Source organism: Pagrus major, chromosome 18 (assembly GCF_040436345.1).
Source record: "Pagrus major chromosome 18, Pma_NU_1.0".
In the NCBI taxonomy this organism is placed as follows: domain Eukaryota; kingdom Metazoa; phylum Chordata; class Actinopteri; order Spariformes; family Sparidae; genus Pagrus; species Pagrus major.
This window is the reverse complement of record NC_133232.1, coordinates 7,402,775-7,546,953: the sequence shown is the minus strand read 5'-3', so window position 1 is coordinate 7,546,953 and position 144,179 is coordinate 7,402,775.

The window sequence follows — 144,179 nt, the reverse complement described above, 5'->3', positions numbered from 1 at the left end:
GTCTTGTAATCTTGGGTGTATTCAGATTGGCTGACAGTGTTTCCATCTTTCAGCAAATCAGTCTGAAAGTGAAATTATTCATCACTGTCATCATTGTTTGATGACTCCACCATCTACTTAAAATAAAAAAGATTTGAAAACAATTATAGTTGTTGTTATAGTTACTGTTCTTTGTGTGGATGGCCCTTTACCCTGACTTTTTATCTAGCGCCACCAGCTGGTCAAAGTTTTCACTTTCACAGATACAGATTCATGATTCCCAGATGATTTTCATTTTTGGGTGAACTATTCCTTTAATCTATTTTCAGACACTTTCAAACCTGTTTGTGTGCTCAGAGATGCTTGTCCTCACCACTTTGGGCCTCTGTATGTGGAACTCCTGTGTTTTCTTCCGTCTCGGCAGAGTTGAGAATCAGAAGTCTCTCCTCTAATTACTCAGCTCTGAAACTTTTCTTTGTGACAAAACAGAAAACTCCCAAACATACAAATCATTTTCCCCTCTCATTTCTGCATCTTTCACCTCCGTTCCTGCCAGGCAGCCCGAACTCTATCAAGCTGTTTGTTGTGACTGTATTATGGGAGGAACCCATCTCACCTCAGCATTCGGCGGGGCTGCATGGTGTATGCCATGGCGACCCGCCGGGCAACATGTGATTGATCGCGCCGTCGCGAGGAGGATTACTATGCCATGATGCAGACGCAAATTAATCATTCTGACGCCGAGGCTGACATGTAATTTCTCCGCTGCACGTTAGCAGGGTGAAACCTCCAGCAGGTGGAAGGCACAAATATGAGCAATGTTTACCCCGTGGAGGTGGAGTTGTATTCAGGCCTTTGTTATTTACATACAGTATTAACATTATTAAATTAACTTCTTGTAGTGGGCATACCACTGTGCTTCACAGCTGCCATGAGACCGAGTGTTATCAGGAACTCAGTTAACTTGGCTCACTTGCTTTGAAAAGGCTGAGAGGAACGTAAAGAAATGTGAGAGAATAACTTGATTTTAGAGAGTGCTCTATAGAGAAACAGATATGCAGCTTCAAGCTGATTCTATTAGCATCTCAGCTGCACTCAGCCTTCTTCAGTAGAGCGTCCAGTACATAATAGCTGGAGACAAATCTTTAATATTAAATACTGTATGTCTTGTTGTGTTAGAAAAACTGCAGTTTTTTTTTTTTTTTAATTCAGTTCTGTGGATCTTCTGCTGGGACATTTTCATGGAAGGTTTTAAAGGTATTATTTGTTGGAAATGGACAGAATTCCAAGTTAGCTCCAAAACTATAGTGGGCAGCATAAAATAGCTATCTTTGGTTGTAGCAACTAGCTGCCGTTAGCAAGTAGCTCACTTGGCCATGGAGCTAAGTGGCCCTATTACCTGATGGGAGTCCGATGGGATCACAGGGGAAATCGCCTCCATCAGCAGCATGTGAAAGTGGCGTGCAGAGCTGGAATGTTTTAACATCTTACTCTGTGACTTGAGGATTTATTTGGACCAAAGCAGAAGTGACTGTGCAAAGACAAAGCAAGACTATTTTGGTGAGTTTTATTTCATGTAAGGTGAGTATGAATCAAGTGTTTTTTACGATGAGTTAACGAGGTGATTAAACTCATCTTGTTCAGCTGGTGTATGGTTGTATGTTTCTGTTTAGTAAGAGTTGGCGAGGGAAAATAAAGAGAAAAAGACATGGTAACCAAGTGAGAGGCGAAAGACGAGTAAATCTCAGACTGACTTTTATTCGTTAGTGACAGCTTTGCTAAATAAAAGGCTGCAGACAGACACCGAGCTGGACTTGTTGCTGTTGAATAGTAAGTATTAGCTGCTTGCTAAGTCATATGTCTTGTATTGTTGCACTTGCTTGATGTTTGGCAGTGTTATGTTGTAGCCAGGTGTTATTGCCTCAGATTCAAGTCACGTTAGGTTGGCGGCTGTTGCTGTGCTAGGTTGTGTGCAGCACTTGTGCAAACTGCCATGTGGCAGAAAAAAAAAAAAAGGTTTGAGCATGCATGTTTACTCAGGACATAAGTTTGCAAAACGTGCGGTTGTTATGACCTGCTGAGATTTGTTTGGAGTTAGCACAAAAAAATTGGATTAGATTGAGATTATTAGGTTAATTGTAGCCATCTCCATCTCTAGTATGTTACTTTTGATATTGTGACTTTAACCCAATCAAGGACATTACATAAAATACAATCTAGTTCATGTTTATAAGGGAAAAAAACAAGGGAAAAACATGTCATGTTCACTGCTGATAGATGCTGGCAGGACCAAAGGGCATTTTTGTACCGATCAAAAATATTTTTTTCTTGTGTCTGTCATAAACTCCAGTGGACCAGTTGTACTGGCTGCACTCCATGAATTTCTCTTTGTCCTCTGACTTTGGCAAAATTGGCAGTGATGCTGGTTGCATCATGGTTTCTCATCACCGTTTTGAGAAATTGTCCTATTAGTTTTCACCTGATGTGGAGATGACGTCCATCTCTGTGTCAATAAAGCTTATTGTCACATGAATAACATGTAATTATGTAGAGCAACTTCAAATGGACATTAGTGAAATCACTAAAATCCCAAAGGACAAAATAAAAATAATACACCTGCAGTTTCGTATGGCTCCCAGTATCATTGGAGAAATCTGCAGTGTCTACTGTCCGTTATCAAACTGTCCCTGGTACTCAGCTACAGTATGATGAAGTGTCCCCTGCTTTCACCAGCCTGTCACAGAGTTCCTGATACAGACCAACAAGGCCAAAGGCCACGTTCAGACAAATCATAACCTATTTTGCTTCTTGTCTGTTAGACTGGAGACTGCTTCAGTTGGTTAGTATTGTGCCTTGGTGCGGCTGGTCCGTTCTCTAGTGAAAAAAAACTGTCATTTTCACTAAGATCTGTTGCCTGAAGCCTTCGGCGGCACTTGTTCTTTAGTTTGTCTTCTTGTGGAATAAAGACAGGACAGGCAGAGTTGATCCTGAGAGACAGCAGAAGACAGTGAAGACAAGAGAAGGTGCAAAAACAGAGAGTGGCATTGAAGCCTTTCAGTGGGTTTCAAGAGCCTGAGGTGACACAGCATCTTGGAAACCGTCAGGTGAAATATAGTATACACAACTGTAAATCACCGACATTTTGGTTACACTGTTCGGATGTTCGTAGCATGGCAGCTTCCATGGTCGTTGGTGAATAGAGGCTTTTGTGTGAAACCAACAAAGAAGAAGCCAAGAAACTAATCAAAGTGCCACATAGAACCAACCAAAGAGTTAATAACCCTTTCACCGCACAGCTGAACAAGCACCAAACCAATCAGCCTGCCAGAAAACCCAACCAACCGACTGGCAAACAAACCAGCTTGTACCAATCGGCATGCCAATCAAGGAATGTGGAATGCTGGAAAGATTTTAATTAACAACACAACCAAACCAGCAACCCACCTTGAAACCAGCCACCCAGTTGGAAGAAGAAGAATATATTTAAGGTTTTAAGTGAGAACCGTCTGTGAAACACCTTATCCTGGTGTGAAGGGCAAAACTGGGAGCATCAGATCAACACTTCTAGAGTAGTTAGTTCACTACAGTAGCTCATTCTCTCATCTGTTTCCTCATTGTACTTATGTATCCCTCCCATCTCCCATTCTCTGTTTTCACTTTTTTATCTCAAAAGATTTTCTCAACACAAACACTCAGATTATCTTTCTCTTACCGTCTCTCTCAGTCTGTGTGATACATCAGCATCCCTGAGAGAGGCAGCAGAGCCCCCAAAGTAATTTATAGATGCATAGAGTCCTTCCTGCAAGCGCTGAATACATATTTGCCTCATACACAGACCGCCATTTGCATACCATTACAATATTTCTTATTTTTCTTTTTATTCAAATCTTACTTTGGTTGCATGGACAAAAGCTGAATTGCAAATGAATTTGCATGCGCACACACATATTCATGCGATCCTGCAAACATAAACAACACACATGAATGCGTGGAACATAAATGTGTACGTGCACGCAGACGTAAAAGGGTTCATTTAATCAGGAATACTTAAAGACACGTCCAAACACCCATCAATAAGTAATTACGTTGCAAGGAGATTTTCTTTTTTGCATGAGACCATAATTCAATCTTTCCTTCCTAATATGCTACATGGTTTGTGTACAAATGCGAAGTCTCATAAAAATGGATGGTTCGGCGAGAGACAACCAGAATGGACAAACTGACTGCTTCTCCCCAGAGATGGGTCGGGGTTAAAGGGGGTGGTGAATAAACATCACAAAGAAATGAGCAACACGCCCGCAGTCTGTTGGTCTCAATCAGATTCGCAACTAAGATCCAATCCCCATTTTTCAAAAGGGCCTTTGTCCCCTAAATGTCTCTGGGTCATTTGGGATTCTGTCATCATTCTGGGCTTGATAAACAATCAGAGACTGCAGTAAATGTTCAGAATGACAAATACTGGTCTTGAAAATGTGTGTGTGCAAGTGAAGCTCCAGTTTGCTGGCTGCAGGTTGGTTGGTTAGCTGCTTCTACATGTAAATGGTCACTGGTTAGTTAGTTGAGTTGCTAGTTGGTCAGCTAAACTTGTTTTTGCTGGTGGGTTTCATTGGTTAATTTTTTTTATGGTTAACCGATTGGTTGGGGTCAGGGTCATTCCTTGTCCTTGCTCTATAATTGGAAAATCGATTGTTAGGGATTACGTTTAGAGTTATTTAAAGGTTACTGGTTACTTTATGTTTGTTTGGACTGAACTTTCTATTTCCATCTTGTCACAACACTGTGTTTATGCTCAAGTTAGGTTAAGGCACAAAAAACACTTGGTTAGGGTCAGGAAAAAAATAATAACAATGATTTGGCTTAAAATAGCTGTTTTGGTCACCACGATCATGGATGGAGATTAAAAGACTTCCCAAAAAAATTGCCGATTTTTGATGGCTGGCTGGCTGGTCTCCTTACAAACATCTAGTGGTGTGTGGTCGGCCGTTTGGCAGCCTTTTTGGCACGTCAGTCCAGCGCAACAACAACAGAGCTAACTGCTTGAAGGTGTGTCTAACTGATGACACGCTTACGTTGAGTAGTGCTCAGAAGAGCAGCTGTATACTCTTCTTCCCTGCGGTATTATCCAAGAACCACCAGCAACAAAGCTCCTCTAACTCAGTGATACACGTTGAATTTCCTCTAAATTCTTCTAAATTAAAGTCCCCTGTTATTTAGTTTATTTAAAAGCTTTAATTATGAAGCCACATAATCAAGAAATGTTGGGTTTTTACCAGCAGTCACTTAACACAACTCACGCAGGTCCCAGGAGAGAAAACAAACTTCAAAACAAAGATTCAGTTAAAAGCTACAAAATTACTGAAAGGTGAGCACACAGAGACGTCTTATTCTCTGGTATCCAGCACTGTGGTCACAAGACATCACCGCAACCTGCTTGGAGACAGGGGAAGGCGCGCTTTGGCCCAACTCCAGAGATGGTCTATCTCAGGTGTGGCTCAGCAAACTCAGCGTGCTTAAACTGGTAATGGAAAAGCGAATCAGTGCAGCATGGTTTGACTCGGTACAGCAAAAAGTACCATTTTTTTCACTGGATTTTGTAAGAGTCCTGAGAAGGACCCACCCAACCACCTCATGATGTGGATTTGCTCACCCTCTATACTACCAGTTTGCTAGAGGGCGCCTTCAGACATGATGCTAGAGGCATGCCTGCAGCATCAGACCACTGACCAAGCTGCTGTATCTGTTGCGTTGGGAGTGAGAATCGTCTGTTCCTGGCTGGTTAATTGTCTCTCTTAATGATTGATTTGCTGTGGTTGGGTTTTGACTAAATATATGCACACATATACCATATATGATATGATATGCTGAGGTTTGCTGAGGTTTGTTGGGTGGCTGGTTCCACATTGTCTTATTGATTGAGAGGCTAGTTTCAGATTTGGTTTTGTAGTTGTGAACTTAGGCCACAGTTGGATTACTATTACTACTAAATACTAGCAATATAGTGGGCTAGATGTCAACATTAACCCAACTACTACATGTTGTAGCCTGTTTGGGTTCATGTACAATGATAAAACTTTTAGTGATGTGGAACCTCTGTGCATCCAGTGTGTTTAAAGAATAACTTAAACCCTGTTGAATTTTAAAAGTCGTGCTTTTGCTGAACTCAAGCCGTAAATTCCAAACTCGGTTGCAACTTTGTTTGTTTTCCCCATACTCTACATGTGTCTGACTTAAAATAAGTGGAAAATGAAAGTGAAATGTGAGTGCCCTAAACCAAGCTCTGACTGAATGGCAGACTAATTGGCTGGCTGCTGAGCTTCCTGCCTGGCTGCGGGCTGGTTGGTTGTCTGGTTCCTTTTCTAGTCAGTAATGATGAACAGAGTTTCTAGGAAAGAGTCTGGCAGCTCTCTGAGTACAGCACAGTGTAATTTTTGACAAACCTCACGAAGGAAACTGGTGTATGTACCCATGCCCATCATTTCACTGTTTCGGTCTAATTCTGCAATGGCAATGCTATTTGATCCGTTTCTGTATTTATTCTGGTGACTCAGAATCACTCCGAGCCAGAAGTTTGATTGTGACTCAAAATATATTTGTCATAAAACTTCCACTTCTATTTTGTGTAGGATCATTATTTTATATCTAACTATATTTGGGTTTAAAGTTTTAATAAGAGTGTTGTTTGATCCAGGCATCACTATGTCCTCCACAATTCTTACATTTCAGTCATGCAACACCCAATGCAGAAAAGTTTTGTACAATCAAAACTACTCTGACTTTAGTAAAAGGTGGAGGTTGAGTTCAGCTGGAGCTTTATGAAGTTATGAAGGAGCAGAGGTCTGCGTGACCAGACGATGCTTCATGGCATCAGGCAGGTCTGCGGGGAAAGGTGACGTAAAATGGTCGTCATATCTTGTTAACTTCCAACAACCTGCCTGTCTGCCTCTATGGGGGCCCAAGGCCTCATCTGCAGCCAACCTGGGGCCTCTGTTACATTTCACAACATGTGTGGGTGTCAGCACTTTGCTCAGTTAGTGCCCTTCAGGATGTGACCCGGATACACACCTAATCCGTCATGGGCCCACGAGGTTAAAGCATGCAAATGGGGAAATAATGTTTGTGGTTGAAGGCAGAAATGAGGCTGAAATGTTCCGAGGCAGCAAGTGCAAACTAGGCTGCAATAGTTTCAAAGTAGACACAAGATTTATCATTTGAGATGAAATAAGCAGAACTGAGTAATTAAAATTCAAGGTTATATGAAACGCATTTTCAAGTATCAAACAAGATTTTCACTATTTTGTCAAGATTATATTTTAAGTCTAGGCTTCAAGGTTAAAGTAACATATTCAGGATGTAATAAAGAATCATTGCTTGTCACTGTACTTAATTTTTCACATTTATATTTTGGCACTTTCCTCTGTGAGCGTTGAAACTTTTAATGTTTGCGATCTCGGAGCTGAAACTCTTAAATGAAATCACTCTTCTGTCAGACCGGTGACAAAAAAAAAGGAAATAAAACCTGAACATTTGAGGTTGAGCGCAGATGTAATGTTTTAACTTTTGAGGTTAAAGTTGTAAATGAGGTTTGAACAAAAGTTTTGATTTGCTGTGGTGTTTCAGCTGAATGAATGACATGAAGTGGTGAAGGATAAGTGTTGTGCTGTGATATTCTCTGATGACTCCTGCACTTTTACCATGAACCAAAGTCAGAAACATACTCAGTGAGTTCAAGTGTAGGAACAATCACGATGTTTGCTTCCAGTAAGAAACTTGTGTTTCATGTAACCAGGCTGTACTCATTAGAAATAATACGCTGCTTTCGACTGTGAAAGCAGCGTATTACGACCCATATTTATGTTTATTGTTAAGCGTTGGGCTCTAGTGGCTGTAGTAATTATTAGGGCAGTAATGGAGGAAGTCAGGTGAAGTAGTATAAAGAGTGATAAAGTCTGCACAAGCAGGAGGTTAGGAAGACAGTCGTGTGAAACAGGCCTGCTGTTTGTGTCCTGTGTGAAACCAAAAGTCAAAACTCTGATGTTCAGTTGTTTCCCAAGTAGTACACTGTACTTCACTCCAGTACTGGAAAGGAAAACATCTGCATCATAAAATCTACCTTCAAAACCTGAGTCTCATGACATCACCACAGTTTGTTGTGACTGACTGTGAATCCCCAGAGCTGACACAGCCTCAGGTGATTGACTTTGAGCTTGAGTTTTGGTGCTTGGAAGTCCTCGGTGCTTGTGGCGTTGATATGAAGACTAAAAGTAAATAACACGATGGCAAAGTGTCTCTGTGATCATTTACTCTGTGGCAGTCAGATATACTGAAGAACAAACGCTGTAAAGTGTTTGTCAGAGTAAACAGACCTGATGGAGACATTGACACATGCGGGCGGACATACAGTAACAGCACTCGTTCATTCATTCAGTAACTTGTTTGTGTTATCGTGTGGTGGCAGCAGATTATCACTAGCACATGCACACGCTCCTTCATTCATAATTTCATTCATTGATGAATCACTTTAATCATCTATTGACTCGCACAGTCATTCACTCAGTTTATTCACTTATGCATTCATTCCTCGAATCAGACATGTCAGTGAGCTAACACAGTACCATCTCTGCCTTGTTTACTTAATTACAGACACATTACTGTACTAACCCATGCATTCATTTATTTATTCACTCGTTTTGTAGCTCATTAAGTGGCAAAACACCCCTCCACTCCTTCCTTTTAATCAATCACACCTCGTTCATTCAGTCATACATCCTCTGTCACTTTTTTTTATTCATCTTCGACAGTCATTCAATTATTTATTAAAAACAATATTTATTCATTCACAAATTCATTCATCCTTTCATCGGTGCAGTAGAGAGTTGTGAGAGAGAGAGTCCGTGCATGTTTTCTGCTCCGTTTACACGCTCCGACAGCTAAACAGACTGCAGCGCAAAGCCCCATCAGTTACCATGAATCCATGTGTGCTAAATAAACCAAGTGTGTGTGTGTGTGTGTGTGTGTGTGTGTGTGTGTGTGTGTGTGTGTGTGTGTGTGTGTGTGTGTGTTGTTTAGCCGCAGAGAGAGAGGGCAGTGTGAGCAGTGTACCAACAACAGCTTGCCTTGTCTTTCGTCCATGATGAGCTAATGAAGAAAATGGAGCGAACCAACACTTGCTCCTGGAAGTTTACACAGACCGACAGGATCATTCTGCAAACTGAAGCTCTCACGGAGCCTCACTTTAGGCATTTAAAGACAGTTTTATTGCTACTTAAAGACAAAATTAATATTCTGAATTTAACCACCAAAATAAGGCAACACAAATAAAAAAACAGCCTGTTTCTAATGAAGCCATAACTTGATGTCCAACTGTAAGTTTGGAATATTGTGTCAACCGTGCCTTGTATTAATTTCAGAGGGTGTTCATGTAATTTAAATCTGATGTCAAACTTAAAAACAAAGTTATCTGTCAGAAGAAAATGCAACCAAAAAAGTGTGTTGTCTCATCAAATAAAATACATATATGTCTATGTAGCAGTCCCACTGTGTGGTACTAGCTATCTTTTTATTTTAGCTGAGTTTCAAGGTCCCTGTGGACTGATCGCAGTGGATTCAGATCACCTGCTGCAGGTGTGGAGACTGACTACTAATTAATGAGTGAGAGCAGCTTGGGTCATTCCCCTCACAGCCAATCAGGGTGTGATGACGCCCTTGGGTGAAGGCTAAAGAGAGGTGGGGAATGACACCTGGGTCTGATTGATTCTGATTCTGTCCTTGACTCACTGCAGACCTCATCCAAACACTTGTTCTTTCTAGTTGAGGGAAATTGTGACCGTCAAAAGTCACCATTCAACTCTGCTACCTGCGTCAGGGCCGTGCTTATTTGTAAGTATATTTTTATTTATATTTTAATGGGGTTTGGAGCTGGTTTTCCCCCTGGATGTGATATGTGGTATAAAGTTTGCCTTTTATCTACTTTCAACATGCATCACATTTTCTGAAAAAAATTCATAAATGTTTTGTATATATTTGTACAGAAATGCTCATCTGTACTGAATACAATGGAAATGGACACATTACATTTATACTGTCAAATTCTTCATGTACAATATGCAACAGGATACAGAACACTGATCTAAATCTCACTCTTTATGTATATATCTTCCTTTTGGTGCCTGATGTGATGGTGATCATTCTTTTTACTTATAGTGGACAGTAGCAGGCGTCCCTGTGGCCTCGTGGTCACAACATCCTCCTTGATTTTCCTTGCTTGCTCTCCTCCTTGCTTTCTCATAACATCTCTAGTCTGTCTCCACCTTCAGCTGGTGAATAAAGGCTAAAAAAAAGTCCTGAATAAAATAGACCCCTTTTATTAATTCCAGTGGGAAACTGTGTTGTGCAGCCAAGTCACGCAAAACACAGAGCCAACATAAGGACACAGAGAGGAGGAATACAAAACAGAACATGAACAGAATGAAACTAAATTTAGAAACCAAACTTTAAGTATACAAGTATAGTGTCTCATGATATGTTGTACATTGGCACAGTAGCACAACATACTGTATGCTGATTTCATGTATTCTTATTTTAAGGTGCTTTTATTGTATTCCAGACTATAATTACAGTAAAGTCACCATCCTGTCTTCCGTCAAATATACACTGTATGAATTTAGCCCGTTTTTGACCCAATTTTTGAGCTGCAGGACTCATTTTAGAGTCAGGCCGAATTTCAGATTCGTCAGGCATCGTTTGGCGTGCAAAGGGGGGGAGCGAGGACCGATCATCTGCTCCTGAATGTCCGTCAGACGGTTGGATGAATTTCTGACATGTCAGAAATTTTGGCTTTCTGATGCAGGCTCTTGCACAGTTGAAGCAGAGCCACGAGTCCATTCCCCAACATCCGTGTCTTTTTTTTTTCTCTCTCCCTGCGTCTGCGCAAAGTGGCACACAGAGCATCTGAAAACGCCATGGAAACAGGACGATGGACAGAAAATATGGAGGCCAGGTTGGTCGAGCTGTAGCAACAACATGCGTGCCTTGTTGATGATTCCCCCTCTTTCTATCACGACCGAAACGTTGGCAGGAGATAGCCACACAGATTATCAAGGCAACGCGCTTCTGCCTTGTTAGCACTGTTGCTAATACCAGCTGCAGAGCTTTCAAACTAATCTTTATTGACAATTGTCAATAGCCAGGACGGTCCGCAGGGGCTGATGGGCCGTTTGTTACACGTACAGTGTGAGCTCTCAGGTCTTGGCTTGATGATCAGACCATACAGTGTGAGCACATTAATCGTGAGCTTTGGCTTTACATTGCAGATGATTTTCTTGTACAGTATGAGTTGGAATTAACAACAGGAGCCCTAAAATCGTACAGTGTACGCTCAGCTTTACTCTTTCCTCTCCCTTTTTTATACCTTCATTCTTTCCTCTTCTCTGTGCCCCCTCCCCTTTCCTTTCCTAGCTGTTGCTCTTTGCTGTTTTATCTCTGATTTCTCTTTCTTCCTTTTCTCCCGTTGTTTTGTCCTCCGTCCCTATGACACATCTTTTTGTCCCTCCTCGATGATGACCCCATTTGCCTCTCCTTTTATTCACTCCTTTCTTTCTATCTATCTTGACCTTCTCTTTTCCCTCTTCTATTCTTCCTTCTCCCCAGTTGACTTCTCCCTTCTTCATTCTCTCTCTCTTTCTCAATGACAGACCATCTGGCCTCAGCCAGGCATCTTTAATGGCTTCATCACGGACTGCAGGATGCTGCTAAACCGAAAGCAATGATTGGCTGAGAGGCCCGGCCGCTCCCTGACCCCCAGAATTTAGGCGGTCCTACTGAACATCTACAATACAGCAGGTTCATATGAACTCAGACACAGTGTGTAGCGTCTCCACAGCTCTCTGCTGAACGACATTCACATATTTCTGTTTTGATTTCAGGTAAACGGCTACAACACACTTTTCACTCTGAGGAGAAGCGTTCGGGTTTCAGGCAGTATCATTCTGGAGGGATGAAGTGGTGTATTCAGAGGGTGCCACATACAAAATAAATAATAAATACACATATTAACAAGACAGAGTAAAGTGAGAAATAGATTTGAAGCTCACATCAATAGTTTATGCACACAGGTGATCTGACATCTGCTCTGGTTTCAGACCTCTGAGGACAGGCCAGACTGTCACTCTTCACATTTCCAGGTTTTAGGGATTCACAGATCTGATGCCTTATTTATTAAAACATTTTAGAATTACACTTGAACTAATTTCTGACAATGTACTTTGGTTTGTAAAAGCAGGTTCAGCAGCTTCAGCAGGTTCTAAGAATCCCGTGTGTAACTTGCACCTGTGATCTATAAATCTCAGATTAATTTAAACTGACAGCACCTGTCTTCTGACTTCCCCTTGAAAATACAGCACAAATGAGAGTTTAGTCAGGAAGCAAAAGAGAAAATCAAACTATTTGTAGGACGAGATCAGTTGCATCGAGGCGAGAAGGCTGCCAAGCCAGAGACCACTGTTCAAGACTGCATTTCAAAATTTTAAGCGTGAATCCACTGGATTCTTTTAATGAGACATTGGGACATTTTCCAGTCATGTTTGTGAAGACAGAACCAGGTATTTTAAGTGAAAACATGACCTTTTCACAACCCTAACCAAGTTGTTTTTGCGCCTGACCCTAACCGGAGGATAACAACAGTGTTGTCACAACATAAAATTCAAAAACTGGACCTACAGAAATGTAACTTTTTAACATATCTGTACATTCACAACATTTATTCTGCAGATTTGTTGGTCTGAACAAAATTGAAGTGACTTTGTCATTGCAAACCAATCCACTGATCACCAGCTATTAAAGAAAGCCTTTACTCATGGTACATAGTCTGGTGAACTCGTACTACCCAGTGCAGCAACAACTTCAACCTGAGCAAAGGTTTCATCAGCCAGAATAACTGAAAACACCTGTGTGGGTGTGCACAGCTTGTAATGGTCACATACAGAGTGATCAGAGCATTTGGTCTGTGACAAAGGTTTAACTGTGTTGTCTCTGTCCTCTGGATATGAAATGAAGCAAAAACACTGAGGTTAAATGTGTTGAAAATTGTAGGAATTCTTTCCTTTTTCTGTGTAGATCCCCAAATCTGGAGGAAAATGTCTTTAAAATATTCAGTTAAACACTATAAAAATATCGGCCCTAATACTGAACTGAGCTCTACAGGATATTTTCATGACAATGAACAGGGAGTGTTCCCATATTTGTCTGCCTGCCCAAGATAATTCACTCTGTGCTTTTCTTGCCATCACATCTCTGCAGCCACACAGCAGTTTGCTATCACGTTATTAGCTACCTGGGGTTTTTCTGCCACCAACAAATCTGCAGGTGCACTAAAAGAGTTTTTTCTGCACCTTCAGCTGAGCGGAGTGAACTGAAAGTGACCCGCAGCCTCCACGAGAAGCCGTGGAGCCGGTAATGATGAAGGGCAGAACCAAGGAGATAACCACACTTCTAATTAAGGACAATGGCCCTCTGGAGATGGGCACTGATATCTTACACTGTACTTTGTACTGAAGCATGTACTGAATCAGGGACAGAAATTAACAGTGTCTTCGGGCAGAAATCTCCTTGAAAGTTCAGGGGATGTCTGTGAAACTAACAAATGAGGGACGATTAATTTTTTTATGAATAATTTCTGTAGGATCATATATATGTTCTTCAGAGCTTGCTGTGCAGTTCCAGCAGTAGGAAAGCAGTGAAGATAAGTGACCATGTGCTGTGTTTCTCCTACATGTTGACTGTTTTCTACCTCATGTTGAAAACCTCTCAAACGTGTCTCTTCCTCTTGGGAACATTTCTCTACAGTGGAGCTGGTTGTCTTTATTTTGTCTCAGCATAATAGAAATGAGTGTGAGGCCTGCATGACACGGATGCAAAAATAACACCTGGGCTAAGAATAGTTTCCAGACCTGAGGCTGAAGTTCACTTTTAAATGGCAGAGTTGGCTTCTACAGACGTCAGCAGTTATTTGTAGCAGGGGCCAAAATAACAGCATGAAAACTCTCATCTTCTTCATGTTCACAAAAATAATGTGATTTAGTTGATGTGACAGAGATGCCAAATTGTGTTGTCATGGATGGGTGGTATTAAACTTAAAGATTCTTGTGCACAAAGCTTTCGTCGATCAATATCTGTATCCTACAATGATAAATAAGTGACATCAGTTCTTCTGCTCACCTGTGTGTGATCCACTGATCGGCCTCTGTGATCTACCAGCTGCAGCCTCAGCTGCATTTTAATTACCCTGTGAGGAGACGGTGGTCTGATGATGCAGTCAGACCAAAATTTCATATATTCATTTCTAAAAACTTGGACATCTAAAGTAGTGATGTTCCTCAACGTCCAGCCAGTTTTTTTGTGTTTTTTTAAAACCGTGCAGAAAAATAACAGAAGCAGCAGAGAAGAAAGGACGTCTGGCTCCATGACGTGCAGAGACGATGGCAGTAGGACAACGGCATCAAGTGTTTGATAAAATACTCTTTAATGCTGTTAGCCCATTGCGCATGCTAGCTCCTGCAGTTTATGTTTACCACCCTACTATTTCCTGACTCGACTTCAGAAAGTAAATTCTGTAGAATTTTATTCTGAGTGCATGTTTAGGCTCGATCCCATTTCCCTTTCTTTACCCCTCCTCCTCATTTTCGAGTGCTCCCTTGCCCCTCAAAACAGAGTTACTGTTGTGGTAACTATGCTGTGGTAGTGAGCTGCTGTCGCTGATTCAGCAGTTACAAACTGAGCAGCTCCTCCTGGATGTTCTCAGGCGCCAGCCTCCAGCTGCTTGATGACTGTTTGACAACCCCCATGCAGCCTGTAAATGAACACACACATGATTTCCTTACCTGTTGCACTCCACCTCAGGACTGTGAACGACAAACAAACCACGCAACCTGACCTGAGCTCCTCCCGAACACCTCGTGACGGGACATGAATTTGTGAACTCGCTGTAAAGAGACCAAATGATTATTGCAGACATCCTTCACGTCAGGACTGACTTCCAGATACACCGCACAGATATTTTACTTTTGACAAACACATTAAATTCTCATTCAAGCTGCAATCAATCTGCTTTTGAGTCTGAACATGTCGAGACACGAGAGAAAAACAATATTAGATGAAATGATCAATGAGTGAGAGGCGCAAAAAACCTGCATGAGCTGGGTTATAATTCTGGTTTATAAATAAACCATTCACTATAGTGCTACTACACTACACATATTCATAGTAATGAGTGAAGGGTTTTCCCTGGGAGTTTCAGTACAGCTGTATCTCACGTCAGCTGCACATTTTTAGGAAGTGCAGGATCCGTGTGAGTCATCTCAGTGCGTCATTAAAACCATCCACAAGGGACTAACATGTTATATCATCAATTTGGCATGGCTAACGTTCCCTCTCTCTCTCCTTAACCTTCATCTCATTGCCTCTCTCCCGCCAATATTTCTCTTTCCCATCCTGCTGTTTTTTTCATCCCCTCTTCTCCACCTTCCTGTCATTTCTCATCTCTCTCATTTTCTTGGTTTCCTTTCACTTCATTGACCTTCCTTCTCTCCCTCTCGCTCTCTGGAGACACTTTTTTTTAGAAATATGCCAAAGAAATTCATTCAGATATCTACAAATAGACCTGAGCTAGAGCACACACATTAAGATGGTTATGTAGCTGCTGGCAGGACTGCAATGGAATTTATAAAATCTTGAAAGGTAATTCCTCAAAAGTACCTCAAATTTTACTTGACGGCACCGTATACTATGCAGGAGTTTATGAAAATAAAACAAGGCAGAAGTTTTGATTCCGTGGTTGTATATTTAAGTTGCTACGTGCATGATTTTATATATTCTTTAATAACTTATAAACACAACAATAAAGAAAGGATGAAACCATCATTACTGTGTTGGTTTTATTGCAGGCTTTCAGGTATATGTCCTGTCGTTCTCTGTGACTTCCTGCCTTTTGGGATTTCGACAGATTAACCCCAAATTATCTGCACCTGTCGAGCTCTGCTTTTTTTCCATAGATGCTGCAGCTAGTCAATCAGAGACAAACTGTAGCTGCAGTAATCCAATCAGCGGCTAAGCTGAAGGTCTACAGAGCCAAATATACGGGTCAAAAGACACTGTGGATGCGTGGAAAGAGAGATGAGGAGAGGGAAAACGGACAGTGAAGAGGAAATGACACACTGGAGCTCTCTTTCTCACCCCCCTTCTTACAGAAATACACGTTTCACCAATGAAACCCTCTGTTTCAGCTGGTGTCCGGGTCAAAATGGGAGAAAAACTCATCAATTTGGTCTCACAACATCCAATTCTGTGTGACAAACACCACAATGACTACTACCTATCACTGACTCACAGTATGAAGTGTGTGGTGCTGTCTGAGTCTGCAGAGACTCTGCATGTATTGTCTTATTATTTTGCTGTGTTCAGGAAGTTTCTTGGCATCAGGAATTCTGGAGACAGATATCTTGTTGAGTCTCATGCCCAGGTTGTCAGATCCCGGCGCTGCAGCTCGCCAACAAACTAATCATGCATAGTCTGCCTTTAAGTTAAATGCTTCAGTAGCTACTTTCCAAAATGGCACTTTTCCTACATGTCGTATCAGCCAAATATTACACACCTGTGTTCGCTGGACTGCAGCAGGTTTTCGACTCCATTTCAACGTTGGCACACAGAACAGCACACGCTGCCTATATCACCCTTCATCAACAGCAAGTAAGCAAAACACCACATGTAGTAAACAGAATCTGAAATAATGCACACAGATTTCAGATGAGTCTGCCAACAAGCAACAAAAACATGACATTCAAGTTGATCGGAGCATCTTGACCTCCTGCTGCTGTTTGATGATCAGCTGATACACATCTCAACGTCATACCTGCAAACTAAAGCCAGACAGAGGATTGCAAAAAAAGTATACTTTTCTGTATTTTTCCAACAATACCCACTACCCACTATCCACCAGCTTTATTTGAAGAACATTTTACAGAAGATACAATATTTCCTATAAAATGATAAAAATGCATGCTGGGACTGACTGGTCCTACAGCAGGAGTCCCTTCAGCTCCACCCAGGGGAGCTCAGGTCTCTTTTAGGGATGACCGGCTCCCCCTGGCTTCTCTGTGGTCCGAGTGCAGAGACAAACAGCAGCTGTCATTGACTCTGCGCAGGGTCATCTCCAGTCTTTTCCATAATGTGATTGTGGTGGTGAGACTTGTCCTCACAGGTCTATCATGTGTTTGTAATGTTCTTTGGATGACAGTGGAGCAGCCCAGGTGGTAAAGAGTTAAGTCAAATCAGTGTTGATTTTAATCTTGACAAGGAATCTGTTGAAAGACGCAAACATTTTAGCCTTTAATGTTTGGCAAATCATTTGGTGAATGTTTGATGAGTTACATTTTTTTTAGCGGGTTGTTATTTATGTTTAAAACAAGTCCCCAGCTGCTTCAGTAGCTCCAGAAATATTTTGTGGACTACAAAACTTCACCTGACTTTCCATCAGCATGGAGGGAGGAGATGATGACTGAATTTCATTTCTGGGTGAACTGTTCCTTTAAGATCATGGATAAATAAATATTGTAATATTGCCACCCTCTGTGCACAAAGCACCTTATTTACATTTTACCTCACTGAGCTCATTTCACAAAACTTCCAGGCTACCTCTCTTTATTCCCTCCATCCTCTTCTCTTTCCTCATTTTCTTTCTCTTTTCTACAGAACCACAAGAGAGAGAGAGAGCGAAGGAGGAGGAGAGAAAGGGAGGAAGAAAGTGGAGCAGAGGGAAGAGATAAATCATCCTCCACCTTCTCAGTTTGGGTTTTGTTGTTGCTCTCCTCCATCGTGATGAATCGCCTTCCTCCAAGAAAAAAAACGTATAAAAACAAGAAAATGAAAGTAATAAAATAAAAAAATGAAACAGAAGGCCATTTCACTCTCTCTCTCTTTTTCTTTATCCATAAAAATAGCAAAAAAAAACACAGTTTCGGGCAGGACGGCAGTCTATCTGGGGATGATGGGATGGAGGGAGTGAGAGAACGGAGAGACGCTTTCTGTTCTTCCCAGGAGTTTATGAGCCGTGAAGAGTTTTCAGGGAAGCAGAGAATATTGCTGCAGTCGTTCATCACACACTTTCAAGGATCCTCCAGTCTCCCCTCTTTCATTTTCATCTCTTCTATCGGCCTCTTTTTATATTCTCCTCCTCTACACCCTCTGTTACTGTAGTGCTGAAGCTAGATGAACATGTTTGTACTCTCTCATTTCTTTTATTCAGCTACACCACTGTGTTATCACCAAGTGTTTGTCCTTCGTAACAGTTTGAAGTTATGATGGGACTTTTAAAATGGACCATTTCTGATCAATATGAAATAAAAATATACAAAAACAGTCCATCTTATTAAAAACTCTGCCCTAAGCCCTATTAATGTAATGTCTTTGTATTGTCTAAACATGAAGTTATGCTCATGTTCTTATTTCGTGATTTTCATATTTATGAGTGGAAACAACTCCACAGCTATGCTAGTGCTAGCTGCTTAGGGATAACAGTGCTTTGAGGTAAAGGCTAAAGTTGCAATGCTAACATGCTCACAGTGACAATGCTAACATGCTGATGTCCAGCAGTTATCTTTTTTCACGTTAACCATCATAGTTAAAGAGCAAGAAAAGTCCAAGTCGGGTGTTTGGATGGGTCATAGAGAGGACTTTTTCCCCCAGAGACCGGAGTTTGTGTCATCAAGAATCAAGACTGTTTTGAAATTATGTTACGCAAATAAATTAATTAAAAAAGTAATGACTAAACGTGGTTATTTTAACCCAAAGTAATGATCTTTTCCTAAAACTTAACAATTAATGTTATGTGTCATATGTGAAATGTTTGTCAGCAACCTTGTATTTTTTTGAAAGTCTGACTTTCTGAGAGTCTGGTTGTTGTATATTACATATTATTGCTAACTTTAGCGTGGAGCCCTTCACATGCATAACTGACAGGAAAAACTGAAGACCGCTCAGATAACAGACATCAGCAGGACCAGTGAAATGCTGACGAATTTAAAAACTGTGAGCTGAGACAGTCAATGGAAAAAATAAAACATCTCCCAAGTAACTGGGACTTTCTTTAGGGTGTTGCTAAAATAAAGCTGCCAATGCTTCAAATCCACAGCCTGCAGTCTGTACTCGGCTTCAATTAGCACCACTAATTATCACCTCAAGAGCATTTGAGTTTTAAATCCTCCATTTCTATGATTGGATTAACACTGTGAACTAGGATTGAACTTGCTTTGCCCCTTAAGTTTCCCCTTACGTAGGAACCAAGTTGAATAAAAAGAACATGTGTATCCCCAGTCAGCAGCACAGACGCTTCCTTCATCTGTCAGCTGTGCTGTCAGAATTGAGCAGCAGCATTTCTCTGCTCGGTGACATTTTTACACCTGAAGCACTGTTTTGTTCCCACACTGCTATTACATTACCATTCAAAATTGGGATGCCTTAAGCCTTCTATTATCCCCATTATCCTGTTAGCGAGCGTGGCACATTTGATGTCATCGAAAGGCTTGTAATCTCGGGTTTCATTTAAAGCCGAGTGCTCTGAATGAGAGCAGGGCCTCGCCGATCTAATCACATTACAGAGCCTCTTCCTGTTTGAGATAATGACTGGGCCTTAAGGGCTTAAACCTGTTCAATAACATCCCTGATATTTTCCTTAGGGGGAGGAAATATTTACCCTCTGGAGATTTGTTTGAGTTCAATTTTCTTTCAACTGCAAAAGAGAACAAAGATGTTCAGTACGCTGTAACTTCTGTTAACTACCGCTCCAGGGGTGGCAACATCGGTCTGTCCACCACTCTGGTCCAACAACTCGACGGACTGCCATCAGAACCACTGACATCGATGATCTTTTGACTTTAACTTACTCACAATATTAATGAGTAATACAAACTCAAAAATGTATTTTTTCCATAAGTGAATTAACAAGCTGTTCTCAGAGGAAAATAAGGTCCCAGAACACTGTCTGAAGCTAGAAAGGTGGCAGGGTCCGCCACATATAAACAAAGTAAAACAATATGAAATGTGTTGTCCTTTAAGGTCAGTTTGTTTATTCAGTTCATTCAGTCATGGAAACAAAGAGTTTATTTATTTAGTTTGTTCAATCTTTCTCTTCTGATTTAAATTCCTTCCCCAAAACTACAGACTGCACCTTTAAGAGCTGCTGGCAAGACAACATTTTTGTCTTTTAGTAACAACAGTTGAATGGATTGCCATGAAGTTAGTAGACAGATATTTATTTTGCCCAATTGATCATTTTAACGACTTTGGAGATTCGCTGACTTTTCCTCCAGTGCCATGAATAAAGGGACAGTTAACCCCAAAATCAAACATTCATAATTTCCCTCTTACCTTTTAGTGCTGTTAATGCAGACTGTTCACTCTGGATTGATACCATGCACTACAGGTACGAGGAAAAATGTACATTTGGTTTTGGGGTGAACTGTCCCTTTATTCTTCTGTGCTAGACGGAATTTAAAAAGTGACGTCTTTAAGTACTGGGTCACACTGTAGAGTATGAGCCAATGTAATTTGATGCACTGGGACAAACTGGCCATTTTTCTGTGAAAGACCAAGATTATTGTCAAGCATTCATGTGCATCTCAAGACTTGAAAATGTGTCCTTACATGTCATTTAGATTTTGGAGTTCAGGCATGTTTCATATATTTTTCGAGGCTGTGTTGCCTCTTCCATCCTGTTTTTGTCCCTACAGTAACGGCCTATTTTCTGCTGAATATTTTGATGTCAAAGAATGAAAAATAAGAAAAAACAAAACAAAGGAAAACAACATAATGGAAAAAGCATCTCTCTGTGGAGGAACAATGTTGTGTTTCTGTAGAGGTCAGAGAGAGTGAAGCGTTGTTTAGCAGCTTCACACCGTCACTGCTTTAATGCAGGGAGGCTGCAAAACAGCAGCCGCCGGTGGGCTCAGGTGAACGCTCGCCACGAGGGAAATAACGCTCGTCTAAATCATTGGAAAGAGAGGGATGACAGGAAGAGGTAGATGAGGAGTGGATGGAGACAGAGAAAACGGTAGAGGAAAGGCAATGTGAGAGAGATTAAAAGGTAGGCAGAAGAATCCACAAGAGAGGAGGGAAAACAAATGAAATGCTGAATTACAGAGAGATGTAAGAAAGGCAGGCATGGAGGGAAGTTGAAAAAGTATGACAACAAGAACATATGAGACAAAAACAGAGAGAATAATGCAGAGGGTCTGCAGAAGAAGATAATAACAAAGAAAAAACTGAGGAAAACAAAGACTGAGACACAAAGATACAAAGGGGTGAAGAGCGAAAATGAATGAGAATGAAATAAAGAGAGAAAGGTCGAAACACAGAGGAATGAAACGGTAGAAAACCTGGAGAGAAATAATGAGAACAAACTCAAGAAACGTGGTAGAAAAATGACCACAGTGATGCAAAGTTAAAGCAGGTGAAATAACGGAATGGAAAAAGTCTGAAGAAATTTAAATCGGGCAGCAGAAAGTGCAGGCTGACAGAAATAGAGATGGACAGGGAAAAGCAGCAAGCGGTGGAAGAAAATCAGATAAATGCAGAAGAAAGCAAAGACGGAAATAAAAGTTTGTGTGGTGACAGAAATGAAGAGGAAGATGTAGAGATGGAAACAGCGATGACAGAAATAAAGACAAAAGAACATGGAGGCTGCAGACACACAAAATGAGGAGGAATCCTGCAGCAGAAGGAAGAAAATGACAAAAAAAGAGAGTGAATTCATGAAATTTGAAGGAAGCAGAGAGGAAGACAGAGAGGAAGGTGGGCAGAGGGGGAAACTGAGGGTAACCTCCCACAGGTGAGCACTGCAGGGAGCAGAAGCCTTCGTTAATGATGGTGTTAATTAACGGTGTGTGTGATGTGCTGATGTGGCACCTGTCATGGCCGTTTATCATCTCCTTATTCTCACGTTGCTGCTCATTTTTTGTCTTGTTTAATGCAGTTGTGCCTCTTGTAAGATGCTGAGCCAATGGATTTTAATTCATCATAATTATTTTCAAGCAGGGAATCCAGCAGAGAAAATGTGCCCATTTCAAATACGAAGCCTCCAATATTCACTTTCAGACATTCACTTCCCTTCTTGACCTTTTTTTATTACAAAAAATCGTTACTAATAATCAGCCTGCGTGTGTGTGCCAGTCTGTACATGTGACCCTCTTCATGTCGTGAACACTGTACATCCTGAGGATTCGTGTCTGTATAATCTGAGCAGTCAATAGACTCCAGCTGTGGGTGATTCAGCTTTTTTCTGCGTAACATGGCCTCAGGTCATCACTATATTGTCCTCTTTTGTGTGATATGGAAGAATCTGTGGACAGAGAGGCTGGAGGTCGACTGAAAGCGCTGAGTGGCTGCTTGAGACAACGCTGAGGGCCACGCACGTACTCACTGTGGTCAGAAGGACACACGTGAAACATACATGAGTGGCTTTCAACTGATTCAGCTTCATAACATTCTCATCCTCAGCATATATGCTCTTTCATACAAAAAAATGACGTCTCTCTTACGACCTTGGTTTCTGATGATAACCTGCTTACAGAGGAACTCGTTTGAGATCCGATCACTCACATGTAGAGGTCTTGGCTGCATGTGACCGATGTTTTAGCAGTGTGTACGCACATGTGTCCTGGGACACCTCTGTGAAACAAGAAGAAGAAGAAAAAGACACAACAGGCAGAATGCATTATGATTTCCACATAATTCATATCACCAGACTCCTTTAACAAATCGCACAATTTTGAGAATTTTGGAAGAGAGATCTAACAAACTTTATGAAACAGCTACAACAAATTCTAAATCATTGTCTCCTTCTTGTAAATTCAGCATTAAATCAAAACATGAAGTTGTTTGTTTCCTTGTAAAAAGTGTCAGTTTGTGGCAGCGTGGCTGTACTGATTTCACCATTGACACTCAATTTATGAAAGAACATTATATTGATGGTAAACATGTTAAATATTACAAATACTGTAAACAGTAACCAATTTAGGCTACTTCTAAATTGAAAGTCCCCAGACTCCCTTAAAAAAAATCACTCAATTTTGTGAGTTGTTGAGCTAAAAGAAACTTTATAAATTCTGTCAAATGCTGTCTCTGACAAATTCTTACTTTTCTGTGCCTTTTTGTAAATTCGGTATGTTCTACATTAAGTTTAATCTTTCTTTGTGTTAAAATGTGTCCCAGTGATGCACTATGTTTGTTTATAGAACTGGGAAGTGAGATCACCAGTGGTCACTCTAGATGCATGTTGATGCCAGGTGTGAGCTGACGGACTGTGAGCCATAGTATTTCCCAGTATGAACATGCTTACCTGACATTGGTGAATGCTAACAACAGCCATGTTAGCAGTCAAACTTTCAGAATCCATCTTGCTGTTGCTGTATCTCCAATCTCACACCAGCTGAAATCTGAGAAGCATTGGCAGTGAGGCAAAGAAAAGCATGACAGCTTGAATACGCTGCCTTAATGTAAAGGGAGTGTTTGACATGTCAAGTGGAAAAGGCTTCATTCAATATGGAGAGCTGTTCACTGAGATGCTGAATTAGCATACAAGATCGGTGTGGTCAGGGATCAAGTGTTCTTGTCTCCTCCTCCCAAACACCTTATCTCACTTCTCTCAGTCACCAAGATGCATCACAATCATCTCAACTCACGGTGACACATCTCTCATTGGTAAGAGCTAATAATGATTAATCTCACTGCTGGCAGAAACAACAAGGCTGGACTCGTTGTTGTGTGATTGTACCGCTGCCAGTTTATTGTAAAGCTGCCAGTCCCAGCGGAAGCCTTTCTGTCTTTTGTTCAGATGTGGTCTGTTTCTTCATTACGTGCCAGACAGAAAGCCCTGCCAGACTGATGGCTGTCTGCAGGAGATAATTATTATGAGATGTCTATCGCAAGAAATGGCTCAGGTTTAATACAAACTGCGGGATTGGATTTATAGATAGACGGGGAAGCGGCACACATCAAATATGTCAAGTTTGAGATGACGAAAAACAGTCGCAGTGTAAATCCAAGTTCTGTTTCACCGTGATATACGGCGTGTCTGAAAGCTTTTCTGTACTAAAATAACTCATGCCCTGATCATCGAAGTACTCTATATGTCAATAAATTTATGGGTAACAAAATGTTGCCAAATACTGAAAATGAATAACCAAACCTACTTGGTTGCACAGAGGAGAACATTATAACACCAGCCGGATTTACAGAGTTGTAACAACAAAGCAGATGCCAAAATGTTAAACATTATAACTTTTAATGCACCGGTTAGCAGCAGATACTAAATGGCAGGGCTCTTACCGATGTGTCTCTTTATGGAGATTGATATTGGCCGTTTTGCAGCAGCTGCAGAAGGCATGACCTGCACTGCATCTGCATAACGCTTATCCATGTCGAGCCACACAGGTCACTGCGACTAATGAAGCTATCAAGGCAGATTCTTACAGCAGAACACCAGAAAGACCGAGGAGGAGCCGCGCTGTTCGTCCTTCAGTGTCCTCTGCTGCTTTTAATCAGAACAATGGAGCTAAATGTAAAACTGTGTTACCTCACTTGACTCCCTGCGTGTCTACATGCCCTCTGGTGTGAATACACTTTTGGACATTTCTACCTGTCAGACGAGAAGCACAGGTGTTATAACAATATTAAGACTGGCACTGTGCTATTCAAATGAGCCACGAAAGTGACTGTGAATCGGTATGCACAATAGCTCTGAAACTGATGCAGCTAAATTGAATCAAAACGTTATTTCCATATCTCCGCAATCAACCGCTAGCTGTCTGTCTGGAAGTGACTGTTCTTAGGGTTATGTCACAGTGATTCTGTAGAACTAAGGGCAATAAAGTGCTGGTTTCGTGCTCGCGAGCGCTGGGATGAAGTGCTTCTGCACATGGGTCTTGTCTATGACATCAATATCTTGACACATGCCACTGTATGACCTACACTGACCCTTTGCTTTTCTCTATCTGTTAGTTCTCGACATTGTTGTATTTGGATTGTTTTTTTTCTTACCATGAGCACCAAACAGAAGTTTCTTGCCCTCATGTTGCCCTCATGCCTTGCATGGACGGTGAGCTTAAATGGCGCTGTCCCCGCTGTCACGGCTCCAGCTATCAACCGCAGAGCAAGGAGGATGTGGTCGCATGACATGATCTGTAGGAGACAAAAAATATGGTGAATATCATCGCCTCTTCCAAGAAAAAGCAAAAGAGCAATGGTGACGTCATCAGCATGTTGAGAGATTTTCAACTTGCGCTGTATCTCCAGGTGGCCACATGCTGCCGCAGACACTCTCTCCTCACTGGGAACAATTGAAGAAAGATGCTGGTGCTCCACTTTGGACATGGGCCCTTAGGCAGTCTGTTTTTAGTCAATATAAACAATGCGTTGTGTGATTATGTACAGATTTTTAAGAGAGACAATTATGACGTTTCCCTTCTATCTCAAGATTGGCTGACAGAACAGATATACTTCTTTTAAATCAGTCCAGCTGTCTGCACAAGCTATGAATCAGCTCACGTTCAGTTGGGACATGAAGCGCATCTTTACGCACATAATTACAGGGATTGTGTGTTGAGCTCTTAGTGCTGGCAAAACATGGATCACCTACATTAACTGCTGTTCCCGAACACATTCTGTGCAGATGCAGAGGGAGCACTGAAGCTGCTGCCGCCACTGTATTCTCGCAAAGCCAGACCTATGTTCACATCACTGTGTCAGCGCTGGAGAACGGTCTGCCTGCATTTCTCATTTTGGTTTAGGGGGGAAAAAAGCTTTGGCTTGTTTGCATTCCCTTAAACCAATCACAATCATCTTGGGTGACGCTAAACCCAGGATGCAACGATGGTGCCCCTGCAAAATGTTGTTGAGTGGTTTGCACATGGAGAGGCAAGCCCATTAAAATTGCTAAATCAAAAGAAAAGGTAACAGCTGCTAACTTGTTTGTGTTGTTAGTGCTGTTAGCGACCAGGTTATTTTAGAGTGTATTGCTTTGCTAGCTTGGAGGTTGCGGGTAGTTTCACCTATAGGGATGGGGATCTCGAAAACAGTACACACAGAAAGGGGGGAAATGCGCTTCCAATGACAGGCTTTATACCAATAGTCTACGTCCAGTTAGTCAGACTACTGCCGCTGTATAAACATGCTACTTTGGCTAATAACTCCTGTGTAGACGAGATCGGGAAAAAAATCATCAGACAGCAGTAACTTGGACACTATTTGGAAATTTTAAAAAAGGATCAGTTTAATCCACAATAACATCTGTAACACAGAAACCGATTCAGATGCATCTCCAATCATTCAGTGATGTACAGGTAGGTGAGTGGAAACACACACACACACACACGCTGAAGACGGTTTCCAGTGAGGCAGTTTCTCTCATGAATAATTCAGAGCAGATAAATTGAATTAAGACTCTGCTTGTGGAGCCATGTTGTACTAAGTGTGAGTGGGCCAGGTCAATGGGTCTAACTATTTATTCAGCAAGACTCCTCAAACAGACAGAAGAGGGAGGAAGAGGAGACGGCGAGCAGCGATGAAGATCTGACGGCTGAATTCTATCACCAAAATATTTCTCAAAATATTTTACAAACCTTGACGGAGAATTCGCAACTACATAATTCACCTACTTAGAAATTGTACAGCTATGACGTGAAACCAACCAACCAAACTGTCTCCATCTTCAGACAGTGAGAGTACAGACGAGTTAATGTCTTCATTTAAAGTCTTCTGCTTTGGTTTAAGCCAAAAGAAACATATTGGGATACCAGATTGAAGCCTTGTTGTATTTAGTGTAATGCAGTGTGTGTGTTTGTGTGTGTGTGTGTGTGTGTGTGTGTCTTCTTTTTAAACCCACTTGGTAAAATAAAGAGTACTGTGCACCAGAGACTCGTCAGCAGATGCTTTGATCAAAGTTAAGAGACGACTGTTCTCCGTTTTATTGACTGCAGTTTCTCCAAATACTTAATTATACCCAAGGAGGCAGTGGTGTGTGTGTGTGTGTGTGTGTGTGTGTGTGTGTGTGTGTGTGTATGTGTGTGTGTGTGTGCAGTCGGGGGGGTTATGAAGGAGCGAGTAGAGACTCAGAGCCAAATGGGAGCTTCCTCTGTGCCTCGAGGCAACTGTTGACTGTGGCGGAAAATATTGGACTCTCGGAAATAGCTGACGTTTCAGTGTATCTTCAGCATGCACGCACACACTCGCTCACACACACGCACACACACAGACAAACACACACACATTCTGCCTCTCTCTTTGCCCTCATATGGTTGCGGGCAAAAGAAGATTGCTCTTATGTCATATGGCAAAGAATCTTTTTTGCACAAAAATGCAGCATCACAGAGATGAACACAAATATAAACATGCACAAACACACACAAACACACACTTGTGCTATCTCCATGACAATTGAGCACTCCATCTGCTGATGATGGTTGTGTGGTACGGTGCAGATAAAAGCCTCCTAAAGCCACTGCACGACTGTTTCGTCTGGGTCACGGTTAAATGTGTTGTAACTTTGAGCACACTGGTGTCAGGTGTGTGACAGCTGGGGTCAACAACTGCTGCTGAGTGTGTTGAGTGCCTTCACTAAATGATTAATACATAAATGAATAAATAAATTGTATTGTTTGTCCTTTTTTTTTTTTTTACCCATGGCATGACAAATAGACGTAAACACACACTCAGTAGAGCTTCTAAAGCTAAAGACTCTAGCTAGGCTCCACTAGGGGGCTCGAACAACCATATTACATAAACTCTGAAAAGTTTAACAGCGCTGTGCTGTGCTGTGCTGAGTCCAACAACCGAAGAAACAACTCAAAAATGAAAAGGCTCACTCTTATTTTGCCTGAACGAGCACCATCCTGCTGCACATCAGCTCTGCCAATGGGCCGCATGTTTTACGTGTTTGATGAAGCCAGAGCGTAGGTTTCAAACAGACTCAACAGAATGCTAAGAAACAACAGTGTTGACTTTATGTATTGTGTTGCAGAGATGTCTACTGAAGTGATTATTCATTATGGATATATCAAGGAAAATCTGGATACAGCTTCCGAGGCTGAGCGCCATTCACCCCTATGAGCTGCTCAGCGGCACATTAAGCCAAAAAAGCTTGAATTCCCAGGTATTTTTCGCGTAACAGGGCCCATAGAGCGTGTGCATTAGAGACTTCCACTGGTTGAACCGAGTGACTTCCGGTTTAGCGCCCGGCTAACTTGAATAGGAATAATATAATTTAATTATGAGGCTCTTCAAGACTTTCCAAATGTTATCGGACTGAATGGCTCAAATTATGACAGTGAAATGAGTCATTTCGCAGAGGCTGTGATGCTCAACAGAAGTTTTACAGCTGCTTCTTTCACAATGTAAGCTTATGCAGAAAGTCTTTTTGGGCCACAATCACATGACGGTTTAATTACACTGTTTGACCGCTACAAAAACTGGATTCAAAACTGCTAACCAGCCATCCCGTCTTGTAATACCACTTTGTACCTCCAGAGGCGATAATGCTTTAGTTCCAGCTGGGAGATGTAAGTGGTAAGTTCACTACGCTTGACAAGCTGTTAGCTTTCAGTGTGATAAATAAACAAAATAAAAATAAAGAAATTGTTACACCTTTTTTCTGTACTAAACAGGAAATACAACTGTACACCGTCTGAATTCAAGTTTCTCTCTTTTACAGATTTGTTAACTCATCGGTGGAGGCCATATCTTACAAGTTATATAATAAAATGTTAATAATCCTCTTCATTATTCAATTCCCACTATGCATAGCAGTATTATGTACAAGGCTCCTGTATAAAACACACATTCTCACATATCACTTCTATCACCCTGCACCTTTTTGCTTACTTCACACACATTTTTGGCCGGGGGTAAAACTGTGTTAGTGTGGGGAAATCGGTCTGATCCAGAATCATTCCTCCACACTGCAACACATACATTTTGCATGCACACATCATTCTCCCAACACACATCACATACACAAAAGCTACAAAGAGATTTCGATCATCACAGACATACATCACATGCATAATGGACTACTTACCCACATCCACGCTCAAACAGCCTGAAACCTAATATAAAACATAGATCACAATCTGTCTTCTCCCTCCTATACACACACCAACACAAGCCGGGGCATCAGGTGTATGGGATGTGGGTTATCCATCTGTGCTTGTGTATGTAGGTTGCCAGGCTGAGGAAACAAACGAACACGGTGACTAATCCTGACAGCAACCACATGTTATGCAAGAAACTGCTTCCTGTCTCTTTTCTGCTCCTCTAATTAGGGATGTCCGAGTCTATCGCCTCCACTCCTTCCTCCTTCTCATGTGTTCTCCTCTACCTCTACCTCCTGTTGGTGCTGATTTGATTTTACCCAGAAAAGCAACATTTCTGCGTACTTTCACTAACAAGGAGCAAGCAAAATTCTTGTTTGTGGAAGATCTGCTTGCACAAATCTTCCTAATATAATTCTGATCATACGTTTGCTTGTCAGAATTATGAGCCCGTCTCAGCTAACATGAGAGCAATTCCACTGGATAAATATTGGTTGGTTAATCCGAGTTATTACCTAAATATCACAAGGAAAGATTTGATATCGTTGATCAATCGGTTTTATTCAACAGCTACTGGGAGAAATCCAGTTGTTGTGGTCAGTGGTGTGAAAATCTTTATATATATATTTATATATATATATATATATATATATATATATATATATATATATATATATATATATATATATATATATATGTATACGCTGTTTTTTAACAGCCAGTTGACAGTTTTACTGTGTAACAATGTAATGGCCGAGATTTGTGGACGTGGCAACATTAGAACTTGCTAGATCTCAAACAGAGCAAGGATTGATGGCCAGAACAACAAATATAGGACCCAGGATGGTGCCAACAACCCTTTACTCTGGAAGAACAAAATATTGTCATAGTTAGGGTGTGAATCTGTTGGACAATACTGTTGATCAATGTAAATGGTTTGTCTCATCACATAGTCTACTGTCATATAGAAAGGCAGACATTTAAATCAGGATACATTTAATAATACAAACACAATATAAAGAAAAAAGAAGCTACAACTATTTTTTTCTACTATTTTCCCCTTGAATTATCTTCTCAAATAGATTATTTGTGAATGAGGAGGTACCACAAGGATCTTTTCTTGTTCCACTGTTACTTACATTATATAAATAAGCAATGTCATACCTTCCAAACCTTCCCCTCATTTTTGATCATTTAACTCTATAGCACATTTCATACAACATGCGTAAACTCAAGTCGTGTCACCATTTCCTCCCCAGCTACCTTCAGAAATAATAACTGCAATTCAGTCATAGAGTGTTTCAGCAAAACTCTGGCCAAAATTCACAGCCTATCCTCACCAGAAACAAACAGTTGTAAAGGTCATCTGTGAAAGCAGTTTATTATGACCCATATGTATATTTATTTATTGGTGGTTGTAGTGATTATGACAGGAGCAAAGGAGAAAGTCATGTGACGTAGTATAAAAAGTGACAAAGTCTGCAGAAGGAGTGGGTGGGGTGGATGGGTGGAGATCGCTGTTCGTTTCCTGTGTAAACCAAAAGTCAATTGTGAGTTATTCAAACTTAAATAACGTACTTATCTTACATCAAACGTAACTTTTACTTACTAACGTACCTACCTTAAGCCAAACCATATATTTTCTAAACCCTAACAGTGACGTTTTTGTGCCTGATCATAACCAAAGAGTGACAAAGTTAACGACGATGAAGTGTCGGGTACGCCACCTGTCACTGGTACTCTGCGACACTCATATGGCGCTTTGGGAGTCATTTGCAATTAGCTTATACAGTCGTTTAGGTATGACGCCATAAAAAAATCTGACTGTTTAAACCGTGATAATTTCATAAGAAGTTGTTTATTTGTATATCCAATTTATTTTTATCACCTGGCCACAAGATCAGACCTAAATTAGGCCAGATGTCCTTCATATACCCATTCCATATGTAAATGTCTGTAACATCCCAAAATAATCAGCATAAAGAGGGGAGAAGGAAACAACAACGAGCTACAGTGTCTGTCTTAAGTGAATACCACAACACCTTACATCATAATAAGACTTGGTTATTCATAGATGATAGAGCTGTGGTATTTCTGTACGCTTACAGGAAATCATCCGCATAAAAACAATTTGAACACACTGTGTCCTGAGAGTCAGAGAGCAGCTTCATACAGATAGAAATCTATCCATTTCTACACCCACAGGAGCCGAACAGAGACCAGTTCTGGATGAGGACTCACACCTCCAACCTGAACCCTTGGCCTGTAGTTTTTACTAGAAGTCAGCTCTACACCTACACCTGCAGCGGCTACAATTCAATTTCAGATAGTGTAAAATCATGTAAAAACAGATGGTTGCACACAAGTGAATCACTGAACAACACTGCAGAGGATTTCTGATGATTGTCAAGAAAATCAAAGTGACTAAATTGCACTTTAAATTATTCGAATGTGTTGTGAGACAGACATTTTAATTTAAAACAGATCTGACGATCTGATCTGATGATGGGGGAAATGTATCTCCCATATTTCTGACTTTATAATAAAAGTGCATAAACTGAATATAAAAAGCCTTAAGTGCGCCTTTCAGACAGAAGTGTACCATTAAGATGTCTGCATTTAGGCTTGAATTATTCAAATCAATTTTGCATAATTGCAGCAAGGAATATATTTTGGTTTCATGCATAATTAATGAATTCTGTGTTTAACTAAAGTTCCTAATCATGTTATGTACAAACAGCAGATGGGAGCAGCGCAGCAGGAGCTGCATTTACACAGACAGAGCCGTCAAAGTCAACTTTTAATTGGTTTCCGTCCTGTTCCTCTACTCAAACAAGTCAATTTTAAACGTATAAAATTTTCAGAAGTTTCTGTTTTGACTATCAAATGCTCCTCTGAAGGCTGTACAGAAGTTGTTCATGGGCAGTGACAGCTGTAGATAGCTTGGATTCACAACAGGTACAATAGATTCCAGTATGGAGACAAAATCCATTCAAACAGCTCAATCTACCGCTTTCTAAATACAAAGTCAAGGTCCATATTTCTCCCAAAATGTGGCTAAATACACAGCTTCAATTTGTCGCTAGCACATGGATGCAGGCAAGAAAAGCTAACTGCAAATTAGCATTAGTATTTCATACATTTTAAATAAATTTGGATATTATAGGCCCACTGACATTTAGCTTCTTTAATCAAAACCAAGTCACCATTGTACTCATGAACTGTTGTGAATGAATCCATCCTCTCTGTTTTCTGTGGAGTATTTCTTTAAATAATAAACCATGGCGCTCATAGAAGTGTCTCCTTTGCTGCCACTGTTTGTGTTTTAGCGTTTTGTTAGGATATGCTAAAACACACAAACAGCGACTATGACTTACAGGAAAAAGAAAGGTTGCTCAAGCAGCAGAAATGACAATTAGCAGTGTTAGCAGATAAAGGAAAAAACTAAAAAGAAATGACTCGATATGATGCATTAGCATGAGCTTGCTCAAACTTTACTTCATGTTCATTTCTTTTGTTTTATTTTTCAAATGAGCGGCTCCAAGGTATTACAGTAATTCATTAAAAGCCATATTTACGTACTGTAAATCTAAATCCATTTGTAATAGGAAAGCAGAATTATTCATCCCTTCATTACATCACTGATACAGTGTTGTTCAAGCCGTTAGGAAATGCGGCTGTTGGCTCGTGGTCTTACCCTTTGATTTCCTGTGATCATCATTCACTCACAGATATTTACCAAGACGGATGGTCGGATCCTTCAACTGTGTCGTTTCAGGTTCTTTGCAGATGTACCTGACTGTTTTCAACCCTGCAGGCACAATTTGAATTAAGTTTTGTGATTTTATTTTCAGCTGGAATCGGTACTGATTTGTCCAAAAAACTCCTTCAAATATCCATTTGAACTGTGTAAGTAGCTGCATCTGAGTTGCCAGTTGCACGAGCCAATGGGATACGCTCAGTTCACCAAAACCATGAGCCAGTTTAATGAACAGGCTTTCATGCACATAACTGGCAATATCCGCCCCGATGGCCACCAGACAAACAGAAAAAACGAAGAGGAAATAAAATGTTAGCATTAGCATTGTTAGCCCCCACCTAACCTGCTTTGATTGACAGGTGGAGGAGGATGGATAGGAGTGAAATAAAGTGAGCAAGAATCTCTGATATTACTTACGATATACAACGCACACAAACCCATCAGGCTCAGCAGTTAGTATTCAAGAAAAGACACAGTAGCAGTATCAGTGCAGCGTGACAGAAGCAGGAGGAATAATTGAAAGGAAGTTTTACACCAGCCTCCACTACGCAATTAACCCAGACAGCTGGGAAAAGAGCATAATCTGCCATGAATTACCTCTGTGGAGGTCACAGAATGACAGACGATAAAGATATTATCGGTGGTGTGTCAGGTGAGCCGGCTGGTGGATGAATGCAGATGAAAGGGAATGTGTTAAGAGGCTGATCCAAGGTGAGCATTTACATTTTTTTAAATGGCTCCATCTGTCTCAGGTGTTTAATGATACTCTGAATCACGATGAGTGCAACAGTAAAACATGTTGAACTTTCTGGATTAGCAACATTACAAGCCGCCAGGTGTGTGGAGGTCAGAGGTCAAAGCCGTGGCACCGCACGTTACCCATGTGACATCGGGCCGGTCCTGTATATGCTGGGTTACAGGAGCCGAACACAGAGAGGCTTTTCTTGCTTCTTGGTCTGTTTGAGGAGAACGTGATTCAGCAAAAATGTTCTGAGTTTTAAGGTCACAGGAGATAAAAAAAAAAATGGGACTGAACGAGTAGTTTGCCAGGGTCCTCCAGAACTATCCACTCCAACAATGACTCATATAGGCATTTTCTAATCTTCCACCTGCCTGCACTTCTGTTGAGGCAAGTAAAACTACTTGGTAAGTTTAGGAAAAGTTGTTGTCATGGTTGAAAGTAAGTTTAAACATTTGTAACTGATAATCAATGCTGTTATGTCCTTTTGTCTTTCTTGTTTCACCATTTAGAAAGTGGAGGATGGTGGGGAGCTCTTTTATCCAGAATACACTAGCTGTGTTTTCATTTGCTTGAGGTAAAAACATATTTGCAGTGTTGACGATACTTCTAAGCTCTTGATTCCACTGGGCCTTTCAGGAGCAGAGCATCATGCCTGCCTGATGTTGTTGACTAGCTCAGATTGTCTATTTCGTCATTTTCTCCTTGATTTTTGTGCTCCTACTATGGTTCAGTAGGCTACATTGTTAAATGGTTTCATTATTTGTCTGTTTTAAGTGTGTTTATCATAAATATGTCCGACTTTGTTGTGCTGTACATCCTGAATCACACAGGGCACTTTATTTTGTAAACTGACTGGGATGCACTTTGCCATTCCGCTGTCTGACTTGCTGGTGGAAACACAAGCATTGTTAGAATGGGTTAGGGTTAGGGTTAGGGTTAGCGATCAGCTCCGGCGACCATATCGCTGCCAGAAGACGGGTACGGTGGCAGAGCTGCCTTGCCAACCAGCTAGCCTAACCCTAACCCTGGCCCTGTCTTTTGTCATGATAACACTTTATACTGCAAGGGCTTTAGTAATTTCAACTGGGAGATCTATACCAGCTTTTAGTGAAGTAATCTCACAAAATGTCAAGAAAAGAAATATTTTTTATATTTATTTTCCTTACGAGACAGAACCATTCAATCATACGCTGTCTGAATTCAAGTTTTTCTTGTTTACCAAACTAACGTGAGCTTAATTGCCTCATTAACTCATCGTAAAAAAACAACAATCACACAATCCACAATCAGCTCTGGTTTGGTTCACAAAGTAACGTGGAAATATTCCAGCTCTACACGATGCCTGACTCTCGCTCTCTCTCTCTGTTAACTTGTTTTTATGTCTGCATTTGAGAACTACTATATATGCACGTGCTGAATGTCTATTCGTGTTGTGTATGCGGTTCGTGTGTTTCTGTGTGTGTGTGTGTGTGTGTGGATGTGTGTGTCTGTGTGTGTATGCGCTCTCATCTTGGACCGCAGCCCAGGGTCACAACGCTTGGATGAAGCGAAAGAAAAGGCCATGAAAAAGGTGAAACACACGGGGTATTTCATTGTCAACACTCGCTCTCCCACTCACACACACAAACACTGTTTCACACACACACTCACACTCACCACATCTCATATTGACAAATCTACACACACACACAAACACACTCTCGCTGATGTAAAGCACAGACTTCCCTCGTCTCTCTGAATGGCAGCAACACTGGCAACTTGGCAAGTCTGTGAAATTATATTTAGAGATGTCTCGACACACACACACGCTCAAACAGACGCACACAAACAGGCAGATACATGGCTGACAGCCGCTGTTCCCCTTAAAAAAACAGCAGTATCAATGGAAGCACGGCTCGTCTGCTGAATTGTGTTTTGATGTCTGCTGGCACGCAGAGAATACATTTAAACGTCTGTCCCACTGCAGATACAGAGCAAACACACACACGCACACACACACCGGTATTGTCAAATAATGGTCCAATGAATGCAAATTACAGGCATTTTTCTATTCAAAGCCACGCTTATCAGAGCTGCTCATATATTTATACTGCGGGATCAGAATAATGTTTATTCAACATGAGAGTCCAGCCAACAAACCACCGCCTTCATTATTGTCAGGATTATTTTCAGACGTTTAGGCAGCTTGAAGTCATGAGCAGTGAAGACGGCCGAGATGTTGGCAAGTCGTTTTTATACAATGATATTGGTTAATTACATAAAAGACAAAGCAGCACACTGATATTTGAAATCATACGTTTTTTCACATTTGAGCCTGCTATGCTTTTGTTATGTTATTGTTTCGACAGATCATATCTAATTTTTAATATATAGCTAGCATTGGAAGGTTGCTCAAAGACATTGAGGGCAGCATATCTGCAGAGTATGCTGCTCTTTGCTAGCTATCCTTGGCTGTAGCGAGCTACTGTTAGCTAATCAGCTAATGGCTCAGTTAGCCGTGCAGTGAGTGGCCCTGGAGTTTGTTTGGACCAGTTTGTACTTTCCCATCTTCAAACTTTACAGTGGCTCTGATCAGCTGGGCATGGCAGAGGAGAGAGGGACCATATTTTCACATCTTGCTCTGCGAATTGTGGATTTGTTTCGACCAAACCAGAGGTGATTGTGGAAAGACAAACCAAGGCTGTTTTGGTAAAATAATTTTTTTTTAATTCAGAAATGCACGGTTGTATTTTTCTGTTTAGTAAGGAAAATAGGTGTAAAATATGTGTGTGAGTTCTTTTGTTTAATACACTAAAAGCTAAGAGAGCTTGCCACTTGCATACATCCCCCTGTTTAAACCAACTCTTCCAAAGTGGTATTATGAGACAGGATGGGCAGCAGCTAGCATGCTAATGTCAGTATCATCTCTGCAACACAGTGCATAGATGACTTAGACCAACACATCGCTTCTTGGTTAGTTTGAGGCAAGAATACCACTAGGGCAGGTTTCAGAAACGTTATTCATGTGATTTAAGTTAAGAACGTACAGACATTATGTACGTCGCTTAGGTGACTTAACTTTTCTAGATTAGTCGGTTAAAATAATTCACTGTTGACTTTGCTTTCACGCTGGACATAAACAGCGGTCTCCTGGGTGCTTGTTTGACCTGACCATCCATCCCCAACATCCCACCTATGTGGACTTTGTCCCCACTTTTACTACTTCACCTGACTTCCTCCTTTGCTGCCGTAATAATAACTACGGCCACTCGAGGTTGAATATAAATATGGGTTGTAATTAGCTTTTTTTCGAGGACAGCCTGTCTTTAACATAACGTCAACACTTGTTTCTTCACATTCAGTTGAAGATGTTTTAAACCAAAATTCTGGCCATATGTTACAAATCTGCCCTTTAAACACAAATACATATACAAACCTTGGTTCCAAGATGCACATGAACAAATGCAAGCTTACACAGACCAAACACACATGCATAAACACGTGCTGACACTCAAAGACACATAAAAATGTACTGCTCACACACCACGCACAGCTTAGAACGGTCTGTAATGTTCATGTGTGTGTTTAAACACATGTACACCAAGCGAGACAGGGATGCTGGCTGTGCTGATGTGTGGACAGATCTCTCCTCCACGTCGAGCCGGGGATGCTGCAGCAGTCTGAGGCTGACGGCTCGGAGATTTAAGGCTCGCTGCTGCACTCAGCTGCCTGCACAGGATTTTCTAATTAGAGTTGGCGACTTGGCTTCAGCTTCGCCTCGCAATAAATCACCGAGCCTCTCAGGTGCATTCCCTGCAGCCCTGCTCAGTGGCATTTCACTATCAGCACACTGATTGAGTTCCCCTGATATTTTCGTCCAGGAGAGGAAGAAAATGGAAACGGTGTGTGGGAGGATGAGCATCATCACAACACCAAGGTGTAAGAGGCTGGAAACAGGTTAAAAATGTGCACCATAGGTTCCATTTATTATCGGTAACGTGTTTTCTTCATCACCAAAATTAGGACTTGCCGTAAGATACCAGCAATATAGTAATTACAATGAAGTGAGCAACAGTGTCAGGTTTATTTTGCTTGAGTCAGGCTTCTGCTAATTTAATTCCCTTAACACCTTTATTGCGGAGATTTGGAGGCCAACGTTTATCCTGTTTTCCCTGTTTTTTTCCCTGAGTTTGGTCATGCAGACAAAGCCAATTTAATTTCTTAACCAAAACTTTAGCAGCCTCAATACTTTCTAAAGAGAATGGAGACTGGGATGGAACATTACTTAAAGCCATGGAAGGAAAGTTAGAAAAGAGGTTCAGAGTTTTTAGTTTATTGAATATTTATGTTTTGGATAATTGTTGGTAATTTCATTTCTCTCCATTTTGTGACAACTTTTGAAGAATAGGGCAGAAAATCCAGTCTTGGCAATAGACAACTTTTTTTGCTTGAACTTAAATACTGTCAAAGCGTGATGGCTGTAGAAAAATGACGCCATCCTCGTACAGATTGGTTCCCTATAAGTCTTGCTTTCACTATGATATTCTGTCACTGGGCTGAATTTCTCCCACAAAAATAGAGGTTGAATTAGCGTACAAAGGAAGCGGGTCTGCCATTGTGCAACCAAAACAGGAAGAGGCATCGATTTCCCTGGTCACTATCCCCAGGTAAGGGTGGAACAACTGGAATAACTGTGGAAACTCTACATTGCGAAAGAAAAAGATGCAGAGGAGGTGAAGAGGGAGAGTGATAGAAACTGAGGTAAAACGAGAGTGAACAGACGGACATTCTGAAATAATCTGAAATCACTCTCAAGGAGTTCTTTTGCATATCTTGCCTGAAAATGTTGAAACATAATCCTGTAGTTATTTAAATTTTACAGACAGAATTGTGTATGAAATATTGTTTGAATGCTAGTTTTTTGTTTTTTATTTGGTCATGTAAAGTTACTTATATGTTTTTATTGTGATGTTGACGTTAACTATTTCAGTATTCGTGTCCTGATCGATTTGTTTGTAACTCACCTCTCCTCTCGTTTCAGATCTCTGTTTCCGGCCGTTGTGATTATCAGACCCGCCCTAATTTGTTCCACCTGCGTCCAATTATCCCCATCTGACTTGTATATTTAATCTTTGTGCTCCCTGTTCCAGTTCGTCTTTATCCTTTGTGTCAAGCATTCCAGCCTTTTTCAATCATGTTACTGTTCCTTGTGTTTTGATCTTAGCTCGTGTTTTTGACCCAGCCTTTTTCCATTAAACTACATTTTTTACTGCACTCATTCTGAGTCGTGCATTTGAGTCCAACATCTTGTGAACAGTTCTTGTCACTTACTAGAAAGGTAGAAGTAAGGTTGAGGAGTTTGGTGTGTGTGGTACCATGTCAGACTTTGCTGAAGGACACTGATACAGTCCTGCAATTACAGAATTAAAGTGTTTAGTAACTGTAACCTTCATCTGTCCCTAACTTTAACTGTATCATAGTTGCCATGTCATGAAGCATCTTCTTTGGTTTTGCGGGATCGTTCAATAGCAACATTTATCTTTGGTGATTGTTTTTAGTTAGAATCTTCATCTTTGCAGTCGTGTGTTAGTTTATTGTCAACTGGTTTTTGTCTTGGTAAAAAAAAACTACGTGCACCAACCAAGACATATTCCCCCACTACAGCACAGCAACAAAACACTATATAGGGAAACACAAAGACTTTTACACTAAAAACACTCACATTAAAAACTGGAAGGAAAAGTTCATCATGCCTGCTGGCAATTTATTTTCTTATTTTTTGTGTAACACAGCCCAAATTAGTATAAAGGATAAACCCCAGGCCATGCCTCATATAGAGAGGAGGAACATGACCATGAACAGACCAAAAGAAAACAATTCTTGTTGGAAAAATCTGTAGGTACAAACTGGAGAACAGTCAACCTGAGACAACCTGAGTTTAATTCAACGCAGGTCTGTAATCTCATCTCAAGCCCGATTAGCCTCCCTCCTGAATACAAAGCCACAGGAAATGATTTAAACGTTGTGTGACTTTGTGTGAGCACGCTGCAGCAGAAATGCAGAGCTGCACTGCAGACGAGGCCAAAATGCAGAGTGACCAGAGAGCTGTGACTGCTGCCAAATATCCCCGCAACTGAAAAATGACCACTTTCAGAAGTAATTTACTCTGCCTGATGGTGACACGATTGCATTGCACTTACAATGTCTTTGTAAAGATAAGTAAAGTGTGGTTGGAGAGAGAGGGGGAGGGGGGGCTTTTATTGGCCTTCACACACACACACACACACACACACACACACACACACACACACACACACACACTCTGTGATGTACTCTACTGATGACTCAAACACTTCTGTAATGACATGAATGCTAAATGGATGTGTAGTGCTGATTGTCACACGGCAGTGAGTTCACTCTACATCTCTGCCTTTGAATCTTCCGTTCAGCTCACTGAACTCGAACTTCACCTCTGATCACAGCACTGATTAAAGGCTGAATTCACTTCGGAGCTGTTTAATAACGATATTGGATTTGCATTATCTTTGTTGATTCGTTATTAACTGAATTTACCAAAAACAAACATTTCTCAGTGCGTTATCTCTTATCTATGAAGCATTTCTCAGTCGAGCTCCTAGAAAATGACTATTCAATGATATATTAAAGGAGACTTATGATGCTTTTTCTGTCTTTTCCTTCAGTGTGTTATATATTAAATATTCTTCTGCATGCAAAAGGTCTTGAAAGTTAAAAAACCCAAAGTCTGCACCATCGGGTGCTCCTCTCTCCTACAGGAAACGCTTCTTCAGTAGTCCTGCCTTTAATTCTGTGACATTGTGACATCACACTTCATCTCCATGTCACACATTTTTGCCTATATTCATGGTAGAAGTAAAGCTAACTGGAAGCTGAAAATATGACAGAATCGACCAAAGACTATAGGAGTTGTGCTGGCTCAGGTGTGTGTGAGCTGACCAATCAGAGCAGACTGGGCATTCGGGAGGGAAAGGAGCTAAAACAGAGTAAGATTACATTGCTGCTGCACTGGACAGTAAGAGACTGATGCGTTTTTGAGTATTAAAGCCTGTAAATCTATTGTTGTAGTAACCCAAAATAAAATGATGAACCTGAAAATGAGCCTAATATGTCTCCTCTCATCAATTTTGTGGTGTACAATTAAACATGGTTGCTGTTTAAAGAAAACAATGCACCTCCAAAAGAGAAGACACGGTCCTGCTTTCAGCTAAGCGACAATGTGTTTTTCAGCTAATCCAACTGATTTTAAATGGTTTATTTAGCTCAGTGGTTCCCAAAGTGGGGGGCATGCCCCCTAGAGGGGGGGTGCTGGAGTTATAACAGGTGAGGTCCAGTTAGGCTAAATGAATGAGGCATTGTTCTGCACCGCGAGCACAGCATGGACAACACAAGCCCACACCAGTCACTGAAGAGATGGAGGGACTAGAGGTGTAATTCCTGCAGAGAAAAATGTTCAGCTGGCAAAATTGCCATTTTTGTGCCAAGAGGCCATTTGAAAGCAATGGATGTTGTTACACTATAAAAAATTTAGAGAAGATGCTAGCTGTACTTTTAATGCTTCAAATATAAAGGGGACTTTGGGAACCACTTATTTAGCTGACGAAAATGGATCATTTCCTTAATCCATAAAGGAAAGCTTCATCGTTCACTTCACTTAAAAAATTCAAAGTGGCCAAATTCAGAGATACATGTTTGGGTTTTTTTTCGTGGGGTTTCTTTTGCATCCAGCAGTACATGATATTCAACATTATCAGTGTATTACCTACCCTCTGTTGAACGGGTAGGCAAGTATGTGATGGCAATAAGAAATTAAAATAATTTACTAGAAGTGCAAAATAGTTGTAGAAAATTAATTTGAAAATACTTGCATCGAGCTCGTGCACCCACTTCAAACAGGGTGTGAGCTAACACTTAAAAAAGGGTGCAAATAACGTCTTTTCAAATCAGTTTGGGATCTCGGGGCCTCATGAGACTTGGACAACAGCAGACGAGCTGTATAGAGCCATTTTACGTTTTCTTTTTGAATGTTTTTTTCTGTCCCCAGCTACTTCAGTTGTTTAGGAGACTGCTGCAACGTTGTTTTGCTGTGACGCTCCAGAAATGTTTTGAGGACTCAAAACTTCACCTGACTTTCCATCATCATACAGTAGCGTAGATAATGACTGGATTTTCATTTTGGGGGAACTGTCCCTTTTGAACCAACACTTTTGGAGGTGAAACCTCTGATTTATACATTCCTCGCCATCACCTCCCCCACTGATGACAAGTAAGATCAACTTCAGTATTCATTTTTAATATTCTGAGACAACTATAATCCTCCCTGTCTGTTGGACATATAGGAACTTTTTATTCAAAAGCAAATTAAAAGTTTAAATGATAAATTGCAGCACTTTTACAACAGGGTTTAACAAGTTTTTGAGACAAATATAAAACCGGTTTAGCTGAAGAAGACTGTAGAGTAGTGTGTAGTTAAAATAACAAATTAAACCAATCATACAGTAAAACACAGAGAGATAAAAGACTTGACATGGAAGTTAAGTCTATAAACTGAGATTAACAGATGACAGTGATTCACCGATGCTTTAAACTCCTCCTGCAGGTCGTTTCTAAAACCAAATTAATGACCGTCAGGAATATTACACCTTATAAATTAGACACCACACTGCATCCACTCATAGGTTTCTCCAACATGTATAAATCAGAGCTGTTGTTGTAACGTGTTCCCGACCCCCTGTATTAGGATGGAGGTCGCAATGATCCGTACTCCAGCATATAACTGCACTCAGATGATAAACACTAATGTCTTAAAAAGCTCTTTCCAGCGTTGCCCCATCACAAAAAGCAGTTACAGGCCAAATGTGCTTTTTGTCCAAGCCTTTCACTTTGTTAACCCAAAATCTGAATGCAAGATGCAGCTTAAGTGACTGATATTCCTTAAACAGAGGGCTTAATAGCTCAGTCGAACACTAAAAGCTCTGCAAATTGTTTAAAAGCAACAACAGATGAGGGATGTTGATGGAGGTCTAAAGGACACAAAGATTTAACCCTAGATTGGCTTGTGAGATGTTGCACAGCCTTTTTCTTCTTTATTTCCTTCAGTTCCAACTTCTCTCTGTTATTAATTTTTTCACTTTACTTTTCTAATCCATTTTGTTTCACTCTTCTTCTTTCTTCTATAGACGAATATGGTGAAAATTATTTCTGACAAACTCACTGAAACCAACAGTGAATTGATTGTATTTTCTTTGTATCCAATCAACCCAATCGGCAGAATAAATGTTGGCAATGTACAGTTCTGCAAACCACAAATATGTTGCAAGGCAACATTTTTTCTACGTTCATTTCAACTTTATGTAGCAACAACGCTGTGCTCATAGTCTGGTTAGGTTTAGGCACAAAAATCACTTGGTTAGGGTTTGGAAAAGATCAAGTTTTGGCTTAGCTGGAAAATGTCACCCTTTTCATTTAAAATATCCAGTGGTTTCACACTTACAAATGTTGAAATGCAGTCTCGCACAGAGGTCTCTGGCTTGGCAGGTGTCTTGCCCAGCTGGCACACCACCACCATTACCTCCACCACCTAGCTCATGTACATGTAATGTGAACATGATATGACATGTATCGTCAAAATGTTGATACGCTTAATGTGCCTCGTACAAACTCCAACATAGCCATGGTTTACAGAAACAAACAGCGACTGGGCTGATCTGAAGTCTGATATATCTTCCTCCTCTGTGCCATAGAGTTCTATTATTAACTCAAACTATTTCAAACACATCAATGTGCCGACCAACACATCCTCATTCTTAAAAGACTGAAATTCCTGTGCTTGTTTACCCCAACCGTCCACCCTGACATCCTTCCTATGAAGACATTTTTGCTCTTTGAACTTCTTCACCTGACTTCCTCCTTTGCTACTGTAATATTTACTACCACAATTAGAGTTCGCTGTCAAACCAAAGCCATAAATTTGTACCAAGCTGCTTTCACTGTCGACCTATATGGTAATTTTTCCTGTCCAAAATACTTACTAGTTTATAAATTGGTATCAAGGTTTTTATAACCTTTGGAAAACCTTTAACCACTTTCTACCTTCAGCTTTTATCTGAAACAGGAAGTGATGCATTTCTAAATTCCTATTTTTTGTAGAAAGCTGCAAAGAAGAACCTGGTTATTTCGAAAGGCAAGAACATTGTGCCAACTGTAGGAACTCAAGTATAAGAAAGAAACCCGACACATCCTTGTACCTAAATGACTGAATAGACCGATTGCCACTGACTCCCAAAATAACACCAGGACAGTGAGGGCAGAGCGACAAAAATGGAAACTAAATATGAAACAAAAAGTAAAATAACACATCTTCACTTGGCTTCTCACACCAGAGAAAATTCAGTGGAGCCTTTCGCTATTTCCTTGATATCACCATGAAGCGTGTCACAACTCAATCCCATCCTGCTTTTCACCTCCAACTGGTACCAACTTCATCCTGTCCTCGGGTAACTGAAAACCCCAATTTCATCCAAACTTCCTTAAAAGTGCCGTGACAGCATACAGTTTTTATTATTGGAGACCTGGGAGTGAAACCTGAGCAGAATTCAAATTTAATCCTGCTGAAGTTGGTGTGAATTTACAGCCTTTCAAGCCCGAAAGTCAGTTTCTTCTTTTTTTTCTTTTTAGATTAAAAGCTGCTTAAATAATCACCTGACTGAGAAATTAATCAATGACAAAACAGAAGAAATGGCCTTTCTTTCAGACTCGTTCTGGCACCGCAGTGGAGATGAGGCTCGACGGTGCTCGACAGCGCTTCATTGAGTCAGCAGTTCTGGACATGAAGGACGCTAACTCAAAAGCTTTGACTCCTGGTTAATTGTATGGATCTGCCCTGATCAATCCAATGTAATACTGCAACAGGAGCAGGAGGGCGGAGGTGGGGTGTGTGTGTGTGTGGGGGGGGGGGATCCCAGGGGCATTACGAGGAACATCTTATCAAGGGGGGGAGGGGAAATATGGTCCATTTGCAGAACAGAGAGTTGGGAGGGAGAGAGATGCTGCTGGTAAAAATGGTGGATTTGTTATCTGAGACTGCAGAGGAGAATTACATGATGTACCATCACTAATCTGTTATTTCAAGGATTTGAGGATGTTTCTCACTCATGACGTTTACATATTTACTCTTGTTTACAACATTGACAGTAGATCCAAGCGAAAAATTGAACTCTATTAAAGTATCACATTTAAATTGAACAAGGTGGTCCAGACACACGTGCTCAAAAGATATATGTTTATATTTACATTTGGATTCTACTTGTCCTTTTTGCTGCTGAATTCTGATGATTTTCCTGCAGCAACATCTCCCAGTGCTGGTGATTAAACTCATTTCCCAGTGGGGTTCAGTAAACTGAAGCCCTCCACCTCTCCAGGTCCCCTCCGCCGTTCACCTTCAATGATAGTAAGACTTTTTCACAGCAGACATTTTGAATTGTCACGGGTGGAACTAATGCCATCGATGAAGTCCATTCAGTTGTTCAAGAGAGTCATACCAGCGAATCACAATGCAATATACCAAGAATGACAAAATGTCTTCTGTGAGAGAGGTCTATGAAAAATGATTGCAACATAGAACGTTTCAAAAGGAAATGGTGACCCTGTGGAAGAATCACAACATCAAGGGAGGCTCAAATAAGAAATACCAAAACTGGGAAATTATGTTTTTATATTGTTACAGCAACTCCAAAGGTTAGTGACACGCTGGTTAAGAAAGAAGAACATGAACACAAGTAGTCATATTTTGTTTTAAGTTACACAGCACTGATCAGGTGGTCATTCCTCACTTTGCGTAGGCTACGACACCGGTACATCTTAATGTACATGATTATTTTTGGCATGTTTTCTACTTACTGAACATACAAAACAGTCACATAAATAACTTCAGTTCACGGTGCCTTCTGTCAGATCGGAGACTGGCAACTACAGTCCTGGAATGATCTGCAGGCCAAGCTTAAACTTCACACCCTTCATGACCCTATAGATTAATTTAATTAGTGGTCACTGCCAGCTGCACCTGCTTCACACATGCTTAAATATTGTCGCCTTGTCTATGCACTGCATTATGACATGTGTTTTTATACTTACTGCTGTTATTGTGATCTGATCTGACATTGTTGTTGTTATGTCCGTGATGCTATTTTGACCCTGGTCTCAGTTGTAAAAGATATTTAATCTCAATGTGACTTCATACCTAAATAAAAACCAAACCAGAGTGTGTAAATATGCAACTGTTTGCTTACATGTATATTAAAATATACTGAAAAATATAATGTAATATATTACAAATACATTTTAATAGATGGAAGGAGTCAACATTTACTTGACAATACTTGGTGACATCTTCACTGTCATCTCAATTCCCCTTAACGTATAAAGTACTTTCTCATTTTCATTTGAAGTCACGACGTGAAAGCAGGGCTCCAGTAAGCACAGGCAGTCTACGCTGAGTTTTCGGTGAACTTGATAAACGCCTTGTCTATATTTGATGGTGTGAGAGGATCATCTTCCGCACACTGTGAACATCAGAAGTCATCATGTCAACAGCACAGTGAGTGACGCCGCTCTGAATCAAAGGAGTTCATCTGTTGAAAATAAAACACAAAAGTGTTAAAATGATGTTCAGGCTCACTTTGAGACTTCGTGCACAGTCTCAAACTTTCAGAACTCCAAGAAGGCTTAAGGGAATTAACTGTCAGTCTGCCCCCAAATGACTCCCACTTTGAATTTTACTTTGTCAACTTGATGTCTCCTCACTGTTTGCCTGCCACTGATAAGCTCCATCAAACTTCATAAATCAAACCATCTTTGCTCTGTCGCATACATTTTTCCATATTTCTTTCTTGTCTTCGTCAGCGATTAGACGTCTTTTCCCCGGCATGTCTGATCCATGTTTTTGTAACGTTGACAAGTTTGCGAGCGAGAGGGTCAATCACAGCGTGGGGAATTCGTTCTGACTTCTGCGTCTCTGGGATGTCACAGCACGGCAACTTTGATTCTTTAGGTGCCGGTGGCTTTGTTTCACTCGCGGGCTTCCTTCCAGAAGCTTTGTGCCTTTGCAACGATCCCATCAACTTACTCACAGCCTTCAAAACACATTACAGTTCCTCTGTGAGGGAGAGTCTGTCTTCTGTTTGTCTCCTCTGAAAAGAATCGCTCCTGGTCATCCTGCATGTTTGTTCAGTAAGATGTGATTGTTGATTTCTTGTCAATGCACGTTAGCGTACAGTGCGATGGCTTGTTGCTGCACAGTGGATGTAAACTTATGAGAGTTCCACAGAGTGCCTTTGATGTAATTGTTTTTCACTATGAAAATATTAAAAGCTTATAAAGGAAAGAAAATTAAAATCTAATTTCCTATTGAGCTCAAATATCATCTGTTGAACTCACTGTAATACCAGTCCAGTCTCCCGAATACTCTGCAAACATTCACATTTAAACGTGTCACCGGCTACATACCATATTAACATTTCAACAAAAGGTGTCACGTTCACATGACATGTTTATGACCTGATTTTCAGGTATGGAGGTGAACGGGATGGTGGTGGAGTTACAGGCGACAAGGCTATCACAGTTCAAGACACATTTCAACATTGTGTGACACCACTGGATATTTTTGACAAGGGACCTGGCATTTCAACAATTCTAAGTGTGATATTTGGTGACAAAAAACTGCCATTTTTTGGCTGAAAGTCAGGACATGTCCAGCCGTATTTCTGGCAAAGGAGCCGGTTGTTTTTAATAAGATCTCAGAACAATTTCTAGCTGTGTTTGTAGCAAACGTTCTTGCTCCCAACTCGTCAAAAATGGCAGCTTTGTTAGTGGCCTGATGCTTGGCATGTGAGAGGCTCCATGGTCAAGTTAGGAATAATACGAAATATGCAACGTCCAGTTAGACTTTCAAAATAAAGCTTGCTGACAAACAGTTCACTTGTTCTGACGTGACTTTTGGACTGTTATTAACGTTGTTAAATGGTCGTGGTTTGGTTAGGTTTAGGCACCAGAACTGCTTGGTAATGTGTGGGAAAAGATAACATGTCACGCTTTCACGTTCGCTTTTTCACATTATTTATGTACGTTAACTTACTTACGTGAAGTAACTTAAAAACAAATCACCCTTGACTCTCGGTCACAAACGTGTTGTGAAGTCCAGCCTCTGCAGGGAAAGTCCACCGATGAGCCATCCAACCATCCTGACCTGACTTTTTCTTTTATACTACTGCACTAGAGGGACACTTCAAGAAGCAATGCTAAAAGGGTAACAACAGAGTCAAAATAAGAGAGAATGGCCTACGCTGAAAATTTTGGACGGGATATCTCCTGTAGTGTTTGTGGCAACCAAAACAGGGATTATAAACCAAAACATGATCTTTTCCCACACCTAACCAAGTCATCTTTGTGCCTAAACCTAACCAGATCATAAGCACAGTGCTGTCACAAGACCAAATTAAAACTTTAAACAAAGGAAACGTCAAGCTGCACAATGAAATAATGGAAAGTTTCAGCATATCTGTGGTTTGAAGAAATGTACACTGCCAACATGTATTCTGTTGACGGGGTTGGTAATACAGTATGTTAACAGACGTTTCTGTCAGCCGAAGATCATGTTAGCTGTAAGGAGTTTATACTGCTATGCTTCTACTCTATGTCACTTGGCTGTCCCTGCAGTGAATGCAGCTTCGCCCCTCCTCCACCCCCACCCCCCTCCACCACCAGTGTCATGGCCTGTTGAAGGCTGCCCAGAGGGAGACCTCAGAAAGGGACTGTAATTTATAGGCTCTTATCCAAAAGCATTGATTTGATTGACAATGGTCAACACCAAAGATCTTTAACATATCAAAATAAACATCTGCATTCTGCTAATGTCTGGTGACTTCATCGATTGAAGTAAGCAGGTTAGAGGAGCGGCTTACTCCTTCACTGTTAGTTGAATTCAGTGTGTTTCATTGGCATTAAACTGCACAGCATCAAGACAAAAGATCACACATTTTGCATAAAATCCATTTTCTATCTCTTTTTTTGCAGTCCTTTTCTGTCTCACATCGCCATTTCTCTTACACTCGATCACACACACATTTTCACTACACACACACACACACACACACACACACTCACAGTAACAAGAACCCTCTTCTCTCTATCTCCCAGGTCACACGACTGGTCCCCGGAGAGGCGTCTGTCATTGCCTTGACATTGTATCGTATTGTTATTCAGCTCCATATTCTGCTCGCATGACAAGATATTCCTGCCCTGATGAAACTGCGTCGTATCAACTGTGGCTCATTTTACGATCGTCTGTGGACGCAGTAGGGATGCCGGTCTGCAGGAGAGCCATCTGTTTTTATGGCGACGAGCTGTGGGAGCAGTGAGAGGTCTCGCAGAGTCGAAGAAAACAGAAGTGTTACCAAACAAGTGTGGAAATTTAAATCTGCCTGCATATGCAAAAAAAAAAGACTAAGACAGGGACAGATGAATAGCAGGAGGAATTTTAATTGCATCAGACTTGAGCCAAGTTACGCCTGAGAGTCTCTGCTTGAGATTTTTTTTTGAATGTAAGTAATAATAACTAAAATCCACTCAGAGAGGCCGACATCAAGGCTGTCACTGTGGGTTTTGTATGCAGAACTACATCCAGATGCAGATGAACAAGTCTAAAGTGTATCACACATCAGCCGCATCAGGCGGTGTAGCATTATTTGTTGTGTGTTGATTTGTTCCTGTGGAGCACAACAGACACACAACAGAAGGAGGCAATCAAGGTACAGTCGCCTGGAAGATGATGTGATAAAAGTGCTGCTTTTCTGGAGAGTCGCTACATATCAGTGCTGAGAAACAGGCAACTCGTTCTCACTCCCAATTTGTCAAATACGGTAGCTTGGTCACTGGCCTTAATCTTCAAACTCCGACACTCTACCTACCCCTCTAGTGTCAGTTTTGCACCAGAAGGGCAATAAATGACAATCGTGACATGAAATTTTCATATCGTCCCACGCCGCGTTTATACTTATACTGTATAAGATGGTTCCACCTGGGTGAAATCGGCCTGGCTGCTTAGTGGATCTGATATTCAGCATCTCAATATCGAAGTCAGTGATTTTTTTTTTTTTTATCTGAATGTGCTACTTTTGGTTTGATACAGCATGCAATCTGCAAGATTTACCTAGACAAAGTACACTCAAACGTGAAAACAATGCACTCAAAATGTTTTCTTTGAATTAACTTGATTAAATCATGGAAAGTATTTCCATGTGATTAGATGGTTTTCTCTCAGCATTAAGCGATTCTGTTGGGCCAACTTAATTTACTTGGGTTGGATCAACTTTATTTAAAAGTGGATCTTTACTAGTTGGAATGTGTTGAACCAACCCTATTAAATTAAGTTGGTCCCAACCCTGGTAAATAAATTAAAACAACCCAACCCAAGTAAATTAAGTTTGAACAACAGAATAGCTTAAAGGTACTATTTGTAAGAAAAGTTGATTTTTGAGTCTCATTCCCAACTCGAGTTGGGAATGAGACTCAAAAATCAACTTTTCTTACAAATAGGGACTTTAATGCTGAAAGAAATGCATCTAATCATGTGGAAATACTTGATTGATGATTCTATTAAGTTTAATCAAAGACTTATTTTTTGAGTGTAGTAATTAAATATATCAATTAAATGTAGTGGAGTGGAAGTTTAAAGTAGCTAAAAATGGAAATACTCAAATAAAGTACAAGTACCTCAAAATTGTTCTTGAGTTCTTGAGTAAATGTACTTAGTTACATTCCATTACTGTACAGCTGCATGCTAATATGCTCATAAGCTCACAGCGACAATGCTAACATGTAGATTAGTCGGTATAATGTTTTGCATCTTGGATTAGTGTGTTAGCATGCTAATAATTGCTAATTAGCACTAAATGGGAAGTACAGTCGAGGCTTACCAGATGATGGCACTATATTTAAAAGTCAGGTGATCACCAGAGTTAATACTAAGGAAATCCTGAGGAAAACATGATTCTCTGTGCGTGATTTCATGGCAGTGAAAGTGTCGGACCAACCAACATTGCCATCTGTAGAGCCGTGCTGTTTGATATGAGGATAACTTGAGGGTTTATTTGGGTTTTGGACCAATATCTACTGTATATTAAAATACAAATAGTGACAGGTGATCATGGAATTGATTTTAATCATGGTAGTTCATGAGAAATCAGTGAAAGTGTTCATGCTTTGAAAGTGTCCCGGATTTTAACATAAAATCAATCATGTGTCCCTCGATGGCTTCACAAACCTGTACACAAGAAATATCCTGCTAACCAACTGAGAGAAACAATCTCCATCACAGAGGTAATACAAGCAATAGTGACACAAACATCAGAAGAGTAGCAACTGACAACAAAGTGTATTTGTTGTTCTTAGGTTTTCTGAAAGTTACAAAGTCCTGAGAGAAAACTCTGTGAAGGCCCGGAGCTCATTAAGGTCTCTTCTATAATATTCAAGAACCAGCAAACAAATTAGCAACTCAGCTGCAGAATAATGAGAGCAAAAAAACAATGTATCACTTTGTAAGCAAGTCTGTGCTCATGACTGATGGAGAGAAGACTCATGCAGAATTCCAGCAGCTTGATCAGGGACTTGATCATCATGAGGACTGAAAGAATACGTCACAACGTAAAAGAAAGAAGCTTGTATGTAATATGTGAAGGTTAGAGAAAACAGAGCTGCTGTTAAGCTCTTCCCACTCTGGTTTTTAAACATCATTAACATTCTGATGCTTGTCTGCGTACCGATCAGCATGTCACACAGCAGCTGAGGGGGTGTGCGGGGTGAACCAGGGATCAGAACTGCAGAGGTCAGCTGGTTACGCCTGTCACTTTTCATTACTGAAATTTTTAAACGCAGCAGCAGCTCTGACCAGGCGCCCTGCTGCGGCTGCTGCTGCAGAGCCGACAGATTTAAACCGTGATGGTATGAGTGTTGTGTTATTTTACTTTAGTTTAGTTTTTACACTTTCTTTTTGTGTGAACATCTTTATGCTGCTGCAGCTGAAATGTGACGTAAAGATCATTCAGATACAGGCACTTCCTAAACATTCAATGGAACAATCTGTTGCAACTTCAGTGTGTGATGTGTATAATAAAAAAGGCAGAACCACAAGCTATTTTTTCTGTTTCCATAAAAACGCTGCGCTTAAGATCTGGTTAGGTTAGGCGCAAAACACATCTGGTTAGGGTTAGGAAAAGATCATATTTTGGCTTACCTGGTTCTGTCCAACAAATCCTCACACCTAAACAACAGAACAGGTTGATGGCCAGTGTCTCCAGGAATGACAAACATCACCATTCCCAAAACAATGTGGCCATTGCAGTGTACCAGTGTATCGGACCTCCGTACACTCGTAGTTTGGTTAGGTTTAGGCAACAACACTACTTGTTTAGATTTTGGCACTTGGTAACATAATTTACATGCATAACGTTTATGTGCACAACTTCAGTGGTGTAATGTATGTGGCGTAACAACAATGGTAAGTTAAAATAACTAATGTTTAACTATTGCTTTCACAATGAACTGGTCTCCTGGGTGAAAGTCCTGCGCTTGTTTAACCCAACAATACGTTTCCACTCATCTCACTTTGTGGACCATGCCACTCTTAATGCTTTCTCACCCAACTTCCTCCTCTGCTGGTGTCAAAATTACTTCAGCCTCGAGAGGATGCCTAACTAACAAGACACGTAAATATGGGTCGTTAGATCCTGCTTTCACAGTCGAACTATGTGGTCATTTTACTTAAGACTAGCTGTTTTGTCACTGTGAACAGGTGCCTGTGCCTCAAAAATATCCAGTGGTTTGACGCTTGAAACACCATCTGAACAGTGGTCTCTCATTTGGAAGACGTCTCGGTCATGCCACAATTATACCCTCCGACTCCTGACATGAAAGTCAACTCAGATACATTGTGAACTTGATATGATCTGTGTGACATGTACAAATGTGAACGTATCTGTGGTTTGCAGAAACCTGAAAGGCCAACATTTTACCCTGCCGACTGGGCTGTTATGAACAACATATTTTCTTTTATTGTCACCAAAATAACCTCATCTTACCGTGCATTTTCACTGCATATGTCTGCGAATTGGGTTACTGTATATTTTTTCTGTGGTGATGCAGCAAACTGAAGGAAAGGTCACTCTGAAAAAGTCATTATGATGGAAAACCTTCAGTAACCAAACCAAGAAGAAATGACTGAGCGGCTGCCTGGAAGGCGAGAATACACAGAGAGAAATCACTAAAATCATTGTGCTCTGGAAATGTTCATCAAGGTGTAGAAATTGAACTAAAACCTGAAATGTTATAATCTTACTGATACCTTCTGTTTCCTGATGAAAGTGATGAACAGTGAGCGCTGCACTTCCCAAACAGCATGTGTGTTTTTTCTGGTTCCCCCGCTCAACAACACATTGTTTAATCCTTTAATAACATAAAATGATAACTATCTAAACACACTGTGGATTATGGGCTGTACAGTGCATACAGTAGATTGATAGATGAAGCTGAGCAGACTGCACGCCCACACAGGTGTTTTCAGTTTTGGCTGATTAGAAATCTGCTCAGGTTGGAGGTGGGAGGAGCTGTGCTGGGAATAACTTGAGGTCGGAAAACGAATGAATTTAGAGCTTGTCCTCATTTCATGCAGTTTGGTGAAGAAGAGATATGACTGTCTGCTCTACTCTACTGTCTATATACATCATAATATAATAACATATAACCAAAGCTCATGTTTTCCCCTCGATGATATGTGCTGCTTTAAGTTTACAGTAAAAGTCGTACATTCCTTTTCCTCTTATTGCGTCATTTTTTTTACATCGGTCCTGCATTAGAACAAGATTTATTAAACTAAATAAAAGTCTTAAACAGCTGGATTTCATTCCTCTGCCTCGCTGGCTGAGAGATCATAAGTGGCTTTTTCAACATTTCCAGTTGCTGCAGGGCCAAAAGCACAGCACGTGTGCATTAAGACATGAGACTTCTATCCTAGCCGTGTGTGTTTCTGGTACATTTCTGTATTAGCACCACCAGTAGAGTTGTTGTACTCTGTGAATCCGACAGCAGCAGTGTGCGAGTTCACCAGGGGAGATTTCCCCCTCCAAGAACATAATCCCTTCCTGGCATGAATACCTCCGTGTGTGTGAGTTTCCTTTAGTCCACTTCTTCAATCACATGTGTGCACATGTGCATAATCCATTCAGCTTCTTAGTCATGTATGACTGCAGTCAGGAGACAACACATGAGGGTTCCTCTGGTTAAAGCCCCAGCTGACACACTGCCACAGGAAGTCTTTTTCTCAGCTTTGTGGTGCATGTTTCTGAATCTGCATAATCCGTCTGCTGGATCAACAACTTGATGCAAGTTCTTAAACACACGGAGGATTCAGCGCTGTCACTCAGCTGCAGCGGTGGCTTTGTGGAGCAGCTAGTTAGCTCAGAGTTCTGACTTCCTAATCAACTGTTTCATATTATGTCACTGTCACAGAAGCTCTCGTCTGGAAAGCAAGCAGCTTCAGACAGCAACAGTCTGCTTATAAAACACAGCTTTCAAATCCAGAGGAGCTGTACATATCCACCAGAAATAAGTGAATAACCTTGCAGGAGTCCATTAATTACTCAGGAAGGCCAGTAGAACCTGACCCCTGAGGCAGGTGTGTGTTTTCTGATCTCACACCACTGACACAGTGTCGTTTATTACTGCTTAGTTAAAGCTACAAGGAACTATTATTTTTTGTTGATTCTGGCGCCACCTGTGGACAAAAGCAGTACGAGCACTACGGACTCCTGTCATTAAGATCGTCATGTGACGAGCACGTCCATTTGTTTTGAAAGCAACATGTTTTTTCTTTTTTAAACACAGCTGTTTGCAGGATGACGATGAGGTGATGTACTCATGGCTATGGAAATCTAAAAAAAACTGCAAACAACGGTGAACAACGGTTTGTTTGACGGTGAAACAAAGTAAACTGTTTTTTGGAACGTACCACCAGACCACAGAGCAGCTTCTTTCCTCAGGCTGTGAGACCCAAAATAGTTTGAAATGTATGATTTATCCTCACTGACATTGAGTCAGTGTTAAATTGAGACTGTTTCATAACCTGTTAAAAACTACTTGTACTTGTAGTATGTTTAATATTAGGGGACCTTTGTTGTCATCGTTCTGAAGATACAATGGTTCCATTTTGGAAGGATTGTAGTCAGGATTAGAAAAAACAACATTGTCTCCTGTTAACCTCTGACGTTTTGTTGACCCATCCATCCTACTCAGTCTCCTCCCACTGTGGTCTGTGGTCTCTGTATAACACTATCTCACTGTTTCCTCCTTTGTTCCCAACAAACAAAAGTCATCATTCCTACAGCTGCTAGAGGGCTTTCTCACCTGAACGTAAACACTTGTTTTTTTTGGTTGTTTGCTTAAATAATTGATGCTCATATTTCCTGTGAGGACAATCTTGGAAAACGATGCCTTATACATTTTTCCGTCTCATAAATACTATACGTATATTTATCTATACTATGTACATCACAGTTGCTCAGACTTAATTGAATCAATTGCAGCTGACAGGATTATACAAATGTACTTTCATTCATTGCATCCTCTTGCCCGGAAGATTACTTAAAAGATTGAATGTTTTCAAGCCTTAGTCAGCGTGAGGGGGGGCGTTTAAGTGAATGGCAAAGGTTAGCAATCAGAAACAAATGCGTGGTTTGCAGGTATTTCTCTATAATGTGACTCAAAACTGAGTCGAGCTGAACGATCATGTATCGCTGCTGTAAAACACAAGCGTTCATTTTAACTACAACAGCTCTGTTTCTACCTGTATTTGGTCACAATAATGTCTCTCAGTTCTCAGTAGATATTACAGTACAAGTTTGTATTGCCTGCATGTATATGACTCCTGTGTTCACTGCTTCATATTGTGTATGTAGTGTTTGCACACCTTGAAGGAAAACTGCTTCATGAATACAAGATGTGTCCTGTAATGCCTCCCAGCTCAGTGACTTCCACCGTGTTACTACCAACCTGAAATGTTCTCAACTCACTCACCAGCCCGCAGCGAGCCGGCAGACTGTACACTCGCAACCCAACAATTGTGATGTATGAAGTGTAACACCAAATATAATCTTACCTCCCGACCCCTCAGCTCAGCAGTCTGGCAGCCTGCAAACTCACAGCCAACCAGCGCGGTGTCGCTCGCGGCTGCTCTGCCCGAGTGTGTTATAGCGGGCGCGTGACATTGGGGACGAGCGTTTTGGCATTGAGTCACAGGGGGAATCCTCTCCTCTCTCTCCTCGCGACCACCCCCATCGGAGGAGAGTCGTCTGCCACCCAGTCCCCATTGACAGCACCAGAGGCTGCGGCTCTGCAGTCCTATTTATAGGCCTATCCCATCCAACGGAGCTGCTGCCACGGCCAATCTGCGTGACTCTGGCCCGGCGGCGGCGGATTTAGCTGTGTTTCCTGATGGGATTAGCAGTGACATCACGTTTGGAATCCCTCGAAGCAGCCAGGCAGGCCATTTTGCTCCTTCTCCTCCTCCTGCTCCTTCTCCTTGCATATTGAGCGTAGATGCTCGCCGTGTACACTCAAGATCTATGGAGAGTTTGCCATCTGCTCCCTGCACACTGATGGAGGAAGGCCCATTAATAATGAGCTAACTGTAGCTACACCATGCGTAACAGCAGATGACGCCGTAGCTCATAAGACTGGCAGAGATGTTGGTTGTGTTTTGACACTCATTCAGCGGCTCCAAAGGCTTTTTTTTTTTTTTTTCCTGAGGTATCTCGTTTGCATTTCAAAGTCACTACTCCAGTGTCTGATCATTTGAGCACCGGTAACCAAACAGGACAAACGTCGATGTTGTAGAGCTAATTGATTCTTGTGCCATTAATCAGTGTCATATTTGCCTCGGCCTCTCTTACTCAGTGGTATTTGTGAACAGGCCCCTCTTGATGTAGTATGGAAGGGGATCCCCTGAGTCCAAACTGTCATATCAAAGTTGCCTTCATTAGCTCTGCCCTTTTACCACGTTCATCCATCATGACTCAACCAACGGCTTCACGACACACGCCATGACGCACTCTTTTTGTTAGTCAGGCTAATGCACTCCCTCGCAACTAGTTTTTAAAGACAAACCCAATCTGACTGATGAATCAGCTCCCGCTGTGCTGTGCTGTGCTGTGCTGTACAGTCGTCCCACTAATATCTCTGTGGATCCGCAGTCACGACTACATGAGCTGCTTTGTCTCCGTAGTGAGATGTTGTCGTGGCTGTGATCGAGCCGCCTGCTGTGAAAGCTTCGTGAGCTTCTAATTTACTCATACCTGCTTAAAAGAGTCATCCAGGTGATCAAAAGCTGCACGACACAGACTTCATTTATATTTCAGAAACGTAAAGGGAGTATAGAGCTCCGACAGATAAAACAGGAGAAATGAGTCTTTCACTTAGAGGAAAAACATACAGGATGATTAAAGAAATGTGTGCACGTATTCAACGTATTTCTCTTTCATCTTTTTCACTTCCTTCAAATTAGTTCATATATTGTAATTTTGATGTATACTTTGAAACGCCTGTGATGTTTTTCTTTATTTAATTAATTTTATGTAAACTTTGGTCTTGGTGCTTTTAATATTACAACTACGAAATGATGAGCTTAAACAGAACAACTTTACCACAATGAAAACACATCCAGTCAATAACATTCAAGACTCAAATAAGTCTCTGTTAAGTGCTATGGAGCCAGAACAGTGAAATCTGACATTGAAAACTGTATGTATGTAATGTAATGCTGGTGTGGCATAGGTCTGCTGGAGCACTGTTAGCTAACGTTAGCTCTCTACCACACCAGCTAAACATCAGTTGCAGTTTGGGAGTGTTAGTTAGAATGTCAATGTTTTCTTTTCAGATTCAGGTTTTGTTTTCAACGCCATATTTTATTGTCACTGTTCTACACTGTAAAATCTGACAAAGTGATCTTAGTTAAAAAGAAATCAAGGAAACCGATTACCTCAAAATTACCAAGTAAAGTAGACTAATAATTTTAAGTTGATAAGACTTTTTAGCTCGTACAACTTGAATTGAATAGTCTACATTACTGATTACTTCAGAGGTTTCCTGACTTTTTTAAAGTAAAGTCAACTTTTAAAATGTACAATGTAGCTCTATACAACAGGCAAATACCAACCAAATTGCCAGAATATACACGAATCAGCCACAACATTAAAACCACTGAGGGGTGACGTGAATAACATTGATCATCTCATAACAATGAGATGTTCTGCTGGGAAACCTTGGGTGCTGGCATTCATGTGAATGCCACTTGACACGCACCACCCATCCAAACACTGTTGTGGACCAAGTACACCCCCTCATCACACCAACACTAGTGGCCCCAGTGGCCCCCCAGCAGGACAATGTGCCCTGACACACCACAAACACTGCTCAGGAACAGCTCGAGGAACACAATAAAGGGCCCAAGGTGTTGACCGGGCCTCCAAATTCCCCAGATCCCAATCTGATCGAGCATCTGTAAGACGTGCTGGAGCTGATCCATGGAGGCCCCACCCCCCAACATACAGGACCCAGAGGATCCACTATAAAACGCCCTGGTGCCAGACACCACAGGACACCCTCAGAGGTCTTAAGTCCATGTCTTGACAGGTCAGAGCTGTTCTGGCTGCACAAGTGGAACCTTCACAATATTAGGCAGGTGGTCATAATGTTATGCCTGATCGGTGTATGTTTGCAATGTACATTTCTGCAAATCACAGATATGTCTAAACTTTACATAGTTATGTTGCACATTTATGTTTCTTAAGGATCAGTTTTCAATCTTTTGTTATGTGACAACACTGTGCTTATGGTCTGGTTAGGTGGGGGAACAAAAACTCACTTGGTTAGGGGTAGGAAAATATCATTTCAGCTTAAAATACTTGATTTTGTTGCTACAAACGCATCTGAAGGGGTCCTGACATCTCGTCAAAAATATCTCAGTTTTGTCACCACAGACAGCTGGAACATGTCTCGACGTCTCATTAAAAATGTCCAGGGATTTCATGCTTATAAATGTTGAAAGTAGCCTTCTCATCTCGGTACAGCTCAGCTCATACACATGTAATGTGAACGTCATATTACACGTGTTGTACAAATGCCATAATGTTACGTCTGACACGAACAAATTTAAACGTATCCTCGATTTGCAGAAATGTAAACTACCAACATTTTATTCTGGCGACGGGGCTGAGTTCACATGCTGTATAAATAAATGTAAATGTTGAGGATAGAAAGCCAGAGAGGAATGCATCTGTTGCTTTATTTAAAGACATTGAGTTTATTTGTTACTTAGTGAGAAGACTGAAACCCAGACTTGGATCTCATCTATGCATCACAGCTACAATTTAGAAACTAAAAACAAATTAGATTTTGCAGCAGCAAGTGCTGCTTTGAGCCCCTGGTGCAACATTTCCCATCATCCTCCCTGCTAACCCTCTCCTCACTGGCTGACTTGGTGTTGTTGCATGGCAACATCAGCTTATTGAACAGACGGTGGTGAAACACTGAGACTTATTGCTCCTTTGCTGATTTCATTGATATAACTCTCTGAGATAGATGACTCTGCCTCGACCACAGCACAGAGGAGAGCACCCGGGCTGAAGCTCCGTCCTGAGGGGGGGTGGAGGGCGGAGGATGGTGGTGGTGTGATTCAGTGTTCATCTCTCTCAGTCTCCACGCCAACATAGATCTCAGTTTTTTATATCAGTGAGCTCGATTTGCATTTTAATGGTGTGTGTCAGGGCTGCTGTCTGAGCCCGCTGGCTATTCTATTACTGTTAAAGCCCCTCAATTAATTATGCAGAATGATACGCATCACAAAGGGTGGGTGGGGCCCCGGTCCTGCAATTAGCGTCCGAAGAGATTGGATCCTACACCATTATTAGAGGGCGGAGGGGTTTTCACAGTGCACATTCAGCTGTCGATGTGTACAAAGAAAATTGGCCCCGTTTATTTATTTATTTTTTCATATTTAGAGATTAAGATTTCCACAGCTGAGTGAAGAGCGAGAATAGTTTTTAATTAACTTTGTATATAATCATGGTAGATTGTTTTTTTTTCCACCGATAGCACTCCTCCCTCTGCAATTAAGCCGGCAGCGAGCGTTGATCCCTCGCCGCGATAAGGTTTGGGAGCAGTGTGGTTCATGAATGAACGAGCTGCTAATCCAGTGAACTTTAGCAGTCCTGATGGTATTTACCCAGTCAACACTCCTGCAAATGGAAGAGATGTTTCTGCTGAGTGTATTAATGTGTTGCAGTCTCGTCATTAATGAGAACATTTCAGGTAAACACTTTTGCTTCTTCACAGCTGTGTCAGTCTCTGTGATGGTTTAGATTCCCAGATTTCCTTTTGTGGTGAGTTTTATAATTTTTTTTTTCTATTTTTTTTTACAAATCCATCAACCGAACTCCAAAATGTTAATCTTTCATCAAATTGCGTATTGTAAAAATAAATACATTTATTCAAGTACTTTACTTAGGCACATAAACTTGACTTTTCTTGCACTTATTTTCATTTAATTAGTTCTTTCTACCTTTCAGAGGAAATTTAAGTTTTAATATACATACTTGGTACTTTGGAGATTGACATTTGGTCGTAACATGATCACTTTATAAAAAGCCTTGTTAAAGATTCAAGTAGAGTTTAGTTCAAATTAGGTCCGGCTCAACGACAACACGACTGTGTGAAACACAGACCACGAGACAATACAGCAAGAAACAGAAAAAACATGGCTGAGATTGTAACTTTAGGTAACTTCAGCTGAAGACAACAAAGAAATTATCATAATTGCAAACGAGCTGTTGTGTACTTTCTGTGATCATTTCAGCCCAACTAGATAAATAATTGGAAATTGTGAATTGTGAAAATTCAGCAATGATGTTAAAAATGCTTCATTCATTCTATAATAAAAAGCAATCCATAAGATAAACATACAATCATATCCTGCTCTAAAGAGCTCACTCTGCTCCACTTACTTATTTGATACTTGAAGCCACTACAAGGATCAGAAAACATTTCTGGAGCTTCACAGCGAAAGAGCATTGCAAAATTCTCCCTAACAACAGAAAAAAATACATAAAACGGCTCCGTACTGCTCATCTGGCATAATCCATCTGGAAACCCACGAGATCCTGAATTGATTTGAAAAGACAAAATCTTCACTGTAGCTGCTGAGCTAAAAGCGTTAGCACGCACCCCGTCTGAGGTGGGTGTTAATAACATCTTTTCAAATCAGTTTGGTCTCTCGGGGCTTGGATTACACCAGACGAGCTGTATGGAGCCACGCTTCTTTATTGCACTTTAAAACAAGTCACCATCTACTTCAGTTGTTTGGGAGAATGCTGTGAAGCTCCAGAAATGTTTTACAAAGTCCATCCGGCTTTCTATCAGCATGGGGTGAGAAGATAATGATATCATTTTACTTTATGGGTGAACTTTTCCTTTAGAGTGGGTCCTGTATTATAACATGCATGTTTACCTGTCTTGTAAAGAGGTAATTCATCAAAAACTGAAGCCTTTGTTGAATGTAGATACGTGTTGGGTTTGTTGTTACTTTATGATCAATTATAGGATCAGAACACTCTGGTCTCCTACAGCCAAACGGGCTTTTGGATTCCAGGTCAGTACCGATTAAAGCCTGTGTGGCTGTTGAAGCGTCCGTGACGAAGAAGTTTAATTGATCCTGAACTTCTGAAAAACAAAAACCAGTGTGTGTCATCATGGCTACAGTCCCCTCATCCTTATATACCTGAAGTGTGCACTCCACTGAAATTACATTGCTTTTGTTTTTTGTAGAGCAGCACTTTTGGACCAGGTTGTTTGCCGTAGGAGTGAAGTCCAGTAAAGATATTCTGCCAGTTCCATTAGGGAGCATCTGTGAGCATTGGCATCACAGTTTCGGGGGGCTGTTGTTGCCAAGTGTAGTGATTATTTGGAAGTAAAGAGGAAACAGTCTGGACTGAAGCAGAACGTTGTTTTCCAACTTCCTGTTCTGACCAAATGAACAATTACAGAGTTATTTATTTATTTTTGTGAATGTTTTTTATCTGGACTGTGTGGAGAACAGATCATGGTCCTCACACACTCATTTGCAGAGGTCTTTGAGAAAGGACTGGTAGAAATTAGACCCGATTATAACTTATAGCTATTAGTGTCACATCTCGTGGTCCACCGTGATGTCAGGTAACGTTTAATGCAGAAAGAACTGAAGGTATACGGATCACTGAGTCAGGAATATGTCTCCAGATTGTCTGCACATTTTTCTCTTCCCCACAGCAGTGAGATCCATCTCTTACAAAACAAGTTTATCTTAATAAAGCTTCATTAGAGTTCATCCTAATATCTTTGTCTTTGTGCTCTAATTAAGATAAAATGATGCGGCTATTGAATGGAGATTGATAAAATGAGACAGACTTGAAGAGGCTGTGCACTAATCTCATGACTGTCTATCAATATGATTATGAAGAGCATTAGCAGGTACAGTCACACATGCAGCATACCGATGAGTTTTATCCGCTGTTATTTTTCTTTCTTTTCTCCATGAAGCACCTCGTAACCTTGTTAAGAAAAGTGCTATACCAATAAAGTTCATTGTTATTTCATTTTCATTCATTATTTTCATCGTGCAGCATTTTTGTTGTTGTTCCGATCAACAGCAAACGTAGAGATAAGTTCTTATACAGCTCCATCTACAGTTTTAGTTATAAACAAGTTTTAGAGAGTTGGTGTTCTGTTCTTTTGGATTTGATGTAGTGATGCAGCACTTGAGTGTGAGAATCAGGATTTGAACCTGAGTGAACTGATGGATACAGAATCATGACATGACTGTAAGCTTTGTTTACATCCTCATCAGAAAAACAACCATATAGCTCTACTGTGCAGCTTATTACGACCCATATTGATGTCTCTTGTTCACCAGTGAGAGAAAAAGTCCACATTGGAAGAACTTTCACCTTACTTATGTGACTAGTAAATAGTTATTTTAAGCCGAACCATGTTTAGTCAGCCTGTTGCTGGTTTGTTAAATATATGAATCAATAAGCACAATTCATTTGAATTAATTAAAGCTAATATTCAGCTCAGAGGCCGGGGTAAAAAGTTGACACTTAACGTTTCTGATACGTTCACAATTGTACGGGTCATAGGCTACATACCATATTGACATTTGTGTCATCGTGTTCACATTAGATGTTCATGACCTGACTCTAATCTCCAGAGGAGGAGGGGGCGGTGGTGGAGTTACAAACGAGAAACCTGGCAAGAGACCGCAGTTTGAGATAGCATCTTAACATTTGTAGCGTGAAACCGCAATGTTTGTAGGCATTACACCTGCATTATGGGAAGTCAGGACATCTCCAGCTGGTTGTGGTGACAAAACCGGGTGTTTTGGCCCAGCCAGCAAACGCAATCCAACACAACATTCTGACATTTGTAAGTCTGAAACAACTGAGTACTTTTGACGAGGGACCACAGTTTTTCGAACATTTGTAAGCGTGACCTTGTGTTTGCGGCGACAATAAAACAGATATTTTTGACAGGAAGTCAGGACATCTCGGGCTGTGTTTGTGGCAACAAAACCAGGTGTTTGTAAGACATCTTCAGGGAGACCACAACAGGTATTTTAAGTCAAAACATGATCTTTTCCAAACCATAACCATGTGTGCCTACACCTAACTTGTGCATCGGGACGGCGTTATCACAAGATAAAATTTATATCTGGATCTAAATAAACGAAAAGTTGCCACATGAGGAAATGTAACATTTCAACATATCAGAGGTTTTGTAGAAATGCACTTTGCCAACATTTATTCTGGTCACCAGGTTTTTAAATCATTTTGCAGATCAGTGTCATAGTGTTCACTGCATCACAAAATTCAGTTCATTGCATCACGATCTAACTGTGGAGCTCAAGCAGTTGCACATCATCACAGTGTAAAAACAATCTATCACTCAGGATGTAGAAATGACGAGGGTTGCCTCTCCCTTCTATGGAAAGGTATTTGTTGGTTTCACCTGCTCCTCCGGTGGATTTTTGATCTGAGCAGACATCCAGGCTTCATCCGGCCCTGATCGGGCCTTCAGGCCTGCTCTGCAGTCAGTCAGCTCCTCAGGCCGCCTCTCTCTGTGGCTCTCCGTACTCTCGAGGCTGAGTCTGTCCTCGGGCTCTGCAGTGGGCGCACTCAGTATTCAGCTCAGTCCACAGCGGACGGCCGGGGGAAGAAATACGACTCCACTGTCACACTTGGCTGATGTCCCTGTGCTCCTCTACTCCCTCCCTCATTTCTCCCCCCTCACCCCCCCTCCTCTCTCTCTATTTCTCTCTGGCTCAATATCCAACTCATGTCCTGTACGAATGGGCCGACGGGGAGTGTTTCTGTATGTGTGCGGTGCAGATGAGAGGCCGTTTATTGTGTGTAAGCGTCAGGGAGAGGGAGAAAGAGATGAAAAGGATGCAGGGGATGGAGGAAAACAAAGATAAATACACAGGAAAGCGTAGCAGCAGAGAGGGGGAGACAGATGGAGAGAAATTAGGCCCTGCGTCGGAGTATAACCAGTTTTCCTATGAGCCATGGTTTCCCTCAGCGCCGCCTCAACAGCCCACATCCATTGTGTTTGTCTGTGAGGGTAAAGCAGGAAATGAAGCCTTCACACACCGCGGCTCGATATTACAGACCTCTAAGTGCACTTATACGTCATTGAATCACTGGAGACATCTCCAAATTTGTAACTCCATAAACTGCAGGCTTCCATAAAACGGTTCATATGTGAACGGCTGCAGATTCAATTTCATCATCCATCTCCCTCACCGATGCACCACCTTTAATTTAGTTCTTCATATCACTCTGTTTCTTCTTTACTCCTTGCTCTCCATCATCCTCCGCCATTCTTCACTGCCATAATGACCCAAATTCTCCCTGAGGGATAAACAAAGTTCACTTTATCTGTAATTCTTCTGAGCCTCTGAGTAACGCTGATAAGTGCTGAATGCAGACAGAGACCACTCCTGTTGACAGTGAGAGGTACTGCATATCTCCAATCACTAAGTAATTCTATGCAGAGTCATTATAAGGAAATCTGTTTCCCTAAATGTGAATTTTCATGCGGTTTTGCATTTTGTGAAGCTCAGCAGACGTTTCTATTTAACAGCAGTGACAGTAAAGTAATTGAAAATAAAACTGAACTGGAAAAAAATGAAGGAAATGAATCTGTCGGTGTTTGTGTGTCGATGTTGGGGGGTTAGGTGCAGTGGTCTTTTATTTTTTTCTTCCCAAATACAAGACATTTACAGACGATTTACCTTGATGATGGTAAAGAAACGTTTATAACACATACAGTCAGCTTGTACAGTGGACCTGTATATAAACGTGTCAATAGATACAGAGAGGTTGGTGGTTCCATCTGCTTTCATTGAGATTCATTTTTGGAGCTGGGACAAAAACAAGCTGTTCTTGTTTATCAATTATCACCATCAACTGTTAACCACCTGGCAAAATGTGCTCCAGAGATCTGATGTGATTGTAAGTAGTTTTGAATACTCGGCAAGTGTTCATATGTCTGTCTGTCTTTCTGTCCAGCCTGGTTTCACGGCAACGCATGTTAACAACCCGCCGATCCACGAGGACAGCGCGCAAGGATGATGGTTTGCCTCACCTAGTCGCAAAGAGTACAAGTGTATATGAAGATGCAGTACCAGCAGGGGGTGACAACAATGAGTACACCATATTCCAAGCCCCCATGATGCCTTTGCGCAAATTATGAGCGGAATTTCCGGCGTGTCCTGTCACTGAATTGCTATTTTCGACGGCAACAGGACGCTAATCCTTGTTTTTACAGTGAGTGGTAAGACATATCAGTCATTCATGAAGATCTAGTTTTGCAACTTCATCAAGTGAATACTACTGACACTGTTATTATTGATTAGCCCACTTAGCTAACGCTTCCAAAGTCTTGAAAGTGCCGCCCGTGCATCACTTATTGTGATACCTTGTTACTTGCACAGGAAGCACAGGAAGTATCATCCATAGTGTCCCCAGGAAACCTGTGATAGTGATGAAGAGGTGACACTGTGGTTTCATGGAGTGTTTAACTAACGCAGAAGCCTCGTGATGCTCTCTATTCATCAACGATGCACAATGAAAGACAAGGCTTTAAACCTTCCATTCTTAAACGTGTCATGACAGTCTTCACACATCGGTCCTCTTTCACTGTTGAGCTTGAAAGAATTGTTTAAATATAAACTACAGAGAGAACAAACGTTGAAAGGCAGAAGTCTCAGCGGCTGGCAGAGTAACTGCTGAGTCACTTGTATTGATCAGCAGCAGTCCCATCAGACCCTGCAGCTATAATATATTGTGGTCATTTTGTACGAGAGGGCAGGAAAAATATTACCTAATGCACATTTAAATATTCTCTGAGGTGTTTGTAGCATCGATTTAGGAGCTACGGATGATCCCAATCAGCCTTTATGTAAAAACAGCTGATACAAACACAAAAGCTACGTTATGTTTTCTTTTGTTCTTAATCTCTCTTCCAGTCTCAGTGTGTAACTTCACAGGAACACATGATGCAGGAAGCTGCCGTCTTCATAGAGACTGACAGTGTTTAAGTCTGCCCTCGCATTATTTATTTTTTTTTTACCTCCTTGCTGCAGCAGATTGAAGCCGGCGCCTCAGCAACAAACAAGGGCTTTCTGCCCATTTCCGAGCCCAGGCGCTGCCTGCCTCTCTGCCTCCCTGCCCGACTCTCATGGGCCGATGATAGATTGCTCTCTCTCTGCCTTTGTGCCGGGAAATTGCTTTGTTTTGTTAACAGTCTGCCTCTGTTCCAGCCCAGACAGCAGAGATAGCACGCCTCCTTTCCTCACTTATCTGCCGAATATGTTTAAAACTGGGCTGAAATGAATTACAGTTGAATATGTAGAGCTAGAGGAAGGCTTGGGGGGACACACACAGAAATGTCCTGTATGTTCACACAGAGGAGGCAGAGAGGACAGTGTATCTGTGTGTGACCGGGCTCAAAGAAAATCAAATGTGTGCATTACAAATGAAGGTGAGATTATACCTGTGAGTGTGTTCTTGGACTGTGTGTCCTTTGTGAGGACTGATGTGGGCACTTTTAGAAACTATATTTTTGGAAATAGAGGACAAAAACTGAGGCCTTTTTAAATGGAAAGATTTTGGAATCGATCAGCGATTTGAATTTGGATTTGTGAGGTTGGGGTTCTGGTGTGGGTGGGGTGGTTTCTACAGACCATAATGCTGAGGAACAGACTGCTCAACTGAAAAAAAAACACTAACTAGTTAAAGTTGTTTACGCTGCTGGACTGTGGATTTCTTTGATTCTTTGATGACTCAGATTTTCCGAGTCTGTAACGTCTTGTCCTGCTGGTCATGATTTCTTTCTTTCACATTATGTTGCTTTACTTCCTGTTTTATTTTGTGTCACTCACCTCTCCTCTCATTTCAGATCCCCACCTGCTGCTCTTGTGTGTTTCACCTGCGCCCAGTTCTCCCTGCCTCCGTAGTGTATTTAGTCTGTGTGCTCCCTGTCCTCTGTGCCAGTTCACCTTTTCTCCTTGTGTGAAGCGTCTCAGCCTTGCTTTCTAGTTTTTTGTGTTTCTGGTTAATAAGATCCCTGCTCCTGTTTTTGCCCTCCCCTTTTGCCTAACCCTTTTTGGATTGCTTTGGATGATGTGTCTCCTGAGTTGTGCACTTGAATCCTGCATTCCTGGGTTCAGGTCTGACAGTAACTTGATGCACGTCCTCGAGCACCTCGCCTCAGTGCCTCTCTCTGCCCTGCTAAAAGAAAGCAACGGTAGCTTACGTTAGTTAGTCCGCTAACATAAACTCACGACAGCACAACACAGAGGTTCCACAGAGCTCCTACAAAAGTTAGTGTGCTTCAGTAACACACTCTGATCAGATCTTTTCCTAAACCTCACCTGCGAGTGTGCAACATAGGTCTGGTATGCCTGACTTTGGCACACTGGAAACGGTTTTATATGTCTTTCTGGGAGTGATTTAAGCTTGACACACACACATTTCATCTTCTAATTCAACTCTTTTTATTTTGTATGTTAATACAAAAATGTTCATCCTCCTGGTTGTTTGTTTTCTTGTGTGCTGTTCTGTTATGTCTTTATGTGAGCTCGGCTCAGCCAGACTACAGTTCAGCACCACGGACAGCGTTCGTCCTTACTGGTCCTTCAAGAGCTCGTCCACTGTGTCATTCAACATTTTAATACTGTGTACAGACGGACGGACAGGCGAACGTACAGACAGATAGATGTTCAAAAATGCGTTGTACAACTGTGTGGGCATAAAAGAAAGGTTTGCGGGTGTTTTGACGTGCACACCAACGTGTATGTGTGTGTGTGTGCTCACAAGCCTCGAGGCTGATGATTTCTGTCCTGAATTTAACTGACGGTAGAGACACTGTAGTGTGTGTGTGTGTGTGTGTGTGTGTTTAACATATTGGCGTCCCTTGTTCTCAGTGTTTCGTGTGACTGAAGCTGCTGCTGGGAGGCCTGACTGTCAGTTTAGATCCTCTCTGAAGGCTGTGATTACAGGTGTACACACACAGATAGAGACACACAAAACACAAAGAGAAACACACACACACATACATACACACGCCAGGGAATAGAGCAGTGGAATGCTCAGTGTGGCCAGCAGTTGCCAGAGGCTACGATAACACACACACACACACACAAAGCTGCCTGTCTGGACGTAATGAAGCCTCTGAAACGCTGTTAATGTTTGTGCTCATGAGTTTACTTTTCTGTTTTTGGTGATTAGTATTTGCTACCTGGCATAAAATGGTTATTGTCTGTTAAAGGTAATGACTGTGTGTGTGTGTGTGTGTGTGTGTGTGTTCAACGGGACATTGATGCCAGGAGAAAAATAGTTTTGTTTCATAACTGCAGCTGCAGGAGTCACACTTGTTCTCAGTTTATTTGGGTGGGTTGAGGTCAGAAGTGAGGTGAAAGTCTACTTGTCATTTTAGGTTTAGTTCACTGCTGGAAAAAAAAAAAATTGAAAAAAAAAACAAAACAAGTACAAACAGAAATATTATAAAACAAATATGAACTGTGCTGCTGAGCCAGCCCAAGAAAACTCAGAACTCAAGCAGCTAATCCAGACAGAAACAGAGACAATTATCACGATGATAAAGAAAAAGGTTGAAGAATAAAAATACAACAAATACAATAATAACAATAATATAAACTGCAATAGTGTTAGCTTATCCATGTTTACCTTCAAATAAAACTGTTTTACTAACCTGGATGATTGCTTCTATCTGCCAGCTGTTCCACCAGTTTCAGTGCCGTGAAATGAACACAACCAGCTGAAACAGGCTAAACGGCTCCAGCTGCAGATGTTGTGATTGTCACCTTTCACATAATACATTATATATATACATGCATGCAGTACCATCCACAAGTCTGAGACCACATTGAAAGTCATGTACACCTTTAAATAATCAAAGTTTGATTGTGTCAAATCATGGCTAGACTCAAGGCTTCTAAGGCCCTGTTGACCAAAGTTTTGCTAAAAGCTGAAAAGTTTTTCCACTGCATTTAAAAAAAACCCTTGTCAAAACGATCCTGGTACACATGGATCTGCAAAAATGATTGAAAACGCTGTAGTATGAATGTCAGGCCAGCAGGTAGTGATGCAACCAGAATTATTGGCAATTTACACAATGACAGTAAGGGTGGTGTTTTCAAAAGAGTACACTCCTGAACCCGGTTCCAAGAGTTTGCATTTTCAGGCCCCCAAAACGCAGCAAAAGTTATGGTTTTATGCAAAAAAAAACTTTTTGTGTAAACTGCCCATAAGGTGGCGGTGCCTGTAACCCTGAAACACTTTACTACCCTAAAACTGGATCAGTTGTATCTAAAGCACGATCAGGCAGAGCCAAAGTGAGCACACCATCAGAAGATCAATACATCAACCTTAGTTCCCTTAAAGATAGAAAAGTGACTTCATCACAGGTACAGAATCTGCAAAAGAAACAATGTAAGACTCAATCAGCAGTTGTCCTGTCAAACGAAGAATGTCCTGTCATGTCTCAGAGGACGAGTAGCAGTTTCTAGATCACGTGTCAGGAGGGGTAAAAAGGACAAATGCTCGAGGTGGGCAAAGAAATACCAGAATTTCACAGTGAATGACTGAGAAAAGTCCTATTTACTGATGAATCCAACTTTGAGATTAGTGGTAGAAACAGAGAGAAGTTCCTTTTTCTCTGCTCGGTGTTCTTGCAAACTTTTTTATTGGCTACAAAAACTAAATGTGTAACATGAACAACTAAAGCATCCCAGTTGGTCAGAGTGAAGGATACTGTATGTGTGTTCAGAGACAAACAAAAGGAAAAGGTCTGTGTGGACAATGAACAGTAAACCTAAAGAAAAACATCAGCTCAGTTGATTTCAGTCTTGGAGGACGACACATGGTGCTACAATGCACCACATTGCCGTCTGGTCTTCAGTACAGTTCTCTGCACAGACAGAATCAATACGGTAAACAGCGATGACCAAAGCAACCAACACAATCGGATGACATCAGGGACTCGTTCACAAACAGCATGTTGCACAAAAAGCAGGTCTTATAAATTAAAACGGAGATAAAATCATTTTATGATTCAACAGAACGCAGCACAGGAACAGTAACAACAATGAGGTCGGTTCAGTTTAAAACTAATTAGTCTCACTGCGCAGTACTTTAACTAAATTGCGCTGTGAAGAATTAAAAGCAGAGCAAATTTTAGAGGCTGTGTGATTATTGCATGGTAAATTGTAAGACGCAAGTGGACCAAAATATACTCTGGGTCCTCAAACTGAGGTGAGCAACTTACCGTGCGAGGCAGCTGGGTTCAGGAGATGAGGAGACCACAAAAGGATCCATCTTGCTCGGGTTCAAGCTGTGTGCATCTGCACCACAGTCACCAGTCAGTATCCTATCAGGAACTACTCACAGCTACGACTGTGGTTCAGGTGTTCGTTTGAAAACAACAATGGCAGCTCCTCAAGAGGTTAGTGTAGCTGCTATAGCATCAGTTAGACCAGGACTGGAGCAACACGGTCTCACTACCAACTCGTCAAATACATTGCTCAGTCGCCCTTGTACACTTCAAAGTATGACACTCTTTTGACCTGTCTGGTGTCGATTTCCGATGTGCAGGGCTCTGCGGTCTAGCAGCAATAATAAATATGTAATGTCAGGTGAGACTTTTATAGTAAAGTCTGCTGACAAACATTTCACATACAGTATTATAAGTTTTTGTTAGGTTTAGTAAAAGGATTTAAATTTGTGAAATTCCATCACATCACCATTACCACACTGATGTAATATAACAAATCAACCTTGACAGTTAATCACACACAAGACTACCCCCAGACTGGTTTGTGGTGGTACTAGAGGAGAGCTGGGGGCCTCTATACAGCATTCCTCCATACCTATTACCTAACTGCAAATTAGATTTTGTTGTTTTACATGTACAAGTTGAATTGTTGCTGTGATCTAAGGGCCATTCCAAGACAACTGGCCATCAATAAAGTGTTAAAATACACCGAATGAAATATGAATACTATGAAAAAAAAGAACATTTCTAAAAATACCAGTACGTGCCATCGTTGAAGCCTCAGCACAGCGCCATATGTCTGAATCCTCATATTCAGTTTCTGAGCTAAAAACGTCCATCGTACAGCAGCAGAGACACTTCAGAACTGAAGAATCTCCACGATTAAAGTCCGAGGGGAGAAACTGGAGATGCTTCACTGTCTGAGAGCGTTTATTGATGAAAGGTCGCATTAATCAACTCACTCAAGTGTAAAATTTCACTCTTTGTTGAGCCAAAAACACTCAGAACCTTTTTCTCTTTTCCTTTGGTCGCACTCAGCGTGGCTCCACAAACCCCCGCCGCGCTGAGGGAGGAGAGGTAAAAACCGACCGCTAATTACTGCGACCCACGAAATCTTCAGAGACAGTAATGTTCCATTTGATTTATCCAAATCTGTTTCTTCTATTTTTTCTGTAAAGTCACTATTTAGTTTTCATATAAAGTAACCGTGTGACATTTACACTTTCTGTCACTTCAATGAAAACTTTCTCCTCAGAAACACTGAAACACTTCATTTACTGAAGTCGATTTTTTCATACTTTTTTTTAAAGTAAAACTGGTAATTTTGCTTTGCTTAAGTAGACTAAAGAATTAAACATCAATGACTATTCCATTTCTGGTTGACTTGAAGCCCCTGTTCCTCTCAACTGATTTGTGAGAAGCACTATAAAAGAAGAAAGATCCCAGAGAGCAGCAGAGGTCCTTGTTTTTAAGTATAGACTTGTAGAAAAAAAAGAAAGAAAAAATTACCATCAAGACACCACCATCCTGGTGATGAATGGTATGACTGGACGATTTATAAACTGTTCAGTTATGAGGTGGGTGAGTGTCTATTAAGATATATATATATATATATATATATATATATATATATATATATATATATATATATATATATATATATATATATATATATATATACACATATATAATTCATTTCCTCCACCACAAGCTCAGATTGTTTATGTGTGTTTTACATTGGCTTTTCAACCAACGACCCCCTGGGGAACATTCAATTATACCATGCCAGGAAATAACCTACACCCCCTCACACATTTAATACTTTCACAAGGAAAACACACATGAGCATCTCTGCACACACACACACACACACACACAGGTGTCATTCAGAAAGTGTACTCTACACATACTCAGTTCAGGTGTGCTTTGCCCGGGTCACCAATCACTCAGCACGAGGTGAATTTACTCTTTATCCTATTTTTCTACGAGCCACCGATCCATCCATCAACCCCTCACCCCACACACCCATCCATCCATCTACCTCTCATCCAAACATCTGACCCTCCATCAGCCACCCATCAGTGCACCGAACCCCGCTGCCTGAAGACAAAAATACTCTGCAGCTCATACAGCAGGTAGAGATTCAATAACAGCTATTCTATCACTGGATAACAATCATTTGAGATCTTCCCTCACAGCCGAGACTTGAGTCACAATTTAATTCTGACTTGATCTGATGGATGTTAGAATTTCTTTCAACTTGAACTGCTTTTAATGACTTGGGCCCAATCCCAGTACACCCCTTGTCTCGACCACTTAGCCAAACCTCTCTGTTTTGCTTATGTCGGTGTAGCTTACCAGCTAGCTAGCTAACGTTACATTGTTATTGATGATTTGTGCATGACAGTCCTGCATTTTGGCTTGTCTCAATATTGCATCCCACTCTTTGATGGCACATGACGCCTGAAATTGAACTAAAGTCCAGCTAGTGTCCAGGTTATGAAGCTGTTTCCTTTTTTTGTTTGATGACTTGATGGAAGTTGTGAATGATTTGAGAGCGTCCATGCCTTTCTATCTCCATCAGTTAAATGACGAATGGCAATGTGGTAATACCAGGATCACACCACAGCTAAAGATGGCATATTGGAAACATCCGGTCACGTCTGTTTACATCAACACCATCCTAGTCATCGACCTTTGAGGGTCTGAAAGGATTGTCCTATTTAATAGAGAATTCAACCACTACCCCTTGTGACTCTGTTCTGAGGGGCAAAAGGGGATTTGAAAACAAGGGGTAAGGGTAAAATTTTGGAAATGGGATTGAGCCATTACTAGAAGCTGACAGTGTAACAGAATTGATCTTCATTGATCATCTTTTTATTGAAGTATTTGTCAGGTTTCATGAGTGGCCTTCCATGCTAAGTGCATGGGTGAAAAACCTGTTGGGAGGGAAAGCGGAAGGGCTGAAACGTCACTTCACAGAACAATATTTGAGCAGCTGATTGTACTCAGAAGTCACGGGGCTTCTACATGATGGGATAAAAGACTCACAACTTCACTTGAGAATTGTCCTTCAAGATTCAAGACTGAGTTGAGACTTGAGCAAAGTTTTCAGTTACAGCTCAAAAATAAGTACAGGATTTCTAAAGATGAAAATAGTTCTGCTCCATAGTATATTAATTTAATCCATCTCTACTGCAGCCCTGACTCTTTTATCTATACAGTACCCTTTAGATGAGCACAAAGAGCAACGACAAAGCTGCTTTTAGCTTCAGCGGCCACAGACAGAACAGCAGTCTGCCGTCTGACCTCAGGGCTTTAATCTATTTTGCTTTATTTCTTTTATTTGACAGATACAGCTCACATTAAATAACAAGAAAATGTTCCAGAGTTAGTCATATAGAGATTTACCCTGCAGGTAAGGACATTATAGACACTGAAAAGAGTCAAAAGAATAAAAAGCTTCACAGAGATTTAAAATATGAAAACAGTAAATCTTATTTATTCGTCTGCTTTCCTAATAATCTTATTTACTAATATTTTTCCTCAATAATCATGATTAAGTTCACTTTCAAGCTATTTCCTTATATATCTGTGAACCATTTGACACTGAAATCTCATGTATGAAATGTGTGACTGCATAAATAAAATCTTCGAACCATTCATCTGCACATCCATACATCCACTTATGCATTCACTTATCCATTCATCCATTCAGCCAACATTTCCTCAGGTCACTTTGTTCTTTTTATGTACATGGACCTGGAAACAAGACTACAAAGCGTCAGTCTAGACAGTCTCATATATGCTGCTCTAATAGCTTAATTGTCGTCACTGCCGCTGAAATGTTCAACATGCACAGCCACTGAATCACTGGCGAAAACCTCTGAAATGGGTCCTTGCACAGCGTGAGGCCGTCACTCTGGGATGTGAGGGGGCTTTAATTGTGCTAAAATGTGTTCACTTCAGACAGCACTTGAAAAGGAGCGTGTTTAGTCTGCAGCCCAGTTGGGATACAAAGAGTTTGCAGGTGATGTAATCCTCCCTCAGGCAGCCATGTTGATTATCAGGGACTGTGAGAAGCTCAGAGGATGTCTTTATCATCTCAGCAGAATGCAACAGAAGCATCATTAACATTTGTTTTGAATATTAAACTGATAATTTAACTGCAATTACAATGTTTTGTATTTGACAATGTCACATATACTGTAATGTATCTTTATTTGCACAGATTCAAACTAGTAAAGGCAGTTTCTGAAGAAATTGCAACGTGATTGCTGGATGTTGGAGAGCTGACACTAAACTGATTTGCTGGCTTTAATCTGAAGTAATTTATAATTTGCTGGGCTGCACCAAATGGTGACACTTTCCTATTTAAATAAATATAATAGATAGATAGATAATAGAATAGATAAATATACAAATATTGAAACAAATTTAGTTGAGTTGGTTTTAATGCCATTACACCCAACAGTCGTTGTTAACTTACTTTGACGAGCTCACTATGCGAACAGAACATACAGAACAACATCCATCGTATAATCAGACAAATCAAAATACACAAAATAACAAATACATGAATAAAACAGTAAGCTACCATTACTAAATATTTAAATTTGTTGTGTCGTGTTTTAAACTTGTACATTTCATATTATGCAGGTATGTTGACACTTTACATTTCTTTACGTTTTGGTTTTAACTTTTATGTTGTGATGACGCTGTAGTTAAAGTCTGGTAAAAAAAACACTTGGCGAGGGTTAAGAAAGGATCATGTTCACTGTGAAATACCTGGTTTTGTTGACTCTAGTTTGACTGCAAAAAGCCCAGACTTCTCATTAAACCTTTCTGGTTTTGTGGCCCCAAAGACAGCTGCAGAAACTCCAGACGTCTGGTTAAAAAAGCACCCACTTTTGTTAACTCAAACTTGTCTGCAACAGTCCCAAAAGTAGTCGAAGTGACCGTGGTCTCGCCTAGATGCAACGTCACCGCTGTCATCTCAACCTCCTTATACAGAAGCATAGGCGTAGAATTGCGTATGGACCATATGGACGTGTCCATACCAATCTCAAACAATGGCTGAAATGTCCACACCACTATTAAGGTTGAAGGAAAAAAAAAATCCTTTCCCACTTTGGCACCGCCTCTCAAATACGTCTTTGAGACAGGTCTGTTTTTTGATTGGCTTAGCTCCCTGTAGGCTGTCGAAGTTGTTTCACTTGCAGGCTTTGCCAGTGTTGACGAGAGGAGGTCGACACTGTTCTCGTGCAACATATGTCCGAGGATGTCTAGCAAGAAAAGAAAGGTGGAAGACATTAGAAGCTATTTCACCAAACAAAGTGTAAGTCACCTGAGGAAAATAGTCCCCCCTCATAGACTACCGCTAATGAATGCAAAACATTGTTTCCAACTGTTTTCTCACTCTTAATGGCGATTGATTTGTTACTTTGTCAGGTGACAGAAGAAGCAACACAGTCGTCCCCTTTATCAGACAGCGGTGGAGTGGCAGGGTCAGAGCAGCAGGTGAACTTGAATAAGGACATGGTGGTTAATTTAATTTTAAGTGTTAGCCTCCTTCTGAGGCTTTTGTTAGTCATCCCTATATCATCGTCAGAGGTGGAGCGAAGTTTCAGCGCTCTGAGGAGACTTAAAACATGGCTCAGAACCACAGTGACACAGATGAGGTTGAACCATGCTGCTGTGTGCCATGTCCACCAAGAGAAGTTGAATAATGTTGACATTAAACAAATATGCCAGCAGTTCATGGGTGTTAATGAGAAGCATCACCATTTGCTTGGCTCTTTTATATAAGAGCAAGGCAGTAGATGTTGGGCTATTTGGATTGAAGGTGTGATAGCAGTGTATAGAAGTGTATATTGGGATTTATGTCCAAAAAATAGGAAAAAAAAGAAAGAAAGACTGGGGGTGGGGGGGTGACTGGCTATGTCCCCACCAATGTCAAAATCAAACCTACACCCTTGTACAGAAGTCATTTCATAAGTACTGTAGAAATATTTAATTATAATACCAAAATCGGTTTCTGCCGATTAGGCTGTGTTAATCCATCCAACAGATATCCAGACTCTTTGCTTTGAACAACAAATCCAAAAATCGTGGTGGTGCAAGAAGTAAAGTCAGGGGTTCACCAAAGTCATTATTACTCATCCTCTGGGGACCATGAATGTCTTGAAAACACATTATGGTAATACATCCTATAGTTATTGAGAGATTTCAGCCTGGACCAAAGGAAAGTTGACTCAATTTCCTTCAAGAGTCATGTTGTGTTACTTCCCGTTCCTTTTCTTGGTGTCCTTCCCTTGTGATTGTCCTAAATAGTTTCACCTGTCCCTGATTAGCCTCCTGTGTATTTAAGTCCTTGTCTTTCCCCTTTCTTTTTGTTTGTTTGTCTGTTTTGTCCCTGGTGTCCATGTGTTGCTCCTTGTGTTTTCTGCCCTTGTGTTTTTGGATTCCTGCCTGTGTTCCCTCATCATCTGGTTTGTTCTTCATTTGGTTTTTGTATTTGTCTTTGGTTATTTTTGGAAGTGCCCCACCCTGTTTGTGTCAGTTTTGTTCCTTGTATTTTTTTGTATTTTATATTTTCTTGATGTTGGACATCAACTTTATTTTCAACCTGCCTGCCTTTCAGTTTTGCATCTGGCTTCCCTTTGTGTTAGCCATAGCATCCAGAAGCACGGCACAAAAGACAGAGACAGCAAAATGATTTGATTGAGTTAAAACATGGAGAGACATCAAATATCGTATTATTGAAACCTTGTGACTAGAAACTACAGTCTGAAGAAACTGATCGTGATAGGGAAATTATATCAGATACAATTCACTTCATAAAGTAATCTACCCATGAAAAATTTAAAAAAGGAAATACCCAGGCAGGAAATACCCTGTACAGGAGTTCATGTTTATGTGTTTATCTCCTGTATGTCATTTGTGAAATCATGAATAATTGTATGATGTGCATTTGTGAACAAAACAATCTGATATAGTCTATATGGGCTGTGCTTGTTCTACCAGGATTAATTCCCCCCTTTGTGTTTGTGTGTATTTGTGTGTGTGTGTGTGTGTGTGTGTGTGTGAGGTCCTGCTGACCCATCTACCTGTGTTCATGGGCATGAAAAGCAGACGGTGCAGAGGGACGACCTCCACAGCCATCTGTGATTCTGTGGCAGCGGCACGTGCTCGCACTGATCCCATCCGTCCACACGTCCATCTGAGAACATCGATTATTGTTTTTATACATTTTATTCATTTCCCGTCATGTTTGTATTTTGTTCTTCCCTGCCATTCGATGTGTGACTTCAGGCTACAACATATTTGCTTTGTATGTGGGCTGGTGTTTGTCAGCAGGCCAGTGCAGGAAGGAAATAAAGACATCTGCTACTTAGTTAACACCTTGGTGTGTGTGTGTGTGTGTGTGTGCTCACAAACCTCAGCCTCTTCGATCTTATTTTATCACAACAGTATTTTTTGATGCCAGTTAGAAAATTCTGGACCACAGCTACTGTGTATCTGTGATATGGATTTTGCAAATAACAAACATCTCTCATCTCTAAATATAAAAGTACATTTCTTGACTGGAACCCTCTAAACTCATTCACGACAAAATCTATGCAAACAAGGCAAAAATCAAACAGGCAAATGTATCTCCATCTATCACCTTTAACCTGCTCACAACCACCCCCCCCCCAGCACATTGTGGTATAATGCATGTGCTACTATATCACATCAGAATCATGACAAATGGGAATCCATTGCCAGCGTTGCCTTGGGCTTAACCTCAAGGTTTCCCAGAACTCAATCAGCTCGATGGAACGAGTGCGGTGAGTGGCGTTGGCTTTTATCAGTGCAGACAGCACAGTTTATAATAAGTGAAATATATATAGTCATCAGCCGGCTGCACTCTGAGAGTCTTTATGCTGGGGGAAGCTGACACATTATAATTATCATTGGGCCCAGTGGTGTTATAAGAATTAATATCACACACCAGTTTAATGAAAAATCTTAGTGACAACACCATGTGTGTTTTTAAAAGTATGTTTGTGTCAGCAAGTGTTAATGTCTATATGTGTGTGTGTTCTTGTGAGTTTGGCTTTACATTGAAACAAAATGCATCAGTCAGTGTCAGTGATGGAGGTAACGTGCAACAAAAGTGATGCGTTATAGTATTACTTTAGCAGTTATGCAGTAATATAACATTTCCAAAAGGGAAATTGTTACAGTAAATTAAGATCCAATCCAAAGCTGGTGTAACATAGTTAAAAGAAGCTGTATAAATCCAGCTAAATGTGGGATGAGCGCCCTCTGCTGTCTATCGCATGTGCCGCTGGAACAGGTATAGAGAAAGGGATTGTGGGAAATCCTCAATGTAAACGAGGATTTGAACGAAAGGTAACGTTTCTCACGGGCTCCTGGGCTAAAACTTTATTTACAGTTATTTAAGTCATGTAACATCAAGATTATACTGTATACTGACTTGTTGTACGTTGTTGTTGATTTTTCCACGCTCTCCGCGGATTCGCTGTGTTTATTGGCGTCGAGAGAAACGAGTAGCATGGAGCTAACAGTGTTAGCGTAACACAATGTTGTTTCTTCTGTAGAGACTGACTGTGCCCACGAGGGGGAGAACAGCGTTACTTACTTCTTACTTCTGTCCCTTTTTGTCATACATGCAGGTATGTGAGTGAATGTTCCAAGACAGCAGATGTGTGTGTGTTAAAAATTATTTTGTGGTTATTTCATGTAACTACTGGTTTGTTGAGTATAAAACATATTTGAAAAAGGTAATAGCCATATGCCAAAAACATAGCATGTATTTTATTTTAAAATGCATCCTTCTGAACTTGCATTTATAGCACATACACTCTTTTATTTTTTATTTTTATACACATTCTCTTTTATTTTATTCACAGATACTTCAGTACAAAAAACCACTATACGATCAACCTGAAAGTATTGTGTTTTGTTTTATTTTATTTTATTTGAATTGTAACTCTATCTCATTTATGATTGTCAATGTAAACGAGGATTTGAACGAAAGAGACTGACTGTGCCCACGAGGGGGAGAACAGCGTTACTTACTTCTTACTTCTGTCCCTTTTTGTCATACATGCAGAATAAACCGGCTGTTACTCCAACCAGCAGCTTCAAGTGTTTATTTACAGAGAAGACACACCAACATAGGGGTTACACTGGCAATCCGTTAAAGCGCGTTCCAAGAGGCGCATGAAGATATAGCCTCAATATTTTACCTTTTTGAACAGAAACCAGAAGTACCAATGAATAATCCAGATTTTCTGGCATGGTTAGCAGAAGAGACAGAAAAAAGTGGAAAAACCCCTTGTTAGGGTTAGGAAAAGACTGTGTTTTGGCTTAAAATGCCTGGTTTTGTTGCCCCCAATGACAGCTATAAAAACTCCAGACGTCTAGTTAAATATATCTGCTTTTGTTGACCTAAACATGTCTGCGAAAAGTCCCGACTGGACACTATAATGATCCAGTTGAAGTGGTCTCAAACAGCGATCTCCTTGGTGAAAGTAATATGATTGTTGTTCTTACCTCCTCTGTATGCATCTTGTCGCTCTTTATACTCCTTTACCTGACGTCCTCCTTTGCTGCTATAATAATTGCTACAGCCACTGGGGGTCACCACCTAACATGAGATGTAAATATGGGTTGTAATAAGCTGCAGAAATACCAACAAATGATTTTTTCAGATTTTTTGCCATGGTAAGTGACTCATGACTCCCTACGTTTGAAGCAGTCCTAAAGTCCTAATTTGCATCCATTCTACGATAATCCCTAATCCTTTTGTACGTAAGGTCCATTGATCCAAAGAATCAACAGGCCTTTTTCATTAAATTAATCCAAGTTCTTCTTTCTAGCCTCATTGATATAACTGAGTGAAGCGAGTGTGTATGTAGGTGTACCTGTGCTGTGTGTTTGTGAGTTTATGTTTATGTGCATGAGATAGAGACTGACACAAAGGAAAGGGGATGAATTTTGTGTGTGTGTGTATTAGAGAGAGTGAGCGAGTCAGAGAGCGAGCGAGTGTATGAGACGGACTATCAGAGTGACAATAGCATTTGACAGTTTAGCCCCATGGTGTTTGAATATAATGGCCTCTGTGTCGCTGGCTGCTGGCTCAGTATCTCACCTTTTGCTCTCATACATACCAATGGGCGGCTATTCTCATTCATGGCCTGTGCAAACTGACTGAGTCAAGGGCAAACATGCTTATGCAGTGGAGAGAAAAAGAATTAATCTAAAAAAAGCAAGAAGACTCTGGTTACAGCTGAGTGCATTTAATGAGTATTTACGCCATTTAATGGAATGCAGAGTGTGAAATGAATGCAGGGTTTTTTTGGGAAGCCTGCTAGCACAACAGTTATCAGTTAGCATAAACACAGAGCTGGTTTACCGTTGAAGCTGGACTAAAGGTGACAGCTCAGGCCAGCGGTGGCCTTCAGGATCGAGAGGCCAGAGTGGAAATATGATTAGTGTGACAAAAAGATGACAGCATAATTACATACATCTTGGCTCCCCTATAATCTAAAGGAAGAGCAGAGGACGGTTATCTTTGCGGCTGTTCATTTTGGGATCTAGGAAGGATTATCTCCTCTGTTCTTCTTTCTGATGGCGCTCTCAGGGCTCAGTGTTCGCTCCCCTTTTGTTCTCCATATACATAGTTAGCAGTTTCAGTAGGCTCTCCTGCAGCTCACTGTACCTCTACTTTAAAATCAATTTAGCTGTCATAAAATGTATATATTGACTTTAAGGACTCAAGCCAACAATTATCGACATGTCATTTAGCCAATTTCATTTTTCCGGTGCTCAAGTATAGCAAGCAGCTCCCTGTCAAGAATAAATGAAACTCTAAATGTAAAGCAGCAATATGCTTAAACATACAAATTAAATGCTTCAGTCTATCTAATCCAATCCATTTGAGACGGTCCCAGGTGCATTGCATTGCAAAGTTGAGGGAATCTGTTGTTCCTAATCCTTGAACTGTTTTCTCTTGTATGAGATCAAATCAAACCTGTGGAAAATAGACCGCAGGTCTCCTTAAAAAGTCATAAACATATAATGTGATCGTGATATGACATGTTTTGTTGAAATGTCTATGACATGTACAAATGTGAACGTATCTGTGGTGTGCAGTTAATGCTGGCTTTTTTTTGGATAGTCTCCCCCACCTCCTAACAAACAGACAAATGTTAAATTTTGTTTTTGTTGTTTAGGAACACCTCATACACTGTTTTGTCTCATTTTGGAGAATACATTATGGAGATCCTTAAGACTCCACACAGCATTATGTTGAGCTCACTGGAACACGAGAGTTGAGTAACTATTTTAAGGCTGCATCCTCTACGTGTTGCTGGTTGACAGCTGTGAGACAGCTGGCCTGACATGCAGGTATCTCTAATGGGCTTTTGAAACTTTCCCCACATCGACTGCTGCGCTGTTTGTTACTTCAGCAGACCATTAAGTGAGTCTGAGATTGTTGTTCTCAACTGTCTGTCTCTTCTGTTTCCTTTCTTCTAGCCGAGATGTACTAAAATTTGTAAATGCTGTTCTGCAGGACTGAATCTCTCTGACATCCAACTCCAAAAAGCCTCTGGTATCGTTTCAACTGAGTTACTAAACTTTTAACTTATTTTTTTGTCTCTTGTGAGCTTATGTTTTCCTTGCTTTACTGTTGCTTCTATTGCTCCAATAAATCTTGATTTTGAAAACAGAAAAACCAAAGAGTTTTCCTCTCACGAACCACGGGCTAATACTTTTTGTCTGTCTAATAAAGTTGTATTTTATTCAGACTTTGAAGTGCTTAATTTTTCCAAGCTGTCTCAAAAGCTGCACCGTGCTGACATGAATTATTCCTCTGAGGGAATGATCGTTCATCATGAGCATCTTATTCCGGCTGAGAGAAGGCTGTAATATGAAACATCTGGATATGCAAATCACTAACTACAGCGTTGACATTAAGTGAGGTAGCAGTGCGTATGAAACAAGCCATCCAGCCTCCCTGAACTGTGTTTCTCACACTTCATACAGGCTGTTGTGCCTGTTAGATAACAGCTAGAGTTCAGGGTGTGTGTGTCGGGGTGACAAATACTTAAAATCTGTAAAAACAGACATGCACACACAACCTATGCTGCACTTGGAAACACACAAAGAGGATTCACTGACACTCAAACACACACATACATTAAAGTGTGCATAAAGAGACAAAGGCGGAATTATTACAGGAAATATACACCGTTATTTTACAAATTCTTAAACACAAAGCATGAGAGTTGTTAAACAACCACCATCACAGATTAAAATATATCTGCAGTATGTGACCCGAGCAGAAATGTTCACAGGCGAGGTCGTTTTGAAAAGTTTTATTCATATTGTGTTTGGTCTCATTTGCCAACTTCCTTCCTCACTCTCTGACTCTTTAAGCAACATGTGACCAAACGAAATGCTCTGGTGACCTTAGAGTTATGGATTTTCTGGTTTTTAATATTGCTGGCAAAGTTCAGCATAATTTAAGCACACAACTCAAAATATATAACAAAGGTTAAAGAGAGAGACGGAAAAATAATATTCAAAAGTTATAAGTATTGAGGATAAGTTCAGGAGTCTCACAGCCTGAGGAAAGAAGCTGCTCTGTAGTCTGGTGTTAGCGGATACTTCTGTATCTGTTGTCAGATGGCAGCAGTGTGAACAGACTGTGGCTGAGGTGGGTGTTGTCTTTAAGTATCCTTTGGGCTCTGTGCAGACATCTCACCTCACTGATGTCACTGAAGCACTGCAGATGGTACCAGTGATGTTCTGGGTGGTTTTAATCACGCTGCAGAGCCATGCACAAACCACGCGGGGGTGCTTGCTATTGTTGCGGGATTTTTTTTGCAGGGATTCTTTGTATGTCATGGACACTACATTTTTCCATTATGGGAATTTTTTAGTAGTGGATACATTTCATTCTTAGAATTCGGACACTAAAAATAAAACAAATTTAAAAAATGGCATGCAGCAAAGTTGTAGTAGAGTAGTATTAACGTTGTATGAACAAACTTCCTTCTTTCTAGGTCATTTTGCAGTTTTAGTATTTCTCCTCAAGCAATACATTTTAGCAATCACACTCACTCTCTCCAGTGTTCTCCCTTTTTCCCAGGAAATGTTGGCCTTGTACACATCAGTGTGTTGAGAGCCAGGGCTGGTATAACATAATACTATAACCAAGAGCAAACACATGCAGGGACTCCCACCAAACAAAATATTCTGCACCAGGGAGCAGAAAAGAAAGTTTGAGGAAAAGGTGAAGCCTCTTTTTACTTTATTCAAAAGATAAATGGTGACAAATGGTGGCAAAATGGTGTCCTACTGGTGCTCTTCAGTTTGGAGGTCTGGAAGTCTGAGGCACTAAAGAGGGTGATAGGCTAAAACACCATTAATGTCGCAGCTGTTGAACCATCACAACATTTAAAACATGCTTCTGTGTTAACATGTGGTTTTTGGTTATTGCTTGTGAAGGTTTGGTCATGTCACTTTAACTGCCTCTCCTGACTACCAGGAAAAAAAATATTGTCCAATCACAATTTTTTTTAATTCCCCAATCTTTGTAAGGTAATTAGAATACTGAAAACATTTTTTTTGAAAAAAAAGTTTTTATTTTTAAGATATCATGTGTCCACTACAGTGGACATCGGAACGCCATACATGTGAAACTGAACCTTGATGGCAACCAGTTAGTCCCAAAGAAAATACCAAAAACTCAACATAAGAATGAGTTTAACATCCACATAACTGTCCATCATCACTTTTGTTTTGTTTTGTTTTGTTTTGCTTTGTTGTGCTTATTTGGTATGGTACTTCAAAAAGCAATTCCCCTTCTTGGAAACACAAAGGAATACCTTGCACTTCGTGCACATCACATATGTTTTGCTGTTGCAGCCGGATCTGCGACACCTTGATGCATGTGTTTCGTCCACCATCTCTGGAAGATGGATGGCGCCATAGTGTCTCAGAGCTGCATTTGGCTGCGGTTTCCACTTCTGATGTGGTGGAGTGTAGTCATCTTCGCTGTCACTTGCGATTCCTGCTTGGGCCTGAGTAATCAACTCTTCACCAAGGAGCAGTTTGAAGTCAAGGAGCTTCAGTTGTTTCTTCCCCAGAAACTGGCAGTCACTCTTATACTGAAGCCATGAGTTGGTGATTGCCAGGTCAAAAAAGTGGAAAACTGCACACACTCTCCATTTCCGAGTGCGAGAGGCCATCCTGTAGAAACTCAACATTCGGTCAACCAAGTCCACGGCACCCATGTTGGTGTTGTACTCAGCAATTGCCAGTGGCCTTGACACCTGGACAAACCTTTTGTCTTTCTTGGACCATCTTCAGCGTGTGTCCTGGGGTTCAATGCCATAGGCAGAGAATGCCATGACAACTGGCTTGTTGTCCAACCACTTTATGACAGCATGTTCAGGAGGGATTCATCTGACTACCATCTCTGATGCCCCTCTTCCTTTCTTCTTGAAGGGCTTATCCCCTATGATCTTGCACTCCTTTGGAACCCTGTTGCTCATGAGGGTTCCAGTCCCTGTCAGCCCTTTTGTCATCAGGGTGTCGAGGAGGTTGATTGTTGTAAAGAACCTGTCAAAGAAAAGGTGGGTTCCTTGGGGAACAGACTCGGAACAGCTTGTTCTCCAATGCCCTTTCCTCCTGTATCTCTGAAGGTAGTCTTGCCTTGGTAGACCACAAAGTCTAAGACCAGACCAGTTGGTGCGGCCAAGACAAACACCTTCAATCCAGTTGGGTATGGTTTGCCCGGTACATTCTGGCGCACTGGGCATCGACCAGTAAATGGAACCATTTGCTCGTCGATGCACAATTTTCCTGTTCTAGGCAGACTCAGACATCCTTGCCTTACTTTGGTCAAGAGGGGCCTGATTCTCCACAAGAGATCACTCATTTTTTCATCGTCTGAAACATCGAGGTCGTTGACAATCTTAATGGAATTTCTCAGCTTGTAAAACTGATTTCTGGTCATGGATTCTGCCACAATTTGAACTCTGGTATTTGAGGCCCAATACATTTGAATGTTTGGATATCCTAGACAGCCCATGTAAATAGAATTCCCAAAGAATGTCTTCAGTTCTTCAGGAGTGGTATTTAGTGTTGCTCCAGACACAAGGACTTCACACTGATTTGTGCACAGGGCCATTTCTTCAAACACGGAGTCATCAATGTACTGCTTAAAATAATCCATTGGGGTCCAGTTTTGGCGTGTCATGGCATCATTGCTCTGAATAATGGGAGGATCATTAAGTTGGGATTTGAATCTTAAGAAAAGCAATAAAGGGAGAAAAACAAAATTAAAATGAGTCTCAATTGTTAGAGAAAATTAGTAATTTTTTTTAGAATACAAACTCAAGGTGTACTTTGTATTCTTGCTCCACAGTGGACGCCGACTGGACTCAGATGTGGACTGTTCTGCTTGATCTGACTCCTCTGCATCTGCTTGCCCTGCCTGAATTTCATCCTCAGAGCTCTCTGAATCATCTTCCTCTGCTTCTGCCTCAAACACTGCATCTTGATCTTCTTCATCAGACAACTCAATATCTGAGTTTCCATCAACAATTCGCAGTAAAATTATCTCTGCCTCTGAGAAATACTCCCTTTCTTGTCATTTGAAAAAAACAGAGCAAAATGGAGTAAATAACTACAAATGTCCACTACGGAGGACATTTTTTAAACATTTAAATACTATGCTAAAATACAGTTAAAATAATTCAATTTCCGGGTTTTAATGTGTTGTTAAGAGACTTATATAAAATATGCCAACAACATTTCAAGCCAAAATTTGCTCAATAAAAAGTATTATGCACTTACTTTTCCTCTTCCCATAAAATGCACTTGCACTGACGGACACCATTTTCCTGAATGAGGAAGAGAAAGGTATCAAAGCCCCACCCCTTCACATTTGGTATCATTGAAAAGCCCTAAATGTCCTCTGTAGATAGTAAAAGGAGTTCATTCAGTAGTATGCAGTGGGTGGGAGATATTCTGGTTTACAAATGTCCTCCACAGAGGACAAATTTGAACTACTGGTAGTCGGGACTACTTACCTGTCCATACTGATAATGTGACTATGCATTACCTGTATATGAAACAGCCCAAAGGCAACCATTTTGTATTTGCCTCGATGAAGGCCTTGATGGCTGTCTCTTTGACTTTGTCAGGGAAAAGCAGAAACATTTAAAGAGTCATGACTTAAATTCCAACAGTGTGTTTTCCTTCTTGTAAGGTGCTCCATCCAGCAGCAGTTAATACCACAATTAATACCACTAAACACTGTAATAAATATTGCTTCAGCACATAACACTGAAGGAGGTAACAGCTGTCTTTCAGGGAGCGTTTTAAGTATTTTTTTCTCAAAGTTTACAAACAATACACAATATACTGAGACATACACACACACAGATGCTGATACATATGTCTGTATGCATACACACACTTTAACTCCTACACACACACACACACACACACACACACACGCACACTCACAGCAGCTCATCCGTTAAATCCCATCCTGAGTGTGTGTGTCCAGCTTGGCCACCCACTCGCTGTAAAGCAGCAACTACCAGCTGTCAATCAGAAGTGGAACCCTGCAGACATTATCTCCCATCTTCTCGCGGACTTTCTGACTCTAACTGGCTGAAACAGATGAGCCACAGGGAAGAAAAAAAACATTATGACAGCAGCCAATGAGGATGCTGTCACCACGACCTGTCACTTAGGTTTTATACTTTTGTTTCGCACAGGGAAGCTGGACTGTGTTCCTCTGCTTCAAAGCTGCATGTCAATAACCACGTCATGCGGTTTGACACGCAGCTGGCCACTGGGAAATGTCCAGTCCAAACAGAGATAATTCAATTAACTGACTGGCTCAAGGTTATAAACATGGCAGTGACGAGTTTACTACACCTCACCATCAAGAACCATGTTCTCCTGTTTAACAGAATAGTGCGTATGTTTATGAGTTAAGGCTGAACTGTAGAAATGTTCTCAGAACTCAACAGCAGACGTTGTTTACAGACTATAATCTTATCACTGCAGTCAGTGGTCACGAATGCAAGGTAACATTTTTACGTTGTTGGCTCTCGGGAAGGCATTGTTAGGTGCAGGGGCGGTTTCTCATATGGGCAATATGGGCAAAGCCGCCCAGGGTGGCATTCGTGGAGGGCGCCCGCAAAAAAAATACTGAGCAGACAGTCGCCCACAGTAACCGGCTCTGTAGCAGCCACCTCTGGGGTTATCTCCTCATCTCGGCGGATCACCCCTGGTGCCGACCCGTACCAGCTGCCTTAAATTTGTTTGCATTCATCTCATCCGTTTTTTGTATTGCTCATTTACACGTCACGTCAACTATGTCATGTTGCCGTGTGGGGAGCGGGCGGCTGGGTGCCCGCTGTTTTTTAAAGTTGCGTCTGCTGCTGCTGAGAAAGTCTCACATACAGAGGTTGTGGAAGAAGGGGAAGGGGGAGGGGGGCGGCGGATAGGTTGAGCAGGGGATTCAGAATCAGAATCAGAATTCCTTTATTAATCCCGCAAACAGAGTAATTTGTGCGTCACAGCAGCCAAAGGACAGTTCAATATAACAATAAGCAATAATAATAGTAAAAAATAAACAATATAATAAAAAGGTAAGAAATAGAATCGTATATACATAATATGTACAAATATAAACAGTGTAATTATAGACAGTGTGGGCAGTGTATTGTTATTAATAAATAATAAATATGAGTATGAAAATTGCCCAGTTAGTGCAAACCAAAATGACAAATGAGTTATGTATGCATTCATATTAGATTCATCTAATAATGCCCCCTCGAAGGTGAGGTTCACCCAGGGTGTCATGCTAGCTAGGACCGCCACTGGTTAGGTGGTTTGTTGGTTGGTAGATCCACCACTTCGGTCCAGTCGAGAATATCTCAACAGCTATTAGATGGATGGCCATGGAATTTGGTCCAAACATACATGTCATCAGAGGATGACTTATCATCTAGCATCATCATCAGATCAAAATTTCAATTTGTCTACCACTTGGGTTTATCGCCGGATACTCTCAAAATTAATGGCACTCCCATCAGCCTCAGCTCTACCTTGTGTTTAGGGCTTATTAGCAAAGGTTAGCATGCTAACAAGCTGAGCTAAGATAGTTAACAAATTAATCTATAGACTGCCACAGAGTCTTAAACCCTGGAAATAAGTTCGCATTTTTACACTTCTGGTTCCTCATCTTGAAGTCAGCAAGTTTTTGTATGGTCTTTTTGTTAGATGTTAGATTTTAGTTTTTCTTTGCAACATAAAATACCTCAGTAAATACTCCATGTTGAATTAAAAAGCATTTATGTGTCTTTAAAAACAGCGGTTTATAACAAGTGTCGAGAGAGACCACAGAGGTTGTCGGGGGCTTTAAACGTCACCACAGCGAACACAGAGACTCATCTACGACTTTCGTTACAAACTAATCTAACTCTAACTTTACAACTTGTACATTGATCAGTTTATAACACAGTGTAGTAAGAAGCTTAGCGGTGGTGATGGTCAAGTCCTGTGACTAAAAGTCTGTGTATAGCCTAACATTAGCTTTTTACTTCTACTGAATACATTTACGCTTCAAAAATCATTATAGGGGTGTTCATCTGTAAAACATGTATCATACACTTGTGTTTGCCACAGTCTATTTTTCTGCAATAATCAAAACTGCAATGGAAAAATCTCAGTTTTTTTTGTGGAGGGAACCAGGGCTACGCTAACTTTCCGGGTTAGCTGACAAAAATACGTCATCTGTGCATCACTCTATACATTAGCATGTTAACATTTAAGTCATGTCACTACCTCTAAAAATGACCTTCATCCTCTCAATGTTGTATAAAAAAGTCCAATATAAATCTGGCAAAGTCTGTTTTCACGCACCATTAAACAACATCAGACACACTCAGGTGGTTCCCTCCAGATATTAGACGTCAATTTCTGTGGCATCAATTATTTTAAATGCATTAACTTTTACTGTCCTTACTGTCTGAAACAATTTTTCTTCCTTATGTATTAAATTATTCACCTAGAAGCTCTGATCAGATCCTATTTGTGGTGCCCTTTGTGAGAAAGGAAGCTTGTAAAAAAGCTTTTACATTCCAGACTACTTCTGACTGGAATAATTGAAATATCTGGATTATTTATTTATTTATTTTTTCAGCAGAACAGCTGTAGGCCATTTCTTTATAAATTGATATACTGCACTATACAGATATCTCTGTATAGAGTCAAACTTATATAACACCAAATGTATTGATGTCCTAAATATTTCGGGGGAGATACACCACAATAAACTAGCATGTACTCTTTCCTTTGTGATTTTTTGTGCACATTATGTTGAAATTTCTTATCTAAAATGCCTCTTGGCCCATCACTCGCAATGTCCATTTGATTATGCCACCATCATAGTTTAAGTTCTTTAGAGCCCCAACGAAAGAAAATATTTCCATAACTTCTCTATAAATCAACATCTGGATGAGTTCAGTGTGATTAAAGAATGTGAAGTCTTCTTAATTCCATAAATAATATTCGAATGACAGGATGGTTACTTTTAATTTAATCCCCAAAACCTCAGAGGTAATTAATAGTGTATTTGAAAGGGTGAAATGAGGTGTGGACATCTTTAATGAAGCCCTGAGGTAATACAGTTTCACCAGGGTATAAAAACCCTCAACTTTCAACTAAATGAAAAAGAGGAGTTGTGAGTTTTTCAGCAGACAACTGCGGTGTCTCCTTGACTCTTCCACCAACCGCAATAAGAAAAGTGCATTTCATCATCTCTGAAGAAACAAGCCGGAGGGAGAATCCATCCTTCTCTGTTTGACTTCCTGACTCACATTTGGCAGAGCAGCCGAGACAGAAACTACGCAGCATTCACCAACAGCTGTCTAAATACAGAAACCCTAATAACCATGGAATACCATGAGCTGCCAATCTTTAAAAACAAAAACAACAAAAAATATCATTCTTCCCTATCCATCATCCTCCACAGCCTTGGATGGATGCATCATCTTCTATCTGCTGTTTCATTCCAGCAGTTTTAATTAGTCTGCACTAAACGGTTTCTGGGTTTTTATTGTTTTTCAGTTTCGACAATCACAAATAGACAAATGATGGGTCAGTGGAGTGTGTGTGTGCGTGTGTGTGTGTGTGTGTGTGTGTGTGTGTGTGGACATGTATTACTCATGTTGTGGGGACATAAATCTGTTTACACACTTACCCCACATTTTGGGGACCCATTTACCTTATGGGGACAAAACAGAAAGTAAATCATTATATTTTATGGTGAAGACTTGGCTTCACGTTATTGGACCAATTTCAATTTATTCAACCATAGTGGGAACATTTTGGAAGGTGTAGAATTTTTCTCCTCACGACAATGCAGGTTTTTTGGGTTAAAGTTATGAATAGTTCAACTAAAACCTCACCTGAATGTTAGCTATGTACGCTTCTGTAAAACCACAAATTTTAAAACTGAATGTTCCTTTATGTTGCAACTTCACGTTTGTTTAGGTTGAATTTTCAATTTCTATCTTGTGAAAAAGCTGTGCTTATGCTCTGCTTCGGTTTAGGCACAAAAACATCATGGTTTGGCTTAAAAATACCTGTTTTGGTCGCCACAATAACGAACGGAGGTGGTCCAGGTCACCAGAAAAACATCTGGAAATACATACATACATACAATACATAAAAACATTTGGTTTTAACTCAACAAAAACAGCTGGAACTATCCGCAGGTTTCTTGGTGGTGTGGCTTGCTGATGTTCCCGGTGAGATTCAAAAACTCACAGTGGATTTCTAGCGATGACAGCAGGATAAAAAGTTTCACAGTAAACAACAAGCAACATCAAATCACATCAAGACAATGAATGTTCAGTGAGAGGACATGTGCATTCAGTGGTTAAATGGTCCTAAATCCTGTTTCTGTTCTGATTGTTTTCAGCTCACCATGTCTCAACATATCCAGACTGTTAACAGCTCACCATCACATATTTTGCATATTCAGACATAATCTGCTGCAGAGTGGTGAAGTGAAACGAGGACAAAATTGTCAGTATGACTTGGACTCACTATGTCTTTGCAATGAAAACTACTGTCCAGGAGATTGAGGCCGAATGCAGACGCAGACAGGCAGAGAAAAGACTTTTACACAGAAGGATGACAGGACTGTGTGCTGGCAGAAACACAGTGGTTACATATAGCAACATGAATGATCTGGCAGACAAGTAGGGTGAATAGTGCAAATGAATGTATTATCTGTGCTATGCAGACTAATGGCGAGGTTAATGGCAGACGAGGGGGAACTAAAAAGGAAAAACTGGTGGACAGGTGAGTCATGCCCGAGTCCACGGGATGAGGTCATCTAAATATTTCAATATTCCATGACAACATGCCCTCAAGGACAAAACTAACAATGAAGTAGCCACAAAGAATCCACCACCACTATCACTGAGTGTGTTATTGTGCTCATACTGTGGCTACTTACCAAAAGAAAATACAGTTTGCAAGGTTTATTTAAAGACAATTGAACTTTTCTGTCTTTTTCAGTGAGAGTTATTATCTGTTAAGACAGCGTCACGCAGACATATTGTTGCCATGGTTACCCCCAGTTTAATATAGCCTGCACTCTCACGGTCTTCCACAGAAAATTGGCTCATGTGTAAGTGTGTAAGCTCCATCGAGTCGATATCTTGAACAATGGACAAAATGTGTTTCGGACTACAGGATGAGTGTTTCCTCACATTTTCCCGTCTGTCTCTGGGCTGTTTTACTGCACTTTTTTACAGTGTATCTTCACATTTGTTCCCCAACATTGTAATGTGTTTCTTTGATTATTGATCAAATGTGAAAAATCTGTTAATCAGACCTTGTCAGCTCCTGAGCTGAAAAAGACTTGTGTTAATAATTTAGTTAATTAATAATGTTATGAACAGTCGCCTCACTCCTTTAAATTGTGTGGATGATCAAGCACCTCTGATCTCTTTTCTATAAGATTGATGTTTCACTGATCAATTTTTCTTATGTTAGCAGGTTCAGGCTACTTTATTTGTTTGTTATTTTGTTGGTAGATTTAGTTTGCAGAATAATGAAAGGCATCTTGACACACATTTTACAGACAAACATAAGACAGAATAAACAATAAAAAAGTGAACACAAATATGAATAGCCACTAGAATAAATAAGGTAAAACACTGTTATAAAATAACTTACTGCATAAAAAGACATTGCTTCTAAAGCATCTCTGCAAATGTTGCTACAACTTTTTCATTTTTTTCAAATTTTCATACAACTTTGTTCTACAACTTTGTGACAAACATTTAAAATTTGTTGCAACCATTTACTGAACAGTGACGCTGACACCAATCAGCAGACAACATGCCTCAGAGTTTCTGTCCTTTGAAGACAGATTTCCAAACCAGGACGGCAAAGAGAAAGATAACATTGATTCAATAAAGGGCACAATAGAATAAGGTCATCATGGTGTTGTCAATGTGGAAATTGGACATTTTCCTGAAACAAAAAACTTGCTGATGCCATTTTTCGCACACGCCACAAGTTCAGTTTTGAGTCAATAGTCATCCCACAGTATTCATAAGAATGCACATTTCCTTAAGTCTGACTCCTGATGGATGTGACTCCATGTGTGTTGGCATGACTTCTAAAATCATCTGCATACTGGTGAAATACACTGCAGGAAACTCTGGCACTCATTTAGAGCGGCATTTAATACCTTGACCTGTGTTTCCGGCATCCTATTACACAATTTTAACAGACACAGACACAGAAACAAGTACTTTTAGTGGCCATTGTATAATAACACATGATGTTTTATTGGCTGATATGGAATCAGTCATGGCAGCTGCAGACCTCTAACCTGCACACCAACATAACACTATAAAATATAGACACAAACATATTAACCCACACATAAATATGGCAAATGCTCTCTTCCAGTACGTTTGAACTCATAATAGCTGCAGTAGCTGAGTACACACACACACACACTGAGGATTGCAGGGAAGCTGAACTGTACTTGAGCTGCCCTCCACTTTATTCTGCAGCTCAAACATTTAAACAGCAGCCCGGCCAAACGCTTTTCATTTCACAGGTCACTTCAGTCGAGTGCATAAACCAATCAGATCCTTTATAAAATATTGCCCTTGCAAATAACCAGACTGCTGAGGCTCGGGTCAGTAACAGAGGGACTGCAGCCACACCACAAGTCTTCTAACAACCAACAGCTGGAGCCAACGTGGAGATCCATGAGGGGACTGCACACAATACATGAAAGAAAGAAAAACACCTAAATATATATGCACATTTCAAAAGAGCTACAGGTAATGGGGGTAAAAAACGATTCCTGAAAAGGTAGAAAGAGCAAAGAACAGAAGAAACAATGAAAACCAGTTCAAGCTGCAGGCAATCACCAGTTAGAAAAGAGAGACATGAGTCAAGAAAGTGAAACAGAGAAGAAAGGCAGTCAGTTTGAGCTGAAGGCAGACTCAAAAACAAGGAACAGGCAGAAAAAAAGACAATAAAGAGTCTGAGTCGAGAGCAATCAGTGAAAGCTGTCAGAGGAAAGAACGTGTCTGCAGGAGGAAGGAATGGAAAGAGAAACAGACCAATGGACTGAATCACAATGTTTGTTTACAATAACTTCAGGGTGGAATACCTCTGCATCATGCAACAGCATATATTACAATTTAAATTGTCTTTTTTAAGGATACTATTTCAAATTGTATAGTTTTCAAATAGTTTGATGCTGTCATATCTTATAAATGACAAACATTTGACCAACGTTACATTGTAGGACCTAATTTATTGAAAGAAAGAAAGAAAGAAAGAAAGAAAGAAAGAAAGAAAGAAAGAAAAACATCACACTGAAGAACCATGATAAAGGAGTTGGTGGAGACCAAAGCAGAGCTAAAAGGAGAGTTTATATTGTACATTGTACATTGATTCTATCAAAACACGACTGTAAATGAATGATAATACTGTTCTGTGTCTGCTGGATGTGTAAGTAGGGAACTGGAACATGTTCGTAGTCATGTCTGTCAGTTTGTTTTTCAGTATTTCTGCCCCCTATTGGACAAAAGGTCAATCAATGCAGCTTCAGTGTTGCAAGATGGGGCTTTGTTGAAGACTCCATGTATCCAGATGCCGATTAAACATTTTAAGACATTTTCTATTGTTATTAAAATACCCGATTAAGAAGCTTGTCAGACCATAGCAGAAAAATGTGCTGTGTGCTTTCTGGTTTTCTGCAGTCCTGTCTCAATGCAGAGCTCTTCCTGTTGGTTTGTATTCATTTATATTTCTTTTCCTCTTGGTTCTCTGTAAACATCACCTCATTTGCCTTTAAGACACGGTGCTCATTTCAGAGAAAGGCAAGAAAAAAGAAGGAACGAACACCCTAACAGCAGTTGGCAAACTCTATCAGAATAGAAAATGTGTGTGTGGGTGTGTGTTTCTGTTTGTGTTTCTGTGTGTGTGTGAGGGAGAGAGAGGTAGAGAGAGGTAGAGGAGCACAGTGTCAGAGGTCGTGGAGGTGACTCCACTGTCGACTCCAATCACAGCACAGAGCCGAGCTGTTAGCTAGACTCATATGCTGCACTGACTAAACCATTACTACCACCATTAATCACAGCCTCATGTCCACTTACATCACTGCGCCACACTGGACAGCTGCAGAGGAAGGGCTGCATGCACACTTTCAAAGTAAGAGCCTGGTTTCGTCTTTGAGAGGTTAGTAGATGTTTGTAATGTCTTCAGTGTGTATGAAAAAAAACCCCAAAGGGCTCATTCTTCAGTTGCTTCATAAATAGAATAATTTGTGTTTCTACTAAATAAATATGAAATATATATTCATATAGCACATATTCATAACAAAATACAAGTTTAAAAATTCAAACCATAAACAGCCTGGAGTTAAAATAATTTTCATATTGCTGAGGGACCCTGGTACATAATCAGAAATTCAGAAATTCATCTGCATTTTCTTCATGTCTACTGGAAGAATTTTCCAACAAAAAACATTTCCTTTGCTTGCCGTGAGAAGATCTTAATAACCTTAATTACTATGCTACTCTTCCCATAGTGAAAAACAGGTTTTGGTGGATGGGATCATTAAATCAATCCATGTGCAAATTATCAATCAAACAATTTCCTCACTTTAAAAATTCAGTTGGTCAAAATTCATAAAAAAAAATAAATTAAAAAAAGTCAATACAAAACACAACAGATGCTGCATGCCTTAGCCTGACACATATAGATTAAAAACACATATGGTTTCATGACGGCGGCGGCATCAATATTTAGTGACAATTTTATTTGTCTTTGACGGATTCCTTCTTTCCATTTTTCGCTCTGTCTTCATACAAGAATATAAGGAAAGTCATTTGAATTTGAGAAGCATTTTTGTGTTTATTTAATATGAATCTTCAGTATATTTGTTTGGAGATGCTCATTTAATGACTGTCAACAAACCGACTTATTGCTGAGAGGTCTGGCAGCAATTCTCTACAGTCAACTTCAATAATGAATCTTTTTATCGCTTTGAGCTAAAATATGTACAAACAGGACTAAGTGGCTAAAACGCATCTTCTGCAAAACCATTGTTTTCCTATGGAACAGCTCTTCTGATGTGCACTTCTCTCTTGCTCATCAGAAAAACAACTATATAGGTCGACTGTGAAAGTAGGTTCTTAGGACCAATATTGACGCGCTGTTATGTGGCGACCTCTAGTGGCCTTAGTAATTATTACAGCAGCAAAGGAGGAAGTCGGGTGAAGTAGGCTAAAGAGCAATAAAGTCTGAACAGGGAGGAGGTCGAGGTAGGTAGTTGGAGAAAACAAGCACAGGACTTTAATCCATTTGATCCCTTTTTAGCTGACTTTCTCCTTTGCTGTCGTAATAATTCCTACAGCCACTAGAGGTCAGCGTCTAATAATAAATATAAGTCGCAATAAGCTGCTTGCATAGACAACCAAAACAGCCATTTTACTGGTGAGGATGAGCAGAAATGTTAACCATGTCCACCTTCAGTTATTGTGTTAGCATGCTAACATTTGCGAATCACCACATAACAGAAAGTACAGCTGAGGCTTATGGGAATATCATTAGTTTTTACTTCTTTATTGCAGGACAAAAGACAAAACATTGACAGAATGAGAAAGAGAATAAGGGAACAGTGAATACAGACCACTTAGCAAAATCATCACAGAATAATAAAACAACAACTGAACAGCAGTTAACAGCTGTTGTGGTCATTAGTTTATTAAAAGGTCGTACAGCAAAATATCAGACAAATTAAAATGGAAATCACATCCAACAGGTCTAGACTCTTGAGGGAGGAGGGACAGAAAGCAACGAGGCTTCTGGGAAATGAGGTCTTAGAGAAACATTAGGCAGTAACAGTGTTAATAGTGTGACTAGAGACTACTCATCATCCTCACCGTGGTGTCATTTGGTCATAGGTGGGACAATTAAAATAATTTATCAATGATTAAAGATGCCTCACTGAGCAGAGAAATTCCCAGTTTAGAAGATCCAATCCATCCAGACTGTCTGCTCCCAACCATAAACAGGTATGTCAGGGACAGATAAGAGGTTTATGGTCCACATTCGCTCCCAAGATGAGGACAATTTCTTCCGGATGAATGGTTCTGTCACACCTTGCTTACCCAGGGGTCATATTAGCTACCTGTGTAGTGCACTTAACCTGGGTGTTTGTGTGTAACCAGGAGGAGGCCTACCTGGCAGATAAAGCTGTATTCTGTGTGATTTTACCCCTCATTCATTCGGCGGCAGCAGCAGATGCGTGTGTGAGGCTCTGGTCGAGGCTGGAGGTGCTGCTGTGCTGCCGTCCTAAATAAATCTGCGGGAGAGAGGGAGCTGCTTCACTAAAAGTTTGATATGAGTTTGTAATTCTCAGCTCTGCAAAGATGCTCTGCTCTCAGCACTGTTTGGATCAGGCCACAGTGGATCCTTTCTGTTGGAAGTGTAAAGAGAAGCACTCGGTGGACACACAGCTGGGAGTCTTTAATATTGGAAGAGGTTCTGTTGTAGAGAGCTTCCTGATGTTGTGTGGTGTCATTTGGTATCCAATATATTCAAAACACTTTCTTCAAAAAGCAAACTCTTTTTTTCAGCAGCAGCCACTGTGGACATATGTAAGAATTGAAGGATAATTCCCTTTTGTAATAAAGATATTCCATTTTTTTCTGCTTTCAAACATTACTTTAATTTCAAAATAACAGCATTGAGTTTTTGTTTTTGTTTTTTAGTATTTTAGAGTTATGTTCAAGGTTGCATAAAATAGAATATAAATCAGCGTGTTGGGTTTAAGTTAAATTGTTTCCTGTTTTATCCTCATGTGTCATGTTCTATGTAACACTTTCTGTCATAGGGTTATTTCCTGCCTTTTTTGATTGCCCTATTAGTCTTCCCTCCTTACTTGTTTAAGTCTGTGTTTTCCCCTCTTTCTTTGTCAGTCGATCTGTATTTTGCACCTCTTGTCTCTCCTGTGTTTGCTGCTGCTGTTTCTTTTGTCATCCTGGTATGTAGTTTAGTTTTTTGCTCTTGGATTCTTGCTTTTAGTTGCCTTCCTTTTTTCAGTGCCTGCCTCTTTATTTTTTTTAGATTCACTGACTGTCTCTTCAACCTGCCTGCCCTGAGTCTTGCATTCGGGTCCTTTATTGTGCCAAAACACAAAAGTAATGTAAAGTTTCATTTGAGGAACCAAGAGTCCATCGTCACTATTGATTATTTATTGTTGTTTAAATCTCATTCCTTTTTTTAAAGATGTGTATGATGAAAGAAGAAAAGAGACTAGTCTGTGATATCATTGAATGCAACCAGCTCCCAACAAACACAGAAACTCATGTCTGTACTTTGTATCAGTTACATGTCATTTACTCTGCTTTCAAGTGGAAATGTGTGATTGTGTAGGATTTTGATTAGAGAATAAAAAGATGATTTCTCCCGGGGTTGGAAATGCAGCTTTAGTTTTAAAAAACAAAACAAAACTGTGACTTTTACATCTACAAACATGTGTGTCTATGTGTGTTTATGTTTCCCTCAGATTATTTCCAGAGTTAAATAATACCATGAAATGTATTTTTCTGCCTTTGTGCTGGGGATTTGTGAATTTAACAACCTTGAATTTGTCTCTTTTTTTCAGATCAGATACGGAGACTGGAGCTACAGAGCATTAAATATAATCCTTCTCCACAGAGTGCACCTAATAACTTTTTTAATTAACTCTTCTACAAACTCTCTAAAATAGGAGCAGCATGTAAACATTTGTCAACTAAACAAACTAGCTAATTTCAATTTGTCCAGTGTTTTACAACATAATGTCAACTTCTTTTTGCTACAGAAACATTTCCTATTGTCTTAGTCCTCATCCAAAAATGATTTACTCCAGTTATAGGCTTCACATCAGGGTTTTTAAAAGTAATCAGATGGACACAGAGGCTCCAGTCTCCTCTCAAACCTCCCCTCAGAGTGACAGGTTTTATTTAGTCCTGTCCTCAGGTTGGATCTCACCTGCTTTCCCCTCTGTTCTGCAGCATCCTGCCTGGTTTTACACATCACGATTCAGAGCCTTCAAACTGTGCTGACATCAGGGCAGGAAACTTTGTTCTTCCTTCATCGCCAGTAGATTGATTATTTAGAGACGGTCACCTTACTGAGATGTTGGAAATGTCCACATTTGGTCTGTAGCCTTAATACTTTATGACTTCCCTCTCCCTGTCCGTGGATCTCAGTCCCGAGCCCATTGGTTCCTCCTGAAGACAGAAATCTAAACATGAGCTGGTCACTGTAGTTTTGTTTACCAAACTAACAGAAAGAAATAGTGTAACTGACGTGCAGAACTGTTTTGTGAATGTTTAAAATGTGCCCTACTTTCAGGGGGCCAGAGAAGAAGGAAAGCAGAAATAATAACAAAAGGACAAAGAAAAAAACAAAAAAGAAAACAACATCTAGGAAAGGAAAAGTAGAAGTGTATATACTCAACATACTGATGCCTCTAAACTTGTATTCTGCACTTGTGTAGAGAGTCAGATGTGGGTGATGAACCCGCGGTCGGTGCAAACTACTGATGTGCTATGCTGCCTCAACAAACAAAACTCATCTTCAGGGAAAACAAGATGCAGATGCGGTCTGTGCCTCTCTTGGTTGCTCTGCAGCCCTTTCGTGTTTCCGGCAGGCGAAGCCGTCGTGTTGGGTCTGTACGCCGTCTGACTCAGCCTGACTCACAGTGAGACACTGCAGCTGAAGGCAGCTTTTCCCCGAGGGAGCGCCCGCCTTGTCAAACTGCTGCTTCTCGTGTCAGAAAACAGACACTTCTCATCCTCTAAAGCGCACTTTCATGTACTTCCCCAGCGCTGGAATATCAAACGCAGATGTTTCTTACAGCACACCAATCAACCAACAAAATCGTTCCGACCGTGATTCGTTGGGTTTGTTTGTGTTTTTTTTTTCTACTCTCCAGACTCTTCAAACATAAAATCTCGGTCAGCTGTCGTGTTTGGGAGGATGTTCTGTTTTTAGTTTAACTTTCTGCACCAAGTTTGGAAGCATGTGTTGTTTACTCTGTCGCACAGGTTGGCTCACATAAGGCAGCTACCGAGGCAGGAAACACGGCGGCTAAAACGATGCCAAATATTGTGATCACAGTTTATCTCCAGTTTGACTGCCAATACTGAACACCTTAAAACAAAAACACACCCCAGAGAGAAGGTACAACTTTCAGAAACAAAGTGAGAGCGACACAACTCAACACTCAGTCTCTCAGGAAAACATTGACTCTCTAATGCAATCATGGTGTTTGTTTGTTTTTTAATGCTGAACAAAGTTTTAACTGTAACAGCATAATCTTGTGGGGTGGTGTACAAAAAGGCACGGCACTTTTAGGAACAGCATTTTAAGCTTTTCGCATGTCATTTTACACTGTCAGCATTTTGAGTTTTGACGTGCAGGAAAGGACGAAGTCAGGTAACTTTCATCATGTGACCTTCTTCATCATGGTCACATTAAAGTGGCGACAGACAACCTTTCCCCCAAGTGGTATTACTGTTGCAAAGACAACTGGATCATTTTTGTTTCCCTCAGATTCACAAATACCTAGACAACACATGACATTATTCAGTCATTCAATCTATAATAGAAATGGATCCGCAGTTAACTTTTCCTCTGGTTAAAATACATTTATTTACATTATGAGCATGACACGACTTAAATGTGTTATGTGAGTTAACTCACAGATATAAGTTAAAGTTGGTCCTTGTTGACTTTTGTTTTCACACGGGACACAAACACACAATACAGTCCTGCATTCAAAACAAAAAAATCTAAATATTTTCAGCAAATTGTACTTAAAGTATTAAAAGTAAAGTACTTATTGTGCAGTAAACTTTTCCCTGTCAGGGTTTTCATATCAGATGTCTTGGATTAATATCACTGCTGCAGTAATGTGTGTGTGTGTGTGTGTCATTTTACTGCTGTAGATGTTTAAGGTTGAGCTTGTTTGGCTAGTTTAATCTACAGCAATGCATCATATTCTATAATATCATTATATGTTTGTAGTGTGGCTGTCCCGTGAGAACCATGTCATGAAAGTCATGAAAAACAGGCTGTTTTCAGCTTTGTGACGATGTTTTCCAGCTATGAAAAACACAAATCTGTAAAGTATCTAGTAACTAAACTGTCAGATAAATTAAGCAGAGTGAAAAGTACAATATTTGCATGTAAGATGTTGTGGAGTAGAACTATAAAGTTGCATACAATGAAAATACTCAAGTTAAGTACAGTATTTTGAAAAAATGTTACCTGTTACCTTCCACCACTGGGTACACTGAGTTTGATAAAGTGATTATATTTTGTTGTGTTTTTCAGAAATGCAGTTCCAGATGTCTGGACACGGTTGCTGGTCAGTGATGGGGGAGAGAAGATTGTTGAGTGAAACACAAAGGGAGCCACACTGGCAGGCAGGCAGGTAACTGGACAATAAGTGAGCTTTAATAAAGAAAGCTGTAATCCAAAAAAATCCAAAGTACAAGAAACAAAAGGCAGGTGGAGTATTCCCATTTGCCCCAAAATGACTAAACCCACCCCTGCCGGTGCAGAGCTGCAGTCTGCAGCAAAGTAACAGTAAAACAAAGAGAAAATGTTGAGAATAAAGGTATTGATCGGCCTGCTGGCTGCTTCTCAGAGTGAGGATCTCTAAAAAACCAACAACCGAAAAAGCATCTCAAAATTAGCCAGCAACAAAATGACTGAAATGAAAACGTGAATGAAATGTTAACAGAATGTAATGAATACAATCAAGACTGAGGAAGGAAAAATATCCCAGAGAGAATAAGACTAAAACTAATAAACACAAGAAACTAATTTGGTCACATTTTATTGATTTAACTGGTTGAATGTGTTCTTACATGCAGCAGAAATGTCTTTTTATCCAAACTAAATGAGACAGTTGGACTCTGATGACGTTAGAAAGCAGCAGTTCAGATCTTAGCCTCAAACACAACACAGCAAGGTGTCTGCCGACGTGCCCTTGAACAAAACTCAGAATCCCTTCCAGCTCCGGGGCTGCGCCCCTGACCCCTGACCTCTGACCTCTGTCCTTTGACTAAGGAGGCATGCAGAAAAGCTCCCTACAGGCAGTTACAGTGTCAGAACACATATGTGATGTCTACTTATAAATGCACGACTGCGACTGCTCTCGGGCTCAGCTTGTCTCAGAACAAGTTACCTGCTCCCCACATTACAGATGATTGACTGTGTGGAGCTGTGAAACAATGCCTCCCTCTCAGATTAATCATCAAAAACATGAATGGGTGGGGTGTGCTTTATTCCAGATTCATCAAACTCTAATGATCAAAGTCCATGTAAAAATTAATCAAAATATAATGAAAACATTAATCTTGAGAGCTGCAGTCTATCAGTGACACAGCACCATCTATGGATCGAGCTGATTACTCAGTGTGGATCATCTGGAGCACACTGCTGCTTAAATCACTGTGTTAAGGCACTTTATCCTCTCTACAGTGGACTGAATGTTGAATCAAAAACACACTAAATGCTGAATATTATTGACTGAATGAAATCTTTATTTGCAAACATGTATAGACCAAAAACAAACAAATCAACAACAGAATAGTGCGTAAGAAAACAGGCAATTCTAATGACATGTTCAAAAAGGAGTGGGAAGAAGTGTGAATTTATATAATCCCACCCCCTCTCTGTTAATCTTTAGCTAATAATTCAGCATAGGCTTCCTGATTTAATCATAACTCATGAATACATAAATAATAAATATGTAATATATGTGTGTATATATATAAACATACAAATATATATGATTTATAACCAAACCTGCAAAATGTAATTTAATTTATCAACCATTGATCTTATGTATTATAGCTTATATATTGATTTATTTTGTCTATAAATATGTACTACTCCCATAATTAATTATATGTGTTATAATAATTTAAGTAAGGATGTATTCTCCAGCACCCACTTAACCATCACCATACATATCGACATATTTACACACACACACACACACACACACACACACACACACATATATTTATACATACCTACATTCCTTTCAGCAGACAATAAATAAATAAATGATGGCCCACTCCCTGATACTGAGTAGATTTTAAGTTGCAGCCCTTTCTGCACAATTTAAACCCCAGTTTTTATAAAATGTAAACGTTCATGTGAAAGTATTCCGGTTGTCTTTAGCTCTTCTGGACATAAAGACAACACTAAATTTAAACTTGAGAAAAAGTTTTAATAGCAGTAGAATGCAAATAAGGATTAACTGTTACTTCATTTGTCAGTTATGTTTCTTGATTATTTGACTAGTTGTTTGGTCAAAGATATTTATTTTACTGTCACGGAGGAGAAACCAGAACACAATCACATCTATGAAGCTGAATAATCACTGAACCTTTAAATACCATACTGTTAAAATACTCCACTACAAGTAAAAGTCCTGCATTCAATACTACTGTACTTATACTACTGAAAGCTGACAGTACTGCTGTACTTATACTACTGTACTGTACTTATACTACTGAAAGCTGACAGTACTACTGTACTTATACTACTGTACTGTACTTATACTACTGTTCTTATACTACTGAAAGCTGACAGTACTACTGTACTTATACTACATTAAGATGACAATACTACTGCACCTTTACTACATGAAGCTCACAGTACTACTGTACTTTTACTACATAACTGCATGAAGCTGACAATACTACTGCACTTTTTCAACTACAAATTAAAGGTACTTTACTCGAGTAAGTGATGCAGCCTACTTTTTACTCCATTACATTTGTGTGACAGCTGCGGTTACTAGTTTCTTTTCAGATTACAACTTTTGATTCCCTTCCTGTCCAGGAGTTGTTGTATCATTAGTATTTTTCATACAAATCAAAGCATACAAGTAAACATGGATACCACTGCTTCTCAGCGGGCTTGCCAAATGTGTGCATACATCTCTTAGCATGAGCAGGATTACTACAGCCCCAGTGATATCTGTTTCCATCTGCAGCAGGGAGCTCAGTGCATGCAGGGAAAGTCATGGCTGCTTTCATCATCTCCTTGCACATGTGTCCTAATCCGCTCCCCAAGTTCATCCATGTAATCCTCAGAGAGGAATACAGAAGGGAATGTCTTCACACTCCCAGTAGGTGGATATCTTTATCCTCACAATGTCTCACTGGTTGTTGCACAGCATGGCGAGACGTTCCTGAGGGGGTTCAAGACAGAACGGTCCTGACACTGTTCCAGGCAGGTGAGAGGGTCGGTGTTATCTCTCATGCTTCAGAAACAACTGCAGGGCTGAGGTCAAACAGTCAAAAAAATAAAGTCTTATCTTTTCTCTCTTTACTTTGACTTAATTTTGATGTGAAACGTCATGAAAACATCTGAAGGAAGATTCATAAGAATTTAAAAACAACCGGCACACCAACAGTAGGGTCACAAGTAACAGTGGGAACGCACTGCATCTGCATCCTTCTCATAAAGGATGGTCCGGTGTATCCTCTGCTGAAGGAAATAAGAAAAGAAGCATTGAAACACCAGTCCTTCCATATTTAGAGAATTCAGCCAGTACACATCATGGCTGCCACTTTCATACTTCCAGGTTGTTTCACTCGGTTGGGACTTCCTAAGCAAAAAAAGACTTTTCCACCTCGTGTGGACATGTGTGTGAACCAGAGCAGGTGCTTAAAGTGGGAACACAACTTTCCCCCCAAATCGTGTTTACAAGTGGCATTATTTTTGCTGCTGCTATGGCAAACGAAACCGAATCGCCTGGTCACCGACAGAATAACGTAGTGAAAGTAAGGTTTATAGAAAACTAATCTTTATGCAGATGGTGTTATTCTATAGCAATTTTTTGTGCAATCAACATTTACTTCATAATGACATGCTGAAGTTAAAAAAGAGGTTATTGCTAGTTTAAAGGTGCACATCAACACTGTGTGTTTGTGTCACATTTCAGACTGTGTACCAAGAACTCCTGTCTCTGTGTGTTCATGAAGGGGAGGCGTTTGGTTTTTATGAGGTTTTGAATTGACTTTACATGCAATCTAAGACAGCAGCTAAGCTCGACAGATGCTAAGTAAAAGAGCAACAGCCCCCTTCAGACTGGCAAAAGTACTGAACACCACTTGTAAGATTTTTTTAAGCGTAAATAGGAATTGCGTAACTTAATCAAAGTTCTGCCACAGCAGACTTTAATCAACATCAGTGTTTCTTTAGTTTTTACTGGGATTGAAACGGCATCTTAATTTACTAAAAGCCACAGAGACCTTTTTTTAAAAAAAAAATAACAAAAACAAAGAATGGATTCATCTAAAAAAAAAAAAGGAGAAAAATGTCTGTTCCTTTTCCAGAAATATTTCCCCTGTGTGTCTGTAGATACTGTGCCAAAGAAAAACGGGCCTCCGCAGCATCTGCAACTGGCTTAAATTGGATCAAACTGATGTGATGTGTTGTTCAAACTTCTCCAGCCTGACAATGCACGCCTCTTGGATGATAAATAGAGCTGCTGAAAACATCTAATTTGCGAGGCTGCTGGCTCCCCAATTGAAAAGCAATCAATACGCCCATTAGCTCCACTGCCATTAGTTTCCAAACATGTGAGCACTTTCCAAACGCCCTCAGAGCACAAAGTCATTCAGGCAAATATTTGTAGACAACCATCTTCTTCCACACACAACAGCATGTGGCTGCAGGCTTCAAGCAGAAGGCAGGAAGACTTATTGACATACAAGGTGTGAGGATTTTTTTTTTCTTTTTCTCAGACTTTTGATGTGAAGCTCCTGTTACCTTCAGTTCCTACATGTATGATTGCACTGACTACTGTATATGCCAAATAAATGCCACAAAATGCTTCTATGCTGTTTATTTCTTTAATTTTATAAAACAATTTCATTCAATACAACCTTGTCAGAAGACTATGAAGTGACGTCTTCCTCTCTTCTTATTCAGGAAGGTGGTCATATTTTATTGTGTGTGTGAAAACAGTAGAAACTGAAAATGAAATGTTTTGGTAAATATGCTTATTTACCATCTTGTCAAGAGCTGGATGAGAAGGTCAATACTACTCGTATGTTCGTTAGGTACCTCTACAGCCATGGGGATGTTAGCTTAGCTTAGCATAAAGACTGGAAACTAGGGGAAACAGCTAACCTAGCACCTCTGAAGCTTTCTAAATAACTTGTTAACTCTTTTGTTGGATCTGTATAAAAAACTGAAATGTAAAAGAACAAGCTGTGGTGTGAAGCGTGGGACTACTTTTTGGCCGGCACCAGTGACTCTCTCGAGTTTCCTTTGGACAGTTTCCAGTCTTTCCAGTCTCTTCAGGCTGTAGCTTCATATTTAACAGACAGCATTATGAGGGAGTTATCTTCTCATCAGACTCTAAGCAAAAAGGACATACAAGTACATTTCCAAAAATGTCAAGAAGATGTAAACTTGTTGTTAGTATTCCAATTGAAATATATGGGATAAAATCGAGTTGAATAAGGTAAAATGATTAGATCATATTTAATAACTTAAGCCAAAATAAATACAAACAAATGACTGGAAACAAACCAGCCAATCCTCAGATAAATGGATATATTTAAAATTTTAATTTCTTTATGATGCAACTTTTCATTAAGTTCAATTTTCCTATTATGTTCTGAAAACTCTTTGCTTATTGTTTGGTTAGGTATAAAAACCACTTGGTTGGGGTGAGGAAATAAATTATGTTTTTGCTTTAAAAAAACTGCTTCTTTTCCACAAACATGGCTGGAGAATGTCCCGACGTCTTGTTAAACATATCCAGTGGTTTCACGCTTACAAATGTAGAAACACAGTCTCGAACAATGTCTGTGACGTGGCAGGTGTCGCCACCATCTTCCCCCCCTCCTCCTGACATGAAGGTCAGCTCATATGTGATGTAAACATGACATTACAGACCTTTCTTATGACCAGTGTGTCAAATACAGCAGCCTAGTCAGTGGCCCTGCACTTATAAGTATGACGTTATAGTTACCACTCAAGCGCCCTTCTAGTGTGGTGGTATAAAAAACGAGAAAAGTCAGAGTTGGGTGTTTGTCGGGGTGGTTGGATGGGTCATACAGAGTTTCCCTCTGAAGGCTGGGGTTTTGGTGAAGAGTTGGTCCAGATTTGTTTTTAACTAAGTTAATGTACTTAAATGACCAAAGTCACTTATGTATCATACTAGAACGTAGTTATTTAAACATGATCTTTTCCTAAGCCTAACCAAACCACAACATTTTCACAACCTCAACAACAGTCTAAAAGTCGTAATATGTCGTAATATGTTACCTGTTTTTCAGCTATCTTTCAAAGTCTAAACAGATGTTGGATAGTACGTATTATTGCTCACATGATTGTTAACTTGAACCTGAACTTGAAACCTTCACGTGCAAAGTTGACACTAGAGGGGTAAACAGAGTGTCATAGTTTGAATCTTAAGAGTGAGAACCTGTTGGATATGACACAAAATGTTGATCATGTTAATATGACAAATGCAAATTTGAACATGAAATGCCAACACTTTCTTCTGGCAACTGGGCTGAAACAAATCAGTCGTAAACCATTTGGTTACTTTGCTCTTTAAAACTAGAGGCACTCCTTAAATGTCAAAAGACAAACCCAATGCATGATCACCAATATAAATGCAAGAGTTTTAAGAATTTGGTATTTGTGTAATAATAGAGTTAATTTAGTCTTCCATAACATTCATGTAGCTTGTTACTGTACAGAAACGCTCCTGGCATCAGAGTCCAGTCCTTCCTCTTCCTGCTGTTTGGTTCAGTTCCCTCGAGTGCTGCTGCAAAAAAGCACAGAGGGAGTCTCCTGTTTGTCTCTAAAGCATTAGAAACGGATTATTAATCCTGTCATTTAGGTCTGTCCGGGAATCCCTCTGATCTAATTAATGTCACTGTTTGTATATTTAAAGGCACGCAGTCCGTGCACAACTTGATAAACCAGCGTCTACGCCAGCGTCCTAATGGAGTGATTCACTCCGGCCCTGTCTCATTACTGCGGAGGGTAAACAGCTAAATAGCTCCACATCACTCCCTCTCCCTCCTCCCCCTCCTCGTCCTCCTCTTCCTCCTGCTGCTTCTGCTCACTCAGGCTGTTTCACATCCAGAACTTGATTTCTATATTTTTACTGTTTTTTTTTACGAGAGTATTGTCCTCACGCCCTCTGTAGGAGTGATGTCCTGGGACTTTTTTTACGAGTACATTTCCAGTTTTATATGTGTTGCAGTTTTTTCCTCCCTAGATTAGGCCAAGTGATCTCATTGGTCACCTTGGAGGCTTGCCCCTCCCTCTTCTGTGATGCTGTTTAAGGTGACATAGCAACAGCTGCTGAATGCTGCTCATCAATCATATGTGGCTGATGCTCCCTGTTTCCAGCTACGTGTCCATAATGCCAAATATGTTCGCCTGTACCTTGTAGCTGGAACACAAAGTGTGTTGAGGATGACAATAAATCTGGATGGAAACGAGATGACGCTGCCCGAGGACGGGCGCTAATGTTGACGGAGAATCTCTCACACTGATGGTGTCGTTAATGACCGTGGTCATTACAGCACGCTCGGCTCATCTCCAGGCGGACGTGTTCTGGCGATATGAATATGTATGACACGGCTGGTTCGGAAAGCTCCAGACAAACTCGCCCCTGAGGCCTCAACCTGTCGCCCAAGTGTCTGGAATCACATTTCCTCTCTGGTCTGGATTTCGCTCCTGATCCTCCATCATAAACAGAAATATCTTCATGAAATGCTTCAGCTCCCTCCTCTCTCATAGCTCCTCCAACTCTAATAAGCTCTTGTCTTCAAGAAAAATCTCCTCCGATCGTATTCCCTTTCCTTCCACTTCTCTATCCCACATGGTCATTCTTTTTATCACAGAAATAACTTTGAAGCAACCCAATCACCAGAATAAGTGTTTGTCAAACCACAGATATGTTTCTTGAGGTTCAGTTTTATGTTCTGACAACGCTGTGCTTATGGTCTGGTTCATGTTAGGAAAAAAACATGTTTGGGCTTAAAATACCTGGTTTTGTTGCATCAAACACGGCTGAGAATGTTGCAGTGTCTCCTCAAAATGATTGTGGTTTCACATTTACAAATGTGAAGCCATCGAGGACAGAGGTGACTGGCTTGGCAGCTGTCTCACCATCCCCTCCACCTGCTGATATGAAAATCGGCCAACCCATGACCCAGGGCACAGGACGATTGACCTGGTGCTTCCCACTGTCGGCGGACTTTCGTGCTCGCATCAATGGTTTGCAAAAACGTAAAATGCCATACATTTACATATAGCCTCTAAAACTGTAACACTGAGGCCAAATTGAAAACTAACAGTAAGTTATCAGGTGGTATCAACCATACCGATAATTTGGTTCTATTTGTCAATCTTGTGGGTAAATAGATTGTGGTTCCTTGTGGTTGCCAAAGTATAGCGACATGTCGTTACATAATTCACAAACCTCACTGGTGACATTATTCGTGGTGTTTTACATTCATTCCTACTAATGACAAAAGTAATATTTAACTTCATACCAATGATTCAAGCACAGCCGCTTCTACTTCTAATATCGCTACAGTAATATCTACAAATCTATTAGATACCATGTATCATGTATGTACCTCTTGTTTTACTGTGAAACAACATTCAAAGTGGAAGGAAAGGAAGATTTTTTATTGTACAGAGAAACTGACTTGAATAGAGTTTATTAAGAATGGTATTACTTAGATGGCTGTTTTTACTGCTAATACTACCACCACTAATTAAACAATCACTGACACAAATACCTCTACTAATGCAAATGTTGCATGTCAACTCTTGGGTTACTACTACTCTTGTAATTGTACCATGACTTCTACTTTATATATCCTATATATTCTACCACCACTATTATTATTGCTGTCACTACTACTGTTATTCCAACTACTACCACTAGAACTGCTTCCCCTAGTACCACTACCAGCATTACCACAACTACTAATACTACTGCTATCTACTATAGTCAGCTACTTCTGTTGTCACTGTTAATACAACTGTAAATACAACTCTTACTTTGTTCAGACTGAGCAGTCTGTGTCCTGTCTTGAACACGCCTCTCATCACATCATATTTTAAACACCACAACACTTGTCAAGGCGACACAGTAGTTTTGAGGAGGCTCAGCAACACACCAATATGGTTTAACTACACTCAGAACAACGGCAATTACCACACAGTAGTCTTCATCCATCCATTCACGCAACCTTCCACTGCAATCCAGGTCCAGGTCACGGTTCCAGCTGGAGGCACTCTCAAGGGTAGATTGGCTATGTGATCTCACATGTTCTGCGTCTGCACCAGGGTCTCCTCCCACTTGGACGTGTCCAGAATACATTCACATCAGATGCGGACATAAAATGTTTTTTTTTCTCCACCTGTACCAAAAATCTCCCCATTCGTGGTTTCATGAAGTTTAATTTTGATACATTCATGAAAATAGAATGTGCCACAGAAACAGATGATCCCAACTAGCTAAGTAAATGTATATAAAACTAACAGGGCATTTAGCTTTAGATGTGTTACATGCCCAGTCCATTCTCTTGACAGGATGTAGAGTCTTTAATGCAGTGTCTGGTTTAAAAGTCCCGACACACTGCTGTTGATAAACCTCCTCCAGTCGTCCACATTAGACCAACAGGCCCCTTCATGAATAAATGAACTGACCTGATGCTGACTTATGCTGCCTGGAGATTTAGCTGGGTGAGGAGAGGGACTCGGGGGCTCGATATGTTAATGTCCTCTGTATAGATTACAGTGCTTACTAATTCATGCAGGAGGAGGTAATTTATTGGGCTTTCACAGAGGTCCCCAATGGGAGATAAATGCTGTCTGTCCGGCCCTCTGCAGGGACCTCTGAGGATTCATCAAGTGGAGGCTAAATTGGTTTTTACTGGACTCCACGGGGAATCCTTTTTAGATGGGTGAGCTCTGGGACTACTGCACTTCATTCAGCCCTTGGTAATGCAAATCAGGAGTTAATCCACTAGAATATTATTTATTCTATTTGTTTGGTCCTATGTGGTCCAGAAGTAAGCTTTACTTTCTCAAGATACAGAAAGTGCAGAGGTCAGGGGTCAGGCCACCGCTCCCTGACAGCCTAACAAATTTCCCTGTGACCCAACAGTGACCAGGGATGAAGGAGGAGGATCGGTTGGAGAATAAGCGCTGAAGAAGCAGAGATGATATGAACTTTATTGATCCCTGAGGGGGGAAACTGCGCAGTATGGATATTTATTTTTTATTTATGATCCTTGCGCTGTGACAGTGATGGGTTCAGGAAAACAATCCGGGCTGTCATGTGTTGGCTGACATGCCCTTTAGGCTGTGGGATGGATTGACAACTGAGCACATAGACAAATTATAAATAATATACTGTATATACATTGCTATCCACATGCTGACATTACATTAATATATTGAATTCTGTCTCCTGGATATCAGCATGACCTAAAGTTGTTGATGTTTGTCTGTCAAACATTGGTTTGGGGCAGAAGTATCTCACCAGCAACTGGCAAAATCCTCCATGAAATCTGAATTGATCATTCATGGTACTCAGAGGATGAGTCTGAATGTTTTTCATTACTTTGAGAATGTTCCTGTAGCACCACCATCCAGTCAAAACTTGCACATGCAGCCATAGGCTTTTTGTTAATGGGACCAGGGTGATGCTAACTTCTGGGTTAGCCTACAGAAAATAAGCTATCCGTGCAGCATTTCAATTAATTTTCTCGATTTCTGGCCCACAGCAAAAAATCCCTTAGCAGCTTTTTATGTTCGGCTCTGACAAATCAACTCTATGCAACAAAGTCAGCAACTAGCTGGTGAAGAAAGTATAACATATACTCGGGTCAAGACTCTGCTGTCCACTTACATCTGAAGGAGAAAAATCATTCCTTTGAGGACAACAATGTAAACATCTTGGCCAGAGAAAACAGATGGTTTGAAAGAGGAGTAAAAGAATCCATCTATGTTAAACTGGAACGGCCGTCTTTGAACAGAGGAGGTGGCCTAAGACATTTCTTATCACCCACCTACAATGCTGTACTGAGTTCTCTCCCCAGACAGCTTAACAACCATTCACACCAGGGCTCACCTAGCCCTAGCAACCCACATGAAGGCCGGTTGGGTCAACGACCCACAAGTGGCCCTAACGACTCTGAAACTCAGAGCTCATACGTGTCCTTAACGACTCTGTAAGGACACTCCCACACAGAGTTTAAAAGCCTGCAGCTCCCCTCCAGTTAGTTAGAACTGAAAAAGCCTCTTGGATGAGAGGTGATACGTCTTCAAGAAACTGAAACAAGTCCAGTTGCCTACGATACAGCACTTAGATTTAGCATGACCTGGATGACTGAGAACCTTCATCAACATATAACATATACTGTATTAATAAAATCAAACTCTATTTCTTATTAATTTGAAGCAGTTCAACATATTTGATGGATGTTTTGGTTTGTGGCCACATGGCTGAGTGCACTTATTGTAGGTTGCTTTGGATAAAAGTGTCAGCTAAATAATTTAAATGTTAAGCAATTAGCATTGCTATTAGTAATACTAATTATTATATTTTCATTTGTATCTAATTATAAGCTTGTTACGTTGTCTGTAAAAGCACTTTAAATAACAGTTTTTTTCAGGAGTTGATGGAGTACTAAGGAGAGTAAATTTTCAAGTTGTGTTCATCAGATGGACACAGTAATGGCTCTAATTGTTTGCTAACACATTTGCCATAAGTCAAAATGTAAATATTATACAGCAGATGCCTTTTCAGGGTTGTAAAACTTGCAAGTTGAGCAGAAATCTGTCATGTAAATATAAAAAAGGACGGACCTCCTACTCTCACTCTTCTTAATTTAAAATACATAGAATATCATAATCGTACTCTTAATTCATCAAGAATTTATCCAAGTGTTAACTGCAGCTCATTCCTAAACCCAAGTTAAACACTAAAGCTTATTCACGAAATAAGCAGAAAAAAAAGACAACTGTCAACTCCTCAACAGACTTTTGATCCTCACAAATGCAGAAATACCAGAAAACACACTCACATAGGATTTGAGACCTGATTATTTCCAGTCGGACTTTGGACGGCACGTCTATCTTTAAGCTGATTGCTGGCGTCCCCCTGCTGCAAACCCCCATTAAAGCTGCTTGATTATCACCGACTCCTTCTCCCCGTCTGAGGGGGCAGCTCGCCTCACAGCCACACGAGCAGCTTTACTCGCATAAGTGTTGGAGACGGAGCTGAGGCACCGACTGCTCGAGACGCGAACAACAAATTAAAACGTGGGCGTCTCTCCCTGCGGGATTTTTCCAGACTTTTCTTTGTTGGATTGTGCAGAGAATATACACAGATGAATCTGCAACAAACAGGCTCATTAGGGCCGGAGAAGCTGTTTATTTATGATTTAGGATTACCCCCCTCGCTAAGCCGTTGATACTTTAATTAACTTCATCAGTCATCGTGATAATTCTGAATTTGTCGGCTCCCCATTGTTCATTGTTTCCCTGCAGGTCGGATGTTCTTTGCTTTGCTTGTGTGACCTGTTTTGCGGCCGTGCATGTTGAAGAAGTTTGTCTTTGCGGGCCTCCTTCTGTTTGCAACAAATAGCCATCATTCTCCTCTGACCCTCTTCTGCAACAGATTTAAAACATGGCTGCTGCTGCCGAGGAGAGAACAAAGAGCTTTGTCTGGATGCCATTGCCAGGGGAGGATAGTAATTCAGTTTTACTAAAGCACATTGGTGATTTCACATTGCAACATCTTATTTCCTGAAAATATTTGGATCCATTTTTTGGGGGGGCCTGTGGCTCGATTTTTTGCCTGTTGCAACGGGAACATTTCCAATTTATGTTGCCCCAGGTTTATTACCAGCCTTCAGGCCTTTCTGAGCAGCGTAAGTATAACCAGGGGAGGTCAGTAATTCGATTTTCCACATAAACACCAGCCCATTTCAGTAAGTTATCCAGATGGAAAAGTTATATTTGAGGAAACTGGGTGATCCAAAAAGCCATGAAACAACATCACCCACAGTAACAGACAAAAGTCCAAACTTTAAGTGACTCCATCAGCACTTTCAGCACACTAATACCTGTCTTTTATTGCAGCAAATTGTACTTCAGTACACCTTTGATGCCGGTTTATTGTAATAAATAGTTTATTCAGTTTACTTGTGTGTATTTTTATCTTTTTCCACCTGCTCAATCTTGTTGTTTCTGCTAGCAAACACCTGCTTGGCCCTTGGGGAATAATAAAGCCTCATCCAATCGATGCAGCTCTGCCCCAGCAACGGTTATATGACCACTGCAATCCAGATGTTGGCTATACGAGTCAGTAATTGTGTGCAGCACCAGATGTTGATTTGAGTGGGAGTGAAATCACCTGATGCCCTTCAGAGAGATAATGGAAATGAAACTCAAGTTCTCAAAAAGTTTCAGATCTGAAGGTAGATATTTTTTAATCCAACCTGCTGATGCCTTTTCCAACATTATGCCATAATTCAATATTTGACCATCTTCGTGACCCCATATCATTTCTACTGCTCACAGTTTCCCATAAAACAGTTTTATTCCTGCCAGGGTGGAAAGCCTCTGAAACATTTAGATCATCCTGGGGCTCTATCGTTCTTTCAGGAGGGTTAGCAGCAGCTCTTTAAAGAAGCATGAATAAAGTTTCACTGCAGGGTGGAATAAAATCCTCTTACAGCGTAGCGGTGGTTCCTCTCGACACACCCTCATACCTAAATGTGGGAAAAGGGCGATAGCCAGTGACTCCAAAACGACATGACGTAAGCCACAGGTGTAGCGGACCTTTGTCTTACATTCACAGTTTATTCAAGATAAGTTAAGATAGATTTAAGGCATGTCTACATCGTCTTCACGCATCAGAAACAAATGCTGTGTCCATTATCCATTATACATGCTATGGTTCATACGGAGGATATTTATATTATTATATATAATATTTAAAACCTCACAAAGAGTGTGTTTTAAACAAAAAAAGGGAAACAGCAGCCTTCATCGAGCAATCGCTGATGTGTTTTTAATAGTTTTTGGACAACAGTGAAGCTCTATGGCACAGAGGGAGAACATACATCAATTCATCGTCGGATGGGGAATTTTCATGGGGTTTGGTGACAATAAAACCGAATATAGAATATCACCAGCCAGTTTCTTTATGTTTCCCTGCCTTTATGTAATTCGGGAGGTGGACCACTGTCAGGAGTGATCAATACAATTATCAGGAAAAGTCAGCTTTAACTGCTTCACACCACTGTTGGTTTATTTCTGTGCCTTTTACCGGAGCAACAGCTTGATCAGGATACTGCTGCAGCTATTAAACAGGAGAAGATGACCACCAGCAGATGATTCAGTGTCTCCCTGAATCTAGTAAACGTAAATTTACTCAAGAGGGCACCCCTGGGAAAAATGTATTTCTACTCAGAAAATGTCCTCTGAGGTCAAGAGTGCTCATAAATGATAAAATAGTGGACGAGACTAACTGGTGGATCTTCCCGGGAGAACGCATCGTCTTAGCTGAAGAGAGCAAGTAGACCGTAATAAAAAGGAGCATTTTCATTTATAAGTGGTATAAAATATGTGAAAGGCTTTTAAACCCCCCTTTTAAAGCGAAATAAACTCCCAATAGACACGTTTATACAGAATCAGGTGTTAACATGAGGCGTTTTAGTTTGGACCGGGCTGATTATTAGGTAAAGAAGCTCAATCTAAGCACAGCTACTGCATTTAATTCCTTCCCGTTCCTTCAACCATGGCATTAAATATAACGTTGTAGATGTCCTGTGCAGGTTTGATTAATGTTTGGCAGCACAACATGAGACTTTTTTATTTAGACTAATTATTTTTTTTACTTTTTGAGTGTACAGAAAACGTCTTTTGTTTTTGCTCTCAATTTTCATTAGCTGAAATAAAACTATTGCATTTCTAATTTTGTTCAGTGTCAGTTATTCCACTTCAAGAGGATCTCAAAAACCCACAATGCTGCGCCAGTTTAATGTGCCTGAAATGGCTCTATTAAATGCACTAAGATGACCCGAGGCCACAGCAGCCAGCTTAATATGGGTGGAAGCCATTGGGCATCTTAACTTTCTAATAACAAGAAAGTGAGCTGAAATTTAAATCCAGTGGTTTTAATTTCTTTGGTAAATGGAAAAAATGAATAATGGGTTCATGTAACAGCAGCCTGTGATTCAGAGAGAGAAAAGGAGAAATCAGAAAGAAAATGAGATAAAGAAATAATGAGCGAAAGCACCTAAAGACGTCCTACATCTTAAAATCCGCCTCATAATTTAGACGAACCGCCTCACCTCACCTCATGCTTAATTACCCTTGCCTGTTCACTGCTACGTAATTAACATTCTGATATATTTCCCCAGCAGATGCAGACTCCTAATAGGTCAGGGCATTGTTGCCAGGTTTTGACTTTGGGAGAGGTTGTTGCAGGAGCTCCTATACCTGCCGGTTAATAATAAAGGCTTTAATCTTGCCTCAGGGGTAATTTATAGAGCAGAGGAGGAGGGGGTCCTGAGGACAGCTGATAGATAAATCAGCTAAATGAACAAGGGGACTGCAACCTCACCTCATACTCGGTTAGACTACCAGAAGCTTTCCATGACAATATGACTCCGACTTTACGTTATGAGCTGTTGTTACGTGCTGTTGGAGGTCAAAGCATCTCGTATGATGTTGAGATAATTTTTGTAGTTGTAATAGACCTTCATATGTCAAACAGACATCAAGCTGCATCTCTGGCTGTCGGTGAAAGCGACAGCAAGTCATTTACAGCTTCTGTCGTTATCTGTTGGTGAGAAAGCAATGTAGCAAAGTCCACGTGAAGCCGTTTACCTGGGTTGTTGAGATTGTATAAACTTTGCTGGCAGACCATTGTTCTGTTTGCTTTAATTGTACGTAACCTACTGCCTGGTTATTGTTTTGCATCCCTTCCACAGGTAATGTTTTTGTGTTTGTAGTGTTTAGCCAGATAAAGGAACTGCCCAGTTTATTCAACTCTCCAAATCTAAGCTTTTAGACATAGTTAATATATATGAATAACACTTTCTCACACATTTTTTCTTGTAAACGTTTGACTGTAGTATTATCAGAGAAAATAGTGGCCAATAACCTACTTGAGCTCAAACACTTGCGACACTAACGTTGGCAAAGACACACTGTACCATAAAGATGTGTTTTAGAGATGTTCTATGTATGAATGAATGAATCTTTAAGATCAGACCCTCCAGCTGAACTGAGTGAACTGAATCAGCAGTGTCAGCGACCACATCAGTAGCTGTTAGCGCAAATCTTCCCTCGCTGGTGACTGAAAGCATCAACATTCAATGATCAGCTCAACCATAATTGTGTGTCAGCCTCAGGTCAAAAGCCTGTGAAAGCCACAGAAGCAATCATGATTCATTATCCTAATAAAGAATGCTTATAAAGGCCTAATTATGTACTAAATTGGACTAAACAGACCTGACCAGCAACAGACCAGAGCGTAAACATCAGTTTAAGGTTGTTCTTACTTACTTAAGTCGCTTAGCTTACAAAAATGTAATATTTATACAGTGGAACAATTCTTTGTTCTGAACAAAATCAGGTTAATAAGCTACCAGAGTTGTGTTTTTCTACATTTAATTAATTAATTAATTAATCACAGCTTTCAGCTTTAGGAGTGAAGCCTGTTGGAGTGTAAGCAACACAACCTACCTAAATGTCTGAATTAATCGATTGCCAGTGATTCCCAAAATAACATGACTGTTGCAGTGTACCACCAACCAATATCAGACCTTGGATGTACGGATGCAGTTGGTTGGGTTTGGGCAACAAAATCACTTGAAGTCACGGAAAACATAACTCATGTGACATATCGACGTTACATACGTACGTAGCTTATGTTATGTTATGTACAACACGTAACTTAACGAAGTAAGTAGGTTAACATAATTCTCCGTTGACTTTTGGTCTCACACAGGACACGAACAGTGGCCATCTGGATGAAAGTCCTGTGCTTGTTTTACTCCACCCAGGGGCGGTCCTGGCTAGATTTATGCCCTGGGCGAACCATCCCTTGACACCCATCATTAGTATACATGGTATTCACAGCATTTATAGCGTTAACAAAAGTAAAAAATTATGCAAAAACGCACACATACATGCCCCCACACACACTCATGCACACACACACACACACACACACACACACACGAGGAGTCCTGCAAGAAACATGTGGCTGAGGAGGTAGATGGCTCTTCATCAGACTCCAGGACCATGTCTGTGGCTGCTGTGGAAGTATCTGACTCCTCATTTTGGCCAGTGGGAGCTCCAGCTCCAAAATATTTCAGAAGTGCCCCTGAATTTACAATTAAGATACAATATGTAAGTTAGATCACACTTACATCACACATGCATCAGTTACCCAATTAAAATGACCATAATGCACATTTTATTAACATTTGTTAACATCCTATTAACTAAGCATAACACACTACAAATTACTCAAAAAGCTCACATGTAGCTTACAAAATGCCATGTCAATGTATATTAGAAGTTATTTAAGTTAGCATATAGCGCATAGCATTAAACATTCCACAGTCAGGACGTCTGTGTGAATTTGCACAAACACAAACTAGCCTAGGTTGCCTATGGGTGAAATTAGTTGCATGACATGATGCCTCAATTCTAATAGCTGCTAGTTCAGCAAAACTAAAAACCTTCTGTGGCTAAGTAGCAACATATTAGCAAGAGGCTAATAAATAGCCTATAGGCTACTGTCACTCACGTCACTCATAGAAATCTGCATACCTTTATCTTTTGCCCGTTTCTGCTCTTCTTCTTGTAGGGTTCTCTAAAAGTGGGTAAAAACATTCATTTTTATTTTACTGTGTTTCTGTAATCTTAGTGATAGCAAAAACATGCAGTCTCTCCCTTTATCCTGCTTCTAGGACACAGAGTAGAGTAGGACTCAATTTCCCAGAATCCTCTGTTTTCCTGGTCGTACAAGAGTCGTGTTTAAATTAATATTGTTTTATATTAACTCTGTAATTCATGTCTTATATTGTTTAAAAGTATTCTATTGTCTTTTAAAACTTGATAAAGGTTAAGTTTTTTTGTTTAATACTAACTATGGTTTTTCCGCGGGAGGAAGTATCCCAGAGTTCCCCGGGACACAGGAGAGCTGGCTGTGTTTTTTTCCTCGGCAGAGAGAGAAAAAGTCAATGTTTGGAGACTTGAACTTAATGTTGGCCCAGATATTAGACTGCCCAGAGAGACTTAATCGTGCAGAGTATTCTTTTTCACGTATCTCAGTCGACTGTGTTTAGTGTGGACGACGGCGAAGTTTTCTTTTCTCGAGCCACTACTGCGTGGTCTCCGCCATTAGCTCCCACATTAGCTCTGTTAGGAGTTAGCTCGGTGGCAAAGAACCAGCCTGCTGCGCAACACGGACTTGAGGACGTTTCCAGTCGACATTCGTGAGGGTCGAGAGGACGGAGGGACAGCGGACGAGGTGACGCAGATAACGAGGACGTGTCGGACGGTAGCCTGGGCTGCGGGAGTCGTCACGGGGCTGTCTGGACATCGCTCTGCTGCCTGGCTGGCTAACGCCATTTTGCATCTACAACGGGAGGTTGCGTGAGTACTTGACATTGGAAACGAGTGCAGGATAGCGGCACGGGACTGTGATAAAGCAGACTGTGAACTGTCCCGGTTTCTAAGTTTAACTTTTCATGACTGGATAACAATTTTCATGTGCACCAACGCTACGAATGGGCCCCAACGGTTAGGAAAATTATCCAAGCGCTTGGGTTAGACTTTTCATGGTACCATTATCATTTATTTTATTTCTATGTGAACTGTGAAAATACTCTGGTACAGGTGTGGGTACTATTACTGTGTTTTGAGTACACGAAAGCACTCTCTTCTGATTTTTCTGATATTTCTATTCATTCAGGTGATTGATATTATATGTTGCACATTCAATAGGTGTGAATACAGTTAAAATATTAGGAACACATCTAATTATTTCATAAGTGAATGGTTTATTAAAGGAGAACCACAATTTGATTTAGTTTACAAATAAGCTAAAAATATCATAGGGATATTTTCATTAAAAAGGTTGAGTTTGAGCTCAAAGTAAAACATTTCAGTTCATTGATATAAGAGAACAATAAGGGTTAAAAGTGAACTCTTGAGTAAGAATTATACCTACCTACATATTTCATTATTGGTGTGTTGAAGAAAACTTAAACTGTTTTATTGATCTAAAAGGGTACGAGGATGAGCATTTTGATGCTTCAGGTAATAACTGCCTTGATTTAAAGCATACAAGCATTTTGTTTGTTATTTTCTATTTACTATCCATCTCTGAAGCATTTCTACTTTAAAGGTATTATTCCAAAGATCTCAAGGGTTTAAAGGAAAATAAATGTTTGTGTTCTACCTTTACATATTGTGGTTTAACATTCTTTTAGAGTAAACTATGTTTACATGAGTTCTGAGGGCTTACATGATTTTTGCTAGAACATAGCATAGTAAGTTTTCAGTGGAGGCACCGCGTTATTTACATTATATTTTCCCTTTCTTTTTCCACTCAAGTGATAAAGTCCCTTGCTTAATTCAGTAGAGAAGAACCACAGCAAATTCACCATCTTTAGCTGAGCACCTAGGACCTGTTTTATTCTTATTGGGTGTGACCTCAGTGTAGAACTATAAACACTAAGGAAAAAGGGGTTACATTCTTTTCTTCTTTTTCTGAACTGGGCACCTGATGGCTTCTTTGGTCTTTTACTTTGATCCATGATGAAGATGAAGACTCGACATCATTACCTTTTGCCAACACCGTCCGTTCGCCCGTCAAACAACCGGAGTCACGTGATGTAAACAAATTCACGTAGATGCATGCACAGATTTATTTATTTCTTTTTACATTTTTCACATAACCCAATTAGTTACATGTAGGTATATGGGTCTATATTAATTTTAGGAATGAAATACAATTTATTTGGAAGCAGTTTATGTTGTGTGGCCTGGGATCATCAGTCTATCTCTCTCCCCCTCCCCCTTGCCTCTGCTGACTCTCAGCAGCAAGTTGACGTGACAATGAGGCGCCCCAGCGCCCACTCCACTAACTTGACATGATGGAAATGAGCGGTAGTCTAGAAAACTGGCGAGTTTTGTTTTGTCTTTTTTTTTTTTTTTTTTTTTTTTTTTTTGAGGGCCCAGGGCGGTCGCCCACATTGCCCATAGCAAAAACCGGCCCTGACTCCACCCGTCTACTGCGATCACCTCCCTTTGCAGACTTTGTTACTCTTTATAGGCCTGCTTCTTTGACTGAGTTCCTCCTTTGCTGCTGTAATAAAAACTAAAGCCAGCTTGCCTACAAAAGCCATTTTTAAAAAGCCACAAATCTTCTGAAAAACATCTGTTCTTAACTATGACTATTTGATAGCAGTGTTCTGGACAAAACCCATCATTCATGCATCACCGCCGGAGGCTGCAGATCATCCAGCAGGGTTGCCCAGAGGCCACAAGCTGAACACGGTTTCCTTCTCACCCCTGTAGTCACAAGAGAAACAACTCAGGTGACCAGGACACATGGTGACATCGTGAGCAGTTTCATTCCATAGCGTGCTGAGGTACAAAGCTTCAAACGTGCTAAATAAGAGGCTAATTGGCACACTGGCATGGTGTGAAAAATATCATCAGTGGAAGGAAGTGAGCCAAATGGAGGATTTGACCTACATCAGCTGGTGGCTGGGAGTCTTCTCGGTGAGCTCTGTGGCTGCCAGCGGCCGCAGGTGGAGCTGTGCAAGAGATCTGACACTAATTAGGAGGAAGAGGACAGTTTCCCTGAATCTGTCACAACTGCTCATCAGCTGCACGACTCACAATCTGTCCATTATTTTCTCTCTCTCCAGGAAATATCTATCTATCCATCCATCTATCTATATCTACAGTATGTATCCATCTATCCATGGTGCAGCGTGTTGCAGTAGGTTGTGATGTCGAGTCTTGACAGAGCTCAGAGTTTTGATTAATGGCTCAGCTGTGAGTCAGAATCTAGTAATTGGCGACTGACTTTCACTGCCTTTTCCTTTTTTTTCCCTTTCTGTTTCCCGCTGACAGAGCTCTGGCTGAAGTGCGAGCACAGCTCCAAGCGCAGTTCTGCAATGTCTTCCGAGTTAGTGTCAAATCTGGAGCTAACCGCGGCCCGGAATAACATTCTGGACACTTTTTCAGCAGATTTGAGTCACATAACGCCCGAGGAGGAAACATAAACAGAGGCTGGGAGAGTTTGTTGGTGTTTATTTGTGAACTTGGCTGGCACAGCATCTTAGGCCACATGCTTTCAAGAGACTTGTGATTTAATCAGCCCTGACCTCTGCTCCTAACTTAGCCTTGTCTTACTGTATAACTTCATCCTTTACCTGCTTTGCACTGTTTCACCTTACACAAATGTTACTTTAATAATCCAATACCACCTAAAAATACAACTGAACTTAATTCAGCCTTCAATCTCTTTAACAAGCTAAAAACTGGTGGCAAGTTAAAAAATCCCAAAACATAAAATGGCTCCATACAGCTCGTCTGGCATAATGCAAGTCTCCAGAAGCTCAGAGATCCAAAAATTGATTTGAAAAGACATTATTTACACCCTTGAAGCATGGTTGAGTTCGTGCACCCTCTTAAGATGTGAGTCTCAGGTCAAAAGAAGATGGTGAGCTTTAGTTTCTGGGATTGCGTCTTCAGTTTTTGGCCCCAGCAACGCTGTGAAACTCCGAACTTTTCACTAAGTTTGTGTAATATGAGTAAGTTAACATCTACAGACTACAGTAAGCTATGTAAGGGAGAAAGTTACAGAGCAATCATTTGCTGATCCCTCATCATTTTTTAATTTACTTTAATCTTTTACCTGTCAATCAGTCTGCTATTTTAATCTCTCTTGTCAGCTATTATCAAAGGATGCAGGTGACAGGAAATAATAAATAATAACAGAAACTCTGAGAAACAGCAAGTCGTTTTTCTGTATACAGGAAATTTTGTTTCACAAAATATAGACAATTTTCTGTGTAAAAATATGAATAAAAGACTGGAAAGCTGATCTCTGTGGCACATGTGCACCACTTATGCGCTGCTCTCATGCCTTGTCCTGCCAGTTTCATTGATTACAGTGGAAGCAGCAGCTGCTCTGTGAGCGATCAGCATTTGTTACATTCTCAAAATTACCCTCTTTCAAACCCAAGTGTTGGTTCATGGCTGGTACTAGTGCTAGGTCGGATTTGGTTTCACGTGCTAATGGCATGAGAGCCAGTGTCATTCATTCAATCATTGTATACGTCTCCAATTTCCCAGCATTGCTAGGAATTGCTATGGTGGACTACATAGACATAGACATTGGCATCCAGACATGACTGGTCCTCAGACCACTGCTGCTTCAATTTGGCGTGGACAAGTCAGAACACACTACATGAGAAGAAGGACACAGTGGCGTTTATACGCTGCTTTTTGCCTGAGATCCGAGAGTGAAATAGGTTATTATCCTTTTTCAGGAAAGAAAATGTTTCTGTTGCAATGTTACAAGAGACACATCTAATTGATGAAGAATATTGAAAGCTTAAAAAAGACTGGGTAGGACAAGTGTATTTTTCTTCATTTAATAGTAAAAGTAGAGGAGTGGCAATACTAATACATAAAAAATTACCGCTCATCATTGGTCACTTTGAGGCTGACTCAAATGGTTGCTATGTGTTGATACATGGATTATTATATGGTAAAAAAATTACTATTTTTTAATGTGTATGCTGCTCCTAATAATAATGCATCTGTCTATACTACTATGACTGATTTATTTGCTTAAATATAGCTGTTCATTTATGATTGTTGGTGGTGATTGGAAATGTGAAATGGACAGTACATTAGATAGGAACCCAGGTTTGAACACAACTAAGAGGAATTCTAGACAACAAGCAGTGCGGCAAATGTTGGATGAGGTTGATGTTGTAGATATATGGAGGTTAATGCACCCATATGATAAAGATCACACATTTTTCTCTAATCCACATAAAACATATTCTAGAATTGACTTCTTTTTGGTATCTGAAGTATCTACAGAGCTTGTATCAAGTAGCAGTATTGGGAACATTCATATATCGGATCATGCCCCGATTGCAATAGAGATCTCTATTACTAAGTCACATAAACACCAACGTTCCTGGCAGTGTAATAGGTCAAAATTGTCGGACCCTGAATTTTGTTGTATGGCAAAAATTAAACTTTTGGAATTTTTAGAAGAAGTAAATGATAACGGGGAAACTGATCCATCAAACTATGGGAAACCACAAAAGCTGAGGGGCATGATGATATCCTACTGTGCTGCCAGAGAGAAGAAAATAATGAAAGAACAGAGAAGATTAGAATTAAAGCTGCAAGGTGCTGAATCAGAGCAAAAACTAACTTTGTCTAAGGAAAGCTGGGACAGAGTTTTAATCGCTCGATCTGCACTTAACACAATGCAATCCCAAAAGTCAGAAAAGGCTCTATTCCTACAGAAGCACAAGAGGTATGAATATGGAAATACCTAGCAATGCAATCTCAAAATTGAATACCAAAAAAATGGTAAATTAGTATACACAGCCTCTGAGATTTCAAATGTCTATAAGGATTATAAATCAGAAACTTTAGGAAAAGACGATGAGATGAATATTTTCTTTCAAAAACTTAAGTTACCTAAGGTTAGTGATGTTGCTAGGAATCTGCTTGATGATGAAATTACATCTGAAGAGGTTGAAAGAGCTATCACTAACTTAAAAAATGGGAAGGCATGTGGTCCAGATGGCTTCCCATCTGAAGTATATAAGACCTTTAAATCCATGTATGTACCTGTATTGTATGTTCCAGCATTCTTTTCAGCAGTTGGCCACTATCAAGGTAATAATAAAGAACAGAAAGACCCAGAGATTCCTTCCTCATATAGACCTTTATCAATTCAAAATATAGGCAAAACGTCTCAACTCAGTATTGCCTAAGTTAGTGGCCACAGATCAAACTGGTTTTGTTTGAAATCGCCATTCATACTCAAATATCTGACGATTAGTGGGCATCATGCAGTATGTCAGATTTAACAAGAATGATGCAGTAATAGTTACACTAGATGCTAAAAAAGCATTTGATAGAGTAGAATTATTTATTCAGAACACTTAATGAATTTTTTTTTTGGTGCTATTTTTATTGATTGGGTCAAATTGCTTTATGCATCTCCACAAGCTGCTGTATCTGTTAATGGCTTGACTTCCCAGATATTTTCCCTAGAGAGAGGCACACAACAAGGCTGTCCCCTGTCTCCTTTACTTTTCACTTTGATAATAGAGCCTTTAGCTGAAACTGTAAGAGCAAGTGATCAGGTGAAGGGCATTCAAACAAATGTCAGAACACATACAATTTCATTATATGCAGATGATGTTCTTTTATTTAGGAAGGATCTAAATCTATACCAGCTTTAATTAAGATAATTGATGAATTTAGTACTTTTTTCTGGATATAAGATAAATTATGATAAGTCCATGGCCTTACCTCTTGGGAAAAGCAGCAGTAGGGGTGTTTCAGATTAACAGCCTTTTAAGGTGACTTATAATGAGTTTAAATATCTTGGGATTTTTTTTCCGCCCAAGCTCTCTGATTTAACTAAATTACATTTTTTACCTATAGTAACTAAAATCAAATCAGACCTTCAACGATGGATGAACTAACCAGTGTCTTTACTAGGCCGGATTGCAATTATTAAAATGAATGTTTTGCCACGCTTATTGTATCCAGTTCAGATGCTACCTACCTTTATTCCATTAAAGTGGTTTAAATTAATACATAGTGCAATCCGTAGATTTGTCTGGAAAAATAAGCGCCCTAGGTTGAAGTTACAAAAGCTCCAATCTCCCATAAGAAAGGGTGGGTTAGCCTTACCTAATCTTATTTATTATCACTGGGCCTCACAACTGAGATTTGTTACAGACTGGGTAAAAGATTTCAGTTTTCTTTACAGATCTGGAAAGTATAGGTCTAGATAATGTATCAATGTCAGACCTTCCTTTTGTATGTTCCAGGAAGCTACAAATCAAGATGAAGGATAATTTTATAGCTACAAATATATGCAAGTCTTTGAATAGCATGCATAAACATGTTGGACTTAGTCAATATTCATTTTTAGCACCCATTGCTAATAACCCTGACTTTGAATATACTTGTGTAGATGTGGGGTTTAGAGATTGGAAGGCTGCTGGTATCACAAAAATTGATTATATGTATCTGGGTGATGCACTTAAGTCTTTTCAGCAAGTACAAGAAGAGTTCAATCTCTCTCGAATACACTTTTATCATTACTTACAAATCAGGAGTTATTTAAAACTCAACTCCATATTACAAAAGTGGTAGAAAGCTGAATATTCTTGACAGTCTTATCACAAAAGCAGCAACAATCAATAAGAAAGTGATGACTTATATATATATGACCAGTTGCTTATGAATGATAAGACTACAATGAATATTAAAAATACCTAGGAAAGAGAGTTGGGTATGCACCTAGATGACCAGACCTGGTGCAAATTTTTGTATAATGCCAAGAAAATTACTAGATCAGACAAATCACATGAAACACAATATAAGATAATTAATAAACTGCATGTGACTCCTGAAATACGTAGTGAATATGATGACTCATGTTCTGCAGCATGCAGGAAGTGTCCAAAACAACTAGGCACTTATTTTCATTTAATATGGTCATGTCCATTGATTAAAATATCGTGGTCTATTGTTCAAACAGAGATAGAGAACTTTCTTGGCATTAACATAGTAATGGATCCTAAACAGTGTATTTTTGGTATCAGCCCCAAGTCCTTGTCTGGTCGAACTGTGAAATTGTTAAATATCATGTTGTATGCTGCACACCTTTCGATCCTACAGGGTTTGCTCGATGTACATCCTCCTACAATATCAATGTGGTACGATAAACTACTATCAATTCTTCCTTATGAACGGTTATCTCATGTACTGCAAGCAACCCTAGAGGATTTTGTTAAAGAGTGGTCCCCCCTTATTATTTATTTTGGTTGTGAGTGGCCAGCAATAATAAGTATTGGAGTAAATTAAGATTAAGCATAAGCATTTACTGATATTATGAATCCCCCATCATTCCCACATCATGCATGTCATTACCAAATTCTCTGGTCATTTGGACAGTAGTCATTGATTTCTTATTCTGGACCACAGTTGGTGAAAAGAACCAAGCAACCGAACAATTTTGTTCTTGAAGGCATGCTGTTTCTGAGCAGTGGCTCAGCTGTCAGCTCACAGGTAGGACATCCTGGGATCCAAACCCCCAGGGCTGCACCGAGCCCTCATATGTGATGTGTGACATGATTCAGGATCAGTGAGGATATTAATGTCTTCTTGTGTTTCCCCAGCTGATCAACCAGAACCGTTACTGCAACACCACAGATATTATAAAACAAAAATGTCACGCTTTATATTTTTCACCCTTCCATAAAAGCTGACAGATGGAACCAGTGAAACCAGCAGAGATGATGTTATTATTCCACCCAGCACCTGAGCCTCCAATAATCTGTATCCATGCATATTATCTGTCATGGGAGGTAAATCCCTGCAATCCTCCAGTGTCATGAAACTGATTTGATTTCTAACCTCAGCAATGTATTTTCTAGTTTCCATTCAGCTAAGTGATAATGTAGGTAGCTTCTTATAATGTGGAAGCATGTTTCTTTATTTCCTCCAAATGATGACACGAGAGGAGGGGTTATCACTTTGGATCATCTGTAATTGTATTTCAGGGTTTGATGCACAGCACATACAAACAAAGATCAGAGATAGTCAAGGACAGAAAAACTGAAAAGATTTTATTAACTGAATAATGTTTATTTATTTATGTATTTGGTACACTTTTCTTTACCGTACAACACCATGCAGACAGTCACCAGTTCACTTTGGCTCAATCCCATTTCCAATTTTTTCACCTACCCCTCATTTTCAAGTGCACTCAATGGGTGATGGCTGAAATCTCCCCGTGTGAAATGGGACAACACTTCAAGACCCACTTACGTCATCAGCAGTCATCGATAAGGTTTAAACACACTCATCCGGACATTTACAATATGTTGTCTTCAGCTGTGGTGAGTTCTCGCTTGTTACTGTGGCAACCCTGGTATTATCACAATGCCATTTGCCAACTTCCATCAAATTTTTTTTTTTTTTTTTTAAAAACCCACTGTTTCATTTCCTGGTCACCAGTGGTGCTTTAGAGGCTAACATTAGCAACACATGCTCCTATCCTGCCAGTCTGAACTGGTATTAGAGGAGTCGGGATGCAACATTGAAATAAGTTGAAAAATGCTGGACTGTCATGCACAAAATCAGTGATAACAATATGACATTAGCTAGCTGCCAAGACATCTGCAAAGTAATAGCAATTGTTTTACGCTTGTTATAAAGGAAAAGACCATAATACATTTAAACAACATGTAGTTTGAAGCATGCTTAACCATCTTTATTCGGTGCTCTTTTTTTCCATGTTTTACCATCGACCAAACACAATACAGTTTCTTGTGTAAGCATCGGTTTTTCTGGGTGACTCTTGTCTTACCATAGAAAGAACAGTATGTATCAAACATTATTCAATTCAGTAATATCCCTGCAGTTGTGAGTCCTCTTTGTCTGTGACAAGAGTAGAGTAAAAATGTGGGTGACTCCGAGCAGAGTCTTTTAAAAAGCGTTTCTTGACACTGTGACCATCTCGAGAACTACAACACTACTTGGTTAGGTTTAGAAAAACATTGTGGTTTATGTTGAAATGACTACTTTCATTCTATAACTTTAGTTACGAACGTACCAACGTAACCTACATAACAGTAAATGTAGTTACATTATGCACGTGACGTAACTTCACTGCGTAAGCCAGTTAAAGTAACTTACTGTGGACGTTTGGTTTCACACTGGACACAGTTGTCTCCTGGGTCAAAGTCCTGGGTTTGTTTCACCCAGACATCGCTCCACGATCTCTTCCTTAAGTGGACTTTCTTGCTCTTTATACTACTTCACCGGACTTCCCCATTTGCCGCTGTAATAATTACTATGGCCACCAGAGGTTGTCACCTTACACAAAACATCAGTATGGGTGGTAATAAGCTGCTTTCACAGTCGACCTATCCGTCATTTTTCTGATGAGGACAGGCTGTATTGGGATCAATGAGAGAGACACAAATGTGAAACATGATGTCTATTTCACCTAAATGAGCATTTTTACAGTTCACTATGTTCATGATAATAGAGCTTTTCTTTTTGCTTTTCTTCAACTTGAGGCTACAGTCGAGGTTAAAACATATATCTTTGTGTTGGGAGCAGGACAAGGAGCAGAAAGGTATTTTAAGGTCAGCACTGAATCAGAGGCAGTTCTGGGTGATTCAAAGTGGTTTCAATAGGGAGCATAAATCACACATACCCCGAGGAGGGTTCATTACCTTGAAAATAAAGCTTTTACCACTGATTGCATTGGGTAGCCCTGCACAGCTCCTACAGCTGAAAACATGAGCCTTCAAAATCACTTTGCTTCGTCCTTGTTCTGTTTACGACGAGAACAGAAACTTAAGATTTAATAGAAGAATAATGCAACTCTAAAACACATGATAGTCATTTTTTTCCGCAGGTGTTGCCTGGTTAAAATTCACACCGAGTACTGTTTACGCAGAGTCATTTCTCAAATGCCATGAAGAATGGCGCCGTGATAAAAGCTGTGATGCACGGTCTGCGTTAGTATGCCGGATAGAAAATAGCACAGAAGACAGCAAGGTGAAGGTATTCCAGTATTAAAACTCCTCACCTCATGTCTTCCTCCTCTCTCTCTCTCGTCTTCAACAGGCCAGCCTCCCACTTAAAAATCGGAGGGCGATTGCTGACGTCTGTGCTCTCAGTAACGTATCAGTGTTGTCTCAATGGCTACAAATCAATCTGTGTCCGGACAGCCTCTGCAATGCAGGCACAAGGCTCCCGCTTGGCCGAGGCTACGAGTGCAGTTTGCTGGCTGAGCTGCCCTGCATGTTTGTCAGGCTGGGAGGGGGGGGGGGGGCAGCTTCAAACAGAGGAAAACAAAAGAGAACGAAGCTGATTTTGCCTTAATCTTCACTAATTCTACTCTCAATTATCTGAAGCCCTTAAAAACCCAGAGGCCATCAGCGATGGAAGGATTTCTCCTTAAAATATGCATGAGCATGTGCATTTAGAATTGCTCAGCTGATTCCATTAGCACCTGTCAACAAGGGCATTGCAATAATACACAAACACTGCTTTCACATGTTATCCACACAGGAGGAATAAGCGGATTCAGGGGTCGAAGAGAACAAGAGAGAACAATTTGTAAACTCATTATTTCCCTGCAGGGGTTATTTAAGCAACCCTGGTCTGTATAGAAAGCTGATTCTGGCATCTCTTGGATAACTGTTACAGGTGAGCTCCACTTCATTAAACATAATCTTGTCATTTGTATCATTTCATATGCAACATGTCCAAGAAGCCAAAAAACACAACAAACAAAGACAAAAAGGAAAGAAGGAAGTAGAATAAGCAAGTTTGTGTGATGTAGAAATATCTTAATAAACCCAGGCTCACTTTCTCTTTCATGGTCATTTTTTTACTCAACTGACCATAACCAAAACTTCAGCTGCATTGATTTGCACTGTTTCCCATGACACAACATACTGTGTAGTTGAGAAAACAGTCTCACCACCAGGTCAGTTTGGCAGCTGTTGTGGAGCGCTCAATCAAATCACATGACAGCAGGTGGAGTTGTAAATCTTACATCAGTTTTCGAGACCTTTAAGGACTATATTCTCCTCCATGATGAATGAAAAGCTGAGGTTCAAAGTTGATTTTGGATATTTAAAGTGTCTTCAGTGGTAGAGGAATGTCACATTGAACAACTGAAATCCATTTATCTATTTTTTTGTTCTTTTATCTTATTTTTTAATTCTGTTTCTGTAGTTTTGTTGCTTTTCTTCTGCTCTTTTTAATTGTGCTGATTTGCCTTGTTGTCAATGAATAGTTGTTTTAACTGTTTTTCATGTTGTTTAAACAACTTGAATCTGCCTCTATATATGAAACAAGCTTTATAAACTAGAAACCATCAACATGTTCCCGTTTTGACCCGTGAGTACTTAGCAGGTATTACTACATCATTACATGAGACCACACCCATCTTCGAGCTCTTCCTTCATTTTGATCTCAACCACACACCTGTAAAGTCGCCACAATAGATGTCTTCAGGACCACAAATGCTGGTTAGGTAGGGGTAAATTATGTGTGTAGGGGGGACGCCCTCACTTCCTGTCCCCTTTTGCTCAGATTTTAATCTTAACTACATACCTGTGAAGTGTCCTGACTGCTTCTTGTACAGTTGTGACACTACAGGCAGACAGAAGGTGGCGTGACAACAATACCAGCTTCACTAGAGTAGACAGGAATGATTGGAACTGGGTTACAGTGATCTGCAACTTAAACAAATGTGGGCCAGGACCGTTCCTACCTCCCTAGTTCTGGCCCTCTTGCTCGGACAACAATCATCGGCCTTCATTTTGATCTCACACACCTGTAAAGTTCAGTGACTGTATCTTGCGTGGTCATGATGCTACCGCGCTGACAGAAATCATTGCACAGACAGACAGACAGACAGACATAAACACCTGGTGAAACACTCAAAAACACTTCAGTGGTAGTTCCTGCTGCAATAGGTGTCTCCAAGACCACATTTTACCATGATGACACACACACACACACTCACAGGCATACAAAAGAAAAACATTACCAGCCAACACTGGTAACAGCTGGTAATAAAACTGCCTCACCTTACTGAGGAAATATACATGACAACTGTTCATGATAGAAAGTCAAAACGCAGTAAATGTATTTAATTAGCAAGCTTCTCTCCAATTGAAGACAAGAATTGAATGAAGGTGTGCTAACACATCCTCACAGCTGTCTTTCATCAATATGTATACAGAGTATTTTAGTGAAACTTTGGAGCTGGGTTGTGTATGTGCCACTGCAGCTGTAGCAGTCAGCACACCTTCAATCACAGAGCAGAAAATCAGTCAAATCAGCGGCTACACAGATCGTCCTGGATAAAAGAGCTGCCAGCTCTCTGACCTGTGTGGGCCACGGATGAGAATCCACTGTGCTAACTGTCTGAAATGTCAAGGTAATTTTTCACTATCTTTTTCTTTCTGAAGTATAGTTCTGGCAGTCTGGGGCAGGGATGAGCTCCGGGTCGGGAGGAGGAGGAGGGAGTAGAGGCCATCTGATCCCCATTAACTCTGCGAAACGTGTGCAGTGCTTTAGTTAGTAGGTGCTGAAAGCCCGAGGTGAGGAAGTTCACAGAGAGTCTGTTGAAGAGAATGAGCTGCAAGAGCACAGAGGAAAAAAAAGTTTTCTACGCTAACAAAATGACTGGAAACCCAAAAGGGAAAAAAAAGGAAAACAGTAATTTGGCCTGATCTGCCCCTGTCATCTCTCCCCTTAGTGTGTGTATTAAAGCTTGTGTGTGGGGGTGGGTGGGTGGGTGTCTCACAAAGAAACACAAGCTGAGAATCATAAACACACCAAATAGGTTCTCTCAAGAGAAATACAAGAAAAAGTAGAGTATCAAGGAAACACACAGCAGGCTGAGAGCACATATATCAATTTATGTCAGCAGTGTTGAACACACAGTGGGGTTTCAATTGAGGAATAATATATGTGCATCAGTTTCCACAACATAAATCTAAGCATTGGATAAAGTCAGGTTCAGGTTCTTTTTTATTAATCGGAAACGGATCCTGGAATTCGTCCCACAACCAAGCTTTGTTAGTCACTACATCCAAAGTAAATTACCTCAACAATCCAGTGCAGTTACACTGTAGCTGTAAGGGCACTTTGTTAGGTTAGAGACAGACTGTTGCCATATTTCAGCAGGACTACAGTCAAACTTTTACTAAACCAAATCTGTGAAAAACAAAGCTGAGAGAGGAAATGGACTGTCTATGATGTCTCTCCAGATGATGGAAGTAATAATATGTTCTCATGAAGCTGTGGCCTCGGGCACAGCTAAATGTCTTCAGCTTGGTCTTGGGGTAAAAACCAGATTTCTCATTTGGTTCCCCACTGAAAAGCTTAAAAAAGACAAATGGAACAGCTTCGGGGCGACCTACAGCAGCTTGAGAACCATCACATGAAAGTGCACAGTCACTGTGCCGGGCGCCGCACAGTCAGTGTGATCCATCTCGCCTCATTTTGTTTTGTTGTTGAGTCTGTGGCTTCCTCAGGCAAACTGTTTGTCATTAGACACAAAGCAGCATCTGCCATCAATACATTAGACAGAAACTGAATTTAATATAACGGCTAAATAATCTGCTGTACTGTACTCTGATTAGATCCATGAAAACACTAGGTTAATGTCACCAAAATAAAAATGAATCGGACATCTATCTTTTTAAATATATTCGAATGACAATAGAGTTACAGCACATAAGACTGTGACTACAAAGAGAAGAGTGCATTATTTAAAACCTTTTCTGACCCATAAACTCAATTTTATGCTCCAAAATTTTCATGACCCAGGAAACAAGAATTGTAAAATGTCAATTGTGAATTAGAGCACCTTTATTTCTTTATTTTCACACACCTTCATCAGATTTATTTAACTTAAGGGTTGCACAATATTTATCCCCTGGAAACCATCTCCTCCTGACCCACGCCACAGCTTGAGAGTCAGTATTTAAGAAGATGATTTGCCCTCAGTGCCAGAGATTAATTTGCCTTATTATCACAAGTTTTTTCTTGTAATTTTCCAGTAATTTTGTCACTCTGGGTATTAAAGACAGACCGGGCGGAAAAGCTTACTCTGGGGTCAAGTCATTGTGGGTGAAAAATGACCTCTCCATCTCCAGACTCACACTGTCCATAAAAGCACGGAGAGCCTAATAAGTTCACATTAAAACATTACTCATGTTGTGCTGCCTGACAGAGAGGCTGTGACCTTAATCTACGACCAGAGGTCACACACACATACATGCACACACACACACACACACACACACACACACACACACACACACACACACACACAACCCCAGTGCAAGAACTCATTCCACACTTAATAAATGCTTGTGCGGCCAGGCAGACAAACCCTTTCACAATTTAACTTGTCAGAAATGGTTTTGTTGGGGCTAAACAACCTCTCTGCAGCTGTGCTCCACCCTGGCAGCCAGCTGGAGCTCTGGACCAACAATCCATTGACTTTGTTTTAAAGTGACTTCAACATATTGCATATTGCAGGTTCCGCCTCTGTAACCCTCTGGCTTTGGAAAGCTACAGTATAACAGCATCTCCGGTCTGATTTCTACTTCTACGCGGCTCTGTGACAAATGTTTGTTTGCAGTTCAATGTCACATTACTTCATAAAATGAGCGCGTTCACTCTCCTGCAGCGGGATGTGCAGACAAAGAGGCGATAATGATTCAGTGCGTGGTTCTCTTGTCACTCCAGTATGGATCACGCATCTCCTCACTGACTACGTAGTGTGGAAACTGTATCTCATTTTAAAGCATTACGATTTGTCAGAAATAGTGAAGTAGTCATCCATCTTACACCTTAGTTATGTAGATGTATTTTAAAAAGTCCCAAAGGCTTGTACTTAAAGACGTTTTGTGTATTTTTGTTCCCTATACTTACAACTTTTGGCTAAAAGAGACTATAAATCATTGTTGCTGGAGCTCAACAGAGTCTCAACTGGTTGCCAATGTTCCAGGTTTCACTGAGACCTGACTTCAAATGTCTTTTAGATGTATTGTTTGGTGGTTTTAATTATTTCTTCGCTTTTTGGAGGAGTTTAATTTCCCATAACATACAACACAATGCTAGAGGTTGGAAACAGAGTAACTTATGATGTGATAAGATTCATTATACATTATACGAATAGTTATAGATACAGCGATTTTGCAATAATCAATACATTACAAGAAAATCATCTAATGATCACGATATCTAACTGAAGAATACAAAATAACCCTCAAAAGGCAAAGTGCAGAAATGTTGTATTTTTTAACTGCATTGTGGTGTCGGTGTCATAGAAGTTGACATCAACTAAGATGAAACGATACATGCACACATAAAGTGCACAGAATCTTAGCTTAATGCCTCCTGTCCATGTTCACGTGTACCGTCATTCCATTGTGTCGCATGTTTGAATGAAAATGTTGATATTTGGCACCAGCAAGAGGATATTATAATATATTGCCATATCAATATTTTATAGATATAAGTCAATAAAAGAAAACAAAACTAAATCTGTGAAAAATGAAAGTGAAAGAATGAAAAAGCAACAGCATTCAAAAGAGAGGGTCCGCTTTTTAGTCTGAGTGTTTTAAAGTCAGCCCGTCCTCATCAGAAAAACAACCGTATAGGTCGACTGTGAAAGCAGCATATTTACGTTTGTTGTCAGGTGGTTACCTCTAGTGGCCATAATTATAATGGCAGCATTGGAAAAAGGCAACAAGTCTGCATTGAAACTGCAGCACTTACATAATGTAGGGATGTTCATAACTGAAGTTACATAAATAAGCCAAACCCCAATGTTTTCCTAAACCTAACCAAACTGAGATGATGGTCCGGTGCGCCTGTCTCTGGGCCTCATGTTGTCTTGGGAACAGTAATATGTTGTTTTAGGAGTCATTGGCAATCAGCCTCTTCAGTCTTGTAGGTGAGGATGTGTTGTGGTTAAGGTAGATGTGAATACAGTACAGTTGACTCACAGAACTGTTGAACAAGCATGAGGAAGAAGCTTTTAGGAAACATCACCGCAAATCTGAATTGTAGCTGCGTCAACATGTGTCAAAGCATTTTGTAGCAGATATGTTACTTAGATAGTAGTAGCATATAAATAAAGTCAAATAGTATAAATAGTATAAATACTCTATGGCCCTTTTTAGTTGCAATGAGGTTTTATCTGCAGACGCCATGATCCAGTCGCACTCTTTTCTCCCAGGTCAAAAACAGGATCTTCCTGGGTCATCTATAGGTTTTCTCACAAAGGAGAATATACAGCATGCTGAATATTACATGTGATGTCAAACTGCATATAGAACAGGCCAGAAATAACCAGGTCACCTCCTGTGCTGACACTGAACTCTCCAGGGCTTCAGATATTTCTAAGACACGCCTGAATCCCCGGAGAGAGTGTGTTTGTGACAGTTGTTTGCTTCTGATGTGACTCTGTATGGGGAAATACATGCCTGTAGCTGTGCACTGTATGTGTGTGTGTGTTTTTGTGTGTTCATACAGTACATACACACACACATACATAGGTTCATTAAATGCCCTTTGCCTGCCTGGATCTGTTTGCAGTCCTAGAACAATAAAGTACAGTTAGTGTTCTCCCAGGGGATTGTGGGTAGTGGTAACACAATATAAAACCAGCTCATGGTGGAAAAACAAAAATAATAGCCTTTGCAGTTGCTTCATAAATCTCCCAACCCAACAACCATGTTTAGTTCTATCATGTTGGTGGTTTAACAGAACTAGGTGTGTGTAAAATTACAGTACAAAGTAAAGTACATAAAACAAAGGTAGCTAATAAAGTTAGCTGTGTGGTGTGTGAGAGCAGTTTTGATTTGCTCTACCTGGCCACATCTGGAGGTAGTCTGGCTCACATTGTGTTCAGATCTTAGGTAGGTGTAAACGCAAACTGTACAATGTGCTGGCATCAGTACAAAACAGAACAGTAAGACAGAAACTTATAAAATATTTTAAAAAATATATAGGTTGTTCAGATTTAGAGAGCCAGCGAGAAGGCTGAAGAACACACGCATTTAGGACAAACTTTGAGCGTCAACTCCAAATGTATCCAGAGTTTCACCTGCTATTACTTGCTAAGCAGGATGCTGTTTCACTGGCTTTCCTATGTTTCCAGTTTTGGGAATGTTTGGTTCATTACAATAGTTAAATATTGAGTAGTGGAACAAATTCTCTCTACAGCCTATAACTACTGGAGGAAGAATCACGTCAAACCATGTAATAGACCGAACGGTCGCGTTTGGCCTCACATACAGTCCGGTTAGATTTTCAAAATAAAGACACCAAAAGATAATGGTTTGGCTTAAAATAACTACGTCCCACCTGCTTTTGTCATTAACGCCCCTTTCTTTTTCGCTGCATCTTCATAAAAGCCTCTACTTGTCATGCCTTAGTGAGGCAAACGGTGACACACTGAGTGGACCGGCAGGTCTATCACATGCTTTGCCTTATAGGCTATATATAAACCCGTATCATCCCATATCTACACAAGAATGTTTCCTTTTGTCTGTTTAATCTGCTGTACTATTTACTGTGCTTAAAATAGTCTGCCTCAGGTCATTTTGTTTATATTGAAGTCCTTCAGTCATATTTTCTTTTTAAGAATCTATCAGTTGGGTGCAGTAATTTTATTAATTTTGGATCATTTTCATGGTATTATTTTCTTGATTGAAGATAGTATGAGTAGCAGCAACATGTATTTGGGGTCTCAGGATGTGTACATTGTGTCCTGTTCAGAAGATGCTGAAGCAGAGCCAGGCTCCGGTGTCATCCAGTAATCAATTGCCTTCCACTCCAACACGCTGGCCCGTTATTTATGTCCGCCTGTGGACTTTATGTGGATAGGTCAGAGTGAGCGCTGTCCTAAAACAGCTTACTGCAGCACTCCAGCCCATGCACAGAGGGGAAATTTATTTTTCTCATTTAGTATGCTGCATTGAATCCAAAGTTTAGGAGTCCATTGATTGCCGTTGCTGGGGCGTTCACTTGTCACGTCTAATGTGTGAGGTGTGTGGGTTTGCTTGAGTGTGTGAAGTCTTAATGGGCTCTTTGAGAAAGTGAGAACACAGGGTTTACCTTTGTGCTGTATTAAGGCAGCTTTGCAGGAGAGTGGAGACTTTGGAAGTTAATTAATGTCACGTACTGGTAATAGTTTTTTGAACTTTCACAGCGATAATGCAGAAAAGGCTAAGACCGGCAATATCTGAAAACGCGTCCCCTTGCATTATTGTGGTGAAAGTTATAAATCATTTGATATTGATTTCCGACACCAGCCAGAGAGAAACTGGGAAGCGTCTGAATGAACCAGACAAAGATCAAAGATTTTGTCTGTCCTGATGGTGGCTTTTGTGATTTTCCAATAAATCCCCTTTAGCATTGTTAATATGAATGTTTGACAACTTCTTTGTTTTTCAGTCGAGCCACACTCACTCGTACCTCTCTAATAATATTGGACTTTGTTCTGGACTAAAGTTCCTGGATCGGTCATTTGTCGTAATGCTGCCGTTAAAGCTTTAGTGGAGCTGTATCCAATGTCAATCTTACAAAAGGTGTTACAGTTTTGTTTTGGTCCATTTAGTGCAAGGCCCAATAACAATGCACCCCTTATCCCTTCCACTTACTCCTCCATTTTGCGCATTCACGTCTAGGGGTAGTGTGTCCTTTTGAGGGTGGCCAGCATGGACCAATCAGTACAGTGCATGAACTTGTAGTTGGTGGGTTGCCAGTTCTACTGCCAAGGTACTCTTGTACCCCTTACTGCTCAGGGCTCCTGACTATCATTTTCCCACCTGCACTTCTGCATGATTTGCTTTCCCATTACTGAAAACTGCACCGAGTTGAGCCGAGCTGTGATGGACCTGCTCCGGAGTAAGGCCAAGCTGTGGCCACCCCGCCTCCAAGCATGCTGCGGTGACGTCTCACAACTGTGGTATCAACAAGTGTATTGTTGCAGATTGATACTCAACTCATGTCTGTGCAGGAAACCTGAGAGAAAGATGTTTTTAAAAGTCAGTGTGTTCAGCTCTCAGTACTTTTGTAGCTTCTAACTGAATCTCTTTAGTTTCTCTTTCAAACATCTGTTGTGTTTTACTGTTTCATTGTGTTCACATGCAGCTGTTTCAGGAGTTGTGTTTAGTTACTGCGGTTGAAAACACAACGTTTCCTGTAATGCTGCTTCATAATAAGAGCTTTTAAATGACTAAATAACAGGGGGATTTTATTGTGAAGAAGTTATAGGAAATGGAAATTGTAACTGAATTAGCGGAGCCAATTTGTTAGCAGTGATTCTTCAATAGTACTGTGGGGGAGCAAGACGAGCGCGTCATTACTTTAAGACACACCTTCAAGCGGATAGCCCAGTTGTGATGAAAATGCAAATCCTGCCACGGCGAGTCAAACCGAGTAGAGCCAGGCCAGCTGACGTAATTTAAAAAACGGCACGTGGTTAGCATGACCGACCCCACAACAACACAAACTCGATGACATGTGACCGCTGGAGAGTATCAACGCAGGACAGAGAGGCTGCTGAGGCTGCTGTGGTCCTCAGCTCAGGTCATCCACCTCTGGAGAAACACCCTGACGAATCCTGTCAGCTCTGCTTTGGTAACACATACATTTGAGAGCAGCATGTGTCCTCTCTGTGCTCTCCACACCACATCTCTTCATCCCTCATGTCCCTCTGATGCTGTCCTCTTGTCTCCCTCCTATTTCCATCTCTGTTGCCTCCTCTCCCATGTCCTCCACTGACCTCTCCTCTCCTGCAATCTTCTTCCTCTTCTTCTCTCCTTTGCCATTTCCTCTTTTTCTGTACCTTTACGTTTCTCTTTTCTTCTTCTTCTACTGATCTTACCCAGCAGCCTCTCTTCAGTCATTTTCTTTCTGCTTTCTTTCTTTCCTTGTACTCACTTTTCTTTTCAGCCTTGTTCTCTATAATCTCTTTCCTTGCCTTCTGTGTCCTCTCATTTTCTTGTTTTTTTATTCAACTTTTTGCTCTCCTTTATTCCTCCTTCCTTTCCTCATCTCTTCTTCCACCAAATCTCTGTCTTAATCTCTTTTCCAACCATATCTGTATCATCCTCTTTCCCTCGTCACCCATATTCTTTCCTTGTCTTCTCTACTTTTCCCCTCTTTCTCATCTCTCCTCCTGCCCTTGCCTCTGTGATCCTGCCGGCATCTGCATCCTACGCAGCGTATAAATCACCTTTTACCACCGAGAGTCAACGCTCCCTCCTCCTGCTGGCCTGACTCTGTCAGAGGACGGAGGAGGAGGAGCTATCATGGTATGACCCATTTGGGAAAACCTCAGAACAACCTAGTCGACTTTTTTTTCTTTTCTTTTTTTTTACTTCTTTGTTTCTTTCTGCTTTAAGAGACTTATCACTCTGTCCATCGTCGGGATGTTTCCATATTCTGGCAGCAACTCCTGTGACATCAGCCACTCGTCCTTCTTTACTACATCCTACACTCTCAACATAAAAGGTTCTTTAAGGTACCACAGTGGTGCTTTTGGCTTCTGCCATTACAAAGTCTCATAAACTAGGAAATGTCTTGTCTGGAAATACAGAAATGTTTAAGAATGCATGATTTCTGAATAAGCTGTTTAAAGCTGAAGTCTCATTGAGTTGATAGCGCTTAACAAACAATGTAGGCATGTTTAAATGTTTTAATATTAGTGTTTATATCAAGGTGTCATTTTACAACACAGGGTTTCAACATTTTAGTTGTCGCTCCTTTGAGCTACACATACAAAGAACATACATATTTGAATTAGAGTAGAATAAATTGAAATAAAACATTATACATTATTACAATATTAGCGCAAAGTTCCATGTAATTTGCAGTATTTGGAGGTGTCTCAGAGGACAGTAGCTGCTCTATAGTCTGTTGGTACAGCAGCAGATATGCCTGCATCTGTTGCCAGACAGCCGAAGGGTGAATTATATCTGATCGACTAACACTGTTAGTTGTTTTTTTTTCATTTAACAAAAGAACCCCATATTCTCCAATGTTAAATATTGTCAAAACTAGCCATAAAGAACATAATTTATCAAAATAATCTAAACTGTCAAAATGTAAGTCAGGACGATCGGATCAAAGACAACAAGAGACAGTTTTTTATGGTTTGTGCAATGGACACATTTTGGTAGGTACCAACAAGTATGAAAGTTTTGATAATTGGTCCAGGAAGTCAGAAAGTTTGATACTTAAAATATCTAAGTTAATAATTAATTATTCTAACTCAGATGATTGCTCCCAAAATACTATAAACACTTTGCCAGCATCCTCTTTCATTTTGTTGGCAATACTGATCAGTTTCTCACATCTGAAAAAAACAACTGAGGTTGTATGACAGTATATCTGACCTCCTACATAAGACTATTTGCTGCTTTTGCATTATGATACATCCTCCTTTGTACCTTTAATATCACCATATTGTTCAAACAAAACAACCAACAGTGAACTTATTTTTTTTTGCATTGTTCTCTCATTCTTTGCACGACCACAAAAAGGGCTGCATGTCAAGGAATGTAAATATCAGCGGATGTGAGCGTAAACGGTTGCTATCCCGAGTGACTTGTAAGAACTGACAGTCCGTTCAGAGTTTACCGCCTCTCACCAAATGTAAGCGAGGATTGACAGCCCCATGTTCATACCGGTGGCCACATGGGGCCACTGAAAATCTTGGGGTGGTAACCAGAAGCCAGGGGTTGGAGCTGATGCAGTGACAGATGATCAACAGTGGCTGGCTATGCATTTGTTATTTTTATTCATATGAACTATTCTGAAAAATATACATTATTGATTGACTGATTTACTGTAAATTAATAGCGCCTAATGTAAAATACCAGATAGAAGTAAATTATGCGTACAGTACTCATTACTCAGAAGCAATTGTATTAGGATGACCTTCCTTGGGGGCGCCACTGCCTAAACGATGGGTGGTTATAGATGATTGATGGATGTTTTCTCTATGAATAGTTGCATGTTCCACTGTGGGACGATAGTCCATATTAATCATGCTGTTGAGATTCATTATGCATGACCAGCCGCTGTCCAGACCAAAGACCCTTGGAGGAACTGTCTGTCTTCAGGGTGTGGGCTTGGCTCTGTCTTGTTGCCATGGCTGTGCAGTATTTTCTAATGCACCTCGCCATAGAGATACATCTATATGAGCTATGACGCCTTTGCATAGGTCGTGTTTTGCCGACACATTGGAGAATTGTCTCGTAGAAGAAGGCGGTTTTCTAGTTAATGTAGTTTGCAGCTCAGGCGGGCTGGTGACACCAGTTCACAGCACCGAGGAGAGGAGTTAAGTGATGCAATCGATCGGGCCAACTGGCAGCGGTGCTGTGAGGAGAGGACGCCTTCTGTATGCATGGAGACGTCGAGGCAGCCTCTCTCCCTCAAGACAGAAACAAAACCCTGATGAACAGCGAGCAGTTTAATGGGACGGAGACAGACAACACTGCAGCTGGAAGGGATTAAAAATGGAATAAAATATGCATAATAATAAGATTATCATCATTGGCTGTTTTTGTTATAAAACCGAAACATAATAGGCAGAAATTATGCAAGAACTTCTGTAATCATATAAACCCAGTCCTGCTTCAAGGCTGAAGACAAAAAGATATTAGTTGTTTCAGTGTCTCAGGCATCGGCGCGAAAAACAAACATAATACTGTAGTGCTACATTATGTAGGAAAACAGTCTTCTTGTTTCTTAAAAATGTGATCAAACTTACATCTCTTCAACACTTTTTATTTATATAAAGAACGAAAACATTAATTCAGTTCTGCATCACATCATGTTCTGCATCTTTTCTCTGAGCCCCGCCACAGTCTGTCTGTACAGGTAGATAAAGGCTGTAAGAGATGAGTTCTTCTTTCTCTACATCCAGATTGTCTAAATTCTGTTTCAAACTAATAAGTCTCCTGCTATGAATGATAAACATAAAGGTAGGTCAAGAAAGTTTCTTTATCACTGGGAAGGAATGTGCTACTGGAGGAGAGAATCGGGTGCAGAGTCTGACCTTCTGGAGGAATAAACACTCAGAGTCACATCAGATTCTGTTCTGTTCTTGCAGCTAAAAAAAAGTGGATTTATCTTCACTCCTGTTTATCAACCTGACTGCAGCAGTGATCCGTGGAGGTGACCTCCATTGTCCCCACAAACCGCCTGCTTTATTAGATTCACAGTCATTTCAACTACACAGCCAATTACTACCACACATTTAGATTATCAGCTACGTAAAACTTACATTGGAGGCTCACCCGTCTATCGCTAAGCTCTCTCCACCTCAGATATGCTTGTCCAATGTTTAAATGCGATTTATTCCGTCTATTGTCACTCACCCTCTTAGACTCTCGTTTCTCTACATCAGTCATCCTTTTTTTGGCTTGCTTAGCCGTGTACGCTTTTGTTAGTAATGCCGGGATAGTGGCTTTTCCTGCCGGGACATCTGCCATTGCAACTTCACCGAACGTGAATGCGCATCGACTTTGGTCGAGCAACCAATAGGAAAGCCCAAAACAGCTTGCTCTGTAAATGAACTGTGATTGGCTGAACACTGCCGTCAGAAGTCCAGTGTTCTGTCATAACACTATGAATTACAATATGCTGAAAGGTTATTATTGATTTTTGACCAAATGACGCCAGAAATAACTTACACAATCCAGCTTTAACGCAAATTAACACAAATTATCCTGCTGTCGAACTTGATGAATTTTAGTGACGTGAGGTGGAAACTTGCATTGCATTTTACCTTGAATAAAATTATTCAGAGTTTGAAAAATGGAAACATTTTGGATAAAATAAGCACACAACTCAACCAGATATATAACATTGGTCTAGTCGTTTAAGATGCTGGAGCTGTTATGGGAAAGTCATCTGTGAAAGATAAGATAAGATGTCCCTTTATTGATCCCCCTTGGGATAAATTTGCAGGTAA